Below are 141,561 nucleotides of genomic sequence, written 5' to 3'. Positions count from 1 at the left end.
GGACAGCCTTATCACCTTGTACCCTCCCCAGCACTTAGAACAGTGCTTTGCACATAGTAAGTGCTTAATAAATGCCATTATTATTATTATTATTAATAAAGAGTGACCATCCCTGCCCACAATAAGCTCACAGTCTAGAGGGGAGAGGCAGACATCAGTACAAATATAGAAAATTACAGATCTATACATAAGTGCTGTGGGGCTGGGATGAGGGGGTAGAGAAAAGGGAGCAAGTCAGGGGGATGCAGAAGGGAGTGGGAGATGAGGAAAAACGGGAAGCCTCTTGGAGTAAGACTATCTGTTAAGCGCTTAAGGTATTTGTTACGTGCCCGGCACTGTACTAAGCGCTGGGGTAGATACAAGATAATAGGGTTGGACACATTCCCCGTGACCAGAGAATGTGTCTGTTATATTCGTCTCTCCCAAGCGTTTAGTACAGTGCTCTGCACATAAGGAAGTCCTCAATAAATACGATTAACTGATTTACTGTCTTTCATGGGGCTCAGTCTTAATCCGCACATTAATTTCAAAAATTTGCATTTCACTTTCAAGGGGCCCCAACACCTGTGTTCAAATTGCCGGGGTGGCGGCAACCCCTGGAACCAAATTGGGCAGTTCTGGGGGAAGGAGGCCAGGGGATGGGAGCTGTCAAGCAAGCCTGGGTTCCCTTGGCCCCCTCTCTGCCAACCGATGGGTCTCAAACAGGCTACCAAGATGCTGGACACAAAGAGGGTGCCCAGTTCAGAGTCCCTGGTCATCCTTGCCACCTGGATTACACGGTGGCCGGTGAGGAATTGGTTGCAGACTGTGAGCCCACTGTGGGTAGGGACTGTCTTTATATGTTGCCAACTTGTACTTCCCAAACGCTCAGTACAGTGCTCTGCACACAGTAAGCGCTCAATAAATACGATTGATTGATTGCAGTGCCAGTGACACCTGGCTCAAGCCAGGTCGAAAGGAGTCGCCGCTGAACCGGGGTCTGAATGAAAGGTCTTTCGCAGTGGCTTCCGAAAACCCCCTTCTTTTCCAGGTTTTCCTAGAAAACCTAGGCGTTTAAATCGTGTATGTCATCTGGGTGGGTTGGGACTCTTTTTCCCGAGAGGAAAATGCCGAAAATATATTCGTTCCTTACCAAAGTCACCTTTTTCACCTTGGCCATATCCCTCTGCCTTCCGTGGGGCTGATGTAAACAGTCTCGTTGGTATCCGGCTATTACACTCACCTTGCCCCCTTTATACCACGCTAAACCTCTTTGTTTGGGTACCGGCATCATTGGTGACGTCATTAACCCGCCCGCACCGCCAACTCCCCCGGTCACGCCTATGGAAACGGATCCACTTTTACCTTTTACCTTTTTACCTTCAGCTCTGGACGATTCACCAAAGGGAAATTTTAAAAAAACGAAGCACACTAATCATTTGGACTCTTTAACTAAACTGGGCTAAATTGGGTAGAAGCTTCCGCCCCTTGCCTTATTATCTCTTTTCCTTTTTGGTAAGGGTGTTAATGTTACACTCTCCAGATAAAATTGGTGCTAACCCGGACTTCAATTTGCTAGCAGAGTCTTGTAATGGGTATGTATCTGTCTTGGGGAAGCCGAAATGAACGGATTTTTCTGGGGAAAGTAGGAAAGCAGATGTGAGATCATGAAAAAGGCAATGATCTTGGAGGAAGAAAGTTGGGCATAAAAGTGTAATTCAGGATTTTAATGAATGTAAATATTTTCTTATGAGCCTGTTATAAGTAGTTGAATTTTGTCAAAAAAAAAGGGGCTTTAATTCATCTTTTGGAGTAAGAGCCGGGCTCAGGAAGGAATGGAACAGTTCTGTCCCAGTCTGTCCCCCCAGGGGGAAATGGAGATTCCAAACATACCTAGTCGAATTGTGGGGTTGGGGCCATAGCATTGATCAATGGATCGATAACCGAACAGTTCTTTAACCCAGAGCAAAGCTATGCCTGTGTGGACCCACGTGAACAGCGGAGGAAGCAGCCGGTTGTTGCCACGCGGGGCTTAGAAGGTGGGTTTGCCCAAGATTTTCCTCTCAGCTTGTCCCCACCAGCCCAGAGATTTGGTTTGTATGTTTCTGACCTCACAGTTGAAGGGGAAGAGTCTTGGGGTTTAATTGCGCTTAGTACAGTGCTTTGCACATAGTAAGCGCTCAATAAATACGATTGATGATGATGATGATGAGGCTTGTAAAGCCGTTTACATTTCCGCACTGCCTTCCTCTGACTCCATGTCCTCCCACCAGTGAGCCAGTCTACAACCCCCCACTCCCAGTTCTCTCCCCAAGGCCCCCCACCACCTAATTCACTGGTCTTTCAGATTTCCGACAAGCAGATGCCAGTAGGGCCTGCTATGTGGCTTGTATTTTGGAAGGGGAAACATAACGGACTAGTGTAAAGAGCTCAGGCCTGGGAGTTGGATGACCTGGGTTCTAATTCCGGCTCCACCACTTGCCTGATGTGACACCTCGGGCAAGCCACTTAACTTCTCTGAGGCTGTTTCCTCCTTCTAGACTGTGAGCCCACTGTTGGGTAGGGACCGTCTCTATATGTTGCCAACTTGTACTTCCCAAGCGCTTAGTACAGTGCTCTGCATACAGTAAGCACTCAATAAATACGATTGAATGAATGAATGAACTGTAAAATGGGGATTCAATCCCCTTTCTCCCTCCTACTCTGAGCCCCATGTGGGAAAGGGACTGTGTCCGACCTGATATCTACCCCAGAGCCTTAGAACAGTGCTGGACTCATAGTGCTTAACAAACATCACTAAAAAAGCAGGGGGACGGGGGCTCACAGCTGAAAGCCATGTGGGCTGCCATACTTAGATTTTGAGCCCCAAGTGGGCCAGGGACTGTGTCCATTCTGCTGCCAAGGCATTTAATAAATGATAAACAAATACCAATTATTATTATTATTCGAGACCACAAAAACTCGGCTGCTTCATTTGTACTCTTCAAGTGCCTTCCCAGACTGAGGCCCCTTTTTCCTTTCCCCCTCCCCATCCCCCCCGCCCTACCTCCTTCCCCTCCCCACAGCACCTGTATACGTTTGTACAGATTTATTACTCTATTTTACTTGTACATATTTACTATTCTATTTATTTTGTTAATGACGTGCATCTAGTTTTTCTTCTATTTATTCTGATGACGGCACCTGTCCACATGTTTTGTTTTGTTGTCTGTCTCCCCCTTCTAGACTGTGAGCCCGTTGTTGGGTAGGGACCATCTCTATATGTTGCCAATTTGTACTTCCCAAGCGCTTAGTACAGTGCTCTGCACACAGTAAGCGCTCAATAAATACGATTGATGATGATGAATGACAAGGGTCCCTGGGAAATGAAGCTCCCATCGAGCCGACCCCCAGGCTACCGACCGACAGAGAATGACTTTGAAAGCTTTTAAAAATGTTTATTGATATTCACCGGATGGAATGATGGGGGCCATAGTGCAAAGAAATCTGGGCGGTTCTGGAAACGGGTTTTCCTAATATTCACAGTTAGTTCTGGAAGCAGTTACTATTAGTGAGGGAAAATATAAATAAGTTGGGGTGAACCACATCCCCGTAGCTCATCAGCGGGCGGATGGGACTTTGTCGCCTCAGCTCAGGTGACCAGAGGCGGTGAAGGGGTTTGTTCTCTCCAGCCGCCCCTGGCCGGAGACACGGCACAGACGTCGGTAGTTACATTACACAAGGACACCCCTTCCCCTCGCCCACACCCAACATTTCCCCCCAGTGTACCCGGACTCCTCTGCCCTCCTGCTCAGAAATCAGGCTAAGTGCTAGTATGAGTGGCTGCTCAGCCCAGCACTATGTACAGGCTGGATTTGCTCTCCGTTCTGCCTCCAGCTTCCCAGCGCACACTTCCAGAGAGTTTGCCAGCAAACCCACCTCTCTCCAGGAAAGCCTCAAGGCGACTCCGGGCTTCGGCCACAGCGCTGCCGCTCAACCTGGCGCCAATGGGATTCATCATCTTCCCTATTTCCATGGGCTGGGGAGAGGAGCAGCGGGCTCCATCCCCGTTCTGCCAGTCACTTTATCCTTGTGGGAAAACCGAGGGTGCTGTTGTCTGAATTAAATCCTCGGGGCGGGGAGGTGGATGGGTTAAGGGATGTTAGGGGTCGACCAGTCGAGGGAGAGGTGGAGACAGGCTATGACCTCGATCTTGTAACCGCGTGCCCATCAGAGAGCCAAATTCCAACATCCCGGCCCCAAGCCCGCTCCAGCCCTCAGGCATCGTGGCGCTCTCCGGGCTAAAGCTTCCCATCCAAGACCTTATGGGACCGCGGGAGAGACCCCACCCAAAATGATGGGGGCAGAGATGGCCGGCTTCACAGGCTCCGCTAGACCCTGGAAATAAGTTCTCTCCCAATCTCTGGGCAAAGGGAAGGATCTGGGATACCCGTAAAACAACAGTAGTACAAGAGGGGAGTGTGTCACTGGTCAAAACACGAATGGCAGGAGAGGAGTTCAAGTGGACTCACCCTTCCGCCCACAGGCCGGGGGGACAGGGAGTAATCAGAATACAAGGGGAAGCAAAACCCAAGGAAGTTCATTCTTAATTCAGGAAACCAATAAAACTGGTACAGAGACAGGCGGCTACGGTCCTTGTGGTTCACACGTGGCGAGGGCCAGTGGCCGGCAGGCTGGTTACTAACTCAATGGCGACGGCGGGTCCCGGGCGCTGCCCTCGTTGGGTCTGACCTGCCCGGAGCCTCCCCGGGCCGGGACCCAGGGAAGACTGCTCCGCAGCTGGGGAAAACCGCTGACCCTCGAGGAACAGTTTCAATTGGACGACAGCCAGATAATCAGTCCCAGGATGACTGAGGCCACCACCAGGATGAACACCAGGATACAGATCTTCTTACGGGACTTTTTCTAAGGGAGGGAAGATCGGAGTCACCGGCGAGACCAAACTCTAACTCCACCCCTCGCCATCTCGAGGGGTCTTGGATCTGGGCCTCCCCCCAATCTGGACGGACGATGGCGGAGGACTCCCTAGGCCTGGAAAGGTTCAGGATTCCGGGGTCCTGGGGTGGGGCCCCGCTGGATCCACTAGGGTCAGCTCCCTCCACATTGACCCTTAGGCACCTGGACTGGGGCCAGTCCAGGCTCCCCGAAGAGCTGGTTGGGGCCCCCCCCCCCGCCCAATTTAGACTGTGAGCCCCCCATTGGCGAGGGACTATGTCTGAACAGATATCTTGTAGGAACCCCAGGGCTTAAGCATGAGGTTTGGCCCGCTGAGGTGCCAAACCAAGGATAGGAATATTAACGCTAATAATGAAGATAATGAGATTCAGACAGAGGTGCCACTGAAGTCACATTAATCGGAAAACTAGGTCGCTCCTTCCCCACGTCCCTTCTCTGAGAAGCACGCCACGATGGTTACTCTCTGGCCTTTTTTCAAACATCTGGGATTGAAAACACAAAGCCGGCTGCTCAAACAGAGCCTTACTGAGCAGCTCAGGGGTAGGGGGGGAGGAAGTTATCGGGGAAGGGGTAGTGTGGACAAGGGGCCAATGGGACTCAACAGCTAAAACTGAAGCAGAGCTCTTAGCTTTGAGCCCTCCAGCCCTCAGGGACGGGGATCAGCCCGCATCCCCTGAGGAGCTAAAGAAAAGACACAGCTCAGGGAGGATGCCCACGGTAACTACCCACTCCTCTTCATGACCAAGAAATTGTTAGGGATGGGGTCACCCCACATCCCCGAGTAGCTAAGAAAAGACAGCATAGGGAGGCTGCCCATGGTGACTACCCACTTCTCTTCATGAGCAATGAACTGTTAAGGACAGAGGGTAGCCTGACCACAAATACAGGAAATCTGCTGAAATCTTCAATGGGAGAGCTGGAAGGGCCCCAAGAGAGCTAGAGGGCTCATCCATCTTTTAGACTGTGAGCCCACTGTTGGGTAGGGACTGTCTCTATATGTTGCCAATTTGTACTTCCCAAGCGCTTAGTACAGTGCTCTGCACACAGTAAGCGCTCAATAAATACGATTGATGATGATGATCCAGCCCTTGGCCAACTGGAAGCTGCATGGCCTGGTGGACTGAGCACAGGCCTAGAGTCAGAGGACATGGGTCCTAATCCCAGCTCTACCACTGGCCTCTGTGTGACCCTGGGCAAGTCAGTTAACTTCTCTGGACCTCGGTTATCTTATCTGTAAAATGGGGATTATGACTGTGACCCCTATGTAGGACAGCAACTGTTTCTAACTCGATTATGTTGTATCTATCCCAGCACTTAGGACAGTGCCTGGCACATTGTAAGCGTTAAATACTTTGAAAAAAAAAAAAAGCAACAACCAATCCACCCAGGAGAAGATGGTGGTCCAGTTTTTAACAACTGCTTTTTTTGGAACATCTTCGGTGTCAGAGCCATTTGTTTCCAAGTGTGACTTCCCTGAAAGCCAAGAAGTCTTCCCATCCTGGCTAAGAAGACTGGCATCCCCAGCTCTACCTCATTCCTCTGCTTGCCCTCCAGCCCCAATGTCTCCCAAAAGTCCATTTTTGGTGGTCAGGATTGAACCGCCAGCTGGCTCCTTTAGCCCCAGACCCAATCCCACACACTCCTGGGGTGAACTCCTCTTCTTCCTCATTAATTCAACTGTATTTACTGAGTGCTTACTGTGTGCAGGGCACTGTACACTACACAGCAATACAGCAAGAGAGAGACAATCCCTGCCCACAATGATCTCACAGTCTTCAGGGGGTACCTGGTTTGGGATCACCAGTGAGAGACACAACATGGAGTCCTTCTTCCCATCATCCTAACCCTGCTTAGCTCTGTTTCTTGTGCTTCTGAGCATTATATTGCCCGGCTGGAAGGTTTAAGGCTAGAAGGGCCCTGCCCTGAGATCCTCTTGAGGCCCTCCTGGCTCATGCTTTATGCCCAGGGCCCAACTCACTACCACTGTAAGCTCCTTGTCTCACCATCCATCAACCGGTGAATGGCAGATTTACTTAGCACCTACTGTGTACTAAGGTCTTCGCGCCTTCGTACTCCACTAATGATTCCTATGTTGTAAATACACCCACTGTCTGGACTTTTTCTCCACTCTACTTCTCTTTCCTAAGTGTCTGTCACCTTTCCCCACTGCCCCCGACTTAGATTGGGAGCCCAGTGCGGGACAGGGACGGTGCCTGAATTTGCTTATTTTGTACTCACCCCAGCACTAAATTCAGAGCTCAGCATAGGGCAGGTGCTCAATAAATACCATGCCAACAATGCCAACTCCGCGGGTGTACAAGTAAGAAGCCCCAGACCCTGCCCTCTGGGAGTTTGCCATCCCTCTCCCCTACTCCTTCCCAGCTCCGAGATCCTGGTCCTGAGCTACCACTCCAGCCGTTCTGACTGTTTGTCCTCTGCGTCCGCCAGGATGGAGGGGGTCCCTGCCAGGGATGAGCCCGGATGCTGTCAGGCTATCTGTGGCCAGAGCAGGCCGATCTGTGGCCTCTCGGCCCACACTCACCTGGTAGTGGGCAGCCCGCTGAAGCTGGTCGCTGGCTCTTTCCACGTGCACCTCGGAGCTCTCCACACTCGCTTCTATGCTATCTGTGGGACCAAGGGCAGGTCTGAGCTTCTGGAGGCCCGCGGACATTTCTGCTACCTCTATGTCCTTCCCTTCCCCACTGGCCACTCCCCTGCATCCCCTCAGCTCAACTGCTCTCCCACCACCGCTCCCCTGTCCCTCCACGGCCCTACTGCTCATCTCCCCAGGGTACATAGAGTTGACTCTCTCTCCCTGCTCCTTTCCACCCCAGGGAAATCCAGTAGTGTATAGCTCTGGACCCCAGCTGCAAGACTCAGTCTCCAGCCACCTGGGTTTTGGTACGGCTGTGGGAGTGAGCCAGGGGGAGCCTGAGCCGGAAGATGGGAGCAGAGAGAGGCTTTTGGGCCCCTGAGCCACCCGGGGAGAAGTGGACATTCATTCCAGGCTCTCTCCATTTCTCTTTCTGCTCCCACCCTTCCCTAGGCCAAACCCTAGCCCCTCTAAAAAGGTGGCCAGCTTGAAGTATATAATCCAGCTCTTCCGCCTCCTCCCAAGTCCGCGTTCTCGGCTCCGCCAGGTTGGGATTGGCTTTCCAACACCCTGTAACACAGCCGCCCTCCTCTGGATCGGGAGCCTTTTCCTTCCTCTCGCCTTCTCCAGCAGGTCCTCCTGCAAAGCGCGCCTCGGCCCGGTGACTCCGGCCACTCCTGAGGTTCCGGCAGTCGTTTCCCTGGACCCGGGGCTCAGCAGACGGGGTCTGGCCTGGACCCAAGAGTCCGGCCTGCAAACAGCGTGGCTGCTGCAGACACAGGCGGCTTCACCCCACCAAGACGCCAAGGATTTTAACTTTTGGGCACGTTAAAGCCATTGGGAATTCAGCTGGATGTCAGTCACACAACATGGACGGGGTATCCATCGCTCTGCTCAGCAACAGTAACAGAGCCAGCCTCCCTTCCTCCCTCCACACGAGCGACTCTCACCGATCACGTCTCCCTGGTCGTGAATCATCATGGCCAAGTCTTTAAAGATCTGATTGACATCCAAGATGTCCGCCTGGAAAAATGAAAATACAGAAGTTATGTGACCGGGCCGCCCTTGTCCTCAGATGAAATGGCATCTGCTGGGGCAAGAGAGGAGCCAGGCAGAGCCAGGCTGTGGGCCTGGAAGCCGAGCCTGGACAGTGGGGGCCTCTGATAAAGGCTCGCTCGCCGGTCACCATGAACCTCATGCTATTCTCGCAGAATGGCAATCCGGCCCAGATGAGGATGACCCCGCGACCCAAGGGGGTGCTGCTGCCTGGAAGAGCGCCAACCATCCACCTGCACCCGCCGCCCATCTGCCCACAGAGGGAAAGGACGGAAGCGTCACCTCCAGCTGCTTGATGGCCGTTTCCCTCTCTTTAATCAGCTCCAGGTCCTGTTCCGTGATGGCCAAGTCCTCGCCCTGGGACTGCATCTGATTCCAGTCCTCATTGCTGCAGGAAAAGCGAGGGAGTGGGCCTTGAGACTGGTTCTCCCAAGGGGTGTCTCCAATTGGGGGCTCAACTCAGGGGTGTCTCTAAAGGGCATCTCCCCAAAAAGGGGCACCTTGGGCAAGGGCTTCTCAGTCTCCTTTGTGGGCTCCTCCTCCCCCTCCCATCCCCTTACTGTAGGGGTTCGTCAAGGGTCAGCTCTTGGTCCCCCTCTGTTCTCCATCTATACTCACTCCCTTGGTGAACTCATTCGCACCCACGGCTTCAACTATCATCTCTATGCTGATGACACCCAAATCTACATCTCCACCCCTGTTCTCTCTCCCTCCCTCCAGGCTCGTGTCTCCTCCTGCCTTCAGAACATCTCCATCGCGATATCTGCCCGCCATCTAAAACTCAACATGTCCAAGACTGAGCTCCTTATCTTCCCTCCCAAACCCGGTCCTCTCCCTGACTTTCCCGTCACTGTAGACGGCACTACCATCCTTCCCGTCTCACAAGCCCGCAACCTTGGTGTCATCCTTGTCTCCGCTCTCTCATTCACCCCACACCAAAACCTGCCGGTCTCACCTCCACAACATCGCCAAGATCCGCCCTTTCCTCTCCATCCAAAGCGATACCTTGCTGGTTCAATCTCTCATCCTATCCCGAATGGATTACTGCATCAGCCTCCTTTCTGATCTCCCATCCTCCTGTCTCTCCCTGCTTCAGTCTATACTTCACTCTGCTACCCAGATTATCTTTGTATAGAAGTGCTCTGGGCATATCACTCCCCTCCTCAAAAATCTCCAGTGGTTGCCTATCAACCTTCAAATCAAGCAAAAACTCCTCACTTTCGGCTTCAAGGCTGTCCATCACCTCACCCCCTCCTACCTCACCTCCCTTCTCTCCTTCTACAGCCCAGCCCGCACACTTGGCTCCTCGGCTACTAACCTCCTCATTGTGCCTTAGTTTCTCCTGTCCCGTCGTCGACCCCTGGCCCACGTCCTACCTCTGGCCTGGAATGCCCTCCCTCCACACATCAGCCAAGCTAGCTCTCTTCCTCCCTTCAAAGCCCTTCTGAGAGCCCACCTCCTCCAGGAGGCTTTCGCAGACTAAGCCCCCCCTCTTTTCCTCTCCTCCTCCCCCTCCATCGCTCCCCCTCTGCCCTATCCCTCTCCCCTCCCCACAGCACTTGTGTACATTTGTACACAATACAAATTTTATTATAAAATATTTTATTAATGTGTATATCATCATCAATCGTATTTATTGAGCGCTTACTATGTGCAGAGCACTGTACTAAGCGCTTGTATATATGTATATATGTATATGTATATGTGTATATGGCTATAATTCTCTTAATTCTGATGGTATTGACAACTGTCTACTTGTTTTGTTGTCGGTCTCCCCCTTCTAGACTGTGAGCCCATTGTTGGGTAGGGACCGTCTCTATATGTTGTCAATTTGTACTTCCCAAGCGCTTAGTACAGTGCTCTGCACACAGTAAACACTCAATAAATACGATTGAATGATTGAATGAAAGGGATACCCACTCTCTCCTTAGGAGGAACCTCTCTAGGGCTTGCAAAGTGAGGCAGTAGCACCTCAAGTTCTCCAAGGGGGCTCCGAAAAAAGAGAGGGGTCGGGGCCCCAAACCACCAGGTTCAACCCAGGGCTGGAGGGATGTCTTTCTGCTCCCTCCCATCCCCACCCTTTCCCCTACCCATCTCCCCAACCAGAGAGAGGACTATTGATATGAAAATTGATATCTTTTGAGGAAGATGGGCTCAGGATGAAGTTTCTCTTTTCTCTAAAGAGAAAGGCAAACCCTCCTGCACAGATTAAGAATAAAGCCAGCCCACTCCTTCTGGGGCCTCAAGGAGGAGGTGGGAGGGCAAGCACGATGCGATCTTGCCAGTTTGGAGCCATCCAGCCTGCTGAACTCCCAAGCGTCCCCTGTGACACTTCTGCCTTTCATTTTGATGTCACCGCTCGGCGCCTCTGACCTTGGCATTTTCACACCTTCATGTGAAGGGACTGGAGCCAGGCAAAGCAGCAATCCCATCCACGGTCCTGAACTAGTTGCGGGGGAATTGCGGGGGCAGGTGAGGGTCGCCCTCCCGGACTCCCTGCTTCTCAGGTTCCTCGCCTCCCCGAGACGGGCTCTCCTTAGTTGGCGGACACGTCGATGGCCACTTCCAGGAATTCCACCCCTCCCGACCCCGAGTCCCCAAGGGGCTCAGTTGGAGCGCCACAGAAGTGCCCGCTCCTGGAGAACAAAGGTGCCAGGCAGGGCGGCACCAGACGCGTCTTACCGGGATGCCCGGTCTCTTTACCTGTCGAATGAGACCAGTTGCTCCTCTCTGTGCCTCTCCTCCGCCTAGAAGACAGACATGTCACTCAGGCCAGCTCCCGGGAGGTGGGCAGAAGGCACGGTGCCCTCCTGCGTGCCACAGCACTGTACTGGGCATTTGGAAGAGCCCACAGCCTCTGCTTTCCCTTAAGTGTGTCCAACCTGCTGGTCTTGTTTCTATCCCAGTGCTTAGTCCATAGTAAGCACTAAACCAGGCCCATCACCATTAACAGAGGTAGGGGAAGGCCTAATCCCCCACAGAGCAGGACCGCTATTGGGGAAGGTTCAAAACCAATCAATCAAAGGCACCTACTGAGCGCCTCCTGGGTGTCCCACACTGTACTGAGCGCTTGGGCGAGTCCAACAGAGGAGAAAGATACAGTCCCTGCTCTCAAGGAGCTTATAATCTAACATCTCTAGCCCTCTCTCTTCAGTCCGGGGTGGCTTAGGTATCCGCCTGCATAGAAGCAGGGGGATGGGCCGGGTGACCTCTTAGGGCTCCTTCTCAGAATCTAGCATCTGGAGAAGAGGGGATGAAAAATCGCAGGGGGTGCAGACTGGGAGAAATAATTGTCTCCAACAGCTTTGGAGCCATTTTCACCCACTTGCCCAACAGGGAGACCCTTCTCTTTTTCCCTGACCCCCTTAGCAGTCCCCTGGAGAACGCCTCACCCCACCCCTTCCAATGCAGCCTGGCCACCGTCTGCCCCAGCGCTTTCTTCCCCAGAAGCGAACCTACCGAGAGGCGGGAGCCAGCCCTGGCTCGGGCCACAGTCTCCTTCTCCTTGTCCGACACCTTCCTCTGAAGAGCCTGGAAGTTGTTCAGGGCGGCCGAGAAGTCGTTCATCAAACGCTCCTTCTGCAGCTTCTGCTGGCGCTGTGAGGGGGGACGACGCCAAAACGGTCAGCAGGCCCGGTGGTCTGGAGCAGGTTCACCCCGAAAGGCGGGGCCGCTGGACCACAGTTTCGGGCACCCGCATGAACGATACCATCCTGGCCGCTCAGGGGGACCGATGGGGAGGTTGGCGCTTAGCCCGGAGGCCGGGAAAACCCACGCTGCCTTGGGCGACCCTCACCGTCCTCACACCGGTGGAGACACACCTGTTCCGAAGTGGACAGCGGGAGCGGCAGTGATCCCAGTTCCTTCAGATACTCATTGGTTTCCTTGGCCAACTGGTTCGCGGAATGCTGAAGCTGCTGCCTGAGGGGAGGAGGTGGAGGGTCCGTCTGGACTTCCCGGGGCCACCGTGCTCACCCTCCCAGCTGGCGGTGGGTATCTCGACACCCGTGGCCGCCCGTGAAAAGTGGCCAGGGATTCCACCACCCAGGGGACCTGGGCAGTGGCTCAGTTGACCCTTGCAGGCAAGAAGCGAGTCCTTAAAGAGAGGGCACTCGGGCGTTCAGATCAGGAATGCCAAGCAGCCTCTTGGGCTTCATCATCTCCATTCACCCTGTCCAACCCGAGCCGTTTCAGCCTAAAAAACCCCCCAGTAGCCACTCGCAGTCCTGGCTGAAGCCGGCTGGCTGAGCGGGCCTGATTAGACCTGAGGGGCAGGTAAGGGGCCTCCACAGATGAACTAACTCCTCAACGGCCTTGAATCTGCACCCTTTATTCATCCCTCCCTCAGTTCCACAGCGCCTGTGTATATGTCTGTAATTTATTTATATTAATATCCGTTTCCCCTCCTTTAGATGGTAAGCTCACTTTGGGCCAGGATTGTGTGCACCAACTCTGTTAGATCGTCATCTTCCAAGTACTTAATGCAGTGCTCTGCACAGGGTAAGCGCTCAAATAGGATTGATTTTATTAGAATCAAGTGAGCTTTATCTGCATGGTCAAGCTGGATTTTCATTTACCTGAATGATTTCCAATCCTAAAAGAAGGGATGAATGCTATTGTCCTTATGTAGAGAATGAATTTAGAATAGAGAATCGAGAAGATAGTAAATATTACTGTTAGATTATTAAATATTATAACGATATCAAATATTAAAAATCAATGTCTAAATATTCTTATTTAGAATAGAGAAGCAGCGTGACTTAGTGGAAAGAGCACGGGCTTTGGAGTCAGAGGTCATGGGTTCAAATCCCGGCTCCGCTGGGTGACTTTGGCCAAGTCACTTCACTTCTCTGTGCCTCAGTTACCTCACCTGTAAAACAGGGATTAAGACTGTGAGCCCCCTGTGGGACAACCTGATCACCTTGTAACCTCCCCAGCGCTTAGAACAGTGCTTTGCACATAGTAAGCGTTCAATAAATGCCATTATTATTAATTAATGGCCTAGCTGCTCCCCGAGCCCCACCCACTCCCTGCCTCTAGCCTGGCACCAGGCCCGCCCCCGGTCTCAGCATCAGCGCTGTGCCACCGGGTGAAGGACATTCCCTCTCTCTTCCCCCCTTTCTCCTTAGCCCAGGTGGGTGCGAGCTGTTTCATAACTGGCAAGGAATGCGCTGGGGGACAGGGCAGGGCCCGAAGAGGCAGGGGGATTAAGGAGATGGCAGCCACTCAGCAGCATCTCCTTATCTGGACTTGGATCCGTATCCCTCAAGCACTTCATCTTCACCCCACCCTCAGCTCCCCAGCATTTCATTCATTCATATTTATTGAGCACTTACTGTTTGCAGAGCACTGTACTAAGCTCTTGGGAAAGTATGACATAACAATAAGCTTACGAGCTTACTCTCTAGAGCACTTATAAACAGAACCGTAATTTATGTATATTTATGTCCACCTCCCCCTTTCCCTACCAACTCTGTTGAACTGTACTCTCCCAAGTACTTAATACAGTGCTTGGCACACAGTAAGTGCTCAATAAATACCACTGGTTGATTGATTCCCTCTCTCCCTCAGTCGCTCTGAAAAGCCTCAGGCAGGAGCACAGGTGCTCCTCCCTCTGACTAGAGGGCCGGGAGGAGGGTTTTGTACAGAGCTTGCTAGGAATAAGCACTTAATAAATCCTTTTAGCCACTCCCTTTAGACTGTAAGCTTTTTGTGGGCAGGGAATGTGCCTGTTTATTGCTATATTATACTCTCCCAAGAGCTTAGTACAGTGCTTTGCACACACTAAGTGTTCAATAAATATCACTGAATGAATACCTCCTTCCCCTCCCCACAACACCTGTATATATGTACATATGTTTGTACGTATTTATTATTCTATTTTACCTGCACATATTTATTCTATTTTGTGCATGTGTTTTGTTTTGTTGTCTGTCTCCCCCTTCTAGACTGTGAGCCCGCTGTTGGTGGGGACCGCCTCTATATGTTGCCAACTTGGACTTCCTAAGCGCTTAGTACAGTGCTCTGCACACAGTAAGCGCTCAATAAATACGATTGAATGAATGAATGAATAAATGAGTAGAACCCAGGGCTCCTGGCTCCCAGCTCTGTGCTCTTCTCACTAAGTTGTGCTGCCCACCCCCATGCTAGTTGACGGTTTGTCAATCTGGTGACTTCCAGGAGTCCCGCCCCACCATCCAACTTGTACCAGCATTCCCGCTCGCCACAGGATTCAACTGGACAATCAGTCGGCAGAGCCCGGGGTTTTGGCCAAAGCTCATGTCTGTGGGGTTGGGTGAGGTGGGGGAAAGCAGTAGATGGGGTAGAGGTGGGAGGAAAAACAGCTGGGGTGGAGGAGATGACAAAGACAGGGGTTGGGATGACATACTCACAAATTCTCTTGCAGTTTGCTCGAGTCCTGCTTGGTTCCTAATTGGCTCATCAGGTTCTTTATCTGCGCAGCTGGAAAAAAAAGTGGATTGCATTGTGGTGAAGGCATCGAGGAGGGGGGCGGCCACTTGTCTTTCCCCACAGATGCCCTCTCCACCCTTGCTCCCAAGAGAAGCTCACGGAGCAGAAACAGCCAGAGCCAGGACTGGGGTCAGGGAATCAATCAATCAATCAATCGTATTTATTGAGCGCTTACTATGTGCAGAGCACTGTACTAAGCACTTGGGAAGTACAAATTGGCAACACATAGAGACAGTCCCTACCCAACAGTGGGCTCACAGTCTAAAAGGGGGAGACAGAGAACAGAACCAAACATACCAACAAAATAAAATAAATAGGATAGAAATGTACAAGTAAAATAAATAAATAAATAAGTAAATAAATAGAGTAATAAATATGTACAACCATATATACATATATACAGGTGCTGTGGGGAAGGGAAGGAGGTAAGATGGGGGGATGGAGAGGGGAATACCATCCCAACCGGAATGGCGGCCCAGTCGCCCTCCCTGTTGGAGGAATGGGGTCCCTTCCGGGCCCCACCCACCCCCGTCTGGCCAGTAGAGTGTTTTAACATCTGGACCACTGATGCTTACTTGGAAATTCCTCTGGGGCTGGCAGGCTCACGTCCCTGTGCACCCCAAATGCCAAGGGCACCACCCGCAACCCCTCACCAAACCTGCACCCCGCTTCCTGACCGCTCCCCACCCACAGAGACCCGGGTGTGTGGGTCTCCGTCCCCCCACAAATCCTCCAATGGTTGCCCATTCCTCTCCACATCAAGCACCTGGGTTCTAATCCCAACTCCGCCACTTACCTGGTGTGTGACCTTGGGCAAGTCATTTCGCTGCTCTCTGCCTCAGTTCCCTCATCTGAACGATGGGGATTAAGACTGCAAGCCCCATCTGGGACATGGACCATGTCCAACCTGACTGGCTCACATCTCCCCCAGCACTTGATAGAGTGCCTGCCCTTAAATACCAGAAGAAAAAAAGAAGTACAAACTCCTCACCAGTAGATTTACAGCACTAGATCAGCTCTCTCTGGCTCCTCTTCCACCACACCCCAGCTCACACTCTTCGTTCCTCTCTGTGTCTCATCCTCAGTTGTCTAGCTGTCAGCCTCTTGCACGTGTCCTCCCCTTTGGCTGGAACTCTCCCTTCACAACCAGCAGACCATTGCCCTAGCCATCGTCAAAGCACTTCTGAAATCACACCTCCTCCAAGAGGCCTTCCCAAATTAATCTCCTGCCTCCCCATATTCTCCCCAACTGCCACTTCAATACTTCCACCTCACCTAAGCATTTGGTTACTTGCTAATCAATGAATCAATGACATTAACCCCAAAGTGCTTAGTACAGTACTCTGCACACAGTAAGCGGTCCATAAATAGGATCGATGGATTGACTGAAAAGTACAGAATAATGAAATGATACATTTTCTGCCAACAAAGATCTTACACTCTAGTGGGGGAGACAAACATAAAAATATTTACAACTAGAGTGGTCAAAATAAACTGAATGCTATATACATGAGTGCTAAGGAGAGTTATAAATAAGTTCATAAAGAGTAGAGTAGGCAGAAGAGTTGATAAGGCTCAGGTTGCTGGGAAATTAATCGGGGAAAACTCTTCTAGACTGTGAGCCCATTGTTGGGTAGGGACTGTCTCTATATGTTGCCAACTTGTACTTCCCAAGCGCTTAGTACAGTGCTCTGCACACAGTAAGCGCTCAATAAATACGACTGATTGATTGATTGATTGATTCCCCCCCCCCCCCCCCCCCCCCGTTGCAGTTATATCTACATATATATACACTCTACAGCTCCTTCCTACCTTTATTTTAGGGTCTGTCTTCCCCACCAGATTGTTAACTTCTTGAGAGAGCAAATATTATGCTTATTAACTCTAGTGAACTCTCTCAAGCACTAGGCCTCTCTGCAAACAGAAGGGTCTCAAATACCACTGGCAGAGATTGAATGATTAAAGAGTCTCAGGAAATTCCCCGCTGAGAACCTGTGCCTTTACTCTAGTTGCCCAGAAAATGAGCTTCATTTTGGGGGAGCAGGGTTGGCCAGCAAACCTTGGTTCAGCCCCTGAATTCAGGGAGAAGAGACACCGTACATCCCTGATCTCCCCTCTTTAGAAACATTCTGTTCACACAGTTCTGTTCAGTTCTTACAATTCTCTAGACTGTAAGCTCATTGTGGACAGGGAATGTGTCTATCAACTCCTTCGGAGTGTACTCTCGCAAGTGTTTAGTACAGTGTTTGGTTTTGTTCTCTGCCTCCCCCTTTTAGACTGTGAGCCCACTGTTGGGTAGGGACTGTCTCTATATGTTGCCAACTTGGACTTCCCAAGCGCTTAGTACAGTGCTCTGCACATAGTAAGCGCTCAATAAATACGATTGATGATGATGATGCTCCATCGGCAAAAAACTCTCAATAAAGACGACTAATTGATTCATAAGGGGCTGTCGTTTGCTATTGGGGCTACCATCGGATTGTGGACGGCACAGAATTAAACAATAATAACAGTTGTGGCATTTGCTAAGCACATGCTCTAAGCCAAGCATATTAAGTAGGTACAAAATAATGAGGTTGAACACATTACCTGTCCCACATGAGGCTCACAGTCTAAGTAGCAGGGAGGACAGATGTTGCATCCCCATTTTACAGATGAAGTACCTGAGGTCCAGAGAAGTTGAGTAACTTGCCCCCAGATCACACAGCGGGTAACTGGGAAGGAGGGTGGTATATGGGGTAAATCACGGGCCTGGGCATCAGAAGGACCTGGTTCTCATCCCAGCTCTACCACTTGTCTGCTGTGTGACCTTGGGCAAATCACTTCCCTGCGTCTCAGTTCTCTCATCTGTAAAATGGGGATTAAGATTGTGAGAGCCATGTGGGACAGGGATTGTGTCCAACCCAATTACCCTGTATCTACCCCAGTGCTTAGTACAGTGCCTGGCACGTAGTAAGCGCTTAACAAATGCCATAAACAAATCAAACAAAAAAACCTGGCAAAACCAGGATTAGAAGCCAGATCCTCAGGTTCGCGCTCCGTCTCCGAGGCCATGATTTGTTCCAATCCCCAGCCACGGGAAATCCAGCGTGGAATGTCCCAGGAGTGGGATGAAGCCGCAGCGGCACTAGAAGGCTGCCAAAGTCTCGTCCCTCTGCCCCATTTCCAGTCCACCTGCTTATTTCATCGGAGAGAAAGCCTCAACCTTGTGTCACCCCCCCACCGGGCCTGGCTGAAGCCCTCCAGAAGTCCAAGAACCCGGTCGATCAGACGGTTGGTACAGAAGGGATCGAACCAGGAAGTGTTCCAGGTGGAAGGCAATTAGGGGGACATCAACTCTGCCTGTGACCTGAACTCTGATCTGAAACCTAACAGCTGACGAAGGGGACGGCGCCGGCCTAGCAGGAGGAGGAGGAAGAGGAGGCCCTCTGACACAAGCAGCTAGGGTCTGGAGGAAAGTCTGCGGACATTTTTCAAGCCAAATGAGAACACGGGTGGGAGTTATGATCAGCGGCAACCACCTCAGTGTCTTGCCCTGAAATGTCAGTTTGCACCTCCAGTTAAAAAGACAGCGAACCGCAAAAGTTATCTGAAAGAAATGACTTCTTTTGCCCTCCCGCTGCTAACGCCCCAACGAATGATGGTATTTTTCATGGGGGTGCTCACTGTGTCACCATTGGGGGAGATATAAGATGATCGATGAATAATGAGGAATAATAATAATAATAATAATGAATAATAACGATAATGGAGGCATTTGTTAAGCCCTTTCTACATGCTGAGTATTGTGCTACGTGCAGTGATAAAGACAATACAATCAACTTAGAGACCGCCCCTTTCCCACATGAAGCTCAAGATCTAAGGAGAAAGGGAGGACTGGAATTTAATTTCTGTTTTATGTGAGGAAACTGAGGCGCAGAGGAATTAAGTGACTTGCCCAAGGTCACCCCGCAGCCACTGGGAGACTCCCGATTCCCAATCCCATGCTCTTTCCACTACCCCTCGCTGTCTGCCACCGTGAAGTTTATGGCTCCAAGGCAAATAAAGGAGAAGTTACTATCAAAGGCCCCTGACCTGGTCCAGTCTCAGTCTCAAAGACCAGAAAAGGGGGGCCTGGAGCTTGGAATCACACTCCACCCTCAAAAGGCCCGAGAAAGGCATGGCTTCCGATTTTATTTAGCAGTGGTGTCATCACCACTACGGCACTGGATGAGCACATTATTTTGGGCCTCGCCCCACAGACTTCTTTACGATTGGCCTCTGTGGGGGCTGTGCATTCTTGTTTTCAAAAAATAGGAAACTGGAGCATAATCAATCAATCAATCAATCGTATTTACTGAGCGCTTACTATGTGCAGAGCACTGTATTAAGCGCTTGGGAAGTACAAATTGGCAACACATAGAGACAGTCCCTACCCAACAGTGGGCTCACAGTCTAAAAGGGGGAGACAGAGAACAGAACCAAACATACCAACAAAATAAAATAAATAGGATAGAAATGTACAAGTAAAATAAATAAATAAATAAATAGAGTAATAAATATGTACAACCATATATACATATATACAGGTGCTGTGAGGAAGGGAAGGAGGTAAGATGGGGGGATGGAGAGGGGGATGAGGGGGAGAGGAAGGAAGGGGCTCAGTCTGGGAAGGCCTCCTGGAGGAGGTGAGATCTCAGCAGGGCCTTGAAGGGAGGAAGAGAGCTAGCTTGGCGGAGGGGAGAGCTAGCTTGGCGGAGGGGGGCTAGCTTGGCGGAGGGGAAATGAGAGGAAATGGCCACCCAAGTCCATCCGAGGGGTCAATCAATAGCCAGGCTGGGTTTAGGCCTGGTAATAACAGTCCTCTACTGTGCCTGGAAGTCCCTCCCCCTTCATATCCCACAGATCCCGGCTCCGCCACATGTCTGCTGTGTGACCTTGGGCAAGTCACTTAACTTCTCGGAGCCTCAGTTACCTCACCTGTAAAATGGGGATGACAACTGTGAGCCCCACTTGGGACAACCTGATCCCCTTGTATCCCCCCCAAGCGCTTAGAACAGTGCTTTGCACATAGTAAGCGCTTAACAAATGCTATTATTATTATTATGATCACCATTCTCCCCATCTTCAAAGCCCGACTAAAATTGTATCTCCTCCCAGAAGCCTTCTCTAACTAACCTCTCTCTCTCTCCCCAACTATTCTCCCTCCCTTCTGCGTCATCTATGCACCTGCGCTCATACCCCCAAGCTTTTTAATACCCACCCAACCTCCACTCTCAAAGCTCTTAAGGACATAAACTTACACTCAGTTGCTCCTCCAATCCGTAATATAGCTTACTGCCTATCTTCCCCACTAGTGTGTAAGGTCCTTGGGGATAAAGATCGCATCTACCAACTCTATTGTATTGCCCCCTCCCAAGCGCTTAGTACAGTGCCCTGCACACAGTACACGCTGAATAAATAACATCAAGGGATGGATTGAGGATGCCTTTGACTCCCTGACAGAGCACAAGTGGGCAGGCAGTGACATCTGCGACCTGGGAAAAGTATCACATAACTGGGTTTTGGCACAGAAAACGGAAAGATTCAGCATTTCAGAAGCCAGGATTAGCCAAGTTCTTAGAGTTAAAAGACCACCACGTAGCAGCACAATCCTTATATTATGTGGGGACTTCAGTTGTCCAGGACTGGACGGTTGAGATGCCCTGCTCACTCATTCCCCTTACCCAATCTGGTGAACTAATAATGATGATAACATTAATAATAATAGTAACAATGCTTATCAGGTGCAGTATGCTTTAGTAAGTAGAACCTGGGAGCGATCACACTTACACAATTTTTCTTTTCTCCGTTTCTATCAGCAAATGATTTTGTGTCTGTTATATTGCCATAGAGTTCTCTCCCAAGCGCTTAGCACAGTGCTCTGCAGTAAGAGCTCACTAAATACGACTGATTGATTGATTCTCCCTGTCTAGAGCCTAAGCTCCTACAGAGCAGGGATTGCGGCTTGTGATCTATGGTTCTCTCGCAAGTGTTTTAGATAGCACTAAACATGCAAAAGGTGCTCAAACAATGCTATTTATTGAGCACTTATGTGCAGAGCACTGTCCTAAGCACTTGGGAGAGTACAATATAATACAACACAACAGATTTGGTAGATAGTCGCTAGATGCCAGTGGCTTAGGCTGCCAAGAAAGTGCAATAATAATAATAATTGCGGCATTTAAGTGCTACATGTCAAGTACTGTACTAAGCCCTCGGGTAGATATAAGATAATCAAATCTCCCATGGGCTCAGAGTCTAAGTAGGAGGAAGATAAGATGTTGAATCCCCATTTTGCAGATAGGTAACTGAGGCACAGAAGTTAAGTGACTTGTCCAAGGTCACTCAGCAGAGCAGGGCCGGGATTTTTCCCTTAGGCCAGGCTGTTTCTCACAGTGTGGGAATAAACCCGATCCTCGTCCAGGGGGTTCAATTTCTCTGGGCCTGCCCAACCGCTGATCCAAACGGGCTGTTTTGGGGTCGGCTCTGCTGCCTAATGAGCCCCGGAAGAGGTCAAGATTGGGGAGGGGGTCAAGATGAAGCAGCGTGGCTCAGTGGCAAGAGCCCGGGCTTGGGAGTCAGAGGTCGTGGGTTCTAATCCGGCTCCGCCACTTGTCAGCTGTGTGACTCTGGGCAAGTCACTTCACTTCTCTGGGCCTCAGTTCCCTCATCTGTAAAATGGGGACTAAGACTGTGAGCCCCATGTGGGACAACCTGATCACCTTGTATCCCTTCCAGCGCTTGGAACAGTGCTTGGCACATAACAATGCTTGGCACATAGTAAGCACTTAATATAAAAAAAAAAAGAAGTGGAAGGGGGCTTCGGGGAGCATTCATTCATTCAATCATATTTACTGAGCGCTTACTGTGTGCAGAGCACTGTACTAAGTGCTTGGGAAGTACAAGTTGGCAACATATAGAGACGGTCCCTACCCAATAGCAGGCTCACAGTCAAGAAGGAGGTGACAGACAACAAAACAATGCATATGCACAAAACAAAATAAATAGAATAAATATGTACAAGTAAAATAAATAAATAAATACGTACAAACATACGTACATATATACAGGTGCTGTGGGGAGGGGGAGATAGGGCGAGGGGGAGGAGAGGGAGAGGCAGTGGGCCACCATTCACTCATTCAATTGTATTTATTGAGCGCTTACTGTGTGCAGAGCACTGTACAAAGCGCTTGGGAAGTCCAAGTTGGCAACATATAGGGACGGCCCCTACCCAACACTGGGCTTATTGAGCGCTTACTGTGTGCAGAGCACCGTACTAAGCGCTTGGGAAGTCCAAGTTGGCAACATCTAGGGACGGCCCCTACCCAACACTGGGCTTATTGAGCGCTTACTGTGTGCACAGCACTGTACTAAGCGCTTGGGAAGTCCAAGTTGGCAACATATAGGGATGGTCCCTACCCAACACTGGGCTTACTGTGTGCAGGGCACTGTACTAAGCGCTTGGGATGTCCAAGTTGGCAACATATAGGTACGGCCCCTACCCAAGAGTGGGCTTATTGAGCGCTTACTGTGTGCAGAGCACCGTACTAAGCGCTTGGGAAGTCCAAGTTGGCAACATCTAGGGACGGCCCCTACCCAACGCTGGGCTTATTGAGCGCTTACTGTGTGCAGAGCACTGTACAAAGCGCTTGGAAGTCCAAGTTGGCAACATCTAGGGACGGCCCCTACCCAACGCTGGGCTTATTGAGCGCTTACTGTGTGCAGAGCACCGTACTAAGCGCTTGGGAAGTCCAAGTTGGCAACATCTAGAGACGGTCCCTACCCAACAGCGGGCTCACAGTCTCTCTGCCAAGCGGTCGATTGATTGGGCCTGGCTGCCCACCCCTGAGGGGATCAATCAATCAATCAATCAATCAATCGTATTAATTGAGCGCTTACTGTGTGCAGAGCACTGTACTAAGCGCTTGGGATGGGATGGGCGGGGAGGGGGGGGGTCTGTGGCCCCGAGTGACCCCACCCCCCGGGAGGTGGTACCCGCTGCCCGCCCGCCCACCCGCCCCCGGCCCGCACGCACTGGCATGGCTGATCCGCTGGACGTTGGCGCTGCAGATCTGGATGCTGCTGTTAAAGTCCCGGAGCGGAGGGGCCGAGGGGGTCGGAGGCCCGGGGGTCCGGTACAGGTCCAAGGAATCGTACGACATGGTCGGGCCGGGATACCGGGATGCCGGGATGCCGGGATGCCGGGATACCGGGAAGCAGCGCAGCCCACCCGACGCCGCCGGACGGGACACCCGACGGCAGCCCAGCCGCTCTGCGCGTGCGCCAGCCCCGCCCGATCGGCCCACGCACCGCGCATGCGTCGGGGGCCCGGCCGGCCTCCAGGCCCCGCCCCCCGACGGGGGGGCGGCGAAGGCGGTGCAGCCCACTCGACGGGAGCCGAGCCGCTCTGCGCGTGCGCCAGCCCCGCCCCATCGGGCGATGCACCGCGCATGGGTCGGGGGCCCGGGCGGCCTCCAGGCCCCGCCCCCCGTCGGGGGGGGTGGCGAAGGCGGTGCAGCGCACTCGACGGGAGCCGAGCCGCTCTGCGCATGTGCCAGCCCCGCCCGATCGGGCGGTGCACCGCGCATGCGTCGGGGCCCGGGAGGCCTCCAGGCCGCGAAGGCAGCGCAGCCCACTCATCATCACTATCATCAATCGTATTTATAATAATAATAATAATGATGGCATTTATTAAGCGCTTACTATGTGCAAAGCACTGTTCTAAGCTCTGGGGAGGTTACAAGGCGACCAGCTTGTCCCACGTGGGGCTCACAGTCTTAATCCCCATTTTACAGATGAGGTAACTGAGGCCCAGAGAAGTGAAGTGACTTGCCCAGAGTCACACAGCTGACAAGTGGCGGAGTCGGGATTCGAACCCATGACCTCTGACTCCAAAGCCCGGGCTCTTTCCACTGAGCCGTGCTGCTTCTCTATTATTGAGCGCTTACTGTGTGCAGAGCACTGTACTAAGCGCTTGGGAAGCACAAGTTGGCAATATATAGAGACAGTCCCTACCCAACAGTGGGCTCACAGTCTAAAAGACAGAGAACAAAACCAAACATACTAACAAAATAAATAGAATAGATATGTACGGGGTGGGGGGGGGGCGGCGAAGGCAGTGCAGCCCACTCAATCAATCAATCATATTTATTGAGCGCTTACTGTGTGCAGAGCCCTGTACTAAGCGCTTGGGAAGTCCAGGTTGGCAACATATAGAGACGGTCCCTACCCAACAGTGGGCTCACAGTCTAGAAGGGGGAGACAGTGAAGAAAACCAAACATACTAACAAAATAAAATGAATAGATATGTACAAGTAAAATCAATAAATCAATCAATCGTATTTATTGAGCGCTTACTATGTGCAGAGCACTGTACTAAGCGCTTGGGAAGTACAAATTGGCAACACATAAATAGAGTAACAAATATGTACAAACATATATACAGGTGCTGTGGGGAAGGGAAGGAGATAAGATGGGGGGGAAGGAGAGGGGGATGAGGGGGAGAGGAAGGGAGGGGCTCAGTGTGGGAAGGCCTCCTGGAGGAGGTGAGCTCAGTAGGGCCTTGAAGGGAGGAAGAGAGCTAGCTTGGCGGATGGGCAGAGGGAGGGCATTCCAGGCCCGGGGGATGACGTGGGCCGGGGGTCGATGGCGGGACATCGACATCTCCCCCTCGTCCCCCTCTCCATCCCCCCGTCTTACCTCCTTCCCTTCCCCACAGCACCTGTATATATGTATATATGGTTGTACATATTTATTACTCTATTTATTTATTTATTTATTTATTTTACTTGTACATTTCTATCCTACTTATTTTATTTTGTTGGTATGTTTGGTTCTGTTCTCTGTCTCCCCCTTTTAGACTGTGAGCCCACTGTTGGGTAGGGACTGTCTCTATGTGATGCCAATTTGTACTTCCCAAGCGCTTAGTACAGTGCTCTGCACATAGTAAGCGCTCAATAAATACGATTGATTGATTGATTGATTGACAGGCGAGAACGAGGTACGATGAGGAAGGAAGGGGCTCAGTCTGGGAAGGCCTCCTGGAGGAGGTGAGCTCTCACTCGACGGGAGCCGAGGCGCTCTGCGCATGTGCCAGCCCCACCCGATCGGGCGATGCACCACGCATGCGTTGGGGCCCGGGCGGCCTCCAGGTCCCACCCCCCTGCGGGCCGCGAAGACACCCGGCGGGAGCCGAGCCGCTCTGCGCATGTGCCAGCCCCGCCCGATCGGGCACGCATGCGTCGAGAGCCCGAGGGAGGGAGGGGGGCTGAGCGGCTTGCGCATGCGCGCTTTATCAGGCTCGCCCAGCGCAGGAATTGGGAGGGCGATTTTGCGTGAGGAGTGACACGCGTAGGCTGTGGAATAATAATAATAATAAAAAAAATAATAATAATGACATTTATTAATCGCTTACTATGTGCAAAGCACTCCCGCCTACTTCACCCCCTTCACCTCAACCCCTCCTCTCCTCCTCCTCCCTCCAGCCCACCCTACTCTCCCACCCCTCCCTCTTCCAATCATTCAATACTATTGATTAAGTGCTTACTGTGGGCAGAGCACTGTAATAATAGTAATCATAATGATGGCATTTATTCATTCATTCATTCATTCAGTCGTATTTATTGAGCACTTACGGTGTGCAGAGCACTGGACTAAGCGCTTGGGAAGTCCAAGTTGGCAACATCTAGAGACGGTCCCTACCCAACATGGGGCTCACAGTCTAGAAGGGGGAGACAGGCAACAAAACATTAACAAAAATAAATGGAATAATTATGTACAAATAAAATATCATCATCATCATCAATCGTATTTATTGAGCGCTTACTGTGTGCAGAGCACTGTACTAAGCGCTTGGGAAGTACAAGTTGGCAACATATAGAGACAGTCCCTACCTAACAGTGGGCTCACAGTCTAAAAGGGGGAGACAGAGAACAAAACCAAACATACTAACAAAATAAAATAAATAGAATAGATATGTACAAGTAAAATAAATAGAGTAATAAATATGTTCAAACATATATACATATATACAGGTGCTGTGGGGAGGGGAAGGAGGTAAGGCGGAAGGAATGGGGAGGGGGAGATGCGGCCTGTGGCCGCGTAGGCTGTGGAAGGGAAAGATTTCGGCCCCCACCTGCCCTCTCCCGCCCACTTCACCCCATTCATTCATTCAATTGTATTTATTGAGCGCTTACTGTGTACAGAGCACTGTATTAAGTGCTTGGGAAGTACAAGTTGGCAACATATAACAAGTTGGCACCCCATCCCCTTCCCCTCCCCTCCTCCAGCCTGCCCTATTCTCCCATCCCCTCCCTCCTCCAATCATTCAATAGTATTGATTGAGCACTTACTGTGGGCAGAGGACTGTAATAATAATGATGGCATTTATTAAGAGCTTACTATGTGCAAAGCACTGTTCTAAGCACTGGGGAGGCTACAAGGTGATCAGGTTGTCCCACGGGGGGCTCACAGTCTTAATCCCCATTTTACAGATGAGGTAACTAAGGCCCAGAGAAGTGAAGTGACTTGCCCAAAATCACACAGCTAACAATTGGCAGAACCAGGATTTGAACCCATGACCTCTGACTCCAAAGCCCATGCTCTTTCCACTGAGCCACGTTGTTTCTTCAGTAATAATGGTGGCATTTATTAAGCGCTTACTGTGCCAAGCGCTGTTCTAAGCGCTGGGGAGGTTACAAGGTGATCAGGGTGTCCCACGTGGGGCTCAGTCTTCATCCCCCTTTGACAGATAAGGTAACTGAGGCCCAGAGAAGTGAAGTGACTTGCCCAAAGTCACACAGCTGACGGAGCCGGGATTTGAACCCATTACCTCTGACTCCAAAGTCTGGGCTCTTTCCACTGAGCCGCGCTGTACTAAGCGCTCCATCCCAACCTCTCCTCCATCCCTGCCGGATCCCTCTTCCTCCAGCCTGCGCTCTCCCCATTTCTTCCTCCTCCACTCCAACATCTCCCTTACACCCCCAGCCCAATCCCCCATCCCTTTCTCCCTCCATCCCACCTCCACCCCCTCCCCTTTCTCCCTCCCGGCCCACCTCCCACTCACTCCTCCATAATAATGAAGGTTTTTTTTTTTTTTATTAAGGGCTTTCTGTGCTAAACCCTGAGGTAGCTACAGGGATTTGAGATGGGCTACAGTTCCATACAGGACTCATAAACCACCCGATCCTCATTTTACAGATGAGGTGACTGAGGCCCAGAGAGATTACATCACAAGCCCAAGGTCACCAAGCAGGCCAGTGGCAGAGCTGGGACTTGAACCTAGGTCTCCCAGCCCTGTACTTTTTTCAGTAGGCCACTCTGACTCCACTTAAATACCATTAATTAAATACCAATAATTAAGTACAGAGACTGCTAATGCTGGCGCCCACTCCCCACTTAAACACTCCCACCCTCCAGTCCTGCTCCAGGAAAGACCTGGGCTCTTTGTAGGATAACTGCAGCTTGAGGGATTTAGGTTAAGCAAAGTAATGTCTCAATACGCTTGTTAAATGCCGCAGTAGGTGATCAAGGCGAGGAAGGGTGTGGAGTGAGCCATCCTGGAAGATTGTAAAAAATGGGCTGTCCAAGCTTCTGGAGGACGGGGTGGGACCGCATGACTAGGAAACATCCCAACCCAGGAATATACTGGAGGAACAGAGCTGTAACAGGACAATGAAAGAATTCAGTTTATTCTCTACACACTTAAAATTCCATATTAGCACCATGGGACCTCTGTGCTTTACCCCTGTAGGTCTACAAACAGGACATCAAAATGACCCTGTCACCTCGGGGAAAATGGGACTGTGTCCAGGCCCAGGAAGTGAATAAAAAAACCCAACAACCGAACTTCAGTCAACACGAATGTTTTACACTCTTACATTTGTCAAAGTCTGTACAAACTAAGGCATTCCCGAATTGAAAAGTTTCCAATATTACAAACATACAAAGAAAGACGGTGTTCCAAAAAAGTCACTTAGTCAATTCCATGATAAAACAAGTGCCGCGAGTTTCAAAAACCCAGATTTCAAGCCCAGGGGCAGTCTCCTTTTTGAAACTCGAGGAAAAAAGCTAGAAAATGCGTTCGCTATTAAATGCCTAGACTTTAAAAAAAAAAAAAAAAGGTTCCGTATAAAATTAAGTGCCTGTTTTTTCTGCCGTCACGCTCGACGTAACGGCACTTCACGGTCTAACATCCAAAAACAAAGAGGGGCACGTTGTTTTTAACCCTTTCTCCAGACCCCAGCAGAACACGGATGAACGTACCACGCCTGACTGTTTTGTCCTTTAACTGCTTTAGTTTCCAGAGAAGATCCAAGAACCGGCTAGGCCCGTGGCCCCCTGGTTCAGCAGAGAACCTGACCCTTCCAGGGGGAGCGACCTAGGGACCCCAAGGTTTGTGTTACTTTCACAAGAGGCTTGCTGGCCGGCCTCGGCCCTGGCTTCAAGCTCCTGAGAATTCGACGTCCTGGGAACGGGGGCTCCCAGCCAGGCCCCCCGGATGCAACCGGAGTAGTTTCGCTGCTTTAGGAAAAATTCCATACTGGAGATCACCAATCTTTGTCAGCTGGTGGGAGCTGGATAGTGTCTTCTAACAGTAATGGTGTTTCTTCAGCGTTTACTTTCTTAAGCGGTAGGGTCGACACAGGAAACTCAGATCAGGTCCGGTCCCTGTCCCACACAGGGCTCACAGGCTGAGAGGGAGGGAGAGCAGGTATCTCCGTTTTACAGATGAGGAAACAGACCCAGAGAAGTGAAGTGACTTGCCCAAGGTCACACAGCACGCCAGGGGCACAGCTGGAACTAGAATTTGGGTCTCCTGACTGGCAGTTCTGTGCCCTTTCTACCAGACCATGCCACATCCCAAGAACTGAGCGTTATGCTCAGTGGCTCGTAGGCGCTCCATACATCCTCTTGGTTGCCTGATCGATCTGACCTCTCACGACCAGGTGAAGTCGGGCTGTTCCCGGGAAGCACGTCCCTGATTTCCATCTTGCCAGAGCACCAGAGGGAGAACTTCTTTTCCTAATTCTGCCTTTGTTTCACCCCCGGAGGGGCTGAATGGGAGAGGCAACCTGCCCGCTAAATGTCCTACTGTAGCTCAGGACTCTCCAGTGTAGGATTTGCTAGATTTATTCCTTGGCTCTGGCCAGCCGACATCAACCGGGAAGAGATTTTACTAAACAGAGACGTGGCAGTGGGAGAGGGGTTAGGATGAATTCTGGGAAGTGATCAGGGAAGTCCAGTAGAACCTGGACAAGCTCTCTTTCTGCCCTTGCCTTTGGCAGGCTGGGCAGATCCCTGTTCTGGCTGAAGGGCACCTTCCTCAGAGAAAGGTGCCTCTCGTGGGGTTCTCCAAACGGCCGCTGGCTCCCTCCACCTTCCTACAGTCAGGTTGCTGAACCTCCCAAGTGGCAGGAGAGACGAGTTGGATACCCCGCTAGAAACCCGAAACTGAGATCCGAGGCACTTGCTCCTGCCAGGGTGGCCAGCTGGACTCAAGTCTTTTCCTGAAGTGAGAATCGGTGCTCTCTTTCGTAATAAATAAAACCCCACCGACAGTACCAAGTTCTCACTAAACCCAGGGCAAAACAAAACAAAGAAAATCCAAGAACATCTCCCCGCAACAGCCATCCCCCTGGAGAACACCTGAGTCCTGTCTTGACTGGGATGACTGGGAGGCAGTGATCAAGCCCTGGACAGGAGCAACATTCCCACCAGGATGTGTGTGGGGAGGGGTGGGGTGGGAGGAGGGAGGCATGAAACACTGAACCGTCACCACTGTCCAAGATGACGCCGGATGGAGGGAGGGTCGCCACAGACTAAAACCCGAAACAATCAAGCATGCAGTCGTGACGCGCCACACACACCTGAGGGCTCCAACCGGCCACCGAGGCGGCCCAGAGCCAGCCGGATGACCGGCCGTCACGACGACAGGACCTAGGAGGGAGGCCCCGGCCGACCACTCGCCCCAGTCCGCGGCTCCACTGGGGCCGCCCCCCACAGAAGGTGGCAGAGGGGGTGGGAGGGTGGGGGGGACTCTGTCATGGGGACGTCATGGTTCCCGGCTTCTCGGGTTTTTTGCCCTTGGACAAGGCGGCCGCTTGCTTCAGGAGCTCCCGATTCTTGGCCTGAAGAGCAGTGTGAGGAAGACGTCAACGCGGTGCCCGCGGAGGCGGGGGCATGGGGACAGCGGCGGGCCCTGGGGCTGGAAACTGATCGGGATCCAAGGGGAGCAAGGAGGAAGATGCTTCCTCTGGGGCTGTGGCTAACAACTGTATATGGGGCGGGGGGCACTGAACGTGCCACACCTGATGCTTCCCACAGCAGTGAGAGGGAAAACTGCCCCGAAGTCCCCCCGGGATCCCACTGCCCTATTCCTCATCTGCCGCCCGCGGGACCCCGCCATCAACCCCAGGCTTTGTCACTGCTCAGAGTGCACTTGGAAAGGTCTGGGGAGGGGCAGGGAAATAGCCTCCCAACCACTGGGCTTGAAATCTTCTCCACAGCGGCTGATTCTGCATAACGGGGACCCAAGGTGACGGCCTCTCCCCTGGCTCCTTAAAGGAATGGACCTTACTGTCCAACCGGAGAAAGAGCTGCCACACCAAGCTACCTGGCGAGGGAGGTGAGGACTGGGGGGGGATTCCCAGCCCGGCCTTGGGGAGCTTCCTCTACATTCATGCTCCACAAGGGAAAAGTTTATAAGCCTCATGCTACTTTGACCTGGATCTCGGAAAGCCCAAAGTGCTGGACTGGCTGAGAGGGGCTTTGGGTGAGGAGGGTGGAGTCATCCCGCCTGGGCTGGGGATCGGAGGGGAGAAGCGTCAACTTCCCCCCCAACATGGCAGCCGCAAGCCCGTCCCGGCTTGTTGCTCCTGGAGGGAGAACGCGAGTCACCTGCAGTTGTTCGGTGACGTCTTTGTGCGTCTTCTCCATCTGGTTCACTTTGGCCCGCATCTGAGACTCCTGGTACTGCAGGTCGGCCTTCAACTCCGTAATCTGGGGGAAAAACACCCGGGGGTGGGAGAAATGGGACCGGGGGGGATCTTGGCATGTGGGGAGGAAGGGATCAGAGGGCTGGCGGGGAATTCCGGGATCCTCTTCAAAAGCCACGAAAAACCCTTTCTTTTAGGGTATTTGTTAAAGTGCTTGCTACATCCCAAGCACTGTACAAAGCGCTGGGGTTGACACAAGACAATCAGGTTGGGCACAGTCCATGACCTACATGCCCTGGGAGTCATTACAGGACCTGGGTTCTAAACTCATCATCATCATCAATCATATTTATTGAGCGCTTACTATGTGCAGAGCACTGTACTAAGCGCTTGGGAAGTACAAATTGGCAACATATAGAGACAGTCCCTACCCAACAGTGGGCTCACAGTCTAAACTCAGCTCTGCCACTCTTGCCTGCGGCGTGACCTTGGGCAAGTCATTTCACTTCTACATGTTAGTTTCCTCATCTCTTAGAAGGGGGATTAAATCCTCCCTCCCACTTACACCGTGAGCCCCATGACGGATAGGGGCTGTGTCCGACCCGGTTATTACCCCAATGCTTGGCGCACGGTAAACGCTCAACAAGTACCCATTGTTATCTGACAGGTTCCGAGGTGTCTCCTTTCCACAGGAAGCAGTACGGCCTAGTGGAAAGAACAGGGGTCTGGGAGTTGGAGGACTGGGTTCTAATTTCAGTTCTTCCACTTGCCTTCTGTGTGACCTTAGGCAAGTCCCAACTTTTCTGAGCCTCCGTTTCCTCATCTGTAAAATGGGGATTTAATACGTGTTCTCCCTCCCATTTGGAAGGTGAGCCCAATGAGGGAGAGGGACTGTGTTCCACCCGATGACTTTGTATCCACGCGGTGTTTGACGCAGTGCTGTGCTCAGAGTAAGTGATTATGCGAACAGTGCCATCGTTATTACTATTCCTTGGGTCTTTGGGACTGGCATATGGTGGTGCCTGCCCCAACTGCCTTACCTTCTTCTCTTTCTCTAAGATCATCTGGTCTTTCTGGTGAAGCATCTTCTTCAGAGTGGCCACTTCTTCCTTGAGCTGGGCAATGATGACGAAGTGATCGGTGCCCGGTGAGTCCAGGGCCAGGTCGGGGGAAAAACTGTGGGAGCAGGATGGACAGAACAGCGGCCTCCCTGAGGTGCTTGTCCTCTAGACTGTAAGTTCATTACGGCCAGGGAGCAGGTCTAATGCTGTTGGATTGTCCTCTCCCAAGCGCTTACTACAATGCTCTGCACATAGTAAGCACTCGGTAAATACTATTGATTGATTGATTGATTGAATTCCCGTGGTCCCAACTGGTCTCCCACCCAGAGGGGGCTAATCCTGAAGGGACGGCCAACAGACAGGTCTCATCTGTTCACCCGAACTTCCCCAGGAGGGAGTCAGGCAGAATGGGCTTCTCAGCACTTGTATGAGTGGCTAAGTGGCTTGGGAGTCAGAAGGGCCTAGGTTCTAATCCTGGCCCCTCCACATGTCTGCTGTGTGACCTTGGGCAAGTCACTTCGTTTCTCTGGGCCTCAGTTCCCTCGTCTGTAAAATGGGGATTAAGAATGTGAGCCCTATGTGGAGCAGGGACTGTATCCAATCTAACTTTTTATCTACCCCAGCACTTATAACAGTGCTTGGCACACATTGCTCTACCCACTAGACCAGGGTGTTGGGGCTGATGGGAGATGCTAGGGAGGGCTAGAGAAGGAAATGAAAAGAGGGAGAAAAAGAACGCAAGGCCACCGCTGGAAGCTGGAACCAGGCAAAGATCAATATTCCCTAAAAGGGCTGAAGGAGGGGCAAAAAGCCCAGGGATTTTGACTCAAGGACATAAGAGCCCAGACCACCATCTCCAGTGTGAGAAAGGAAGGATATGCGCAGCAACGGGAGAGGACAGTGGATCAAAGCCTTCCTTTGGGGCCACTGCAACAGGGGGGAGGGAAAAATGATCATGGCTTTAAGGACCCCGCACAACCAAGTTCGGATTGTTGCAATTTACAATCGGAGTTTTCCACATACCCCACCATCCTGAACTGTGACCGGGGAATCCCCCTCCCCACCGATTCCCAGGGGAAAAGTGCAACGGCCTCCACACGGAGATGCCCTCACATCGGATCTCACCTGTCTCCATTGGCTACGATGGCATCAAACTTCGGTTTCTTCTTGGGGATTTCGTTCTGGATCGAAGACGTGGACAGTGTTTTCTGGCTTTGGGGGCCGTAGAAGCAAACCCAAAAAGCATACATTAAAAACCGTCAACAAAAGCGGACACTAAAGGAAGAACCAGATGATGTACGCACCCTGCTATTTAAGCATGGGCTCGTCTACACATCTGTCTTCCTTTTCTCTTTTTCTATCTGCAAATTACTTGATGTTGGCCTCCTCCTCCTCCAGTCCGTAAGCTTCTTGAGGCCAGAGATCGCATCTTTTCAACTCTACTGTTTGGTCTCCTCCACTGGTTTGTAAGCCCCTTCAGGGCAGGAGTCGCACCTACTAACTCTACTATATTGTACTCTCCCAAGCGCTCAGTCCCGTGCTCTGTACTATCGTTTGATTGATGGCATCTCGGTGAAGGAGATGAGGCTGGCTGGCAGGGCCCCGAGCTCCCAAAAGTGACCCCCACCCTCCAAGCCCCACCTTGGGTTGGGTGAAGCCACATCTCCCTGACTAAGCCCTCTTTTCCTTTTCTCCTACTCCCTTCTGCGTCGCCCTGACTTGCTCACTTTATTCATCCCCCCCCTCCCAGCCCCACAGCACTTATGTCCAAATCTGTAATGCATTTATTTATAGTAACACATGTCTTCTCCTCTAGGCTGTGAATTCGTTGAGGGCAGGGCAGGTGTCTATTATAATAATAATGGCATTTGTTAAGCGCTTACTATGTGCACAGCACTGTTCTAAGCGCTGGGGGGGATACAAGGTGATCAATCCCGCCTCCACTAGTTGTCAGCTGTGTGACCTTGGGCAAGTCACTTAACCTCTCTGTGCCTCAGTTACCTCATCCGCAAAATGGGGATTGACTGTGAGCCCCACGGGGGACAACCTGATCGCCTTGTAACCAACCAGCGTTGAGAACAGTGCTTGGCACATAGTAAGCGCTTAATAAATGCCATTATTATTATCAAGCTGGCCCACGTGGGGCTCACAGTCCTAATCCTTATACTGTTCTAGCGTACTCTTCCAAGTGCTTAGTACAGTGCTCTGCACATAGTAAGCGCTCAAGAGATACGACTGACTGACTGACTGGCCTGGCTGCCGCCCATTACCTGTTGTAATGGCTGCCGCCCCCGCTGCTACTGCTGCTGCTGCTGCTGCTGAGCCGGCTGAACTGCTCCTTCTCCGGCTGGCCCGTCCGTGCCGAGCTGCTCAGGTGCTTGCGCTGCTCCTTGGTCTTCTGCAGGACCCGCTTGTAGGACAGCGTGCACAGCCAGCACAGCAGCTTCCCGTCCACCTGAGGGGAGGCCGGCGGAGTCGGCCGGGGCGCCTCCACGTGCCGCCCTCCCCCTGCTCCCCACCGCCTTCTCCCTCGCCTCGCATCCACCCCCCGGCCGTGGGAAGGCCCCGGGGTCCTTCTCCGGGAGCGGAGAGGATGGGGATGGGAGAGGGAGGAGGGTCTCCACGGCCTCCTAAGCAGCCTCCACCCGGGGTGGTCTTCACGGCTCTCTCGGCACCTCCTGCCCAGTGGTCCGCGGGGCCCCATCGTCACCTCCTGGCTGGTGGTCTTCACGGCTCCCTCAGCAACTCCCGCCCTGTCTGGTGGTCTACAGAGTCTTCCCAGCACGTCATGCTGGAGAACTCCCAAAGTGTAGTGCCAGCCAGTCTGCCTATGCACACTGGCCCGCTCTGCCGCAGGGACTCCCAACGGGGGGAGTCCAGCACTTTAATTAATTAACTGTGGGATATATTAGGCACTTACTTTGTGCCAGACACCGTACTAAGCACTCGGGTTGGGCTGAGTCCCTGTTCCACATGGGGCTCATGGTCTTAATCCCCATTTTACAGATGAGGTCACTGAGGCCCAGGGAAGTGAAGTGACTTGCCCAAGGTCGCACAGCAGACAGGCAGTGGAACCAGTATTAGGACCCAGATCTTTCTGACTCCCAAACCCGTGCTCTAGTCACTAGGCCGTGCTGTTTCTCGAGGTTCCTGCCCCAGATCTGGGCCTTGAGTTGGTACGACTGGAAAACCAACAACCAGCCCAGTACAGTGCTCAGCCCCACCCTGCCCTACCCTGAGAGCACTCTACTCCGCCCTCGAAGCCACCCACTGGCATCTACCTTCAGCAAATACAGTGACAAGGCGGCCTTCTCTCCCCCAGTAGTGACCCTTCTGAACATCCACCACTGTCTCACTGCCACAAACACCCTCCTAACCAGCTTCCCTCTCCTCCTGCCCGGGTCTGGTTTTCAAACGACAACCCCCAAGCCCTCGCCCAGAGAAGTGTCCCCGCAGTCCGGCGGTCTCACTGGCCACCACCTGCTCCCGTTCTCCGTCCCCCAGAGCTGCAGTCCTTCACTTCTGCTTCTCCAACATCGGGCAAGAACCTTTTCTTCTCCTCCTACACTTCTCCCTAAGGCCGACTTCCACGCTAGTGGCGGACTTGCCTGGCCAGCAAGAGGGCTTGCTTACCTCCTCCTGCTCCTCACCCGTCTCCTCTCTCCTACCCCCTGCCCTGTCTGAGCCTGTTGGAGCTCTGTTAGATTTGCACAGAGCAGCACGTAGCCAGGTCCCAAGTGTGGGGCTGGGCAGTGGGTGCTGAGGAAAAGGAAAAGGCACAGGGCAGCGGAGGCTGGGGCCACCGGGAAAGGAGGGTATGGGGAGAGTGTCAGGTCCCGGTGCCCTTTGTGCTCGTGGATCCTTTTACAACTAAGGTTCCTTCAAAGAGACAGGATCAGGGCATCCCGGGAGCTGGGATACGACGCATGATTGGATACGTACACTCAGAGACCCTTCCTCTGAAGTCTGAGTTAGCTTCTGACGTGCCCCGGAAATACTAAGCGCTTAGTACGGTGCTCTACATACAGATGTACCCAGTCGACTGACTGACTGATGTTTGCAGAGTGGAGGCAAGAGAAGCGTGGGAATGATGGGGGCTAATTAAGACATGGAAGGGGGTGGCTCCAGAGGCAGAAAGTCTAGGGCTCTTGGGGCTCAAGAGACAGGGATCACTCACAAATAACCTCGATGGGAGATGGGTAGAGTAGGTGTTCCTAGACTAGGGACAGAAAAGAGGAAGGGTTTGCTTTGTTTTAAGACCCCACACCTGCTTTCAGGAAGCATAATGGACCAAAATAATTGAGGAATCTTATACCCCCCAACCCCCACCTCTCTCTCTCCCTCCTTCCCCCCTCAATCCAGATCCACACCCCTCACTAGCTTCCCAGTCAGGCTGGCACCCAGAAGTCAACAGTTCCAGAACCTTTCTGCTAGAGGAAAAAAGACCCTGGTAATAACAGTCATTTGCACAGTCTTAATCCTTTCAACCAGCAGGCTCAAAAGGATTCGGGAATGCACTCAGTCGATCCCCGCCACCCCCGAGCCCGGCTGGGCCGGGCACCCGTGGAGCACCCAGTTAATTTCAAGTGCCGATGCCAGGGCACGTGACCCTTCACCCTGTACTGGTGGGGCCCCGGGCAGCGTCTTCCCACTGACAGGGCAAGCCAGAGGCTGAATGGAGGCAGGAAGGCTGACTCTGCTTCGGGGGCCCAGCTTCTCTGAAACCTCAGTTCTCCCCGCCTGCCCTCCTTCCAGTCCCTCAGGCCCCAACCGGGCTTCACCTTCTTCCTGTCGTCCTTCCGGTCAAAGGCACACTGCTGCTTGCACTGCTCACACCCGTGGGGCAGCCCGTACTTCTTCTCAGAGTTGGTGCAGCGCTGGCATTTGTGGCCGATGAAGGCGGCGATGACATTGCAGTACTGGCAAGGCTTGGGCTTGGACAGAGAACAAAGAGCCCACTTTGTACCCAGGGGCACACCGAGACGGTCACTGCCCACCCCTTCTGACTGCCCTTCACCTCCTGCAGGGATCTCTGCCTACAAGCCAGGGACGGGAGAGAGGGTTTAACCCTGAAGGCTCCTGGAAATGGCATTAGTGCGATTTGCACCTTTTAAACTGCCCTTAAAAAGACGTAAATATAGAAAAAAAGTCACATTACTGGTATATTCGCAAAATACAGAGGGGTGATGAGTGGGGGTTTTTTGTTTGTTTTGAATGGCACTTGCTAGGCACTATGTGCCCAGTACTGCACTAAGCACTGGGGTCGAGCCAAGACCTGCACTACATGGGGTTCATTCATTCATTCAATCGTGTTTATTGAGCGCTTACAGTGTGCAGAGCACTGTACTAAGCGCTTGGGAAGTACAAGTCGGCAGCATGGATGAATGAATGGATTGATTCACAGTCAAGGTAGGTGTAGACTTTAATCCCTATTTACCGATGTGGTAACTGAGGCACAGAGAAGTCGAGTGACATGCTCAAGGTCGCACAGCAAGTCGCGGAGCCAGGATTAGAACCCAGGTCCTCTAACTCCCAGGCCCGGCCTCTTTCCACTAGTTCAGGCTGTCTGCTCTTCACCAGTAGGGTTTTTTTGGGGTGGCTGTTTTTGGGGGGATTGGTGTGCTTTTTAATAGTTTGTGGAGCCAATCTAGGGAGCCAGGGCCATGTAGAAAGCATCCCACTCCCTAGAACGATTCCAAATTAAATGCTCCACATTGCCAGGCTATGAGCAGCTGAACGGGAAAACCAAGGAAAAGAGAAACATGGTTGGAAAAGGGGGGGCCCTCCTCCCTCACCCACAGTGCCCTGAGGGAAGGAATCGGGAAGCGGCCCCTTCACTTACCGTCCCATATAGCTTCACATTCTGAGCACACTTCTTGCAAATCGTATTGGTTTTACTGTCAAGGGATTTAACAGACAAAAGAAAAATGAAGGAATGCTCTTGAAGCCGAAGAACCGTCTCACATCCGTCTGAGTTTCCAATGGGGTTGACGTCGGGCTGGTTAATCCCACCTCAAAGCCCCGCTTTTGAGGGCAGCAGTGATCAATCAATCAATCGATAGGATTTACAGAGCGCTTTCTATGTGCGGAGCACTGTACTCAGCACTTGGGAGAGCACAATACAACAGAGTTGGCAGAAAACGTCCCCTACCCACAATGAGCTTACAGTTTAGAGGGGGAGACAGACACTAATATCAGTGATTCATTCAATTTTATTGAGCGCTTACTGTGTGCACAGCACTGTACTGAGCGTTTGGGAGAGTACAATATAACAATAAGCAGACACATTCCCTGCCCACAGCGAGCTTACAGTCTAGAGACAACGGGCTTACAGACTACAGTCTAGTGACCGAGAGACAACTGCACGGCCAGACTTTGGTGAACTGCCATTCTTTCATCTCTGTCGAGAGTGATTTTTCCCAGGATTCTGGTCACCACGGTGACAGTCACCATGGAGAAGGATGCTGCCAGCATCTCCTCGGGGCGGTGCAAACTGCCACAGAACTAAGTCCAACTGCCAGTCTCTGCCCTGGAGAGACCCAGCAAGGTCGACATCAGCTAGGGCTGGCACTTCCATCCCCTCCCACCTCCATTCATCCACTCTACCTAATCTGGTCGGCTGGAATGGGGGCGGACGGACAGAGGGAGGTAGGGGAGAGAGAGCAAACTTGGCCAGGTTTGGCCTCTGCCTTTATTTCCCTCTGTGCTGTTCAGCATTCTCCAGCGTAAGCAAAGTCAGATGAAGGTCACAGGCGTGGAGGCAAATAGCAAAGACTGGGATCTTTCAGGTCTCCTCACCCGGTTCCATTTTTCTGCCAAGCCCAGGCTTTCACGGGAATCCTTCCCGATCGTTCTCCATTGTGAGGTGGGAGTTGCCACAGAGCGGCTCGAGCGTCCTGCTGAATTAATGGCCCCGCAGAATATTTCTCCTGGCTCAACCCTGCCCTCCCACCCTCGGCTCCCTCCTCGGGGTGAGGGCCAGGAGGCCCGAAGGAGGTGTCAGTGGGACTGGAAGCGCCGCCCCTCGCCTCAGATGGAAGCCATTTCCCTTCCTGATCTAACGTCTCCCGGTGAAGTGTTTTCCCAACTGACTCCTGTGAGGGAGGGCCACTAAAGCCTTTCAAACCTCCTCCCGTAGACGGAGCAAAAGCCACACAAAACACTCCCGGCGTTACGGCCCTGTTGCCAAAAATAGGCTCTCCCTGCCACTTCTGCTCCTCTTTTAAAGCACAATTCAAGTAGACGGAGAATTCAGACAGGGAAGACTTTCAGGGCTAAAAATGGGATGGGTGGAGGTGGGAGGGGAGGGAGAGGTCGGTGGAACGGGAGGTGGAAAAGGAAGGGCGAGGGGAGGAGGAAGGGGAGAAAGGACGGTGGGAGCATGTGGATTGCTTGTACCTGCTGCAAAAAGCAGCAGCATGGTGTAGTGGGTGGACTACAGGCCCGGGAGTCAAAAGATCACGGGTTCTAATCCTGCCTCACTTGTCTGCTGAGTGACCTTGGGCAAGTCACTTCACTTTTCTGGGCCTCATCTGGAAAATGAGGATGGAAACTGTAAGCCCCACGTGGAACAGGGACCCTGACCGACCCGATTTGCTTGCTGTATCCATCCCAGCGCTTAGTACAGGGCATGGCATATAGTAAGTGCTTAACAAATGCCGTCATTATTATTCTAGGCATTCTCGCCTAACTGTGGGTTGGCTAAATTGAATAGTGTGGTCAGTCAATAAATCCAGGAGTGCTACTTGCGGAGAACACTGTACTGATTTATTATGATTTTTATTTTTACCATTATTATATTTTCTAATCCTGGCTCCGCCACTCGTCTGCTGTGTGACCTTCACTTCACTGGGCCTCAGTTACCTCATCTGCAAAATGGGGACTACGACTGTGAGGACCATGTGGGAGAGGGACTGTGTCCAACCTGATTAGCTTGTATCTACCCCAGCACTTAGTACAGTGCCTGGCACACCGTAAGCACTTAACAAATACCATAAAACAAAATAAAGAACTAAATACCACTAATTGACAGGCACTTCCAGTGATATAAGAACAGCTGTAATAGCGGCGCTTATAATCATGTTAACTGTGGTATTTATTAAGGGCTTACTATGTGCCAGGCACTCTACTAAAAACCGGGGTGGATACAAGCAAATCAGGTTGGATCCAGCCCCTGTCCCACATGGGGCTCACAGTCTCAATCCCCATTTTACAGATGGGGAACTGAGGCCCAAAGAAGTACAGTGAGTTGCCCAAGGTCACACAGCACATAAGTGGCAGAGCCAGGATTAGAACCCACACCTTCTGACTCCCAGGCCTGTGAGCCCTAATCAAGAGAGGCACGATATAATAATAATAATGATGGGATTTATTAAGCGCTTACTAGGTGCAAAGCACTGTTCTAAGTGCTGGGCAGGTAATAATAATAATAATAATAATAATAATGGCATTTGTTAAGCACTTACTATGTGCAGAGCACTGTTCTAAGTGCTGGGGGGTTACAAGGTGATCAAGTTGTCCCACGTGGGGCTCACAGTCTTAATCCCCATTTTCCAGATGAGGTAACTGAGGCTCAGAGAAGTTAGGCGACTTGCCCAAGGTCACACAGCAGACATGTGGGGGAGCGGAATTCGAACCCATGACCTCTGACTCCAAAGCCCGGGCTCTTTCCACTGAGCCACGCTGCACCTCATGAGGTGATCAGGTTGTCCCACGGGGGGGCTCACAGTCTTAATCCCCATTTTCCAGACGAGGTAACTGAGGCTCAGAGAAGTTAAGCGACTTCCCCAAGGTCACACAGCAGACATGTGGGGGAGTCGGAATTCGAACCCATGACCTCTGACTCCAAAGCCCGGGCTCTTTCCACTGAGCCACGCTGCACCTCATAAGGTGATCAGGTTGTCCCACGGGGGGCTCACAGTCTTAATCCCCATTTTCCAGACGAGGTAACTGAAGCTCAGAGAAGTTAAGCGACTTGCCCAAGGTCACACGGCAGACATGTGGGGGAGCCGGGATTTGAACCCATGACCTCTGACTCCAAAGCCCGGGCTCTTTCCACTGAGCCCCGCTGCTTCTCTAACGCTGCACAGAGCCGTCCATGTGGAGCGCTTAGTACAGTGCTCTGCACATAGTAAGCGCTCAATAAATACGATTGATGATGATGTGGAGCCAAAACGCCATCCTTGGGGGCTTGGGGGTGATTCCTGACCCCTTAGGGCTTGATTCCCCACATCTCCTAGGGACTAGAGGTCACCTCTGATCTCTTGGAGACTGGGTGGGCGCAAAGGCGTCCTCAGTCCAGGAATCCACTCCAAGCGGGGTCTGCCCTGGCCCCCATCACAACAGCACCATTTACTGAGCACCCCCGCCAAGCGCAAGGCACCGTAAGAGGCCCTCAAGCAGCTTACCATCTAAAGGAGGGCAAGCGAAATGCTGAATAGACTATGGACAAAAGAGTAACAGCCCTGTTCTAGATGATAACAACAAAAGTAAACAGTCCGAAAAGCCATTTAATAAATAACCCACACCCAGATACACCCAGGGATCATCATCAATCGTATTTATTGAGCGCTTACTATGTGCAGAGCACTGGACTAAGCGCTTGGGAAGTCCAAATTGGCAACATATAGAGACAGTCCCTACCCAACAGTGGGCTCACAGTCTAAAAGGATGATAAGGCATGAAAAGGAGAAGGGGAATCCCAGCTGGAAAGGGTCCTTTTCCCCAAGATTCAGGATGGGCTCTAGAGATGGGTTCTGGATACCGCTGAACACATTCCCAGCATTTAGTGCAGTGCTCTGCACACAGTAAGCACTTAATAAACACTATTACTACTACTCCTGGGGGGGCCTGATTCAGATCTGTCCTCCTGACACACTCAATCTGGCTTCACATATCTATTGTACCTATCTATTCTATTTATTTTATTTTGTTCGTATGTTTGGTTTTGTTCTCTGTCTCCCCCTTTTAGACTGTGAGATCTGTCAGATCTGTCCTCCTGACACACTCAATCTGGCTTCACACATCTATTGTACCTATCCATTTATTTTATTTTGTTAGTATGTTTGGTTTTGTTCTCCGTCTCCCCCTTTTAGACTGTGAGCCCACTGTTGGGTAGGGACTGTCTCTATATGTTGCCAACTTGGACTTCCCAAGCGCTTAGTCCAGTGCTCTGCACACAGTAAGCGCTCAATAAATACGATTGATCGATTGATTGATTCACAGAAATGTCCTCAACCCCTCAAGCCTCCAAAATGAGATGCTCACTGGGCTGCTTTACGTTCCCTGTGGCCTTGAGCAGGTCTCCCCACAACAGTGCCATGTGGCCCAGGGCTTGGGGTTGCCCCCAAGGTTGGCGTAGCTTAATGGAAGGCCAGCGATGGGACCGTCACAAATAGTCCTGCTGCCTGTGTAGGTACGAATCCTGATTCGCCACTTGATTTTATGTTCCCGGAGGGCAAAGCCCTCAGGCTCATCATTTCCCCCCAATAAGTATATAACAGGAGCTTTAAAAATGCTGTTGATGGACTAGAGAACCGGACGACAAAAAAAAAAAACCCATTACAAAATCATGTCATTTCAAAAACAGGCAAAGGCTGTCATTGTTTCCCCAATCTGTAATGTATTTTAGCATCTCTCTCCCCCACAGGACAGTAGTAAGCTTCTCACCTCCTCCAGGAGGCCTTCCCAGACTGAGCCCCTTCCTTCCTCTCCCCCTCATTTACCTCCTTCCCTTCCCCACAGCACCTGTATATATGTTTGTACCTATTTATTACTCTATTTATTTTACTTGTACATATCTATTCTATTTATTTTGTTAGTATGTTTGGTTTTGTTCTCTGTCTCCCCCTTTTAGACTGTGAGCCCACTGTTGGGTAGGGACTGTCTCTATATGTTGCCAACTTGTACTTCCCAAGCGCTTAGTCCAGTGCTCTGCACACAGTAAGCGCTCAATAAATACGATTGATTGATTGATTGAGACCAGAGATAGAGGCGACCAACTCTCCTGCATTCTCCCAAGCCCTTAGGGCAGTGCTCTGTACTGAGTGCGCACCCTATAAATATTACTGAGCTGAAAAAATCAATACATTAAAATATTACACTGCACGGTAGTTCACCACCATAATTGACTGACTGATTGATCTGTCCTTATCAACAGGAGACTTACCTCTCCTGCTGGAACTCAGTCCTACAGTAGGTGCATTTCACCATGGGATGTGCAATCCGGCATTCCTGCAATCCGAATCGAAGTTACAGTCAGATGAGTCAAAACCCTTCCTACCCGGAGCCTAAAAATCCCCACAGACAAGTCCTGCCTGTTATTACCTACACCCAAGGGCTTCCTTTTGGGCTGGGGAGACTAACCCAGGCGAGGAGGAGGAGGAGGGGGAAGTCGATAACCTTGAACTTCCTTCATTAGCAGCAGCTAAAATTGCGGCACGATAATGAAGAGGGAGAGTTGTTTACTTTAATTTCGACCGGAGGAGGCCGGACTCGCAACCCATCCTTGTGGTCTCCCAGGGCCTCGGAAGAGACCGGGAAGCTCGAACCTTCCGATCAAAAACCGCAGCAATCCTGGACCGAAAGCTCAGGGGACCCCCAGCGTCAATCTGGCCAGTTTCCCCCCACTTTGTATTTATTTATGGCATTTGCTTTTAGACTGTGAGCACACTGTTGGGTAGGGACCGTCCCTATATGTTGCCAATTTGTACTTCCCAAGCGCTTGGTACAGTGCTCTGCACGCAGTAAGCGCTCAATAAATACGATTGATGATGATGATGATGATGCTAGGCGCTTACCGTGGGTCAAGTCTGTTCTAAGGGATGGGGAAGAAACAAGCTAATAGGGTTGGACGCAGGCCCTGTCCCCCGTGGGGCTCACGGTCTTAATCCAGATGAGGCACGAAGTGAAGTGACAAGCCCAAGGTGACACGGCGGACAAATGGCAGAGCGGGGATTAGAACCCAGGTCCTACTAATAATAACGTTTGTGGCATTTGTTAACTGCTTACTACGGCATAGGCCTGTATATATGCTTGTACATATTTATTACTCTATTTATTTATTTATTTTACTTGTATATAGCTATTCTATTTATTTTATTTTGTGAGTATGTTTGGTTTTGTTCTCTGTCTCCCCCTTTTAGACTGTGAGCCCGCTGTTGGGTAGGGACTGTCTCTATATGTTGCCAATTTGTACTTCCCAAGCGCTTAGTCCAGTGCTCTGCACATAGTAAGCGCTCAATAAATACGATTGATGATGATGTGCTAAGCGCTGGGGTGGATCAATCAATCAACCAATCGTATTTATTGAGCGCTTACTGTTTGCAGAGCACTGGATTAAGCGCTTGGGAAGTACAAGTTGGCGACATATAGGGACGGTTCCTACCCAACAGTGGGCTTACAGTCTAGAAGATTGGATCCAAGCAAATTGGGTCGGACGTAGTCCCTGTCCCACACGGAGCTTAGTCTCAGTCCCTGTTTTATAGATGAGGTAACTGAGGCACAGGGAAGTTAAGTGACTTCCCAAGGTCACACAACAGACAACTTGTACTTCCCAAGCGCTCAGTACAGTGCTATGCACACAGTAAGCGCTCAATAAATACTACTGATTGATTGATTGATACCCTACTTCCCTTTCCCCCAACTCCTAGGCTTTCCTAGTTCTTACAATGAGAATGAGGGCGGGGGGATTTGGACCTGTGGGGTCCACAGTTCTTCCACTGGGCTGAACGCCCCCTCCTCAGCTTGCCCGGGGGCTACGAAAAGCAGCGTGGCTTAGTGGAAAGAGCACGGGCTTGGTGGCCGGGGGTCATGGGTTCCAACCGTGGCTCCGCCACGTATCAGCTGTGTGACTTTGGGCAAGTCACTTAACGTCTCTGGGCCTCGGTTACCTCATCTGCAAAATGGGGACTGAGACTGTGAGCCCCCCGTGGGACCACCTGATCACCCTGTAACTCCCCCAGAGCTTAGAATAGTGGTTGGCACAGAGTAAGCGCGTAACAAATACCATCATTATTCTATTATTGTTACTGGGACCCTTTAATGAGGGAGGTCTCATGAGGGAGATGATGAGGAGCGCTCATTACTTTAATGACGCCGAGGGAGGATTTCCCCTTCACTCCAAAGCGGAGAAGCTGGGCCTCAATTTACCCTCTCTGAAAAAAAAGTTTGCAGCTGCATGCCGGTTTATCATCATCATCATCAATCGTATTTATTGAGCGCTTACTGTGTGCAGAGCACTGTACTAAGCGCTTGGGAAGTACAAATTGGCAACATCTAGAGACAGTCCCTACCCAACGGTGGGCTCACAGTCTAAAAGGGGGAGACAGAGAACAAAACCAAACATACTAACAAAATAAAATAAATAGAATAGATATGTACAAGTAAAATAAATAAACAGAGTAATAAATATGTACAAACATATACACATATATACAGGTGCTGTGGGGAAGGGAAGGAGGTAAGATGGGGGTTTATAAAGTTGGAGAAAGATTCTTGGGCCCCAAGAGGGCTTGAAACAGCATAGCCTAGTGTCAAGAGCCCGGGCTTGGGAGTCAGAGGTCATGGGTTCTAATCCCAACTCCGCCGCTTGTCAGCTGTGTGACCTTGGGCAAGTCACTTGACTTCTCTGGGCCTCAGTTACCTCACCTGTCAAATGGGGATGAAGACTGTGAGCCCCACGTGGGACAACCTGATCACCTTGTATCCCCCCCGGCGCTTACAGCAGTGCTTGGCACATAGTAAGTGCCTAACAAATACATTATTATTGTACTTACCACTGTGCTCAGAACAGTGCTTGGCACATAGTAAGTGCTTAACAAATACCATTATTATTATTGTATCTACCCCTGTGCTTAGAACAGTGCTTGGCACATAGTAAGCGTTTAACAAATACCATTATTATTATTATTGTATCTACCCCCGTGCTTAGAACGGTGCTTGGCACATAGTAAGCGCTTAAAAAATACCATTATTATTATTACTGTATCTACCCCTGCACTTAGAATGGTGCTTGGTACATAGTAAGCGCTTAACACCATTACTATTATTACTTGTATCTACCCCTGTGCTTAGAACAGTGCTTGGCACATAGTAAGTGCTTAACAAACACCATTACTATTATTATTGTATCTACCCCTGTGCTTAGAACAGTGCTTGGCACATAGTAAGTGCTTAACAAATACCATTATTATTATTGTATCTACCCTTGCTCTTAGAACAGTGCTTGGCATATAGTAAGCGCTAAACAAACACCATTACTATTATTATTGCATCTACCCCTGCGCTTAGAACAGTGCTTAGCACATAGTGAGCGCTTAACAAGCACCATTATTATTATTATTGTATCTACCCCTGTGCTTAGAACAGTGCTTGGCACATAGTGAGTGCTTAACAAACACCATTATTATTATTATTACTATATCTACCCCTGCACTCAGAACAGTGCTTGGCACATAGTGAGCGCTTAAACACCATTATTATTATTATTGTATCTACCCCTGTGCTTAGAACAGTGCTTGGCACAGAGTAAGCGCTTAACAAACACCATTGTTATTATTACTATGTCCACCTCTGCGCTTAGAACGGTGCTTGGCACATAGTGAGTGCTTAACAAACACCATTATTATTACTGTATCTACCCCTGCACTCAGAACAGTGCTTGGCACATAGTGAGCGCTTAACAAACACCATGATTATTATTATTATTATTATTGTATCTACCCCTGTGCTTAGAACAGTGCTTGGCACATAGTAAGCGCTTAACAAACACCATTGTTATTATTACTATGTCCACCCCTGCACTTAGAACGGTGCTTGGCACATAGTGAGCGCTTAACACCATTATTATTATTACTGTATCTACCTCTGCGCTTAGAATGGTGCTTGGCACATAGTAAGCGCTTAAACACCATTACTATTATTATTTGTATCTACCCCTGTGCTTAGAACGGTGCTTGGCACATAGTAAGCCCTTAACAAACACCATTACTATTATTATTGTATCTACTCCTGCGCTTAGAAGAGTGCTTGGCACATAGTGAGCGCTTAACACCATTATTATTATTACTGTATCTTCCCCTGCGCTTAGAAAGTGCTTGGCACACAGTGAGCGCTTAACACATTATTATTATTATTATTGTATCTACCCCTGTACTTGGAACAGTGCTTAGCACATAGTAAGTTCTTAACAAACACCATTACTATTATTATTGTATCTTCCCCTGTGCTTAGAACAATGCTTGACACTTAGTAAGCACTTACCAAATACCATTGTTATTACTGTATCTACCCCTGTGCTTAGAACAGTGCTTGGCACATAGTAAGGGCTTAACAAATACCATTATTATTATTGTATTGAGAATCCCGGCTCCTCCACATGTCTGCTGTGTGACCTTGGGCAAGTCACTTAACTTCTCAGAGCCTCAGTTACCTCATCTGTAAAATGGGGATGATGACTGTGAGCCCCACGCCGGGCAACCTGATCACCTTGTATTCTCCCAGCGCTTAGAACAGTGCTTTGCACATAGTAAGCGCTTAACAAATGCCATCATTATTATTATTAGTATTACTATTATTATTATTGTATCTACCCCTGCTCTTAGAACAGTGCTTGGCACTTAGTAAGCGCTTAACAAACAATATTACTATTACTATTGTATCTACCCCTGTGCTTAGAACAGTGCTTCGCACATAATAGGCACTTAGACATCATTCATTCATTCAATCGTATTTATTGAGCACTTACTGTGTGCAGAGCACTGTACTAAGCGCTTGGGAAGTCCACGTTGGCAACATATAGAGACGGTCCCTGCCCAACAGTGGGCTCACAGTCTAGAAGGGGGAGACAGAGAACAAAACATAGTAACAAAATAAAATAAATAGAATAAATATGTACTAGTAACATCAACTGAGCGTGGCTCAGTGGAAAGAGCACGGGCTTTGGAGTCAGAGGTCATGGGTTCGAATCTTGGCTCCGCCACATGCCTGCTGTGTGACCCTGGGCAAGGTAGTTAACTTCTCTGAGCCTCAGTGACCTCACCTGTAAAATGGGGGTGAAGACTGTGAGCCCCACGTGGGACAACCTGATCACCTTGTATCCACCCCAGCGCTTAGAACAGGGCTTTGCACATAGTAAGCACTTAAAAAATGCCATTATTATTATTATTATTATCAACTATTATTATTGAAAAGGCCCTGCAGGAAGAGCAGCTGGGCAGGATCCCGCCCACGAGGCTCCAGCTCCCACTTGGCCCCACCCAGGGGCAGAGGCGGCCGAGCCTCGGCGCGCACCATTCATTCAATCGTATTTATTGAGCGCTTACTGTGTGCAGAGCACTGTACTAAGCGCTTGGGAAGTCCAAGTCGGTAACATATAGAGACGGTCCCTACCCAACAGCGGGCTCACAGTCTAGAAGGGGGAGGCAGACAACGAAACAAAACATATTAACAAAATAAAATAAATAGAATAAATATGTACAAGTAAAATAAATACATACATAGAGTAATAAATGTGTAGAAAATTTCAGTCATTCATTTATTCATTCATTCGTACTTATTCATTCATTCAATCAATCATATTTACTGAGTGCTTACTGTGTGCAGAGCACTGTACTAAACACTTGAGAAGTACAAGTTGGTAACATCTAGAGACGGTCCCTACCCGACAGCGGGCTCACAGTCTAGAAGGGGGAGGCAGATGACAAAACAAAACATATTAACAAAATAAAATAAATAGAATATGTACAAGTAAAATAGAGTAATAAATATGTACAAAATTTCAGTCATTCATTTATTCATTCGATCAATCGTATTTACTGAGCGCTTACTGTGTGCAGAGCACTGTACTAAGTGCTTGGGAAGTACAAGTCGGCAACATATAGACACGGCCCCTACCCAACAGCGGGCTCACAGTCTAGAAGGGGGAGGCAGACAACAAAACAAAACATAGTAACAAAATAAAATAAATAGAATATGTACAAGTAAAACAGAGTAATAAATATCAATCAATCAATCAATTGTATTTATTGAGCGCTTACTATGTGCAGAGCACTGTACTAAGTGCTTGGGAAGTCCAAGTCGGTAACATATAGAGACGGTCCCTACCCAGCAGCGGGCTCACAGTCTAGAAGGGGGAGGCAGGCAACGAAACAAAACATATTAACAAAATAAAATAAATAGAATATGCACAAATAAAATAGAGTAATAAATATGTACAAAATTTCAGTCATTCATTTATTCATTCATTTGATCAAATCGTATTTATTGAGCGCTTACTGTGTGCAGAGCACTGTACTAAGCGCTTGGGAAGTCCAAGTCAGCAACATATAGGCACGGCCCCTACCCAACAGCGGGCTCAATTAATCAATCGTATTTACTGAGCGCTTACTGTGTGCTGAGCACTGCACTAAGCGCTTGTGTTACTAAGGCTCACAGTCTAGAAGGGAGAGGCAGACAACAAAACAAAACATATTAACAAAAGAAAATAAATAGAATAAATATGCACAAGTAAAATAAATACAGTAATAAATATGTACAAAATTTCTGTCATTCATTTATTCATTCATGCATTCAATTGTATTTATTGAGCGCTTACTGTGTGCAGAGCACTGTACCAAGCGCTTGGGAAGTACAAGTCGGCAACATATAGACACGGCCCCTACCCAACAGCGGGCTCACAGTCTAGAAGGGGGAGGCAGGCAAAAACAAAACATATTAACAAAATAAAATAAATAGAATAAATACGCACAAGTAAAATAAATACAGTAATAAATATGTACAAAATTTCATTCATTCATTCATTCATTCAATCAATCAATCATATTTATTGAGCGCTTACTGTGTGCAGAGCACTGTACTAAGCGCTTGGGAAGTACAAGTCGGTAACATCTAGAGACGGTCCCTACCCAACAACGGGCTCACAGTCTAGAAGGGGGAGGCAGACAAAACAAAACATATTAACAAAATAAAATAAATAGAATAAATATGCTCAAGTAAAATAAATACAGTAATATGTACAAAATTTCAGTCATTCATTTATTCATTCATTCATTCAATCAATCAATCAATCATATTTATTGAGTGCTTACTGTGTGCAGAGCACTGTACTAAGCGCTTGGGAAGTACAAGTCGGTAACATCTAGAGACGGTCCCTACCCAACAACGGGCTCACAGTCTAGAAGGGGGAGACACACAACAACACAACACACGAATGAATGAAAACAAAACATGGAGACAGGTGTCAAAATGATCAGAATAGAATTAAAGTTGTCTAGTTTACAGTCCGGCTGCGGATCGATGCCTGGATCACATGGCGCACCAAGTCTACCTCAGTCTACACAGTTCACCGAGATTGTTGCTTAGTGAGGTTTGTGTCTTATCAATCAATCGTATTTATTGAGCGCTTACTGTGTGCAGAGCACTGTACCGAGCGCTTATCAATCGTATTTATTGAGCGCTTACTATGTGCAGAGCACTGTACTGAGCACTTATGAGGTTTAGAGAAGCAGCGTGGCTCAAGAGCACGGGCTTTGGAGTCAGAAGTCATGGGTTCGAATTCCGCTCCGCCACGTGTGTGACCTTGGGCCAGTCACTTCTCTGAGCTTCAGTCGCCTCATCTGTCAAATGGGGATTGACTGTGAGCCCCACATGGGACAACTTGATCAATCAATCGTATTTATTGAGCGCTTACTGTGTGCAGAGCACTGGACTAAGCGCTTGGGAAGTACAGGTTGGCAACATATAGAGACGGTCCCTACCCAACAGTGGGCTCACAGTCTAGAAGAACTTGATCACCTTGTATCCCCCCCACAGCGGTTAGAACAGTGCTCTGCACATAGTAAGCGCTTAATAATAATAATAATGGCATTTGTTAAGCACTTACTATGTGCAGAGCACTGTTCTAAGCGCTGGGGAGGATACAAGGTGCTCAGGTTGCCCCAAGTGGGGCTCACAGTCTTAATCCCCATTTTACAGATGAGGGAACTAAGGCCCAGAGAAGAGAAGTGACCAAAGAGTACAGTGTTCTGCACACAGTAAGTGCTCAATAAATACGATTGATCAAGTTGTCCCATGTGGGGCTCACGGTCTTAACCCCCATTTTACAGATGAGGCAACTGAGGCTCAGAGAAGTGACTGGCCCAAAGTCACCCAGCTGACAAGTGGCGGGGCCGGGATTTGAACCCATGACCTCTGACTTCCAAGCCCGGGCTCTTTCCACCAAGCCATGCTGCTTAACAAATGCCATCATTATTATTATTATTGGGGAAGCAGCGTGGCTCGGTGGAAAGAGCCCGGGCTTTGGAGTCGGAGGTCGTGGGTTCAAATCCCAGCTCCGCCACTTGTCAGCTGGGTGACTTTGGGCAAGTCACTTCACTTCTCTGGACCTCAGTTCCCTCATCCGGAAAATGGGGGTGAAGACTGTGAGCCCCTCATGGGACAACCTGATTACCTTGTAATAATAATAATGATGGCATTTATTAAGCGCTTACTATGTGCATAGCACTATTCTAAGAGTTGGGGAGGTGAGAAGCATTGTGGCTCAGTGGAAAGAGCTCGGGCTTTGGAGTCAGAGGTCATGGGTTCAAATCCCGGCTCCGCCACTTGTCAGCTGTGTGACTTTGGGCAAGTCACTTCACTTCTCTGGGCCTCAGTTCCCTCAGCTGGAAAATGGGGATTAAGTCTGTGAGCCCCACGTGGGACAACCTGATCACCTTGCATCAACCCCAGCGCTTCGAACAGTGCTTTGCCCATAGCAAGCGCTTAATAAATGCCATCATCATCATTATTATTATTACTACAAGGTGATCAGGTTGTCCCACGTGGGGCTCAGTCCATCTGCATTTCACAGATGAGGTGACTGAGGCTCACTGAAGTGACTTGCCCAAAGTCACCCAGCGGGCAATTGGCAGGGCCGGGATTCGAACCCATGACCTCTGCCTCCATCATCACCATCACCAATCGTATTTATTGAGCGCTTACTAGGTGCAGAGCACTGTACTAAGCGCTTGGGAAGTACAAATTGGCTACTGCCAATTTGTACCCAATAGCCCGGGCTCTTTCCACTGGGCCATGCTGCTTCTCTGTAGCTACCCCAGCGCTTAGAACAGTGCTTTGCACATAGTAAGCGCTTCACAAATACCAATATTATTATTGTTATTATGTCTTCCACCACGACGTCGACGACACGTGGAGGCCCAGGCCTGGGGTGGAAGTGACCCCTGTTTGGGCCAGCTGGCCACCCCTGAGGGGACCAGACAGTGACCCCATCGTCCCAGTCCCTTCCTCCTTCTTTTCCTCCTCCTCCTCCTCCTCCTCCTCACCTTGCACAGCTGCTGCCCCTGGGAAAGCGCCTCGAAAGGAAAGCGCTGGTGGCATTTTGTGCAGGCATAAAGGGCCGCCATGTCCGGCCCTCTCCCCCTGCCATCCCCAGCCCCCCCCTGCCGGCCGCCGGGCAGGGCGGGGCCCGGACCGCCCATTGGCCCGTTCGGCCATCAATCTCAGCGGAGGGGCGGGGCCTCGCGCCTCCGCGCGCTCCCATTGGTCTCCTTGCGGCGGGTCGCGATGACGCACGGAGGCCGCGGTTATGTAAAGCGGCGCCCCCTTCAGGGGGGCGGTGGCCCCACTGGGGACCGTGAGGCTCCTTCGAGGGGGGTTTGCGGTCGCGCTCCTCTCGCGAGACTTCAGTCAGTCATCCAATTGAGCGCTTACTGTGTGCAGAGCACTGTGCTAAGCGCTTGGGAAGCCCAAGTGGGCAACATAGAGAGACGGTCCCCACCCAACAGCGGGCTCACAGTCTAGAAGGGGGAGGCAGACAACGAAACAAACTATATTAACAAAATAAAATAAATAGACTAAGTAGGTACAGGTAAAATAAATAGAGTAACAAATATATACAAAATTTCAGTCATTCATTCCTTCGCATTCATTCATTCAATCGTATTTATTGAGCGCTTACTGTGTGCAGAGCGCTGTGCTAAGCGCTTGGGAAGTCCAAGTTGGCAACATAGACGGTCCCTACCCAACAGCGGGCTCACAGTCTAGAAGGGGGAGGCAGACAACAGAACAAAATATATTAACAAAATAAAATAAATAGAATAAATATGTACAAGTAAAATAAATAGAGTAATAAATATATACAAAATTTCATTCATTCATTCATTCATTCATTCAATCGTATTTATTGAGCGATTACTGTGTGCAGAGCGCTGTGCTAAGCACTTGGGAAGTACAAGTTGGCAATATATAGAGACGGTCCCTACCCAACAGCGGGCTCACAGTCTAGAAGAGGGAGGCAATCAATCAATCAATCAATCAATCAATCAATCAATCGTATTTATTGAGCGCTTACTGTGTGCAGAGCACTGTGCTAAGCGCTTGGGAAGTACAAGTTGGCAACATATAGAGACAGTCCCTACCCAACAGCGGGCTCACAGTCTAGAAGGGGGAGGCAGACAACGAAACAAAACATATTAATAAAATAAAATAAATGGAATAAATATGTACAAGTAAAATAGAGTAATAAATATGCACAAAATTTCATTCATTCATTCATTCATTCAATCGTATTTATTGAGCGCTTACTGTGTGCAGAGCGCTGTGCTAAGCGCTTGGGAAGTCCAAGTTGGCAACATGGTCCCTACCCAACAGTGGGCTCACAGTCTAGAAGGGGGAGGCAGACAACAGAACAAAATATATTAACAAAATAAAATAGAATAAATATGTACCAGTAAAATAAATAGAGTAATAAATAATATGTACAAAATTTCATTCATTCATTCATTCATTCATTCATTCATTCAATCGTATTTATTGAGCAATTACTGTGTGCAGAGCACTGGACTAAGCGCTTGGGACGTACAAGTTGGCAACATATAGAGACGGGCCCTACCCAACAGTGGGCTCACAGTCTAGAAGGGGGAGGCAGATAACAAAACAAAACATACTAACAAAATAAAATAAATAGAATAAATATGTACAAGTAAAATAGAGTGATAAACATGTACAAAATTTCATTCATTCATTCGTATTCATTTATTCATTCAATCAATCGTATTTATTGAGCGCTTACTGTGTGCAGAGCACTGTACTAAGCGCTTGGGAAGTACAAGTTGTCAGCATATAGAGACGGTCCCTACCCGACAGCGGGCTCACAGTCTAGGAGGGGGAAACAGAGAACAAAACAAAACATATTAACAAAATAAAATAAATGGAATAAATATGTACAAGTAAAATAGAGTAATAAATATGTACAAAATTTCAGTCATTCATTTATTCATTCATTCATTCTATCGTATTTATTGAGCGATTACTGTGTGCAGAGCACTGTGCTAAGCACTTGGAAAGTCCAAGTTGGCAACATATAGAGACGGTCCCTACCCTACAGCGGGCTCGCAGTCTAGAAGGGGGAGGCAGACAATAGAACAAAACATATCAACAAAATAAAATAAATAGAATAAATATGTACAAGTAAAATAAATAGAGTAATAAATATGTACAAAATTTCATTCATTCATTCATTCATTCAATCGTATTGAGCAATTACTGTGTGCAGAGCACTGGACTAAGCGCTTGGGACGTACAAGTTGGCAACATATAGAGACGGTCCCTACCCAACAGTGGGCTCACAGTCTAGAAGGGGGAGGCAGATAACAAAACAAAACATATTAACAAAATAAAATAAATAGAATAAATATGTACAAGTAAAATAGAGTGATAAACATGTACAAAATTTCATTCATTCATTCGTATTCATTTATTCATTCAATCAATCGTATTTATTGAGCGCTTACTGTGTGCAGAGCACTGTACTAAGCACTTGGGCAGTACAAGTTGTCAGCATATAGAGCCGGTCCCTACCCAACAGCAGGCTCACAGTGTCGAAGGGGAAGACAGACAACAATACAAAACATATGAACAAAATAAAATAGAGCGCTCATTTCCCGTCCCCCGTTCTGGACGGTGTCCCCACCCTTCCCGGCCCAGCGGGAGCATCCTTCTACCTTCCCGGCTGGGAGAGAGGCCCGGACCATCAATCAATCGCATTTATTAATAATAATGATGGTATTTGTTAAGCGCTTACCATGTGCCAAGCACTGTTCTAAGCGCTGGGGTACGTACAAGGTAATCAGGTTGTCCCATGTGGGGCTCACAGTCTTCACCCCCATCAAGCGCTTAGTACAGTGCTCTGCACACAGTAAGCGCTCAATAAATACGATTGAATGAATGAATGAATGTGGTATTTGTTAAGCGCTTACTATGTGCCAAGCACTGTTCTAAGCGCTGGGGTAGATACAAGGTAATCAGGTTGTTCCATGTGGGGCTCACAGTCTTCACCCCCATCAAGCGCTTAATACAGTTCTCTGCACGCAGTAAGCGCTCAATAAATATGATTGAATGAATGAATGAATGTTGGTATTTGTTAAGTGCTTACTATGTGCCAAGCACTGTTCTAAACGCTGGGGTAGATACAAGGTAATCAGGTTGTCCCATATAAGGCTCACAGTCTTCATCTCCATTTTACAGATAATAATGTTGGTATTTGTTAAGCGCTTACTATGTGCCAAGCACTGTTCTAAGCGCTGGGATAGATACAAGGTAATCAGGTTGTCCCATGTGGGGCTCACAGTCTTCACCCCCATCAAGCGCTTAATACAGTGCTCTGCACACAGTAAGCGCTCAATAAATACGATTGAATGAATGAATGAATGTGGTATTTGTTAAGCGCTTACTATGTGCCAAGCACTGTTCTAAGCGCTGGGGGAGATACAAGGTAATCAGGTTGTCCCATATAAGGCTCATAGTCTTCATCTCCATTTTACAGATAATAATGTTGGTATTAGTTAAGCGCTTACTATGTGCCAAGCACCGTTCTAAGCGCTGGGGTAGATACAAGGTAATCAGGTTGTCCCATATAAGGCTCACAGTCTTCATCTCCATTTTACAGATAATAATGTTGGCATTTGTTAAGCGCTTACTATGTGCCAAGCACTGTTCTAAGTGCTGGGGGAGATACAAGGTAATCAGGTTGTCCCATGTGAGGCTCACAGTCTTCATCCCCATTGTACAGATAATAATAATAATAATGTTGGTATTTGTTAAGTGCTTACTATGTGCAAAGCACTGTTCTAAGCGCTGGGGTAGATACAAGGTAATCAGGCTGTCCCACGTGGGGCATTAAACCCCATTTTACAGATGGGTAACTGAGGCCCAGAACAGCGAAGTGACTTGCCCAAAGTCATACAGCTGACAAGTGGTGGAGCTGCGATTAGAACCCATGACCTCTGACTCCCTGTCCATTGAGCCACGCTGCTTGTGAGCCTACAACAGCCTGCCCTGCCCTTAACGGTAGGAAGGATAACACTATATAAACTATGTGCTAAGCGCTGGGATGGAAACAATGCAAAACCAATCAATTGGATCAAACTATACAATCAGATCAGACTGCAAGCTCCCTGGGGGCAGAGAACATTTCTACCAACTCTGTCTCACTGTATTGGTTCACGGAAGCAGCGTGGCTCAGTGGAAAGTGCATGGACTGTGGTGTCAGAGGTCATGGGTTCAAATCCCAACTCTGCCACTTGTCAGCTGTGTGACTTTGGGCAAGTCAGTTAACTTCTCTGTGCCTGTTACCTCATCCCCTTCCTTCCTCGTCCCCCTCTCCATCCCCCCATCTTACCTCCTTCCCTTCCCCACAGCACCTGTATATATGTTTGTACATATTTATTACTCTATTTATTTATTTTACTTGTACATATCTATTCTATTTATTTTATTTTGTTGGTATATTTGGTTTTGTTCTCCGTCTCCCCCTTTTAGACTGTGAGCCCACTGTTGGGTAGGGACTGTCTCTATATGTTGCCAACTTGGACTTCCCAAGCGCTTAGTACAGTGCTCTGCACACAGTAAGCGCTCAATAAATACGATTGATGATGATGATGATCTGTAAAATAGGGATGAAGACTGTGAGCCCCGCATGGGACAACCTGATCAACTTGTAACCTCCCCAGCACTTAGAACAGGGCTTGGCACATAGTAAATGCTTAATAAATGCCATCATTATTTTTATTATATAAACTATGTGCCAAGCAATGGGGTGGAAACAATGCAAAACCAATCAATTGGATCAAACAATACAATCAGATCAGACTGCAAGCTCCCTGGGGGCAGAGTACATTTCTACCAACTCTGTTTCACGGTATTGTTTCACAGAAGCAGCGTGGCTCCCTGGAAAAGGCACGGACTCTGGCGTCAGAGGTCATGGGTTCAAATCCCAACTCTACCACTTGTCAGCTGTGTGACTTTGGGCAAGTCACTTAACTTCTCTGTGCCTGTTACCTCATCTGTAAAATGGGGATGGAGACTGTGAGCCCCGCATGGGACAACCTGATCAACTTGTAACCTCCCCAGCGCTTAGAACATAGTAAGTGCTTAATAAATGCCATCATTATTTTTATTATATAAACTATGTGCCAAGCTCTGGGATGGAAACAATGCAAAACCAATCAATTGGATCAAACAATACAATCAGATCAGACTGCAAGCTCCCTGGGGGAAGAGAACATTTCTACCAACTCTGTTTCACTGTACCCTCCCAAGCGCTCAATACAGTGCACACAGTGCTTCCTCTGCACACAATAAGCACTCAATAAATTCCATGGATCCCTGTATATATGTTTGTACATATTTATTACTCTATTTATTTATTTATTTTACTTGTACATTTCTATCCTATTTATTTTATTTTGTTGGTATGTTTGGTTTTGTTCTCTGTCTCCCCCTTTTAGACTGTGAGCCCACTGTTGGGTAGGGACTGTCTCTATGTGTTGCCAATTTGTACTTCCCAAGCGCTTAGTACAGTGCTCTGCACATAGTAAGCGCTCAATAAATACGATTGATTGATTGATTGATTTATCTTGTACATATCTATTCTATTTATTTTATTTTGTTAGTATGTTTGGTTTTGTTCCCTGTCTCCCCCTTCTAGACTGTGAGCCCGCTGTTGGGTAGGGACTGTCTCTATGTGTTGCCGACTTGTAGTTCCCAAGCGCTTAGTACAGTGCTCTGCACACAGTAAGCGCTCAATAAATACGATTGATTGATTGATTGATTGTCTCTGTCCTTCACGAGGCTCACTGACCAAGGCTTTCCTCTGCAGCTGAGCTTCTTGTCGGCTTTTGTCGGGAGGGGTAAGAGGGGGAAAGCAAAACTGGATGAGGTAGAAGCCGAGAAAAAGAAACTGATCTGCAGTCTTCGAGAGCAAAAAAAGCTTTAGGGGAGGAGCCAGTGGATGGGTATATAAATATCTACAGTGGAGGACTGAAATCCACAGCCGGATGGGTTTCTTTTTTGCGGCTGAGCTCCTGTGCTTCGGTCAGGCCTGAAAACTTACAGGTAATGTAGCAGGTTGGGGCGGGGGGGATTCCCTCTCTGCTTATCCAGCGCTTAGTACAGCTTAGAGAAGCATAGTGGCTCAATGGAAATAATAATAATGATGGTATTTTGTAGGCGCTTACTATTCATTCGTTCATTCAATCGTATTTAGTGAGCGCTTACTGTGTGCAGAGCACTGTACTAAGCCCTTGGGAAGTCCAAGTTGGCAACCTCTAGAGACGGTCCCTACCCAACAGTGGGCTCACAGTCTAGAAGGGGGAGACAGAGAACAAAACAAAACGTATTAACAAAATAAAATAAATAGAATAAACATGTACAAATAAAATAGAGTAATAAATACGTACAAATATATACATATATACAGGTGCTGTGGGGAGGGGAACTATGTGCCAGGCACTGTTCTAAGCGTTGGGGTAGATACAAGGCAGGTAATCAAGTTGTCCCACGTGGGGCTCACAGTCTCTGTAAGTTGCCAACTTGTACTTCCCAAGCGCTTAGTACAGCGTGTTGCACACAGTAAGCGCTCAATAAATACGATTGAATGAATGAATCCTCATTTTCCAGGTGAGGGAAGTGAGGCCCAGAGAAGTTGTGATGCCATCTGTTAAGCGCTTACTATGTGCAAAGCACTGTTCTAAGCGCTGGGGAGGATACAAGATGATCTGGTTGTCCCACGTGGGGCTCAGTCTGCATCCCCATTTTCCAGATGGGGTCACTGAGGCGCAGAGAAGTTAAGTGACTCGCCCAAAGTCACCCAGCTGACAAGTGGTGCAGCGGGGATTAGAACCCATGACCCCTGACTCCCAAGCCCGGGCTCTTTCCACTGAGCCGCGCTGCTTGGGAGTCAGAGGTCATGGGTTCAAATTCCGACTCTGCCAGTTGTCAGCTGTGTGACTTTGGGCGAGTCACTTCACTTCTCTGCGCCTCAGTGACCTCATCTGGAAAATGGGGATGCAGACTGAGCCCCACTTGGGACAACCAGATCATCTTGTATCCTCCCCAGCGCTTAGAACAGTGCCTTGCACATAGTAAGCGCTTAACAAATGGCATCATTATTTACGGTGCCTGGCACATAGTAATCGCTTAAGAAATACCACAGTTATTACTGTGTGATGCCTTGCAGCCGGAATATCCGTTTCTTCAGCGCCTAGAGCAATGCTTTGCACACAGTAAGCGCTTAGTCAATGCCATTATTATTATTTCCTTCTTTATGCGCATCATCATCCTCTGGGACCGCCGGTGGGAGGGATGGAGGGGCGGCCCCGAGGTTGCAAAGAAAAGGCAGTTGAGAGGGAGGGAGGGGGAGGCCGGGCAGGAGGCGGGGGGCCTCGTGGGACAGCGGGGCCCCCTCAGTGTCGCAGGCATTTCCGCAAGGACTAAGCCCCTGGGCGGGACCGGCATGGAGGAGGAGGAGGGAGAGAGGGATGGAGGAGGAGGAGGAGGGAGAGAGGGATGGAGGAGGAGGTGGGGGAGAGGGATGGAGGAGGAGGTGGGAGAGAGGGATGGAGGAGGAGGTGGGAGAGAGGGATGGAGGAGGAGGTGGGGGAGAGGGATGGAGGAGGAGGAAGAGAGGGATGGAGGAGGAGGTGGGAGAGAGGGATGGAGGAGGAGGTGGGGGAGAGGGATGGAGGAGGAGGAAGAGAGGGATGGAGGAGGAGGTGGGAGAGAGGGATGGAGGAGGAGGTGGGGGAGAGGGATGGAGGAGGAGGAAGAGAGGGATGGAGGAAGAGGACAGGGAGGAGGAGGGAGGGCAGGAAGGAGGAAGAGGACAGGGAGGAGGGGAAGGGAGGAGGAGGAGGGCAAGGAGGGAGAGCAGGGAGGAGGGGAGAGCTGGGAGGATGGAGAGGCGGGAAGGAGGAAGAGGAGAAGGGAAGGGAGAGGGCAGGAAGGTGGAGGAAGAGGAGAAGGGAAGGAGGAAGAGGAAAGGGAGGAGGAGGAGGGCAAGGAGGGAGGCCAGGGAGGAGGGGAGAGCTGGGAGGAGGGAGAGGAGGGGAGGGCAGGAAGGTGGAGGAAGAGGAGAAGGGAAGGAGGAGGGCAGATAGGGAGGCGGAGGAAGAGGGGAGGAGGAGGGCAGGGAGAAAGGAGGGGGCAAGGAAGGGGAGGAGGAGGGCAGAGAAGGGAGGGGCATCCGGGGGTTGAGGTGCTGCGTTGGGGAGGGAGGAGATTGGAAGCGTACGACCACCTGGATTTGTACCCTTTATTCGCCCTCAGCCCTGTCACAGCACTCCTGTTCTTGTCCATAACTTCTTTCAATATCCGTCCCGTCCCCCCCCCCCCCAAACTGTGAGCTCCTTGTGGGCAGGGATCGTGTCCGCAAGCTCTGTTGTATTGTCCTTTCCCAAACCCTTAGTCCAGTGCTCTCTGCACACAGGAAGCTCTCAATATATAAATACCCTTGATTGATTGATTTAGAGGCCCCCGGGCAACTGTAACCTGCAGGTAGCTAGGAGGAGATTGAAACTCTTAATTTAAATGAGACAGTTGCCCGGCGGGGGATGTGTTTAATTTCCCTGATCTGCTTTAGGCCTTTTCTCCCTTTTCCCCAGGGTTGGGGGTGGTGGGAGGGGTGGATCTCCTAGTCCTAGCAGAAAAGAGGATGGGTTTGGGAGTCAGAGAACCTGGATTCTAATACTAGCTCCTCCACTTAATAATAATAATAATAATGGCATTTATTAAGCACTTACTATGTGCAAAGCACTGTTCTAAGCACTGGGGAGGTTACAAGGAGATCAGGTTGTCCCACGGGGGGCTCACAGTCTTAATCCCCATTTTACAGGTGAGGGAACTAAGGCACAGAGAAGTTAAGTGACTTGCCCAAAGTCACGCAGCTGACAGTTGGCAGAGCAGGGATTCGAACCCATGACCCCTGACTCCAAAACCCATGCTCTTTCCACTGAGCCATGCCTGCCTTGTAACCTTGGGCAAGTCACTTAACTTCTCAGTGTCCCAGAAACCTATCTGTAAACATTATCTGTTATGTGGAAGAGGGACTATATAATATATAATATTAATATATAAATCATTTAATCAGTGGTATTTATTGAACACTTCCCCTGTGCAGAGCACTGTACTAATCGCTTGAGAAAGTGCAGTACAGCGAATTTGGTAGATGGGGTCCCTTCCAGCAAGGAGCTTATAGACGGGAGACAGACATTAAAATAAATAAAATAGGGAAATAAAGTATATTTGCATAAGAGCTGAGGGGCCAGGGTGAGTATTAAAATTCTCTTCCCCACAAGATTCATCAGACCACAGTTCTCCACCTTCCATTCCTTCCTGAACCCCCACCTTCTCCAGGAAGCCTTTCCTGATTAATCCCACACCCTTGAGAAGCAGCGTGGTTCAGTGGAAAGAGCCCGGGCTTGGGAGTCAGAGGTCATGGGTTCTAATCCTGACTCTGCCACTTGTCAGCTTTGTGACTTTGGGCAAGTCTCTTAACTTCTCTGTGCCTGTTACCTCATCTGTAAAATGGGGTGAGCCCCAGGTGGGACAACCTGATCACCTTGTATCCTCCCCAGCGCTTGGAACAGTGCTTTGCATTTAGTAAGCACTTAACAAATACCATTATTATTATGTAAATCCAGCAGCCTCCCTTTGCACTTATGTATACCTATAGTCAACCCTTCTGAACATTTATATTTCCCCCAACCTTCAGCCCCACAGCCCTTAAGTATAAATACCCACAATTTATTCAAACCCCCTTGAGAGCCCGATGTTGGGTAGGGACTGTCTCTATATGTTGCCGACTTGTACTTCCCAAGCGCTTAGTACAGTGCTCTGCACACAGTAAGCGCTCAGTAAATACGACTGAATGAAAGAATGTTTGCCTCCCCCTCTAGACTGTGAGATTATTGTGAGCCAGAAACATATCCAAGAACTCTGTTGTGTTGAACTCTCCCAAGCACTTAATATAGTGTTCTGCTCACTGTAAATGCTCAAATACCATTGATTAATATTTAATTATCTACTTATTCTTATATTCTTACTCTTTCACCTGCTCCCAGTAATTGTACATGATTTCTGCCTGACTCTCCTTACTTTAGATTATGAACTCTTTGAGGGCAGGTACCAGATGTTTTTGTTTCTGGTGTTTAAAAAAATTTATTAAATGTTTAATATTTGCTATATACTGAGGCAGATACTAAATCATCACATCAGACGTGTCCCCTATCCAACACTGGGTCCACAGTCTAAGAAGGAGGGAAAAGAGTTATTTTTTGTCCCTGCTTTATAGATGAGGAAACAGAGGCACAGAGAGATTAAGTGATTGCCCAAGATTAAGTAGGAGGCAAGACATGGGGCCTAGAGCCCAGTATTCCTGACTCCCAAGTGCTTAATATACGGACTCCCAATGTATTCTCCCACACCGTGGGTGCTCAATAAATACCAATAATTGGAAGTGTTCCAGCTTGCAGGGCAATTCTGTTTGAGAGTTTACCTTGAACTCTTCTTTAAACAAAGGGCCCCTTGTCCTGTCTCTCTCTTCTTCACCCTGCCTCCACCCCCTCCAGCAGGCTCTGTGGCTGTTTCATTCATTTAGTCATATTTATTAAGTGCTTACTGTGTGCAGAGCACTGTACTAAGCGCTTGGGAGAGTACAACAATAGACACATTCACTCCCCACAATGAGCTTACAGTCTAGAGGGGGTAGCTCCTTTCTCACACTCTGGGTCTCCCCTCCATCAATTACTCTGTAGCATTTACTGAGCACCTACTCTGTGCAGAGTCGGGTGCTGGGCGGGGAGTACAATCAAGTCAGTAGATATGATTCCTTTTCACTGCACAGCACCAGAGCTTCAATTCTAGGCAGGATTTCATGGTGATCTCTTTCCCCACTCTCAACACACAAATGGCCCCACCAAAACCGAACTTGCTCCCTAAAACCTAGCAGGGCCCACATTCCTGCCTGGGCTGAGCTTCTGAGACTGCAGGATCCCCAGTCCCTGTGGGAGCCGTGAGGAAATGCAGGGAAAAGAGCCTGGGGAAGGGTGAAGAAATGGAGGAGAAAGAAGGCCCAGGAGGAGTGAGGAAGTGGAGGGGAAAGGAGCCCATGATGGATAAGGAAGTGGAGGGAAACGGGCCAAGATGGGTGAGGAAATGGAGGAGAAAGGAGGCCCGGGAAGGATTAGGAAGTTCAGGGGAAAGAAGACCCGAGAGGCGTGAGGAAGGGCAGAGGAAAAGGAGCTCTGGGAGGGGTGAGGAAGTCGGGGGGAAAGGCTACCCAGAAGGAGTGAGGGAGTAGTGGGGTCGGGTGTGGATGTGGGCCTGGGCCTTGCTGACTGGGGCACCAGGCAGTTCTGTCCCTCCGCAGCTGTGACTGTGAAGCCGTCGGCCAGATGGACGGACGATACCGCCACCTGCTCCTCCTGAGTTACCTGCTGCTTTCCAGCTCCTTCGGGGTTTATGCCGGTGGGTTTTCCGCCGGGATTGGGGTGGCCGTTGGGTGCCGTTGCCGCAGCCCCCTCCCGCCCCCCCCCAAAGATTGGACTTCCGTTGGACAGGTGATCCGTTCCCACAATTCCAGGGCAGCAGCTGCCCACATCCTTGAGGACTGTATTCATGGGGGGAGGGGGGGGAGGTTTGTGGGGAGATTGGACACTGCAGCTGCCCAGTCCAGGAGCGAGAAGCCCCTTTTCCTCAGCCCTGTGACTCCTTGAACATAGATCCATCCTCCAGCTAAAGCAGCCCCTCCTGACTCTGTGCTTTCCTTGAGCAGATTCCTGCGACAATGAAGATGACTGTGGGCTCCTGAATGCCGTGCCCTACATGGTGGTGGGGGGAGGTAGGCTTCTTCACAGGAATGGTGGGGGGAGAGAGGAGGGAGGGGAAGGGAAAGAGAGGAGGAGGGAGGGGAAGGGAAAGAGGAGGAGGGAGGGGAAGGGAAAGAGGAGGAGGGAGGGGAAGGGAAAGAGAGGAGGAAGGAGGGGGAAGGGGAAGGGAAAGAGAGGAGGAGGGAGGGGAAGAAAGGAGGGAAGAGGAGGAAGGAGGGGGAAGAGGAGGAGGAGAAAAGGGGAAGGAAAGAGGAGGAGAAGAAGGAAGGGAGAGGGGAAGAGAGGAGGAAGGGCAGGAAGGGCCCAGTTTACCCCATTCATCCAGCTCCTTACCACTAACTACCAGCAGCTTCCTGCAGTTCTGCAGCCCTGGCCTTCAGTTGGACTCTGTGGGATCAAAGTGGGGTTTGTTGGGCTCCCCGGGTGACCTGGATCCCACAGAACTGTGAGCTGCTGGAAGGCAGGGACAGGGTCTACCCGCTCCCCTCGCCGGCCCCTTTCCCAGGCCCTGGCCCTCAGAGCAAATGCTTTGTAGTCGTGGGAGTGGTGGTGGTGTGGTGTGGTGGAATCTCATCGAGCCTGTGTCCGGAGATGAGAGAAGCATCCCAAATTCCCCCTCGCCTGATCCCTCACCACCCTGGGGGCTGGAATTTCGGGCCAGACTGGCCCCTGGCCTCTCACTGGATTTGCCATCTGTTTCAGGACTCTTGGCCTTGGCCGCCCCAGCCGGACTGACAGCGTTGGGCTTCACGAGCCTGGGCATTGCTGCCAAGTCCGTGGCTGCCAGCCTGATGAGCTGGTCCGCGGTGGCGAACGGTGGGGGGGTGGCAGCGGGAGGGCTGGTCGCCACCCTCCAGAGCCTCGGTAAGTTGCCCTGCCTGGGCCAGGGAGGGTGGAGGGTGGTCTCTCTGTGGCTCCGGTCCCTTCGGTTTCCACCCCAACCCCATCTCCGCCTCTCCCTGCACTTCACATACCCCAGGAGGAAACACTTGGACTGGGCCCCGTCCTAGCCCAGCCCCAGCTTGGCCTAAAATTCAGTCAGGGGCAGTTGTCGTGCATCCACTGGGCCTGGCCTGCACTTATTGTCCCTCACCTGACTCACCGGGGATGGGCTTTGGGACCCTCTCAGCCAGGAAACCCCCCTGTCCGGGTTGGAGAGAGCCAGTACAATGTCGTCAGGCCATTGTGGAGCTGCCGTCTTTTGGGCCAGTGGTAACTGGGGCCTCTCCAGGACCCACCTCCATCTGGGGGCCACCCTCCATCCAACCCACCCCCGGTGGGAAGGAGCATGGCCTAGTTAGGGAGTCAGGAGACCTGGGCTCTAATCCCAACTGCCATTTGCCTGCTGTCTCACCGGACGAGTCACTTAACTTCTCTGTGCCTCAGCCTCCTCATCTTGAAAATATGGATTAAATACCTGTTCTCTCACAGACTTAGCCTCACTGGGATAGAGACTATGTCCAACCTGATTCTCTTGAATCTACCCCAGTGCTTAGCTCAATGGTTGGCACATAATGAGCACTTAGCAGATGCCACCATCATTATTATATCTTGGGCTCTGAGAGGCTCCTTGAGACCACCCTGTGGGGGCCACAGACCAGAGGGACTGCTTTGCCCACCACCCCAGGGTTTTCTGTGGTCTGGACCCCCATCCCAGGGAGACCTGGTGGCTCTGAATTAAGCAGGCCCCAGGAGAGGCTGGGACCTCCCCGCCCAGAGTCCCGGTTCACGGTGGCAGCTAGTCGACCCTGTCCCACGGGTTGTGCGGGGGATGCGGACCAGTTGGGCTGATTCCTGGCCGGCAGGACCCACTACTTCCCCGGGGCCACCGCACGTTCTCTCTTCTACCCATGAGTCGCCCTTGTGTTCCAGGAACCCATGTGAGCACCACCACCTTGGCCTCCGCCGGAGCAAAGCTGGGCCATTCCTACCACCAGAACTACGTTTGTGGCCAGAAAAAGAAAAAGGAATAGTGTACAGCCGGTCGCTCCCCACTGCCCAGGCCCTCCGGAGTCACGAGGAGCAGGCGGACTCTGTAGCGAGGAAGGGACGGACGGTCGGGGAGCAGGACTGGGCTCTCGCCTGGACCGTGCGGGGAGCGGGAGTGGAGTTTCTGCTTCCCCTGTAACTCATTCCGGCGCCCAACTGATCATGACTATTCAGTAAACCTGACAACCTTCTGAACCAATGGTGTGTGATGTTTGCTGTGGCCTAATGTCAGCATGCCCTACCCCACTTGCTCATCTCCCTTCATTCCCCCTTCCTGTGACCACCCGTTAACATACTCCCCCGACACACACACCCCTCCCTTTACAGAGCCCTGATGGTCCCCCAACTTTGCCATAATCACATCCAGTCTGACCTATGACCTCAAGTCCAAATCATGTGAGCCCCTCGAGGGTCTGTGTCTAATTCCTATCTGTGTACTCTTTTCCGGTATTTAATACAGTGCTCTGCCCACAGTAAGCACTTGGGTCTTATAATAATAATGATGGCATTTATTAAGCGCTTACTATGTGCAAAGCACTGTTCTAAGCGCTGGGGAGGTTATAAGGTGATCAGGTTGTCCCACGGGGCGCTCACAGTCTTCATCCCCATTTTACAGATGAGGTAACCAAGGCACAGAGAAGTGAAGTGACTTGCCCAAAGTTGCACAGCTGACAATTGGCAGAGCTGGGATTTGAACCCGTGACCTCTGACTCCAAAGCCTGGGCTCTTTTCCACTGAGCCACGCTGTCTTATCCTTCCACTCCTCCATTTCTCCTACCCGTACTTTTTTTTAATGCCTGCCTCATTTCTCTTACGTGTAATGTATTTTGTCTGCTTCATTTCCCCATCTGTAGTTTATTTTAATGTCTGCCTCCCTTTCTAGACTGTAAGCTCCTAGTAGGACAGGATAGAGTCTGTCAGTTTGCATTGTTCTCTCCCAAGTGCTTAGTCCAGTGCTCTGCATACAGTAAGCTCTCAGTAAATATCACCGATTGATTAATAAACACTTGCTACCGTTACTACTACTACTACATACAGCCCAGCCCCTTTGGTGTGCCCATGTCCAGCCCTGCCCTGTGACCTCTTGTCCAGCATATCTCCATTCTGAGTCCTCACCTGCAGTCCAGTCGTGCCCCATGCCCTCATGCCCAGTGTAACTCCACTGAAGTGGGGTTGGCTTGCCCAATGTCCAGAGGTTCAGCCAGAATGGGATGGGCCCCAGGACCAAGCCCAGAAAGAGTCAGCATCCACTTAGTTCAACATCCTGAATGGTCAGTGTGGACTCAGTCTCCCCACAATCCTCTTTCTCTGGACCCACTCTCTGAGCAGTGGGGGAGAAGATTCTGATCAATCATGTTTATTGAGCACTTACTGAGTACAAAGCACTGTACTAAGCACTTGGGAGAGTAGAGTATAACAGAGTTGGTAGACGTGTTCCCTGCCCACAATGAGCTTACTGTCTAGAGGTGGGGGGACAGACATATAGATTAAATTATACGTATGCACTTATGTATATAAGAGCTACAGGGCTGAGGGAGAGGTGAATAAAGGGTGCAAATCCTAATGCAAGGGTGACGCAGAAGGGAGCGGGAGGGGGAAAATGAAGACTTAGTTGGGGAAGGCCTCACGGGTAACCACTGGAGGTTCTTGAGGAGTGGGGAGACATGGACTGAATGGATTTGTAGAAAAATGATCTGGGCAGCAGAGTGAAGTATGAACTGGAGTGGAGAAAGGAGGCACGGAGGTCAACAAAGAGGCTGGTACGGTAATCAAGGTAGGATAGGAGACTTAAATGGATTAACATGGTAGCAGTTTGGATGGAGAGGAAAGGCAGATTTTAGCGATGTTGTGAAGGTCAAACCGACAGGATCTAGTGATGGATTGAATATGTGGGTTGAGTCAGGGATAACACTAAGGTTATGGGCTTGTGAAATGGGAGGGATGGTGGTCTTGTCTACAGTTATGGTAAAGTCAGGAGGAGGACAGGGTTTGGGTGGGAATATGAAAAATTCCGTCTGACCAGTTCCGACCATTGGAGCCTGGATCCTCTGTTTTGTCTGCCAGAGTGTGGATGGTGTTATGTTAGACATCATAGCTGGGGGGGTGACCCAGGAAATAAAGGCAGTGAAAGGGGAGGGAAGAGTCTCAGCCCCATGGCTCCCTGTCAGCAATTTCAGTAAATGTCAAGGGGTGGGGAAGGGGAGGGGATGAGTTCACACCCATCATCATCATCCCCCAACCGGACCCCAGATGGCAGGCAGCTGTCTGGGAGGGCCAGGCAGAGAGTCCAGCTCTGCCAGGCCTGTCGAGGCTTAGCCCCCCCAGTGCCCAGCCCCTCGCCCCGTCTGGCTGGTCCACCTGACTGGGCCCTGACCCTAGTCACCTCCAGCCCCCTCCCTTCCCCTGGGCACCATGGGTCAGCTCGCTGGGTCCCTGGGGGACAGGGGGAGCCTGTTGGGGCCCTTATGAGTCACTCACACTTGCCACTTCCCTTTTGGTAACTAGTCAGTTGCTCATGTCCCCGACTGAGGGGAAACCAAAAGTGCTCAGGTCCAGCAGCTTTCCTTTCCCTTTCCCCCTCCCCTCTATCCCCACCAGCGGTAGCTTCTTCCCAACGGGCCCCAAACTCAGCAGGACATTAAGCTGTAAGGTCCTTATGGGCAGGGAATGTCTGTTTATTGTACTCTCCTAAGCCCTTAGTGCCATGCTTTGCATACAGTAAGCGCTCAATAAATGTGATTGAATAACATTTCTGGGCTTCTAGGCCGCAGGGCTGGGGCTGGCTTGGGGCCAGGAGGGCGGGAGCTTCCTCCTTCTTCCTCCCCCTTCTTCCTCCTCGAGCCTGTGTGCAGGGTTGCGGATGTGGAGACCAAACCCTGTGCCGACGGCGGCCATCCCTGTGCCCAGAACGAAAGTGGTATCTCCCACCTGTCCGAGCCAGAAATCTCTGGACTTTCCCTGAACCTCCAGACTTCTGCATTGGGGCTTTGTACATGCCCAGTCATCATCATCATCATCATCAATCGTATTTATTGAGCGCTTACTATGTGCAGAGCACTGTACTAAGCGCTTGGGAAGTACAAATTGGCAACATAGAGAGACAGTCCCTACCCAACAGTGGGCTCACAGTCTAAAAGGGGGAGACAGAGAACAAAACCAAACATACTAACAAAATAAAATAAATAGGATAGATATATACAAGCAAAATAAATAAATAAATAAATAGAGTAATAAATATGTACAACCAGTCACATATGCACAATTAGTTCGCGTGTGCACAATCACATGGCAGGTATGCGATCTGCGTGGGCACCGTCGGGTGAAAGTCACGAGGCCATTGTGCCCACAGCCTAACCCGTGAAAGGTGCCAGGGATGAGGTGGCCTGCGTGCCATACATCCATTCATTCATGTTTATTGAGCTCTTACTGTGTGCAAAGCACTGTACTAAGCACTTGGGAAGCGCTAGAGAAGCAGCGTGGCTTAGTGGAAATCAATCAATCAATCAATCATATTTATTGAGCGCTTACTGTGTGCAGAGCACTGTACTAAGCGCTTGGGAAGAACAAGTGGGCAACATATAGAGACAGTCCCTACCCAACAGTGGGCTCACAGTCTAAAAGGGGGAGACAGAGAACAAAACCAAACACACTAACAAAATAAAATAGAATAGATATGTACAAGTAAAATCAATAAATAAATAGAGTAATAAATATGTACAAACATATATACATATATACAGGTGCTGTGGGGAGGGGAAGGAGGTAAGATGGGGGAGATGGAGAGGGGGACGAGGGGGAGAGGAAGGAAGAGGCTCAGTCTGGGAAGCCCTGCTAAAGAGCCCAGGCTTGGGAGTCAGAGGTCGTAGATTCTAATCCTGCCTCCACCACTTGTCAGCTGTGTGACTTTGGGCAAGTCACTTCACTTCTCTGGGCCTCAATTCCCTCATCTGTAAAATGGGGAGTAAATCTGTGAGCCCACGTGGGACAACCTGATTACCTTGTATCTACCCCAGTGCTTAGAACAGTGCTTAAGTGCTTAGTACAGTGCTCTGCACACAGTAAGTACTCAATAAATACGATTGAATGAATGAATGCTTGGCATATAGTAAACGCTTAACAAATACCATTATTATTATTATTTTTATTGGGAGAGTACAAAATAACAATAAACAGACACATTCCCTGCCCACAACGAACTTACAGTCTAGAGGAGGAGACAGACATTAATATACATAAATGAATATATTACAGATATGTAAGCTTGTCGTGGACAGGGAACTTGCCTGTTTATTGTTGTATTGAACTCTCCCAAGCGCTCAGTACAGTGCTCTGCACACAGTAAGTGCTCAATAAATGCAAATGAATGAATACACAAGGGCTGTGGCTCAGTGGAAAGAGCACGGGCTTTGGAGTCAGAGGTCATGGGTTCAAATCCCAGCTCCACCAACTGTCAGCTGTGTGACTTTGGGCAAGTCACTTAACTCCTCTGGGCCTCAGTTACCTCATCTGTAAAATGGGGATTAAGACTGTGAGCCCCACATGCGACAACCTGATCACCCTGTATCCTCCCCAGCGCAACCTGATCACCTTGTATCCTCCACAGCGCTTAGAGAAGCAGCGTGGCTCAGTGGAAAGAGCACGGGCTTTGGAGTCATTGGTTAGGGGTTCAAATCCCGGCTCCGCCAACTGTCAGCTGTGTGACTTTGGGCAAGTCACTTAACTTCTCTGGGCCTCAGTTACCTCCTCTGTAAAAGGGGGATTAAGACTGTGAGCTCCCCATGGGACAACCTGATCACCTTGTAACCTCCCCAGCGCTTAGAACAGTGCTTTGCACATAGTCAGTGCTTAATAAATGCCATCATTATTATTATTAGAACAGTGCTGTGCACATAGTAAGCGCTTAACAAATGCCATCATTATTATTATTATTATCGCAGGTGCTGTGGGGAGAGGAAGGAGGTGGGGTGGGGGGGGGATGGGGAGGAGGAGAGGAAAAAGGGGGCTCAGTCTGGGAAGGCCTCTTGGAGGAGGTGAGCTCTCAGTAGGGAGGAAGAGAGCTAGTTTTCTGGGCAGAGCACTGAACTAAGCGTCGGGTTGACTGCTAGCTCTGAAATGTCAGGCCATGAGGGCCCTCCTGCCCACCAGGAGGGGTTAATGTTTGGCCTCCAGAGAGGGCCGACAGTCGGGTCACCCCAACTTGTACTTCCCAAGCGCTTAGTCCAGTGCTCTGCACACAGTAAGCGCTCAATAAATACGATTGAATGAATGAATGAATCCCTGCCTGGACCCAAGCCGACACTCCTCCCAGGCGAAGTGCGCGGCTACGGACACCAGGTGGCGGTAGCATCTCTTCTTTGCCCGTCAGTAATAATAATAATAATAATAATAATAATAATAATAATAATAGCATTTATTAAGCGCTTACTATGTGCAAAGCACTGTTCTAAGCGCTGGGGTGGTTACGAGGTGATCAGGTTGTCCCCCAGGGGGCTCACAGTCTTAATCCCCATTTTACAGATGAGGTAAAGCAGCGTGGCTCAGTGGAAAGAGCCCGGGCTTTGGAGTCAGAGGCCGTGGGTTCAAATCCCGACTCTGCCAAATGTCAGCTGTGTGACTGTGGGCAAGACACTTCACTTCTCTGGGCCTCAGATACCTCATCTGTAAAGTGAGGATTAAGACTGTGAGCCCCCCGTGGGGCAACCAGATCACCTTGTAATAATAATAATGACATTTATTAAGCACTTACTATGTACAAAGCACTGTTCTAAGCGCTGGGGAGGTTACAAGGTGATCATGTTGTCCCCCAGGAGGCTCACAGTCAATCCTCATTTTCCAGATGAGGTAACTGAGGCTCAGAGAAGGGAAGTGACTTGCCCAAAGTCACACAAGTGGCAGAGCCGGGATTTGAACCCATGACCTCTGACTCCAAAGCCCAGGCTCTTTTCCACTGAGCCACGCTGCTTCTCTGTAACCTCCCCAGTGCTTAGAACAGTGCTTTGCACATAGTAAGCGCTTAATAAATGCCTTTATCATCAATCGTATTTATTGAGCGCTTACTATGTGCAGAGCACTGTACTAAGCGCTTGGGAAGTACAAATTGGCAACATATAGAGACAGTCCCTACCCAACAGTGGGCTCACAGTCTAAAAGGGGGATTATTATTATTATGAGGTCCCTGAGGCACAGAGAAGTTAAGTGACATGCCCAAAGTCACACAGCTGACAATTGGCATGACCTCTGACTCCAAAGCCCGTGCTCTTTCCACTGAGTCATGCTGCTTTCAGTGTGGTGGCAGAGCGCGTGGGCGACGATGTAGGACCAGGGGAGCTGGGGGATGGTTTCTCTTCTTGGAGGGTCCAGTCGATTGCTAAACACCCCCACCCCCTTCTCATCATCATCATCATCAATCATATTTATTGAGCGCTTACTGTGTGCAGAGCACTGTAGTAAGCGCTTGGGACGTCCAAGTTGGCAACATATAGAGCCAGTCCCTACCCAACAGTGGGCTCACAGTCTAAAAGAGATGGGAAAGGAGGAGGAAAGGAGATGGGAAAGGAGATGGGGAAGGAGAAGGAAAAGGAGGAAGGAAGGAGAAAAGAAAGGAGGAGGCTGTGCGGAAAGCTCCCAGACTCAGGGCTCCCTTGGGCCTGAAGTCTGGCCCAAATCCTTCACGCTGCAGCGTTGCTTCCCCTCCCAGCGCTCCCCGGGGCAGGGCTGTCTGGTCACAGGCCTCCTTGCTCTGGTAGGCAATTAAGACTTCATCTGGTTTCTGGTTGTCTAGGTAACGGGGCTGCGGGGTGGACCGGGCTGGGAGGATCCTGGCCTCCAGGATGGCCTTGCTGGCTGAGCGCAGGCTGGCCCTCCGCCTGCAGCCTGCTGGCCCCCTGCCCCCTCCCTGTGGATTCCCTTTCCTCCCTCCCCCACCCCCCCCAGTCCTTCCTCCAGCCCCGCTGGGCCTCGCCGGCTTCTGCCTCCTGATCCCTGCAAAGATCAGAGCCCTGCAGGGCCCCAGCCTGGGAGGCTGCCGGGAACTTAGCTGAGTGGGGGGAAGAGGAAGCTTCATTCTGATTCTGCTGGGGTGTGTGCCTTTGTGTGTCTGTGTCTGTGTGTGTGTGTGCAGACTTGTGCACCCGTTGAGCCCATCTCTGTGTGTGTGTGCATCGTCATCATCATCATCAATCGTATTTATTGAGCGCTTACAATGTGCAGAGCACTGTACCAAGCGCTTGGGAAGTACAAATTGGCAACATATAGAGACAGTCCCACCAGTGGGCTCACAGTCTAAAAGGGGGAGACAGAGAACAAAACCGAACACACTAACAAAATAAAATAAATAATAATAATAATAATGGCATTTATTAAGCACTTACTCTGTGCAGAGCACTGTTCTAAGCGCTGGGGAATTTACAAGGTGATCAGGTTGTCCCACGTGGGGCTCACAGTCTTCATCCCCATTTTACAGATGAGGGAACTGAGGCCCAGAGAAGTTAAGTGACTTGCCCAAAGTCGCACGGTTGACAAGTGGTGGAGCCGGGATTTGAACCCATGACCTCTGACTTCAAAGCCCGTGCTTTTTCCACTGAGCCACGCTGCATAGATATGTACAAGTAAAATAAATAAATAAGTCCATCCACTCACAGGGCATGGGAAACGGGTACCTGCAGCCCCAGCTCCAGCCCTGGTGTCCTGTGAGTTTCTTCATACGTGCATGCGTGAGTCCCTTAGCGGAGCTTTGAGTTCATGATGTGTGTGCGCTTTAGACTGTGAGCCCACTGTTGGGTAGGGACTGTCTCTATATGTTGCCAACTTGGACTTCCCAAGCGCTTAGTACAGTGCTCTGCACATAGTAAGGGCTCAATAAATACGATTGATTGATTGATTGATTGAGGAGAGCCCATGTGTTTGTGCCCGGTGTGTGTGAGTTTCCGCCTGTGTGGCAGTGGGCATCTGCCTGTGCATATGTGAGACTCTACCAGCGTAGGTGAGTGCCCAAGTGGGAATGCAGGAGTCTGTATCTGGGTGTATTTTCCTGTAAAAATACACACCAGAGTGTGTAATAGAGAAGCAGCGTGGCTCAGTGGAAAAAGCACGGGCTTTGGAGTCAGAGGTCATGGGTTTGAATCCCAGCTCTGCCACATAATAATAATAATGATGGCATTTATTAAACGTTTACTATGTGCAAAGCACTGTTCGAAGCGCTGGGGAGGTTACAAGGAGATCAGGTTGTCCCACAGGGGGCTCACAGTCTTCATCCCCATTTTACAGATGAGGGAACTGAGGCACAGAGAAGTTAAGGAGCTTGCCCAAAGTCACACAGCTGACAATTGGCAGTGCCGGGATTCAAACCCATGACCCCTGACTCCAAAGCCCGTGCTCTTTCCACTGAGCCACGCTGCTTCCCACACAGCATGTCTGCTGTGTGACCTTGGGCAAGTCACTTAACTTCTCTGAGCCTCAGTTCCTTTATCTGTAAAATGGGGATGAAGACTGTGAGCCCCCCGTGGGACAACTTGATCACCTTGTATCCCCTCAGCACTTAGAACAGTGCTTTGCACATTGTAGGCACTTAACAAATGCCATCACTATTACTAGAGAAGCGGCGTGGCTCAGTGGAAGGAGCCCGGGCTTTGGAGTCAGGGTCATGGGTTTGAATCCCGGCTCTGCCACTTGTCAGCTGTGTGACTTTGGGCAAGTCATTTAACTTCTCTGCGCCTCAGTTCCCTCATCTGTAAAATGGGGATGAAGACTGTGAGCCCCCCTTGGGACAACCTGATCTCCTTGTAACCTCCCCAGCGCTTAGAACAGTGCTTTGCACATAGTAAGCGCTTAATAAATGCCATTATTATTATTATTATTATTATCTGCTGTTGTGTATCTGGCTGTGTATCTGGGGAGGCAGGTCTGCATTCATTCATGCAGTCGTATTTATTGAGCGTTTACTGTGTGCAGAGCGCTGTACTAAGCGCTTGGGAAGTACAGGTTGGCAACATATAGAGACGGTCCCTACCCAACAACGGGCTCACAGTCTAGAAGGGGGAGACGGACAACAAAACGAAACGTGTGGTCAGGTGTCAAGTCATCGGAATAAATAGAATTAAAGCTAGATGCACATCATTGTCTGCAAAAAGCTGACGACAGGATGCCTAGATATATCTGTATCTGGGAGTGTATTTGTGTTCCTCTAGCCGTCCAAATGCTAACAGAAGGAGAAGCAGCCTGGCCTAGTGTCTACAGCCCGCGCCTGGGGGTCAAAAAGACCCGGGTTCTAATCCCGGCTCCTCCACTTGTCTGCTGTGTGACCTTGGGTAAGTCACTTAACTTCCCGGAGCCTCAGTTACCTCATCTGGAAAATGGGGATGATAACTGTGAGCCCCATGCGGGACAACCTAATCACCTTGTAGACTGTGAGCCCACTGTTGGGTAGGGACTGTCTCTATGTGTTGCCAACTTGTACTTCCCAAGCGCTTAGTACAGTGCTCTGCACACAGTGAGCGCTCAATAAATACGATTGATTGATTGATTGTATCCCCGGCCCCCCAGGGCTTAGAACAGTGCTTTGCACATAGTAAGTGCTTAACAAATGCCATCATTATTATTATTATTTCACTTCTCTGGGCCTCAGTTACCTCATCTGTAAAATGGGGATTAATAATAATGCTTCGCATATCAATGGTTTTTACTGAGTGCTTACTGAATGCAGAGCACTGTACTAAGCCCTTGGGAGAACACAGTACAAAGAGTTGGTAATAATAATAATGATGATGGCATTTATTAGGTGCTTACTATGTGCAAAGCACTGTTCTAAGCGCCGGGGAGGTTACAAGGTGATCAGGTTGTCCCACGGGGGGGGCTCACAGTCTTAATCCCCATTTTACAGATGAGGTACGCCCATTCTACACCCATGCCCTTAAAGCCCACAACTTTAAATACCTTTTCTAAGCAGATGATTCTTAAATCTACCTCTCCCACCCTGACCTCTCTCCTCAGTATTCTCCTGCCTTCAGGACATCTCTTCTTGGACGTCCCACTGACACCTCAGACTTAAGGCACAGACTTAAGGACTTGAGGCACAGAAAATCAATCGTATTTATTGAGCGCTTACTGTGTGCAGAGCACTGTACTAAGTGACTTGCCCAAAGTCACACAGCTGACAATTGGCAGAGCTGGCATTTGAATCCATGACCTCTGACTCCAAAGCCCGGGCTCTTTCCACTGAGCCACGCTGCTTCTCTCTCCGTGGTAGACACGGTTCCCTGCCCACAAGAAGCTTACAGTCTAGAGGGGGAAATAGACATTAAAATATCTGAAGGATGTGTACAGCAGAGCTGTGGGGCTGAGGGAGGAGTGAATATCAAATGCTTAAAGGGTACAAATCCAACTGCATGGGCAGTGCATAGGGGAGAAGGAGCAGGAGAAATGCGGGTTTAGTTGGGGAAGTCTCTTGGAGGAGTTGTGATTTTAATAAGGCTTTGAAGGTGGGTAGTGCGGTGGTCTGTCATTTATTTAGGGGGAGGGAGTTTAAGGCGAGAGGCAGGACGCGGGCAAAGTGTTGGCGGTGAGATAGATGAGATCGAGGTACAGTGAGTAGGTTGGCATTAGAGGAACAAAGTGAGCCTGCAGTGTCGTAGTATGAAATCAGCGAGGTAAGGTAGAAAGGGGAGAGCTGATTGAGTGCCTTAAAACTAATGGTAAATAATTTCTTTTTGATGCGGAGGTAGATGGGCAACCACTAGAGATTCTTGAGGAGTGGGGAGGTGTGGACCGTTTCTTTAGAAAAACAATCCAAGCAGCAGAATAATGTGAGGACTGGAGAGGGGAGAGACGGGAGGCAGGAAGGTCAGCAAATAGGTTGATGCAGTAGTCAAGGCGGTATAGTGTAAGTGCTTGTATCAGCATGGTAGCAGTTTGGATAGAGAGGAAAGGCTGGATTTTAGCGACGCTGTGAAGGCAGAACCAACGGGCTCTGATGACAGATTGAATACATGGGTTGAAGGAGACACGTGAGTCGAGGATAATGCCAAGGTTATAGGGCTGTGAGAAAGGGAAGATAGTGGTGTGGTCTACAATGATGGGAAAGACAGTGGGAGGACAGGGTGGGGTGGAGAAGATGGAGGTATTCTGTTTTGGATGTGTTAAGTCTGAGGTGTCGGTGGGATGTCCAAGAAGAGATGTCCTGAAGGCAGGAGAATACTGAGGAGAGAGGTCAGGACGGGAGAGGTAGATTTAAGAATCATCTGCTTAGAAAAGGTATTTAAAGTTGTGGGCTCTGAGGGAATGGGCATAGATGGAGAATAAAAGGGGACCCAGAAACTGAGCCTTCAGGGACTCCCACAGTAAGCAGGTGGGAGGCAATGGAGGAGTCTGCGTAAGAGAATTAGAAGGAGCAGCCAGAGAGATAGGAGGAGAGCCAGGAGAGGATAGTGTCAAGTGAAGCCACGGTTGGATAATATTTCCAGGAGCGGGGGATGGTTGACAGTGTCGAAGGCAGCTGAGAGGTCAAGGAGGACTAGGATGGAATAGAGGCCATTGAATTTGGCAAGCAGGTGATCATTGGTGACCTTTGAGAGGGCAGTTTCCAGGGAGTGAAGGGGGCAGAACCCAGAATGGAGGGGGTCAGGGGAAAGTAAGAGGAAAGGAAGTGGAAGCAGCAGGTCTAGACAACTTGCATAAGGAATTTGGAAAGGAATAGTAGGAGGAATATGGGGTGATAGCCGGAGGGAGCCGGAGGGTCAAGGGAGGGTTTTTTTTTTTAGGATAGGGGAGACACGAGAATATTTGAAAGCAGTGGGGAAGGAACCATCGCAAAGTGAATAGTTGAAGATGGCATTCAGGAAGGGATGGAAGGAAGGGGCAAATGGTTCGATAAAGTGCGAAAAGCTGGGGTTGAAACCGCAGGGAGCGGGGGAGATTTAATACAGTTACCATTATTACACTATTGCCTTTTTTTAATGGTATTTGTTAAGCGTTTACTATGTGCCAGGCACTGTACTGGGGTAGATCCTGATCGGCTGGAACATAGTTCATGTCTCATATCGGCTCATAGTTTTAATTCCCATTTTACAGATGAGGTAACTGAGGCCCAGAGAAGTGAAGTGACTTGCCCAAGGTCACACAGCAGACAAGTGGCGGGGGCAGGATTAGAACCCAGATCCTCCGACGACTCTCAGGCCTGTATTCTTTCCACTAGACAACCGTGCTTCCCAGCCTCGTTCATTTATTTAAAATATCATCCTTCAACACGTCTCCCCACTCCTCAGAAACCTCCAATGGTTGCTCATTTCTCTGTGCAGCAAACAGGAACTCCTGTTAGATGTTAGTTCTGTTCACCAGTTTTCCCTGGCTCCCTTCTAACTGGACCTTGATTTCAACTTTCCCATCTCCAACTCCTTGTTCACACTCTCCTGCCTGTCTGGAGCTCTATCCCCTTCCCCTCTGCCAGACCCCAGCTCTCCCCGTCTTCAAAACCTTCTTGTAATGAAATTCCTCCTCCTCCAGGAGACCTTCCCTGATTAATTTCCACCATGCATGGCTGGAGTGTCCCCACAACCATCCTTAGCCCTTATCAATTTTACGTCCTCTATTTACATGTCCATTTATTTATTCATTTTCCACCCTCTTGGTATTACCAGTTTTATCTATGTTTTCCCTCCTCCTCCCACAATTCATGTCTAACTCTTAAGATAAGCTTCTTGAGGGACGAGACCATGTCTTTTATTTTGACGGTACTTTTCCAAGCATCTAGTACAGTTTCTCCCCACAGAGGGGTCAATAAATATTTTTGACTGTATGATTACGGCTGGGGAGCCATGAGGGTCAGGAAGGAGTGAGAGTTGGGAAGCATTGAGAGTTGGGAAGCACTGAGCCCGAGGATCAGTAAGTCGGTCAGTCATATTTATTGAGCGCTTACTGTGTGCAGAGCACTGTAGATACTGTGAGCAGAGCAGTGAGGGCATTGAGGGTCGTGGGGGGCACTGAGGATCAGGAAGAAGTGAGATTGGGGAGGACTGAGAGATGGAGAGGACTTACTGCACTTAGTAAACGCTCAATAAATGATTGATTGATTGATTGAGTTGGGGAGCACTGAGGCCAGAGAGCAGTGAGGATGGGGAGCACTGAGAAGGAGGGGGCAGTGAGGATGGGGAGCATTCAGGGTTGGGATCAAATGGAAATGGCACATTTCCAGTGTTCCCTGGAGGGTCAACAACTGAATCCTTCCCTCCTCTGTCCTGATCCCTCACCCCCTGCCCTAGAGAAGCAGCGTGGCTCAGTGGAAAAGAGCCCGGGCTTTGGAGTCAGAGGCCGTGGGTTCAAACCCCAGCTCCGCCAATTGTCAGCTGTGTGACTTTGGGCAAGTCACTTAACTTCTCTGTGCCTCAGTTACCTCACCTGTAAAATGGGGACTAAGATGGTGAGCCCCACGTGGGGCAACCTGATCACCTTGCAACCTCCCCAGCGCTTAGAACAGTGCTTTGCACATAGTAAGCGCTTAATAAATGCCATCATTATTATTATTATTACCCCAACTCAACCCCGGCCCTCCTCCAGGGCCTGCTCCCCTGGGCCCCTGGGCCCACCCTCCCACCCTCCGGTGCCCATCTGAGGGACCAGGGGCCTGTCGGGGGCCGGTCCGGGAGGTTGGGACTACTCCAGAATGGGGTAGGTGGCGGCGGCGGTGACCCCACAGTCATTGTCCTTCATGGCCAGGAGCATGTAGCCACTGTTGCCCCACAGTGGGGACCAGGAGTTCTTGAGGAGCCAGAAGGCTTGGCCCTGCAGTAGACCATAGCCCACCAGGAGCACCGCGTGGTTCAGCTGCTCCAAGTTGTGCCCTGCCAGGGGGAGTGGGCATCAGGACCTCCCCACCCGTGGCCACCCAAGATCTCCCCACCTGTGGCCACCCAAGGCCACCCAAGACCTCCCCACCCATGGCCACCCAAGCCCAGAGGGGCATCCTCAGCTCCCAGCTGATGACCCATGCCCTGTGCCAGCCCCGTGCCCTTCACTGCCTGGAGGAACCCCCGCCACCCCTCATCAGGAGAGGCCGGAGCGGGCCGCTCACCGCACTGGGGCTCGTAGTAGACGCCGTTGGCATAGAAGGCGAAGGAGCGAGGGGAGGCGTCCACGTTGACGGCCACGGGCCCGTGGCGCAGCAGGGCCAGTTTGAGGGCCGTGGGGTTGGCGGGGGGCACGTTCACATAGCCCGCGAGCCGGACGGCCAAGGTGGACGCGTTCGAGTGGCAGACGCCGTTCTGGAGGGCCGGGACGGGGTGGCCCCAGTGACCCCCCACTCCCAAAACGGACTTGGGGTTTGCAGGTCGGTGGCTGCTCCTCGCCCCCCGCCCCCAGCCATCCCACATCCTGCAAAGGCCGCGGCCCGGACAACCGCAACTCCGGCATCCACCCTGGGCCTGAGCCCCCCTCGCCAAGACACGTGCAACCGCGAGGCTATTTTGGGGCCGCCCGGGCCCAGGCAGACTCCAGTGACATCCTTCCGACAATCGCAGCTCCTCCCCCTGCGCCCCTTCCCCCTTTTCCCACCGCCTCCCCTTTTCTCTCCCCCCACTTCCTCCTCTTTACTTCCCCTTCTCTCCCCCTCCTCCTTCCCTTTCCCTTCTCTTATCTCTCCCTCCTTCCTACCCTCTTTCTCCTTCATTCATTCATTCATTCAATAGTATTTATTGAGCACTTACTATGTGCAGAGCACTGTACTAAGCGCTTGGGAAGTACAAGGTGGCAACATATACTCTCCCTCCCCTTTTCCCCTCCTCCTTCTTCTTCCTTTTCTCCTTCCTCCCCTTCTCCCTCTTCTCCCCCTCCTCCTTCCCTTCTCTTCCTTCTTCCCTCCCCTTTACCTCCTCTTCTCCCTCTCTTCCTTTCCCCACCTCCTCTTCTCCCTCTCTTCCTTTCCCCACCTCCTCTTCTCCCCCTCCTCCCTCCCCTTTACCCCTTCTCTTCACCCTTCCTCCTTCCCTTTTACCCCCTTTTCTCTCCCCCCAACACCTTCCTCCTCTCTCCTTCCCCATTGTCAACTCAGGGTCCGTTGGGAACTGGGTGGGGAGGGAAGATCCGAGGACTCCCAGTAGGATCCCCACAAGAGATGCCTTCCCTGGGCTCTGCTCCACCACTGGGGCCAGGCCCATCTGGGGCGAGCATGGTGGTATTCTGCTAGGGCTGGCTGGGGTGTCACGTATGTCTGAGTGTGAGTGTGAGTGTGTGGGTGGGGGTGTTGGAGGCCTGGAGGGGGGCAGCTCCTAGCTCTGACAGGCCCAGCCACCTTGCTCCAGACCCCCTGCTCCGTCCTCCCCATCCCCACTGCCCCCCACACCCCGTCACCTGGCCCTCATAGGGTCCATAGGAGTCGGCGCTGGCGAGGCCCCCGTGCCCCTGGATCCAGTCGTACGCCTGCCACTCCAGCCCCCCGTCACAGCCGAAGTTTCCCACGTCCCAGGAACAGTCGATCAGCATCTGCTGCGACAGTGGTACCAGCTCCCCGGTCTGGGCCCGGGGACCCGTAAGGGACCAGAAGGCACGAGGAGTCCCCAATCTGGGCCAGTTGGGGAGTTGGCAGGTGCTTGGGGTCACAAGCTCCGTGGTCTGGGCCCGGGGTCCCTTAAGGGCTCGGGAAGAACAGGGTGTCACAGCTTCCCAATCTGGGCCGGAGAACCATGAGGGCCCAGCAGAAAAGGCAGGGTCGCCAGCTCCTTGGTCTGGGCCCAGCAGGCACTGGGGGTCCCCTGGGGACCCATGGGGACTCAGCAGGTGTGGGGGGTCACCAGCTCTCCCGTCTGGACCTGGGGACCCATGAGGATCTGTCAGTCACAGTCGGGGGCGGTCACCAGCTCCCTGGTCTGGGACCAAGGACGTGTGAGGGACTGTCGGGCCTGGGTGGGGGTGGGAGGGTCACCAACTTCCCTGTCTTGGGCCCCAGGAGGACCTGGGCTGTCACCTTGAGGAAGAGGGCTCCCTCCAATGTGCCTGTGGTGGCAAAACTCCAGCAAGAACCACACACAGCCTGGTCCTTCACTGGGGTCACTGCACCTGAGACAGGGTGTGGCGGTGGGGAGGGGGGAAGGTCACAAGAAGACATCCCAAGGGTCAGGGGGATCAGAGCTCCTGGGCAGACTTAGCTCACCCTTCACCTCTCCCCCTCCACCCCTTCTCAGAGGAAGCCTGGGTCTCGCTGGAATAAATAGGGAAACTGAGGCACAAACTCTGATGCTGTGTGCTCTGTGCTCACCATAGAGCCGCCAGTCCAGGCTCTCAGGCAGGGCCACGTCGGCCAGTTGCTCGTGTGGGAAGGGCCGCCCGTGGTTGGGCCGTGAGCTGCGGAGCCGCCCCCTCAGCGCTGCCAGCTCCCCGGGGGTACGGTCAGTCAGATGGTTGGGGGCCAGGCGGAAGGGGCGGTTGGCCCGGTTGTGGGAATCAATGAACCTGAGGAGGGAAGAGAGGACTGTTGGGAGGGGCTGGTCCATGCACTGCCCCGCTCTCCTGGGCTTCATTCTGACACCTTGGGTGGGGTCTTGGGCAGTCTGGTGGTCCTAGAGCAGGTGTGTCTGCGCATCAGGCAGAAACTCCTCACCCTGGGCTTCCAGGCTGTCCATCCATCCCCTCGCCCCCTCCTACCTCACCTCCCTTCTGTCCTTCTCCAGCCCAGCCCGTACCCTCCGCTCCTCTGCCGCTAATCTCCTCACCGTACCTCGTTCTCGCCTGTCCCGCCATCGACCCCCGGCCCACGTCATCTCCCGGGCCTGGAATGCCCTCCCTCTGCCCATCCGCCAAGCTTGCTCTCTTCCTCCCTTCAAGGCCCTACTGAGAGCTCACCTCCTCCAGGAGGCCTTCCCAGACTGAGCCCCTTCCTTCCTCTCCCCCTCGTCCCCCTCTCCATCCCCCCCATCTTACCTCCTTCCCTTCCCCACAGCACCTGTACATATGTATATATGTTGGTACATATTTATTACTCTATTTATTTATTTTACTTGTACATATCTATTCTATTTATTTTATTTTGTTAGTATGTTTGTTTTTGTTCTCTGTCTCCCCCTTTTAGACTGTGAGCCCACTGTTGGGTAGGGACTGTCTCTATATGTTGCCAACTTGTACTTCCCAAGCGCTTAGTATAGTGCTCTGCACGCAGTAAGCGCTCAATAAATACGATTGATGATGATGATGATGGTGTGTGCCAGGATTGACACAGCTCTGCCCTGGAAGCCCGGAGACCGGGACCCGGCTGCAGCCCTTTCCCTGCCCACTGGCCTCGGCTGCCTGGGAGAGGTGGGTTTTTAAGAGTTTCCCCAGTGGAGTTTCTCACTTCTCTCCTGAACCCTCTTCGGCAAGGCTGAATCCCTCCACCTTTCCAAACAAAACCAAACATACTAACAAAATAAAATAAATAGAATAGATATGTACAAATAGATTAGCTTGTATCTACCCTAGCACTTAGAACAGTGCTTGACACCTAGTAGCACTTAGTACAGTGCTTTGCACACAGTAAGCGCTCAATAAATACGATTGATTGATTGATAGTAAGTACTTAACAAATACCATTATTATTCTTAATATTAGATTGTAAGCTTGTTATGGGCAGGGAATGTGTCTGTTATATTGTTACACTGTGCTCTCCCAAGTGCTTAGTACAGTGCTCTGCACTCAGTAAGCGCTCAATAAATACAATTGACTGACTAACTGACTAGTGGGCTTGCAGAGAAAGCAAGCCCTGAGGAAGCTTAGTGCGATTCTGAGCCGGGGTCATTTATTCATTCATTCCACCGTATTTATTGAATGCTTACTGTGCGCAGGGCACTGTACTAAGCGCTTGGGGGAGTACAATATAACAAAAAGCAGACACATTTCCTGCCCACAATGAGCTTGTAGTCTAGAGGGGGTCCAGGCCCCTACCTGAGGTTGTGCAGGAAATTCCTCCGGCGGTGCTCCAGCTCCGCCGCGTCGCCGTAGTGCCGGCCGTGCCTGTGACGGAAACGCTCAAACAACCCGTGGGCCCGGTCTTCTTCACGCGCCACGAAGTCCCACATGGGGTTGACCTGCATGTGGTGCTTGACTTCGGGGCTGGGCACGCCCCTGCATGGCACCCCTGGCACACAGGGCGGGCAGCGGGGTGAGCCGGCCGGCTCAAAGATCTGTAACCCCGTCCCCTCCCTTGCCCCTCCGTGGAGCCCTGGATAATCAATCAATCAATCAATCAATCAATCAATCAATCGTATTTATTGAGCGCTTACTATGTGCAGAGCACTGTACTAAGCGCTGGGGAAGTACAAATTGGCAACATATAGAGACAGTCCCTACCCAACATTGGGCTCACAGTCTAAAAGCGCTTTGTTTGTTAAGCGCTTACTATGGGCAAAGCACTGTTCTAAGCACTGGGGGGGATACAGTGTGATCAGGTTGTCCCACATGGGGCTCACAGTCTTAATCCCCATTTTTACAGATGAGGGAACTGAGGCTCAGAGAAGTTAAGTGACTTGCCCAAGGTCACACAGCAGACTTGGGGGGGAGCCGGGATTCAAACCCATGACCTCGGACTCCAGAGTCCGTGCTCTTTCCACTGAGCCACGCTGCTTCTCCCCCTGGATAACGGGACGGTGCAGACTGGAAGCCCCCCAGTTGGGAAGCAGAAGACCGGGTCTACTACGAGGAATCCGCTTGTGTCCCGTGGACTACCACCTCACCCCTGGAGCCGCCCACCTCTTCCCCACGTCCTGTTTCTGCCCTGGAATGCCCTTCCTCTTCAAATCTGACAGACAATGACTCTTCCCCCCCTTCAAAACCTCATTGAAGGCACAACTTGCCAACTTGTACTTCCCAAGCGCTTAGTACAGTGCTCTGCACACAGTAAGCGCTCAATAAATACAATTGATTGATTGATTGTACTTCCCAAGCGCTTAGTACAGTGCTCTGCACACAGTAAGCGCTCAATAAATACAATTGATTGATTGATTGACTGATCTCCTCCAAAGAGGCCTTTCCTGACTAAGCCCCTCCTCTCATCATCATCATCATCATCATCATCAATCGTATTTATTGAGCGCTTACTATGTGCACAGCACTGTACTAAGCGCTTGGGAAGTACAAATTGGCAACACGTAGAGACAGTCCCTACCCAACAGTGGGCTCACGGTCTAAAAGGGGGAGACAGAGAACAAAACCAAACATACCAACAAAATAAAATAGATAGGATAGATATGTACAAGTAAAATAAATAAATAAATAAATAGAGTAATAAATATGTACAACCATATATACATATATACAGGTATATATACCTGTATATATACATATACATATACATATGTATACAGGTATATATACAGGTGTATATCCTCTCCTCTTCTCCCACTCCCTTCTGCTTCGCCTGACTTGCTCCCTTTATTCGTCCCCCCTCCCAACCCCACGGCACTTATAATAATAATAATAATAATAATAATAATAATGGCATTTATTAAGCGCTTACTATGTGCAAAGCACTGTTCTAAGCGCTGGGGGATACAATGTGATCAAGTTGTCCCACATGGGTCTCACAGTCTTAATCCCCATTTTTACAGATGAGGTAACTGAGGCTCAGAGAAGTTAAGTGACTTGCCCAAGGTCACACAGCAGACTTGTGGGGGAGCCGGGATTCAAACCCATGACCTCTGACTCCAGAGCCCGGGCTCTTTCCACTGAGCCACGCTGCTTCTCTTATGTACCTTATGTACCTATCTGTGATTTGAATCATCAGTCAATCAATCAATCGTATTTATTGAGCGCTTACTGTGTGCAGAGCACTGGACTAAGCGCTTGGGAAGTACAAGCTGGCAACATATAGAGACAGTCCCTACCCAACAGTGGGCTCACCATCTAAGTGCTTGGGAATTACATTACTGTCTGTCTCTCCCTCTAGACTGTGACTTCCTTGTGAGCATGGAATATGTCTGTTATATTGTTCGATAGTACTCTCCCAAATACTCACTACAGTGTACTGTCCCCAGTAAGCGCTCAATAAATACAGTTGAATGACTGACGGACTCACTGCCCATCTCTACCCTGCCCTAACTCCCACTGGCGTCAGGGGACCCCAGGGAGAGGGCACTGCCCCCGTCTCACCCACTGGGCTCGCCCTGTGCCCGCCCAAGGCAAACACCTGGGACTTTGGCACAAACCCCAGGGTCGGGCTGACACTGGCTCAGGCTTTGTGTGGCCTTGTGGATCCTGATAAGGAGAGGGAGGGGACAGACAGCCAGCTGGCGGCAGCCTTGTGGAGTCTCCCAAGTAGCCCCTCACCCATTCCGTCCCCTCAGTGATCCCACAACTTCCTCCTCCCCACCCATTCACTCCCCTCCTCTCCCCCATTCCAGCCTTCCCCTCACCGCCGCCCACCACCTCCTCAGGTGGGTGTGCGTGCAACTCTGTGTGTGCCCAGCGCCTTGGTGTGTAGATACAAGTGTGTGGGTACGCAGGTCTGTGTGTATGCACATTATCTGGGGGTGAGCCCACTGTTGGGTAGGGGCTGTCTCTATATGTTGCCAACTTGTACTTCCCAAGCGCTTAGTACAGTGCTCTGCACAAAGTAAGCGCTCAATAAATACAATTGATGATGATGATGATGATTGATTGATTGTAGCATCCATGCGTACGTGTAAGTGTGTGTGCATATAGATTTAGATTGTGAGCCCACTGTTTAGACTGTGAGCCCACTGTTGGGTAGGAACTGTCTCTGTATGTTGCCAATTTGACTTTCCAAGCGCTTAGTACAATGCTCTGCACATAGTAAGCGCTCAATAAATACGATTGATTGATTGATTGATTGTAGCATCCATGCGTACATGTAAGTGTGTGTGCATATAGATTTAGACTGTGAGCCCAGTGTTTAGACTGTGAGCCCACTGTTGGGTAGAGACTGTCTCTATATGTTGCCAATTTGTACTTCCCAAGCGCTTAGTACAGTGCTCTGCACCTAGTAAGCGCTCAGTAAATACGATTGATGATGATGATATAGATCTGTGTGTGTGAGAGATCCTTATTTGTAGTGTGGGTCTATATATGTAGGAGTGCATGAATGCAGCTCTGTGTGTATTTATGGGCGTATTGTGGATGTGTATATGCAGATGTGAGTGCACACAGCTGTGTACGTGTGCACAGTATCCATGTGTGTAATGCGGGTGTGTGTAAGCAGGTTATTATTATTATTATGGTATTTGTTAAGCGCTTATTATGTTGTCAGTCACTGTTCTAAGCTCTCCGTTTGATACAAGATAATCAAATTGGACTCAGTCCCGGTCCCACATGGGGCTCACAGTCTTCATCCTCATTTTACAGATGAGGGAACTGAGGCACAGAGAAGTGAACTGACTTGCCCAAGGTCACACAGCCGACAAGTGGCGGAGCCAGGATTAGAACCTCTATCCGCTACTCCACGCTGCGTGTGTGCATGCAGCCCTTTGTGTGAGCTCAGTAGCCATTTGTGTAATGTGCCATCATCATCATCATCATCAATCGTATTTATTGAGCGCTTACTATGTGCAGAGCACTGTACTAAGCGCTTGGGAAGTACAAATTGGCAACATATAGAGACAGTCCCCACCCAACAGTGGGCTCACAGTCTAAACAGTGGGCTCACAGTCTAAACAGTGGGCTCACAGTCTAAATCTATTTGATTTAGGGGGAGACAGAGAACAAAACCAAACATACTAACAAAATAAAATAAATAGAATAGATATGTACAAATAAAATAAATAAATAAATAAATAAATAGAGTAATAAATATGTACAAACATATATACATATATACAGGTGCTGTGGGGAAGGGAAGGAGGTGCCAGGGCGTAAGCCTGCAATTCTGCGTGCTTGCACGCTATGTGTGTAATGCGGATGTTGTAAGCACGCAGTATCCGGGAGCGTAGTGTGTCCGGCTGCCAGGGCAGGGTGACTGTGAGGGAATCAATCAATCGTATTTATTGAGCGCTTACTGTGTGCAGAGCACTGTACTAAGCGCTTGGGAAGTCCAAGTTGGCAACATAGAGAGACGGTCCCTACCCAACAGTGGGCTCACAGTCTAAAAGGGGGAGACAGAGAACAAAACCAAACATACTAACAAAATCAAATAAATAGAATAGATATGTACAGGTAAAATAAATAAATAAATAGAGTGATAAATAAAGGGAAGGGTCTGGGGAGGCCGGAGGGGGTTGGGCAGGGTCGCTCACTGTCGGGGAGGCTGAAGACGTCGTCGAGGGGATAGTGCCGGGAGAAGTTCCTGTAGTCCAGCTGGTACTTGTCATAGTGTGAGCCCAGCAGCCGGCTGAAACCACGGACTGCGTAGCGCACGGGCAGCCGGGGCCCGTGGAGGCCGCCCGCCAGCCACAGCGTGTACACGTTGCGCCGCAGGCCCCAGTGGGTCTCATTCTGCAGCACTGAGCAGTCCTGGCCCCCCAGGTGCTCGTGGCCCACAACCTGCCCAAAGGGAGGGGGGAGAGATCATCATCAATCGTATTTATTGAGCGCTTACTGTGTGCAGAGCACTGGGCTAAGCGCTTGGGAAGTACAAGCTGGCAACGTAGAGAGACAGGCCCTGCCCAACAGTGGGCTCACGGTCTAGAAGGGGGAGACGGAGAACAAAACCCAACATACTAACAAAATAAAATAAATAGAATAGATAGGTACAAGTAAAATACAGTAATAAATATGTACAAACATATATCCATATATACAGGTGCTGTGGGGAAGGGAAAGAGGTAAGATGAGGGGGATGCAGAGGGGGACGAGGGGGAGAGGAAGGAAGGAGGAAGGAAGAGAGATGGGGAGGGAAGAGGGGTAATGGTAGAGGGGGAGGGGAGGAGGAGATGGCCACTTATTAATAATAATAACTGGGGTATTTGTTAAGCACTTACTATATGCCAGGCACTGTAATAATAATAATAATAATAATAATAATAATGGCATTTATTAAGTGCTTACTATGTACAAAGCACTGTTCTAAGAGCTGCAGAGGTTGCAAGGGGATCGGCTTGTCCCACGTGGGGCTCACAGTCTTCATTCCCATTTTACAGAGGAGGGAACTGAGGCAGAGAGAAGTTAAGTGACTTGCCCAAAGTCGCGCAGCTGGCAATTGGCAGAGCCTGGATTCGAACCCATGACCTCTGACTCCCAAGCCTGTGCTCTTTCCACGGAGCCATGCTGCTTCTCAGTTGTCTGCTGTGTGACCCTCCCTGTGTAAGCCACTTTACTTCTCTCTGTGCCTCAGTTATCTCATCTATAAAATGGGGATTGAGACTGTGAGCCCCACGTGGGACAGGAACTATGTCCAACCCGATTTGCTTCTATCTATCCCAGCGCTTAGTACAGTGCCTGGCACACAGTAAGTGCTTAACAAATACCATAATTCTTATTTCTCAGGGGCAGGGGGATGGACAGGATGACCTCCCGTGGTTCCTTCCAGCATGTGGCACGGATGAGATGACACCCGGGACTACCTAGAGAAGCAGCGTGGCTCAGCAGAGAAGCAGCGTGGCTCAGTGGACAGAGCCCGGGCTTTGGAGCCAGAGGTCCTGGGTTCAAATCCCAGCTCTGCCAGCTGTCAGCTGTGTGACTTTGGGCCAGTCACTTCACTTCTCTGGGCCTCAGTGACCTCGTCTGGAAAATGGGGATCATCATCATCATCAATCGTATTTATTGAGCGCTTACGATGTGCAGAGCACTGTACTAAGCGCTTGGGAAGTACAAATTGGCAACATGTAGAGACAGTCCCTACCCAACAGTGGGCTCACAGTCTAAAAGATGAAGGGGATGAAGACTGTGAGCCTCACGTGGGACAACCTGCCCACCTTGTAACCTCCCCGGTGCTTAGAACAGTGCTCTGCACGTAGTTTGTACCTATTTATTACTCTATTTATTTATTTATTTTACTTGTACATATCTATTCTATTTATTTTATTTTGTTAGTATGTTTGGTTTTTTTTTTTTCTCCGTCTCCCCCTTTTAGACTGCGAGCCCAATGTTGGGTAGGGACTGTCCCTATATGTTGCCAATTTGTACTTCCCAAGCGCTTAGTACAGTGCTCTGCACATAGTAAGCGCTCAATAAATATGATTGATTGATTGATTGATAGTAAGCGCTTAATAAGTATTGTTATCACCTGGAAGCCTTCGAGGTTGGGCAGGACGCTCTGGACCCGGATGGGGTGGGCCTTGGTCCCGTTGACTCGGAAGCAGCGCCTGACGTTCTCCCCCGCGGCGGTGGTCTCCGGTGTCACCTTGTACCCCACCCCGAATGGCCTGTCGTGGCTGAACTGGTAAGTGACCACCTGGCCTGGGGGAAAGGGGACCAGCCGGACGGGGTGGATGGGAGCTGTGAGCTCTGTGAGCCCACTGTTGGGTAGGGACTGTCTCTATATGTTGCCAATTTGTACTTCCCAAGCCCTTAGTACAGTGCTCTGCACATAGTAAGCGCTCAATAAATACGATTGATGTTGATGATGATGATGATGACGGGGGGGGGCTGGTCCGGTCCTTGCCACCAACCAACTGGGGAGACCCCCTTCCCTTTCCCGGGTGGAGGAGAATGAAGCGGGGATCCCACCCCACGTCCATCTCCTCCCCGCCCGCCCACCCACCCACCCCACCCGTCCGGGGTGCCAACCGTGGTAATACTGAATGCGACTCCTTCCCCCGGCCACGTCCACCCAGGCCTCGAACGGCTCCCGGACTTCAGCGTAGGGCAGAGACAGCACCCCTGTAGAAGGAGGGGTTCGCCGGGGGTCACACGAGTGGAATCGTCCCTCCCCAGTGCCGGCCACTGCACTAGAGAAGCAGTGCGGCTCAGTGGAAAGAGCCCGGGCTTTGGTTCAAATTCCGGCTCTGCCACTTGTCAGCTGAGTGACTTTGGGCAATCAATCAATCAATCGTTTTTATTGAGCGCTTACTGTGTGCAGAGCACTGGACTGAGCGCTTGGGAAGTACAAGTTGGCAACATGTAGAGAGAGTCCCTAAGTCGCTTCACTTCTCTCTGCCTCAGTTCCCTCGTCTGTAAAATGGGGGTGAAGACTGTGAGCCCCCCCGTGGGACAACCCGATCACCTTGTAACCTCCCCAGCGCTTAGAACTGTGCTTTGCACACAGTAAGTGCTTAATAAATGCCATCATTATTATTATTATTTGCATCATCATCATCAATCGTATTTATTGAGCACTTACTATGTGCAGAGCACTGTACTAAGCGCTTGGGAAGTACAAATTGGCAACATGTAGAGACGGTCCCTACCCAACAGTGGGCTCACAGTCTAAAAGGGGAAGACAGAGAACAAAACCAAACATACTAACAAAATAAAATAAATAGAATAGATATGTACAAGTAAAATAAATAAATAAATAAATAGAGTAATAAATGTGTACAAACATATATACATATATACATATATATATATACATATATTTGCACATAGTAAGCACTTAATAAATGCCATCATCATCATTATTATTATTAAGCGCTGGGGTGGATACAAGCAAATCAAGTTGGACACAGTCCCTGTCCCTTGTGGGGCTCGCAACCTCAATTCCCATTTTACAGATGAGGTAAATGAGGCACAGAGAAGTGAAATGACTTGCCCAGGATCACACAACAGACGAGTGGTGGAGCTGGGATTAGAACCCATGACCTTCTGGCTGCCAGGCCCATGTTCTATCCACTAGGCTATGTTGCTTCTAGAAATAATTATGGTATTTGTTAAGCACTTACTACGTGCTAGGCACTGTACTAAGGGCCGGGGTGGATACAAGCAAAGCAGCGTGGCTCAGTGGAAAGAGCCCGGGCTTTGGAGTCAGAGGTCATGGGTTCAAATCCCGGCTCCGCCACTCGTCAGCTGTGTGACTTTGGGCAAGTCACTTAACTTCTCTGGGCCTCAGTTACCTCATCTGTAAAATGGGGATTAAGACTGTGAGCCCCATATGGGACAACCTGATCACCTTGTAAATTCCCCAGTGCTTAGAACACTGCTCTGCACGTGGTAAGCGCTTAATAAATGCCATTATTACTATTATTATTACTGAACACCCCCCACTCCCATCCCCAGTGGTGTGGGGTAGTTCTTTGCTGCAGTCTAGCTTCCCGTCAATGAAGGGGATGATACCCACCCGCCTCCGGGTCCCTCCACTGATAGCAGCAGGGCAGAGAAGCTGCAGTGGACACCTGCCAGCAGCAGGATTAAGGGCACTGTGATAAGTGCCCCCAAACCTGCCCATGCACCCCTGAACTTCCCACCCTGCTCCGGGGGGCATCCAGCCCTGCTCTGCCCTGGGTTGACATGACCTCTCTGCCTGGGTGTCTCCCACCGCCAACTCAAATGGAGCACAGACATCAATCAATCGTATTTATTGAGCGCTTACTGTGTGCAGAGCACTGTACTAAGCGCTTGGGAAGTACAAGTCGGCAACACATAGAGACAGTCCCTACCCAACAGCGGGCTCACAGTCTAGTAGGGGGAGACAGAGAACAAAACCAAACATACTAACAAAATAAACTAAATAGAATAGATATGTACAAGTAAGATAAATAAATAGAGTAATCATCATCAATCGTATATATTGAGCGCTTACTGTGTGCAGAGCACTGTACTAAGCGCTTGGGAAGTACAAATTGGCAACATATAGAGACAGTCCCTACCCAACAGTGGGCTCACAGTCTAAAAGGGGGAGACAAAACCAAACATACTACAAAATAAAATAGAATAGATATGTACAAGTAAAATAAATAAATAAATAAATAGAGTAATAAATATGTACAAACATATATACATATATACAGGTGCTGTGGGGAAGGGAAGGAAGTAAGATGGGGGATGGAGAGGGGGACGAGGGGGAGAGGAAGGAAGGGGCTCAGTCTGGGAAGGCCTCCTGGAGGAGGTGAGCTCTCAGTAGGGCCTTGAAGGGAGGAAGAGAGCTAGCTTGGCGGATGGGCAGAGGGAGGGCATTCCAGGCCCGGGGGAGGACGTGGGCCGGGGGTCGATGGCGGGACAGGCGAGAACAAGGTACGGTGAGGAGGCAAAAGGATGTTCCAGGCCAGAGGCAGGATATGGGCGAGAGGTCAGCGATGAGATAGATGAGATCAAGGTAGAGTGAGAAGGAGCAAGGAATTGGGGAGTCGGGGGAACAGGGGGTTTGAGGAGGAAGTAAAATGTCTGGAACAACTGGCGAGGACACTAGACATGACTGTCAATGAGGATGGAGAAATAATTTTGCCAGGCAGAAGAGAGGGTAGAGTTAAAGCACTCAAGGGTAAACTTGAAGAGGAAGAAGTTGGCTTGATATCTAGATTTCCTCTGCAGCTCATGCACAAGAGCGAAGGAGGTGTACTGTGGAGGTGATCCAAGGATGTGGGTTAGTGATACAAGATCGACGAAGGGATAGGGGAGCTAGTGAATTGAATTCGGTAGAGAGGGCGATGATGATGATGATGATGGCGTTTGCTAAGCGCTGACTATGTGCAAAGCACTGTTCTAAGCTCTGGGGAGGATACAAGGTGATCAGATTGGCACTGAGAGCGTCAATTTGATTATCTGAATAAAGGAATCATTAAGGGAAGGTAGTTTGGGTATGGAGTCTAAATGGGGCATGCTGACTTGAGAAAATTGGATGGAGTCAAAAGATTGGAGGTCTCTGTGGGGGAACAGCACAGATTTGCGGGGAAGAGGTGTGTGGGGGAAGGAAGGCAGGTAAGGAGGTTGTGGTCAGATAGGAAAATTGCTGAGTTGGTGAGGGTAGAGATTGTGCTGTGGCTAGAGATGATGAAATCGAGTGTGTGTCCAAGTTCGTGAGTGGGTGAGGAGGGGTAGAGCAGGAGGTCAGTGAAGTTGAGGAGTGCTAGAAAGGGGGCAGTGGAAGGGTCGTCTGGAACATCTATGTGGACATTGAAATCCCCAAAGATCAATGAAGGGATGGAGAATGAGAGAAGAAATGTGAGAAAGGGGTCAAAGTGGTTTAAAAAAGTTGGAAGCGGGACCTGAGGTGTGGTTAATGACCGTTATTAGAATCTGGAGTGGGTGGTAGGGGCAGATGATATGGGCTTTGAAGGAAGGGAAAGAAAAGGATAGGGGAAGTGGTATGGTGCAAAAGCAGCATTGGGGTGCAAGAAGGAAGCCAATACCTCCTCCTTTCCCAGTGAGTCTGGGGGTGTAGGTGAAGATCAGACCCCCTCTAGAGAGAGCAGCAGGGGAGACCATGCCCTGAAGGTACTGACTCTGGACTTCAGTGCCCCCAGCCCTTTCTTTGGTCCTGGGAACTCCCAGTCCTCCCACTCTGCTCTTATCAGGCAAACGTAACCCCCTCGTCCCTACTCCAGCCTCATCCCAGAATGCACCCTAGGTCTGCCATGTTCCCTCCTAGTTCATTCATTCATTCAATTGGATTTATTGAGCACTTACTGTGTGCAGAGCACTGTACTAAGCGCTTGGGAAGTACAAGTCAAGTTGCTACCACCACCCAGGTCTCCAAGGCCCATCGCCATCCCCTGCCTCTTTCTTCGGCTCCTGAAATCCTCCTCTTCCAGTGCCCCTTCCCAGACTGACTGGAAGCACTCCTGACAAGAGCGATGTCGGGAGGGACAGACAGAGACGAGCCCTTCTCTTCCCTGGTTTTTTTTTTCTCTGTGGCGTATGTTAAGCTCTTATTATGTGCCAGGCACCAAACTAAATGTCGGGGTAGATACAAGCTAATCAGGTCGGATGCAGTCCCTGTCCCACATGGAGCTCACAGTCCAATTCCCCATTTACAGATGAGGTAACTGAGACACAGAGAAGTTAAGTGACTTGCCCAAGATCACACAGCAGACAAGTGGCGGAGCTGGGATTAAAACCCAAATCCTTCTGACTCCCAAACCTATGCTTTATCTAACTATGCCACGCCACTTCCCTGCCCCCAGTCCGCCTCCTCGGAGGACACCCGGCTGGCACCTGGACACACGTGGGATGTCAACATCATCATCATCATCATCGTCATCAATCGTATATATTGAGTGCTTACTATGTGCAGAGCACTGTACTAAGCGCTTGGGTAGTACAAATTGGCAACATATAGAGACAGTCCCTACCCAACAGTGGGCTCACAGTCTAAAAGGGGGAGACAGAGAACAAAACCAAACATCCTAACAAAATAAAATAAATCCTGCCCTTGCCATCCAATCCCAGCTCCCGGAAGCCCAATGACCAACCTGGTGTTGCCGGGCCACTTACCTGACACGTGGTAAATACTCCCAAAGGAGTGAGGGGTCAAATCCGGTGGGGAGGACCAGCCTGCTAGAGAAAGGAGGCTCAGCTGCGGGAAGTTGGGGCGAGGCGCAAGAACCTTCCACGATCTCCCTAGTGAGTCTTCCAGTGGTCTGGACAGGCCTGGCTCTCTCTGAGTCTGGAGACAGGGCATCCCCCCCACCCAACTGCCCGCGGTGCCCTGGCCAGGGACCCCTCACCGTCACCCAAGAAGCCCAGGCTCAGCACCCAGGGGAGCAGCCCCACTCTGCCTATACCCATCCTGCCAGCCCTGTCTCTCCGCTGCTCAGAGTCTCAACCCCCGCAGCCCCTTTGAGGAGGGAGAGGGGTGCGGAGCCCAGGGCACGAGGGTGGGACCACTAAACTATTCGCTAGGGGCAAGGGGAGGGGCTTGACAGGGGCACTGATGGGGGGAGAGGGACGACAGAAGGCTGAAGGGGCACGAGAGGAGGAGAGTTATCTGGGGTCACCCTGGGCCACACCGGTCAGCGTGACCTGAGTTCAAGGCCAGGCCAGGGGCCAGGACTCTCTAGCTTGTCAGGTATCAGCTGTTGTGCAAGGACCATCCTGGTCCTGTCTGGTGGACAATAGGGACGTGGGAGACACCAAGTCCTGACCCCTCCCCTGTCGTTCATGACCACCCGGCTGCTCTGAGCCTGCCTATACTGGGCTCTGGTCGTCTGGTTTACAGTCCCTTATGCTGCCGGGGCCTCGCGGGCAGCGGGCAGGGCTTCTTCTCCGTCATGTACTCAACTACTCAGTGCAGTGCTCTGCACACAGCAGGTGCTGCTTATTAACTTCTGATGATGATGATCGTCAGAAGTTAATATGATGATCATCTCCCCCTTTTAGACTGTGAGCCCACTGTTGGGTAGGGACTGTCTCTATATGTTGCCAATTTGTACTTCCCAAGCGCTTAGTGCAGTGCTCTGCACATAGTAAGTGCTCAGTAAATGCGATTGATGATGATGATGATGATGATGATGATGATGATGGATGAGGAAGGGAAGGGTGGCTTGGGCCATACCCCTCTCCCCAGGTGTCCCTTCCTTGGTTCCCAAGATTCCCTCGAATTGAGGGAATTGAGATTTAGGTTTTTCAGTCAGTCAATAGTATTTATTGAGCACTTCCTATTTGCAGAGCACTCTACTAAGCATTGGCAATATAATAATAATAATAATAATAATGGCATTTATTAAGTGCTTACGATGTGCAAAGCACTGTTCTAAGTGCTGGGGAATTTACAAGGTGATCAGGGTGTCCCATGTGGGGCTCACAGTCTTAATCCCCATTTCACAGAGGAGGTAACTGAGGCCCAGAGAAGTGAAGTGACAACAAACATATAAATATAAATAAAATACAGTAAGCACAGTAAGCACAGTAAGCGCTCAATAAATACGATTGATTGATTGATTGAAAATATAACAAAAAACAGACACATTCCCTGACTGAGTCAATCAATCAATAGTATTTACTGAGCACTTAGTCATTGCAGAGCACTACACTGAGCTCTTGAAAGAGTCCAGTAGTGAAAGTAGATATGATCCCTTCCCTCAAGGAGCTTACAGTCTACTGTGTGCACGGTATTGAGTACTCAGGAAAGTTCAATAGAGTAGGTAGACATGGTCTTTGCCCCTAAGAGCTTACAGTCTATAGTATTCATTCAGTCATATTTATTGAGCGCTTACTGTGTGCAGAGCACTGTACTAAGCGCTATGGTATGCAGAGTAGTCAGCCAGTCATATTTATTGAGTGCTTACTGTGTGCAGAACACAGCTTTAAGCACTAGGGAGAATACAATATAACAACATAACCAATAAATTCCCTGCCACAATGAGCTGACAGCCTAGAGGGGGAGACAGACATTAATACAGTGCTAAGCGCTTAGTACAGTGCTCTGCACACAGTAAGCACTCAATAAAAACGATTGATGATGATGATAATATAAATAAATGACAGATTTGTTCATAAGTGCTGTGGGGCTGAGAGAGGGGATGAATCAAGGGAGAAAAATCAGGGTGCACAGAAGAGAGTTGGGAGAAGAGGAAAGGAGGACTTAATCAGGAAAGGCCTCTTGGAGGAGATGTGCAGAAGAAATGTAAACTAGGGTCCCTGCCCTTGACACGCTTACAATCTAATGTCGGGAGAGAAGCAAGTGGTCCCACGTTACTGAGGGAGCTGGGGAGACGCTTCCAGGAAATATTGCAGGGGAAGAATGGGCAGGGCTGACTGTGGGACCTGAAGGAGAGAGGATTCAAGAGACACCAAGGTTTGAATCCCACGGGTCAGGGAGGTGAGCTCTGGGAGGAGGAGAGGCTTTGGAGGGGCAGATGAAGAGTTGTATTGTGGACAGATGGAGTTCTCTGTGTGGAGAGTGCTCTGCACATAGTAAGCGCTCAATAAATACAATTGATTGATTGGAGAGGAACTGGAAGAAGGGGGAGAGGATCTGAGTCAGCGAAATGGGTGTGGTGGGAGGTCAGAGGGCCAGAGGTGTAAATTTGGGCACCGCCTGCAGAGAGCTCGTTCTGTAGCTGCTGCCCAAAGTCCGAGTTTGGGCTCAGACTAGGCCCTGATGATGATGATATCAATAATAATAGTAATAATGCTGTTTGTTTGGAACCTACTATGCGTCAGCACTGTACTAAACGCTGGGGAAGATGCAGGATTATCAGGTCCCAAATGGGGCTCACAGTCTAAGTAGGAGGAAGAACAAGTATTGAAGTCCCGTTTTGCAAATGAGGGAACTGAGGCACAGAGAAGTTGAGTGAATTCCCTGATCCCACTCCTTCTCCCTCTCTCCCTCCCGGTTAGGTCCCTTGTGGCTAGAGAGGGGCCACCTGGAAAGTGGAGGAAAAAGGGGCATCTATCTGCTCTACCCCGGGGCTGGGCGCCATGTGCAGAAAGCATCATTCTTTCTGCAGAGAAAGGAGCGTGGTTCACTGGAAAGAGCCCGGGCTTGGGAGTCAGAGGTCATGGGTTCTAATCCCGGCTCCACCACTTGTCAGCTGTGTGACTTTGGGCAAGTCACTTAACTCCTCTGTGCCTCAGTGACTTCATCTGTAAAATGGGGATGAAGACTGTGAGCCCCACCTGGGACAACCTGATTACCTTGTATCCTCCCCAGCGCTTAGAACAGTGCTTTGCACATAGGAAGTGCTTCGCAAATGCCATCATCATTATTGTTATTAATTATTATTGTCATGGCCTAGTTGGAAACATCATGGCCTAGTGGCTAAAGCACAGGGAGTCAGAAGGACCTAGGTTCTAATCCCAGCTCCGCCACTTGTCTGCTGTGTGACTTTGGGCAAGCCACTTCACTTCTCTCTGCCTTAGTTACCTCATCTGTAGGGTGGGGATTATCACCGGGAGCCCTATGTGGGACAAGGACTGTATCCAACCTGATTAGCTTGTATCCACCCCGGTGCTTAGAACAATGCTCAGCTATAGTAAGCGATTAACAAATGCCATCACTATTATTATTATTTGACACCTCCATGCACCACTGGCTCTTGGGTCCACTGGGGAGGGGTTAGTTAAAGAGAGGAGCTAAATGCAGAGGCAAAATATTTAGGGTCCTCCTCTTCCCCAGGGACACCCCCCACCACCACCCACACACACCTTTCATCAGCAGCAGCACTGACTGGGGCTTGGGATGATCCCTGCCTCCAAAGAACTTCCGGTCAATCAGTCAATCAATCAATGGTATTTATTGAGCACTCACTGTGTGCAGAGCACTGTACTAAACATTTGGCAACTTGTACTTCCCAAGCACTTAGTACAGCTCTGCTCACAGTAAGCGCTCAATAAATACGATTGACTGATTGATTGATTGATTGGCAAAGTACAGTACAATGGAGTTGGTAGACGTGATCCCTGCCCATAAGAAGTTTATAATCTAGAGGGGGAGATGGACATTTAAAATAAGTTACAGAAAGGGGAAGTGGCGAAGTGTAAGGCTATGCAATAATAATGTACATAAGTGCTGTGGGGCTGAGCGTGGGGTGAATAGCAAATGCTTAAGTGGTATAGATCTGAGTGCACAGGAGATGCAGTGAGGAGGGAAGGGAGGGGAAATGAGGGTTTAGTCAGGGAAAGAGGGCTTAATCCGTCTAAAGGGGAGGGCAAGGAGCAGACAATTGATAAATATACAATAGTTGAAAGCATGGGAGAGTAGATACAAATAGCAAACATAAGGGGATAAACAAATCAATATCCACAAACAATAAATGCCTAAGAGTGCTAAATTGGCTGGGGAGACAGCATGACTAGGAAGGTGGGAGGTTAATCAGGGAAGATCTCATGGAGTAGGAGGGCTCTGACACAGCTTTAAAAGAAGGGAGGGGCGTGCTTTGGGGAAGCTGAGGTGAGAAGGGTCCTATCTCTCCCTGTGGCTTCGGACATTTCTCGACCAAGCTGTGACCAAGCTGGGTGGTTTTCTATCTGCCCCCTGCCCTGCACACCCCTGCGGTGTGCCCTCTGGGGCAGCAATGAGTGAGGCAGTAGGAGGGGTCTTGAAGTGGGACCACCTCTCTCTGAGTTTTCCATTCAAACTCTTTCTTTGGGCTCTTTACCCTCCCGTCCATCTTCAAATCAATATCAATCAATCATAGTTTTGGAGCACTTATTGAGTGCAGAGCACTACTAATCACTTGCGAGGGTACGATAAACAGAATCGGGGGACATGTTCCCTGTCCGTGACAGCTTATGGTCTAGAAGGAGAGACAGGGATTAATATAAATAAATTATGGATATGCGCATAAGTGCTCACCTCCTCCAGGAGGCCTTCCCAGACTGAGCCCCCTTTTTCCTCTCCTCTTCCCCATCCCTCCCGCCCTACCCACTTCTCCTCCCCACAGTACTTGTATATATTTGTGCAGATTTATTATTCTATTTATCTTACTTGTACATATTTACTACCCTATTTATTTTGTTAATGATGTGCATATAGCTGTAATCCTATTTATTCTGACGGTTTTGACACCTGTCTACTTCTTTTGTTTTGTTGTCTGTCTCCCCCTTCTAGATTGTGAGCCCGTTGTTGGGTAGGGACCGTCTCTGTATGTTGCAGACTTGTGCTTCCCAAGCGCTTAGTACACTGCTGTGCACACAGTAAGCGCTCAATAAATACGATCAAATGAATGAATGAATGAAATGCTGTAGGGCTGAGTAGGGTGAATAAGGTTGAGCGAGTCCATGTGCAAGGATGATGCTCTTAATACAGTGGTCTGCATATAGTAGAGAAGCAGTGCGGCTCAGTGGAAAGAGCACGGGCTTTGTAGTCAGAGGTCATGGGTTCAAATCCCGGCTCCACCAACTGTCAGCTATGTGACTTTGGGCAAGTCACTTAACTTCTCTGTGCCTCGGTTACCTCATCTGTAAAATGAGGATTAAGACTGTGAGCCCCCTGTGGGACAACCTGATCACCTTGTAACCTACCCAGTGCTTAGAACAGTGCTTTGCATGTAGCAAGTGCTTAATAAATACATTATTATTATTATTATTATTATTGTAAGTGCTCAATAAATACGACTGAATGATGCAAGAGGGAGAGAGTGTAGGGGAAACGAAGGCTTAGTTGGGGAAGGCCTCTTGGAGGAGGTGTGATTTTCAAAAGGCTTTGAAGGTGGGGAGAATGGTGGTCTGTCACAAGCGCAAATGAAGGAGGAGGGAGATCAAGGTCGGAGGCAGGATGTGGGCAGGGGTCCGTGGCCAGATAGCGGAGATAGAGGTACAGAGAGTAAATTGGCTTTAGAGCAGCTAAGTGTGCGGACTGGGTTGTAGGAGGAAATCCCCGAGGTAAGATAGGAGGGGGAAAGGGGTTTAAAGGCTTTAAAGCCAATGATGCGGAGTTTCCTTCTGATGGACTGGAGGTTCTTGAGGAGTGGGGAAACACGGACTGAACAGTTTTGTAATAATAATAATAATAATGGCATTTATTAAGCACTTACTATGTGCAAAGCACTGTTCTAAGTGCTGGGGACATTACAAGGTGATCAGGTTGTCCCACAGGGGGCTCACAGTCTTAATCCCCATTTTACAGACGAGGTAACTGAGGCCCAGAGAAGTGAAGTGACTTGCCCAAAGTCACACAGCTGAGAATTGGCGGAGCCGGGGTTTGAACCCAAGAACTCTGACTCCAAAGCCGGTGCTTTTTCCACTGAGCCACGCTGCTTCTCTAGGGCAATGTGCTTAACTCCTCAGTGAGCAGAACCCTGGAACAGGATTGGGGTGTGAGTTTAGAGTACAGACTCGGTCCCTTCTCACAGGAAGGGGTGACCGGATACACACAGACACACACACACAGACACACACGTCACCCCCCAAGCTGCTTTCCCGTTGATCCCCTCCCTCCCCCAGCCCCTTTTTCCTCCAGTAGCCCCTTGACTTCCGCAGGGAGAAACCAGGCTAACTAGCCGTCTCCGGACCAGACCATGAGCTCGGGGGTGGAGTGGCCACTGGGGAAGCGGCCCTGTACAGTGCTCTAAACACAGTAAGCGCTCAATAAATATGACTGAATTGAAAGAATGACTCTCCCCTTCTTCCCTCCGGCTGGGGGAGAGGGGAGACTTTGTGGGAACGCAGGGAAGGAGTAAGGGAAGGCCTGTATCTGCTTGTTCTAGACTGTGAGCCCACTGTCGGGTAGGGACCGTCTCTATATGTTGCCAACTTGTACTTCCCAAGCGCTTAGTCCAGTGCTCTGCACACAGTAAGCGCTCAATAAATTCGATTGATTGAATGAATGAATGGTTCAGCCTTCTTCGCCCTCTGTCCCCCTCCTCAGAAGCCCCAGTTTCATCCCCTCGGTTGCCTGGCTTCCTTGGGCCCTGGGCCCAGCTCATGACACGGAAGGCTTAGACACTGGGAGGGTGTCTTCCAGGGTCCTGCGGCCCCGGGGCTGGCTTTGCAGGGCACACACGGAGGAGTGGGCGATGGGGGTGTGGAGGGATGTCTCCGGTGGGGGAGTGGGAGCGTGGAGGGAAGCCTGTGTGGGGCCTGGGGGTCGAGGCGGGATGGGATCTCCCGAGTGAGAGCATGGGAGCATAAAGGGATGTTCCGGGTGGAGCCCAGTGTGGAGGCGGGGAGCGTGGGAAGGTGGAAGGATGTCCCGCGTGGGGCCCAGGGTGGAGGCATATCCTGGGTGGGAGCGTGGGAAGGTGGAAGGATAATAACAATAATAATAATAGTGGCATTTATTAAGCACTTACTATGTGCAAAACACTGTTCTAAGCACTGGGGAGGTTACAAGGTGATCAGGTTGTCCCACATGGGGCTCACAGTCTTCATCCCCATTTTACAGATGAGGTAACTGAGGCCCACGTGGGGCCCGGGGTGGGGGCGGGGAGGGATATCCTGGGTGGGAACTTGGGAAGTTGGATGTCCCGCTTGGGGCCCAGGGTGGAGGCGGGGAGGGATATCCCGGGTGGGAACTTGGGAAGTTGGATAATAATAATAATAATGATGGCATTTATTAAGCACTTGCTATGTGCAAAGCACTGTTCTAAGCGCTGGTGGGGGGATACAAGGTGATCAGGTTGTCCCACATGGGGCTCACAGTCTTCATCCCCATTTTACAGATGAGGTAACGGAGGCCTAGAGAAGTGAAGTGACTTGCCCAAAGTCACACAGCTGACAGTTGGCGGAGCCGGAATTTGAACCCATGACCTCTGACTCCAAAGCCCGGGCTCTTCCCACTGAGCCACGCTACTTCTCTAAATTGGATGTCCCTTATGGGGCCTAGAGTGGAGGCGGGGAGGGATATCCTGGGTGGGAGCGTGGGAAGGTGGAAGGATGTCCCTTATGGGGTCTAGGGTGGAGGCGGGGAGGGATGTCCCGGGTGGGAGCGTGGAGTGGTGGAAGGATGACCCGGGAGGGGCTGGGGGGGGCTGTGGGGGCGGAGGGGTCACGGGGGCCGGGGCCCACGCGGCATTGAGGCCGGTCCCGGGTGGGACGGGGGCGGGGGAAGGGGCGGGTGGCAGGAAGTGGTGAGAGGCCAAGGCTCCAGGCCCAGCCCTGTCCCCGCTGGGCCGCAACCCTACCTGCCCCCTCCCCCAGCCAGAGCTGGGGTGTCAGTGGTGGTGGGGGCAGGGGGGGATTTGGAAAGTATCTGATAGAGGCTGTGCTGCAACAGGACTTCACTTCCTCCGGAGCCCCGGGCTGTGCTGGGAGACCGGCAGACCGCAGCCTGCCCAGAGAGCATCCCCGCCCCCCAAAGTGACCAGCCGCCCCGAGACCTCCAGACCCTTCCGGCCCAACATCCGCAGTGGAGGAGCAGGTAGGGGTCCACATTGTCCCCCCGATGGGAGGCCGCTTGAAGAGGCCGGGGTCGCAGAGGCCCTCTGAGGTCCTGCCCTGGAGTTTGGACCGGACCGGGCTTGAGGCTTCGACCTTTGGGTTGAGGAGAGGTAGCGGGAGGGGCTGGGGAAGTGGGGGACCCTGAGCCTCTGGCTTGGAGGGACAGGAAGGTGGGGCTGCCATGGAGAGGACCCCAGCTAACCCCTGACCCACGCTGGAGTGACCCCAGACTCGGCCCAGTTAGCTCCAGACCCGGACCCTGAAAGGGAGGGGGATTTGGGGGGCTGGAGATTTGGGGGCCCCCAGGGGCTGGCTCTGCAGTCCCCCAGCAGTGCCCATAAGGGCACCGGGCAGCTTGTCTCCAGGCTGTCGCGAGTCTACAGGGGCACAGAGGACCCAGATGCAGGAGTAGGGAATGCCTGTCTTCCCCTCAACCCACAGGTGAGGACAATGGGGGTCAGGAAAGAGGGATGCGGGTCAGAAGAGGGGGGTCTCTGGGATAGGGATGGAGTGGGGGGAGAGGGAGCAGAGTGTCCAGCCCCAGCCCCTCATTGGGCTGCAGCCTCACCACCGGGCTGGGGGTGGGAGCAGGGGGTGTTCTAGGGCTTGGGGCTTTCCAGAGGGATCCCACCGAGAGCCTGCCAGTGGAAAGCCCCCTCTTCTGCCCCCTCACCTCTTCTCCTGCCCCTCCCTACTCTCCAGGCAGCCCGTGGGAACAAGGCCGAGGTGGGGGTGGGATCTGGGTAATCCAGGCCTGGGCATTCCTGCTGTCCCTGCTGCGGATATCCTGCCTTTCTCCGGCTTGGGGGTGGGTAGGTCTGTGGGAGGGGCAGGGACCGGAGGCTGGGGAGAGGTTACCATGGCTTCAGTGGCTGAGGGAGGCAAGGCCATTCCGGCTCCACGCTGGTGACTTCAGCTTTGGGGGCTCCTGCCCTGCCTCCAGTGACTCACTGAGACCCCCAACCTTCCTCTATCCCTCCGACTTCTAGTCCTGATTCAGGCCTGCTCCAGTGTGGAGGGAGGAATGGGTGGAAGGGGAGGGGGGTGACCATTGCTAGAGGAAGTTGCCCCAGAGGTAGGGTCAGCAAGCCCACCACCTGGTTCTGGGCACGAAGCAGGTCGGCAAGGTCAACCGGCACGGGCAGAGCTGGCGCTGAGCAGGAATCTAGAGCGAGAACTCCCATTAGTCCAGGGAACATCTTTACTAAATCTGTTGTATTATATCCTAATCGGTGGTATTTATTGAGTGCTTACTGCGTACAGAGCACTGTACTAAACTCTTGGGCGAGAACAATGCAACAGAGTTGATGGACACGTTCCCCTCTCACAACGAGCTCAGAGTCTAGAGGGGGAGACAGGCATTAATATAAGTTAACAATTCATAATTTATAGATATGTACATAAGTTCTATAGGAGATTCTCCCAAATGCTTAGTACAGTTCTCTGCACACAGTGAGCGCTCAAGAAACACCACTGATTGATTGATTAGTCTAATCTACTGGAAACCTGGGCGAGAGGCTCTGATATCCCAGAATCCCACAACCACGGACAAGGAAGGAGCTCTGAGAGGTCCACCATGCCCTCCCCATTGCTCTGGGCAGGATAGCCAAGGCAGGCAGGGTCTCCCCTTTGCTCCAGTATCTCCAGCAAACAGTGCTTTGCACATAGTAAGTGCTTAACAAATGCCATTATTATTATTATTATTATTATTATTATTAAATTCCACCCCTCGTCGAGTGAGGCCCTCCCAGTTCTTAGGGTGTGGAAGTTCTCCTTTATGTCTAAACTGAGTCCTTCCTGCTGCAATTTGAAGCTGTTCCTCCCCAAGGCGGAAGTCCATTCATTCATTCATTCATTCAATCGTATTCATTGAGCGCTTACTGTGTGCAGAGCACTGTACCAAGCATTTGGGAGAATCTCCTATAGAACTTATGTACTAAGTGCTTGGGAAGTCCAAGTACATATAGAGACAGTCCCTACCCAACAGTGGGCTCACAGTCTAGAAGGGGGAGACAGAGCTCAGACTCCCTGATGGCCTGGCCACCAAGGGCCCCAGGCCCCGGCCAATCAATCAATCAATCAGTCAGTCATATTTATTGAGCGCTTACTGTGTGCAGAGCACTGTACTAAGTGCTTGGGAAGTACAAGTTGGCAACACATAAAGACAGTCCCTACCCAATAGCGGGCTCACAGTCTAAAAGTGGGAGAACAAAACCAAACATACTAACAAAATAAAATAAATAGAATAGATATGTACAAGTAAAATAAATAAATAGAGTAATAAATATGTACAAACATATATTCATGTATACAGGTGCTATGGGGAAGGGAAGGAGGTATGATGGGGGGGATGGAGAGGGGAGATGGGGGGCATGGAGAGGGGCCACCTTGACTCCCATGACCTCTCCTCCAGCTGGAAATCCCTCTGGAGTCCCAGACATTAGGGTGTCTGGGGAGGAATCTGGGGGTCATGGCCATCTGTCTGTCAGGGGGACCTGAGGACTGGGGACCGAGAAGCAACCCAGGCCCCTCCATTGATTTGTGGGAGAGGACGTGGATGCGTAGTCAATCAATCAATCATATTTATTGAGCACTTACTGTGTGCAGAGCACTGTACTAAGCGCTTGGGAAGTACAAGTCGGCAACACATAGAGACAGTCCCTACCCAACAGTGGGCTCACGGTCTAGAAGGGGGTCTGCAGAGTAACTACAGCAGGCCCCAAGTCCCCTCCCAGAGCCCCCTGGGGCTGACCAACCCTGAGCAATTGTGCTGATGTCTTGTGGGAGGGGAGGGTGGCTTCCAAGCTGGGATCCCTGTCCTGGACTGGGGATGAGGAGGGGGCAGGGACCCGGGAGCTTTGTGCCACAGGACCAACTCCCTACAATAATAATAATAATGGCATTTATTAAGTGCTTACTATCAATCAATCAATCAATCAATCAATCACATTTATTGAGCGCTTACTGTGTGCAGAGCACTGTACTAAGCGCTTGGGAAGTACAAATTGGCAACATATAGAGACGGTCCCTACCCAACAGTGGGCTCACAGTCTAAAAGCGGGAGACAGAGAACAAAACCAAACATACTAAGAAAATAAAATAAATAGAATAGATATGTACAAATAAAATAAATAAATAAATAGAGTAATAAATATGTACAAACAGATATACATATATATAGGTACTGTGGGGAAGGGAAGGAGATAAGATGGCGGGGATGGAGAGGGGGACGAGGGAGAGAGGAAGGAAGGGGCTCAGTGTGGGAAGGCCTCCTGGAGGAGGTGAGCTCTGAGTAGGGCCTTGAAGGGAGGAAGAGAGCGAGCTTGGCGGATGGGCAGAGGGAGGCCATTCCAGGCCCGGGGGAGGACGTGGGCCGGGGGTCGATGGCAGCACAGGCGAGAACGAAGCACTGGTCTAAGTGCTGGAGGTATACAAGGTAATCAGGTTGCCCCACAGGGGGGCTCACAGTCTTAATCCCCATTTTACAGATGAGGTAACTGAGGCCCAGAGAAGTGAAGTGACTTGCCCAAAGTCACACAGCTGACAAGTGGCGGAGCTGGGATTCGAACCCCTGACCCCAAAGCCCACACTCTTTCCACTGAGCCATGCTGGAGCTCCCTGGTCTGACCTGATTGGGGTGGGAGGGGTTGTGGCAGGCTGTGGAGGTTGAGGGGCAGGATTGTGGGGTTTCCTTGCCTGGGGCGCCTTCCTCTAGGGTTCCTGCTCATTGCCCGCCTCTACACTTCCCACCCTGTGCCCCATTCCCACCCGGTTGGCTCTTGGCCTCTGGATGGGAACATGACTCCTTTTTTTTTTGGCTGGGGGAGACTGTCACAGGCCTCAAGACATGGGGGAGGGGGCAGGAAGACAAAAGTGGGGACTGTGGGGAGGCTGGTCTTCTAATAATAATTGTGGTATTTGTTAAATGCTTACTACATGACAAGTATTGTACTAAGTGCTGGGAAAGAGGCAATATAAGACTGGACAGAGCCTCTGCTCTTCACGGGGCTCATAGTCTAAGGAGAACAAAGATTTTGATCCCTATTTTACTGATGAGGAAACTGAGGCACGCAGAAAATAAGTGACTTTCTCAGGGTTACCCAAGAGGCAAGTGGCAGAGCTAGAATTAGAACCCAAGTCTCCAGATTCCCCAGTCCGTGCTTCTTCCAGGAGACCATATTGCTGCCCGGGAGAGAGGGGGCAGAAAAGGGCAGGTGGCGGGGAGAGCATGGCTATTTGTTTCTCTGGGTGGGGACACGAGGATTGGGCAGATCAGTGTCAGAGGGAAAGGGGTTGGGGGGGTGCCTCGGGCCTGGGGGGGACGGGCACTCTGGGGGCTGGCCCCCCTCCTGGCCGTGGCTCCCAGAAAGAGCCTAGGGATCCCAGAGAGGTAATGAAGCGCTTAGTACAGTGCTCTGCACACAGTAAGCGCTCAATAAGCCCAGTGTTGGGTAGGGACCGTCTCTATATGTTGCCAACTTGTACTTCCCAAGCGCTTAGTACAGTGCTCTGCACACAGTAAGCGCTCAATAAGCCCAGTGTTGGGTAGGGACCGTCTCTATATGTTGCCAACTTGTACTTCCCAAGCGCTTAATACACTGCTCTGCACACAGTAAGCGCTCAATAAATACAATTGAACGAATAAATACGACTGAATGAATGAATGAATGGTGGCCCACTGCCTCTCCCCCTCCTCCCCCACCCCCCCCCGCCTTACCTCCTTCCCCTCCCCACAGCACCTGTATATATGTACATATTCATTCATTCAATCATACTTATTGAGCGCTTACTGTGTGCAGAGCACTGTACTAAGCGCTTGGGTAGTCCAAGTTGGCAACATATAGAGACGGTCCCTACCCAACAGCGGGCTCACAGTCTAGAAGGGGGAGACGGACAACAAAACATATTAACAAAATAAAATAAATAGAATACATACAAGTAAAATAAATAAATGAGTAATAAATATGTACAAACATATATACATAGTGATTTGAATACAGATAGCACATCCCTCTAAATGGTTATCACAGCCAAAAGTTTGGTAGACTGTGAGCCTTCTAGACTGGGAGCTTTTGTACGTATTTATTACTCTATTTATTTTACTTGTACGTATTCTATTTTATTTCATTTTGTGCATATGTGTTGTTTTGTCATCTGTCTCCCCCTTCTAGACTGTGAGCCCGCTGTTGGGTAGGGACCTTCTCTATATGTTGCCAACTTGGACTTCCGAAGCGCTTAGTCCAGTGCTCTGCACACAGTAAGCGCTCAATAAATACGATTGAATGAACGGGCCATCGGTGCCCACTTATGGCAGGGGGATAAGTGTGGCATTATAGGTAGGTCCCGAGAGTGAGGCATAATGGTTAGAGCCTGGGGCTGGGGCCCGCTGGACTGGGACAAGTTCTGTTCCCCTACCTAAACTGTTCCTTCTCCTCTGACAGACCTCTCCCTTCTCCCACTCCCCATCTTTTCCTCTCATAATCAATCAATCAATCATATTTATTGAGCGCTTACTGTGTGCAGAGCACTGTACTAAGCGCTTGGGAAGTCCAAGTTTGCAACATATAGAGACGGTCCCTACCCAACAGTGGGCTCCCAGTCTAGTCCCTAGTCTCCCCCTTTTAGACTGTGAGCCCACTGTTGGGTAGGGACTGTCTCTATATGTTGCCAACTTGGACTTCCCAAGCGCTTAGTACAGTGCTCTGCACATAGTAAGCGCTCAATAAATACGATTGATGATGATGATGATGATAGTAATGATAGTGACTGTCGCCCTCTCTAGAGGAAGACCGTCACCCGGAGTCCAGGTCATTTGCGCTTGGATCTGTAACCTCTGGGTCTCTATATGTTGCCAACTTGGACTTCCCAAGCGCTTAGTAATAATAATAATAATAATAATAATAATAATAATAATAATGGCATTTATTAAGCGCTTACTATGTGCAGAGCACTGTTCCAAGCGCTGGGGGGAATACAAGGTGATCAGGTTGTCCCACATGGGGCTCACAGTCTTCATCCCCATTTTACAGATGAGGTCACTGAGGCTCATAGAAGTGAAGTGACTTGCCCAAGGTCACGCAGCAGACATGTGGCAGAGTCGGAATTCGAACCCATGACCTCTGACTCCAAAGCCCAGGCTCTTTCCACTGAGCCACGCTACTTCTCTAATGATGATGATATTTGTTAAGTGCTTACTGTGTGCAAAGCACTGTTCTAAGCTCTGGGAGGATACAAGGTGATCAGGTTGTCCCACGTGGGGCTCACAGTGTTAATCCCCATTTTACAGATGAGGGAAATGAGGCCCAGAGAAGTGAAGTGACTTGCCCAAAGTCACACAGCTGACAATTGGCGGAGCCGGGATTCGAACCCATGACCTCTGACTCCAAAGCCCATGCTTTTTCCACTGAGTCATGCTACTTCTCTTAGTACAGTGCTCTGCACACAGTAAGCGCTCAATAAATACGATTGATTGATTGATTGATTGGGCATTTGCTGTTCACTCCACGCACTCTCAGCACTTCTGTTCACATCTATAAATTAGGTATTCTAAATGATTTATTTCTATTAATTTCTGTCTCCCCCTCTAAGACTGTAAGCTCTTTGTGAGCAAGGAACGTGTCTACCAACTCAGTTGTATTGTACTCTCCCAAGCGCTCAGTACAGTGCTATGCACGCTGATAGCACTCAATAAATTTATTCATTCATTCAATCAATCGTATTTATTGAGCACTTACTGTGTGCAGAGCACTGTACTAAGCGCTTGGGAAGTACAAGGTGGCAACATATAGAGACGGTCCCTACCCAACAGTGGGCTCACATACCAGTGATGATGATGATGATGATGGTATTTGTTAAGCGCTTATTAGAGTCCAGCCCTTTGCTAGGCTCTAGGGTAAATAAAAGATAATCATGTTGCAGACAGCTGAGGCTCACCCGTCTAAGAGTGAAGGGGACAGGTATTTAATAATAATAATAATAATAATAATAATGGATTTATTAAGCGCTTACTATGTGCAAAGCTCACCTGTAAAATGGGGATTAAGACTGTGAGCCCCCCGTGGGACAACCTGATCACCTTGTAACCTCCCCAGTGCTTAGAACAGTGCTTTGCACATAGTAAGCACTTAATAAACGCCATTATTATTATTGTTATTATTACTAAGTGCTTGGGAAGTACAAATCGGCAACATATAGAGATGGTCCCTACCCAACAATGGGCTCACAGTCTATAATAATAATAATAATAATAATAATAATGGTATTTGTTAAGCGCTTACTATGTGCAAAGCACCGTTCTAAGCGCTGGGGGGATACACGGTGATCAGGTTATCCCACGTGGGGCTCACAGTCTTAATCCCCATTTTACAGATGAAGGAACTGAGGCCCCAGAGAAGTGAAGTGACTTGCCCAAAGTCAGACAGCTGACAACTGGCCCGCTGTTGGGTAAGGACCGTCTCTGTATGTTGCCGACTTGGACTTCCCAAGCGCTTAGTACAGTGCTCTGCACCCAGTAAGCGCTCAATAAATACGACTGAATGAATGAATGAATTGGCAGAGCCGGGATTTGAACCAGCTAGAAGAGGGAAAGGCACTTGAAGATGGCAGTTAGGGTGGGAAGAAGGGGAAGGGGCAAACATTACGAGAAGGTGAGAAGGAATGGGGTCGGATGCATGGGTGGAGGGGTTGGATTTTGAGAGGAGACAGGAGAACTCATCTAGAGATCCTGCTGGGAAAGATGGGAGCATTGAAGAAGGGACCGGAGTAGAAAGGGACTGGGGAGGGGCATTGTACTGGACTCTCCCAAGGGCTTAGTACAGTGCTTTGCACACAGTAAGTGCTCAATAAGTACTACGGATCATCATCATCAATCGTATTTATTGAGCGCTTACTATGTGCAGAGCACTGTACTAAGTGCTTGGGAAGTAGAAATTGGCAACATATAGAGACAGTCCCTACCCAACAGTGGGCTCACATTGGGCTACCTCCTTCCCTTCCCCACAGCACCTGTATATATGTATATATGTTTGTACATATTTATTACTCTATTTATTTTACTTGTACAAATCTATTCTATTTATTTTATTTTGTTAGTATGTTTTGTTTTGTTCTCTGTCTCCCCCTTTTAGACTGTGAGCCCACTGTTGGGTAGGGACTGTGTCTATATGTTGCCCATTTGTACTTCCCAAGCGCTTAGTACAGTGCTCTGCACATAGTAAGCGCTCAATAAATACGATTGATGATGATGATGATGAAGGGACCGGAGTAGAAAGGGACTGGGGAGGGGCATTGTATTGGACTCTCCCAAGGGCTTAGTACAGTGCTTTGCACACAGTAAGTGCTCAATAAGTACTACTGGTTGATTGGTTGGGAGGGGGAGCTCAGCGCTCCGTCCAGCCCTCTGTGTTCTGCCCAGTCCTCCAGAGCATCATCATCATCAATCGTATTTATTGAGCGCTTACTACGTGCAGAGCATCACTGTTTAGTGCTCCCATCCGCCATGTCACACCCCTCCCCGGGGCCCCAGAGGGAGGCTCTTTTGCAACGTCTGAGTTTCCCCTGGGGGAAGGGGCTATGGCCTGGCCCCCCATGCGGAATGATGCGTTGCTCAATGCTGTGGTGCAATGGGTAAGGCCGAAAATCCAGTTGCTCAACAGCCCCAGCCCGGCCTGGCCAGCGTCATGTGCTGGGAAATAGCCTCTCTGCTGGGAGACCGATGTGGGGGGGGAAGAGAGGAATCAATCAATCAATCAATCAATCAATTGTATTTATTGAGCGCTTGGGAAGTACAAGTTGGCAACATATAGAGACAGTCCCTACCCAACAGTGGGCTCACAGTCTAAAAGAATAACAATAATGGCATTTATTAAGCACTTACTATGTGCAAAGCACTGTTCTAAGCGCTGGGGAGGTTGCGAGGTGATCAGGTTGTCCCACGGGGGGCTCACAGTCTTCATCCCCATTTTCCAGATGAGGTAACTGAGGCCCAGAGAAGCGAAGTGACTTGCCCAAAGTCACCCAGCTGACAAGTGGCGGAGCCGGGACTTGAACCCATGACCTCCGCCTCCAAAGTCCGTGCTCTTTCCACTGAGCCACGCTGCTTCTCTAATGGGTTGGAGGGGTCCTGGGGACCCAACAGTGGGCTCACAGTCTAAAAGAATAATAATAATGGCAGTTATTAAGCACTTACTATGTGCAAAGCACTGTTCTAAGCGCTGGGGAGGTTATGAGGTGATCAGGTTTTCCCACGGGGGGCTCACAGTCTTCATCCCTATTTTACAGATGAGGGAACTGAGGCCCAGAGAAGTAAAGTGACTTGCCCAAAGTCACCCAGCTGACAAGTGGCGGAGCCGGGACTTGAACCCATGACCCCAGACTCCAAAGTCCTTGATCTTTCCACTGAGCCACGCTGCTTCTCTAATGGGTTGGAGGGGTCCCCAGGACCCGTGGACCGGCCCGCCACCCCTCCCACTCTTGCTCAGCCCTGGGATGGGCGGCCACCCGTGGGGCGGGGACCGAGAGAGCCCAGGCCTGGGAACTACAAAGAAGCAGCGTGACTTAGTGGAAAAAGCACAGGCTTGGGAGGGAGAGGACGTGGGTTCTAATCCTGACTCCACCACTGAATAATAATAATGATGATGATGACATTTATTAAGAGCTTACTATGTGCAAAGCACTGTTCTAAGAACTTGTCTGCTGTGTGACCCTGGGCACGCTACTTAACTTCTCTGTGCCTCAGTTATCTGTAAAATGGAAATGTCTGCTGTGTGACCTTGGGCAAGCTACTTAACTTCTCTGTGCCTCAGTTATCTGTAAAATGGAAATGTCTGCTGTGTGACCTTGGGCAAGTCACTTAACTTCTCTGAACCTCAGTTACCTCATCTGTAAAATGGGGATTAAGACTGTGAGCCCCACGTGGGACAACCTGATCACCTTGTATCCCCCCCAGCGCTTAGAACAGTGCTTTGCACATAGTTAAGTGCTTAACAAATGCCATCATTATTATTAAGACTGTAAGCCCCGCACGGGACAACCTGATTACCTTATACCTACCCAGTACTTAGAACAGTGCTTGGCACATAGTAAGTGCTTAACAAAAACCATAATAATAATGATAATTATTATCATTACAGGAACTCAGGTTCCAAACCCCATTCTGTCTCTCATCTGCTGAGTGACCTTGGGCAACTCGCTTAACTTCTCTGTGCCTCTAGTTTCCCTATCTGTAAAATGAGGATTAATACTTTTTCTCCCACATTCTGCGAGCCCCATATGGAGCAGGGATTAATACTAATATTAATAATAGTGGTACTCGTTAAGCATTTACTATGTACCAAGCACCATTCTAAGTCCTGAAGTAGATACAAGCTAATCACGTTGGACACAGTCCCCGTCCCACATGGGGCTCACACTCTCATCCCCATTTTGCAGGTGAGGTAACTGAGGCACAGAGAAGTGAGATAACTTGCCTAAGGTCACACAACAGATAAGTAGCAGAGCCGGGATTAGACCCTAGGTCCTCTGGCTCCCAGGTTCTTGCTCTATCCACTAAACTATGCTGCTTCTCGGGTCAGACTTTATCCGACCTGATCATCTTAAATCTTCCCCAACATTTAGCACGATGCTTGGCACGCAGTAAGTGCTTTACTAAAAGCATCATTATTAGGAGTTTGACTCACAGGCCTGTCTCACCTTGGCATTATCCTTGAATCTTCTCTCTCATTCAACACACATATTCAGTTTATCACCAAGTCCTGTCGATTCGACCTTCACAACATCACTAAAATCCGCCCTTTCCTCTCCATCCAAACTGCTACCCATTAATCCAATCACATCCTATTCTGCCTTGATTACTGTATCAGCCTCCTTGCTGACCTCCCTGCCTCCTATCTCTCCCCACTTTGCTGCCCAGATCATTATTCTACAGAAACATTCAATCAATCAATCAATCAATCAATCGTATTTATTGAGCGCTTACTGTGTGCAGAGCACTGTACCAAGCGCTTGGGAAGTACAAGTTGGCAACATATAGAGACAGTCCCTACTCAACAGTGGGCTCACAGTCTAGAAGGGGGAGACGGAGAACAAAACCAAACATATAAACAAAATAAATTAAATAGAATAGATATGTACAAGTAAAATAAATAAATAGAGTAATAAATATGTACAAACATATATACGTATATACAGGTGCTGTGGGGAAGGGAAGGAGGGAAGATGGGGGGATGGACGGGGGGGTGAGACGGTCCCCACCCCCCAGCGTGCTCCCAGTCTAGATTGAATGAAACTGAATCGCATTGAATTAAATTCATTCATTCATTCATTCAATCGTATTTATTGAGCGCTTACTGTGTGCAGAGCAATCTACTACTACTACTACTACTACTAATGATGGCATTTGTTAAGCGCTTACTATGTGCAAAGCACTGTTCTAAGCCCTGGGGAGGATACTAGGTGATCAGGTTGTCCCATGTGGGGCTCACAGTTTTCATCCCCATTTTACAGTTGAGGGAACTGAGGCCCAGAGAAGTGAAGTGACTTGCCCAAAGTCACACTAAGTGCTTGGGAAGTACAAGTTGGCAACATACAGAGACGGTCCCTACCCAACAGTGGGCTCACAGTCTAGAAATGCGATTGAATGAATCATGCGATTGAATGAATTCAGCCCATGTTTCCCCACCCCTCAAGAATCTCCAGTGGTTGCCCATTCAATCAATCAGTCATATTTATTGAGCGCTCACTGTGTGCAGAGCACTGTACTAAGTGCTTGGGAAGTACAAGTTGGCAACATAAAGAGACAGTCCCTACCCAACAGTGGGCTCACAGTCTAAAAGGGGGAGACAGAGAACAAGACCAAACATACTAACAAAATAAAATAAATAGAATAGATATGTACAAGTAAAATGAATAAATAAATAAAGAGTAATAAATATGTACAAACATATATACATATATACAGGTGCTGTGGGGAAGAGAAGGAGGTAAGATGGGGGGGATGGAGAGGGGGAGCGAGATGGTCCCCACCCACCAGCGGGCTCCCAGTCTAGATTGAACAAAACCAAACATACTAACAAAATAAAATAAATAGAATAGATATGTACAAGTAAAATGAATAAATAAATAAATAGAGTAATAAATATGTACAAACATATATACAGATATACAGCTGCTGTGGGGAAGAGAAGGAGGTAAGATGGAGGGGATGGAGAGGGGGACGAAGGGGAGAGGAAGGAAGGGGCTCAGTCAGGGAAGGCCTCCTGGAGGAGGTGAGCTCCGCATCAAACAGAAACTCCTTACCATCGCTTCACTCAATCCCCTTGCCCCCTCCTACGTCATCTCGCTACTCTTCTACTACAACCCAGCCTGCACATTTTGCTCCTCAAATGCCAATCTACTCACTGTCCTTCTATCTGGTCTAACTCGCCACGGACCTCTTATCCTCGTACGGCCTCTGGCCTGGTACGCCCTCCTTTTTCATTTCTGACACACAGTGACTCTCCTCACCTACAAAGCCTTATTGTAGGCCCAACTCTTCCAAGAAGCCTTCCCCGTCTAAAGCCCTCCTTTCCTCTTCTCCCACTCCCTTCTGTCTCTCCTTGACTTGTTCCCTTTATTCACCACCACCCCAGCCCCAAAGCATTTTTTAACATATCCTTAGGTTACTTATTTATATTAATGTCTGTCTTCTCCTCTGGATTGTAAGCTCAGGGATTCTGCCTATTATATTGTGTTATACTCTCAAGTGCTTAGTACACTGCCGTGCACACAGTAAGCACTCAATAAATATGAATGATTGATTGAGGCTCGCTGGGAGTTCACAGCTACATAGCTCATTTGAGGGGATATCCCTCAAATGGGGATCTTCCCCTTTTAGACTGTGAGCCCACTGTTGGGTAGGGACTGTCTCTATATGTTGCCAACTTGTACTTCCCAAGCGCTTAGTACAGTGCTCTGCACACAGTAAGTGCTCAATAAATACGATTGATGATGATGATGATGATGATATCCCTCCGCCCTCTCTGCATGGCTCCCCAGTATGGCTCCCCTTTACCCCCACTGGGCTCTGGGGAGGTCAGTGGGGTAGCAGCAGAGTCGTCTAGTGGACAGAGCAAAGGCCTGGGTGTCAGAAGGACCTGGGTTCTAATCCTGACTCTACCACTTGTCTTCTGTTGTGACCTTGGGCAAGTCACTTCCCTTCCTCTGTGCCTCAGTTCCCTCATCTGTAAAGTGGGGACTAAGACCGTGAGTCCCATGTAGGACAGGGACTATGTTCAAACTGATTAGCTTGTATCTACTCCAGTGCTTAGAACAGTGCTTGACACAGAGTAAGCACTTAACAAATATCATAATTATTATTATTATTATTATTAGCAAGGCACAGACTGTGGTACTCTGGATGATCTTTGAGGTGGCAGAGAACCAACCAAGAGGCCGGTGGAGGGAGTCTGGGGGGTGACAGGGCAGACACACGGCCTTGGACTCACTCTGTTCTCTGCCCCTCCTCCAGGAAGTCTCCCGACCTTCCTCTCCCCACCCCCTTGGCTTTTATCTCAGGGTGAATATTTCTGTGTCTGAATTTCTCAGAAAGAAATGCCTGACAGACCAGACCACGGTTGGGATCCCCTCTATTCTTCCCCCTCCTCGTCTCCCTTTCCAGAACTGGCTCCTAATTCCCTGGCTGGAATTAATTCCCCCTCCTGTCCTCCTCCCGGAAAGGGGAGAGTGTTGCCCTCCTTCCCATAGATGATAGTTATCGTACTCTTCCACATGCTTAATCCAGTGCTCTGCTCACAGTGAACACTCAGTTAATACGATTGATCGATTTTAAAAATCCCCCCCGCCAACTTGTTTCCCTTCTACCCTCCCTCCTCCCAGCAGATGTTTTGGGGGTGCAGGGTCCTGGGGAACCCAGAGTGTGCATGTGTGTGGGTTGGATATGTCTCTGTATGTGCACCTGTGTGTAAGCGCTCAATAAATACGATTGATTGTTTGATTGATTGATTGGTGTGTGTGTGGTGTGTGTGTTTGTGAGGTCTGGGTATGAGTTTCTGAACCCACTTTTGTGGCTCATCATCATCGTCATCAATGGTGTTTATTAATAACAATAATAATAATAATGGCATTTATTAAGTGCTTACTATGTGCAAAGCACTGTCTAAGCACTGGGGAGGTTACAAGGTGATCAGGTTGTCCCATGGGGGGCCCACAGTCTTAATCCCCATTTTACAGATGAGGTAACTGAGGCATAGAGGAGTTAAGTGACTTGCCCAAAGTCACACAGCTGACATTTGGCGGAGTCGAGATTTGAACCCATGACCTCTGACTCCAAAGCCCGTGCTCTGTGAGCCCACTGTTGGGTAGGGACTGTCTCTATATGTTGCCAACTTGTACTTCCCAAGCGCTTAGTACAGTGCTCTGCACACAGTAAGCGCTCAATAAATACGATTGATTGATTGATTGAGCCACTCTGCTTCTCTATTGAGTGCTTACTGTGTGCAGAGCACTGTACTAAGCGCTTGGAAGAGTATAATACACCAGAGTTGGGAGACACATTCCCTGCCCACAAGGAGCTTACAGTCTGGTACCCCTGTGCGTTTGGTGGTTTTCGCCTAGCGATGCTCTGTTTTGGGGTGAACAAAGTCACCTTAACATTTGGGGAAAAGAAACAGTTGTTCCAGCCCCATTGTGGTTTCCCCCAAACCCCTATCCCCTTGCAGAGGCTTGGCCTCAGAGCAGTGGACAGTCCCCCCACATACACAGCAGCATGGCTTAGTGGAAAGAGCACGGGCTTTGGAGTCAGAGGTCATGGGTTTGAATCCCGGCTCCACCACTTGTCAGCTGTGTGACTTCGGGCAAGTCGCAACTTCTCTTTGCCTCAGTTCCCTCATCTGCAAAATGGGGACTAAGACTGTGAGCCCCATGTGGGACAACCTGATAACTTTGTATCTACCCCAGTGCTTAGAACAGTGCTTTGCACATAGTAAGCGCTTAACAAATACCATCATTATTATTATTATTTTTATGCACACAAAGGGGCAAGCTATGGCCCCCAGTGCCCTGGGCCTCCAGAGCCTCCATCGGGCTGGGACTCTGCTATGGCTGGAGGAGTTTCAGGGCCAGCTTATTCAATCGTATTTATTGAGCACTTATTGTGTGCAGAGCACCATACTAAGAGCTTGGGAGAGTACAAAATAATAATAAACAGACACATTCCCTGCTCACAATGAGCTTGAGACCACCGGTGATGTTGATATGTTGGCCCTGGGTCTCTCAATCCTCTCCCTCCTTCTTCCTAGCCACTTCCCAGAAGAAACCAATTGATCGATCGCACGTGGGAGCTGAGCACTTACTACATGCAGTGCACTGAATGACCAATTTGGGAAGTAGACAGGATCCCTGCCCTCAGGGGGCTGATAATTTCGAGTTCAGGGCACTGAACTGAGCGCCTGGGAGAGAATAATAGCATTAGCATTAGCATGGGAAGCAGCGTGGCCTTGTGGATAGAGTGCTGCCCTGGGAGTCATGGGTTCTAATTCTGGCTCTGCCACTTGTCTGCTGAGTCACCGTGGACAAGTCACTTCACTTCTCTGTGTCCCAGTGACCTCGTCTGTAAAATGGGGAGACTGTGAGCCCCATGTGGGACAGGGACTGTGTCCAACAGGAGTTGCTTGTGTCCACCCCAGTGCTTAGTACAGTGCCTGGCACATAGGAAGTGCTTAACAGATGCTATAATTCTTAGCATTATTAATAGATATAATTTCCGTCCCCAAGGAGCTTACCGTCTAGCGGGGAGACAGATACTAAAATAAGGAACTGCCTGGAGGAAGAAGGATAAGCACCCTGAGGAGGCATTAGTGCTGGTTGCTTGTATCCCCTTGTATCCCCCCAGCACTTAGAACAGTGCTTTGCACATAGTAAGCGCTTAACAAATGCCATTATTATTATTATTATTATTAAGTGGCACCAATCTCCCGTGCATCTTGGAAAGCTAACCACCCTGTCTACCTGGGCCCTGGAACCCGACCCTCTAATCAATCAATCAGTGATATTTATTGAGCACTAGCCATGTGCAGAGAGCTGGACTAAGTGCTTGGGAAAGTACAATATAATAGAGCCCGTAGAAGCAGTCCTTGCACATAGTAAGCGCTTAACAAATGCCATTATTATTATTAGTAGTAGTATTAAGTGGCACCAATCCCCAGTGCATCTTGGAAAGCTAACCATCCTGTCTACCTGGGCCCTGGAACCCGACCCTCTCAATCAATCAGTCAGTGGTATTTATTGAGCACTAACCGTGTGCAGAGAGCTGGACTAAGTACTTGGGAAAGTACAATATAATAGAGCCTGTAGAAGCAGTCCTTGCACATAGTAAGCGCTTAACAAATGCCATTATTATTATTATTATTATTATTATTATTATGTGGCACCAATCTCCAGTGCATCTTGGAAAGCTAACCATCCTGTCTACCTGGGCCCTGGAACCCGACCCTCTCAATCAATCAATCACTGGTATTTATTGAGCACTAACCATGTGCAGAGAGCTGGACTAAGTGCTTGGGAAAGTACAATATAATAGAGCCCGTAGAAGCAGTCCTTACCCTTGCAGAGAAATAGCATGGCTCAGTGGAAAGAGCCAGGGCTTGGGAGTCAGAGGTCATAGGTCCTAATCCCGGCTCTGCCACTTATCCGCTGTGTGACTTTGGGCAAGTCATTTAACTTCTCTGTGCTTCAGTTCCCTCATCTGTAAAATGGGGATTAAAACGGTAAGCCCCATGTGGGACAACCTGATTACCCTGTATCTACCCCAGCGTTCAGAACAGTGCTTGGCACAGAGTAAGCGCTTAACAAATACCAACACTATTATTATTATTATTATAAGTAGCTTACAGTTCACAGGAGGAAAGACAGTAAAATAAATTTCACACCTTGAAAACCCTCGCTCCCAACCTCCTCCCCGCTCCGCCTCCTGCTCTCTTCCATCTCTCCTCCCTCCCCACTGCTCTCCCCCCACTGCTTCCGCCAAGCCCAAGAGTCCCCTTTTTCTATAAAACACCCCCCAGCCTCACCCCCCGTCCCTGCCTTGTCTTATCTCTGGAGATGAGTCGGGTGCTGTCCATGTCAGTGCCCAGTGGTGAATTCAGTATGTGTCTCCCTGAGGTGTTTGAGGGGCTTGGGCCTGTATGTCAGTGTGTTGCGGGGGTGGGATGGCGTGACATGCACATATACACTAATATGCAGGTAATTGTGAGTCCTCCGAGTGACAGGAGGAAAGCTGAGATTAAAGGGCGAGTTAGAGAAGTAGAATTTGGGAGTCCTGGATCCCAGCTTCTCTGGGTCTCTCCTCCCAGGCTCCCCGGGAAGAAGAGAGGGGAATGGTGGGGGGCTAGTTGGGGGCAGGGGTGGAATAGGGGCACAGCTGTGCACCAGGGCTCTGGGCTCAGAGTGTGGACATGTAGGGCCAGGTGAGGCTAGGGACACTAGGAGGGATCCGGAGCAGCTCGAGGCCTGAAATGGGAAGTGCTTCCTACTTTCTGGTTCCATAGTGGGCTCAGACTTCTCTCCACCCTCAGGAACCCTGCCCTGTGCTCTCTGACCATGGGACTGCTCAACTGATCTGTGGAATTTGGGGGGCTCATCTGTCTGTAAGTAGGGGACGAGGGGCAGGAGGTGGGATGGGGGAAAGACTGGCAGGGCTGGCCGGGTACGGGAAGGCGGTCTGGCCCCGGGTTCTGACTCTTGGGAACCAGAAAATAGGCTGGAGGAATGTGAGAGCAGGCAGAGTAGGGACTGGCTGTGAGGTTCGGGATACGATCTCTTCCATCCCCTCGTCCCCATGTCCCCCCATCTCCATCTCCCTATCGCTCCACTCCCTGATTCCATCCGCTATTCTCCATCCCCCATCTCCCCATCCTTCCTATCCCGCATCCTTCAACCCCCATGACCCATTCCCTCATCCCCCTGACTCCCACCTCTCCGGCCCTATCCCCTAGTCCCTTGACCCTGAATATCCAGGTCCTCGGCCCCTCCCATCTCTCCCCTGGCTCACTGGGTGAGTCAGAAAGGGTCTGGGCTGTGACTCAACATTGAGGCTGGGGTCCGGTGGAGCTCATGCTGCTCTCCAGGCACCCCCACCCCTCACCCCTTCAGTGAACAGGCGGGGCGGGGAGTGGGGAGTGCGGTTGGTAGCCCCTGGCTAGCAGAACAGCCCAGCCCCTCCCAGCCCCAAGCCCTGTCTCCCCCAGCCCCTTCCTCTCCCACAGCCTCTTCCCCACCAGTTTTCTCACACACAGACCCTGTTGCCAAGCAACCGGCATTCAGGGGCGGGGGGCTGTTGGAAAGGAGTCTGGGAAGAGAGTCGGTTTGAGAATACTGGGGGAGTGAGGGTGGTCTGGGGCAGCCCACGCCCCTTCCCACAGCCGCCCCTATTTCAGCCCACTCACTCCTTGACACACACACACTTTCTCTGTGACCCACACCCGCTCACTCCCTGACACACACTTGCTCACTCCCTGATACATAATACACACACTCCTTGCACACATTCAGATGATACCCTCTAATTTCCTGCTCCCAAACACTGTCACATCCACTGTCATGTACATACACTCATTGGTTCTCATTCTCACAGCACACATGCACTTACTGAAACACTCACACTCTCTGAGACCCACACGTCAAGACGTTCACAAAGACACACTCACTTGTAGACCTGACCACCCTCTCCCCTTCTCCCAGCCCTATGTGACTTATGATCCCGGACCCCTGACCTCTGGGCCCAACTCTGACTCCAGCTCCTGGCTGCACCACATCCCCCAGCATAATAATAATAACTGTAGTATTTGTTAAGCACTTACTATGTGCCAGGCACTACACTAAGCGCTGGGGCACATACAGGCAAATAGTGTTAGACCCAATCCCTTTTTCATTCATTCAATCAATCAATTGTATTTATTGAGCGCTTACTGTGTGCAGAGCACTGTACTAAGCGCTTGGGAAGTACAAGTTGGCAACATATAGAGACGGTCCCTTTCCCAAGTGGGGCTCAGAGTCTCGATCCCTATTTTACAGATTGGGTAACTGAGGAACAGAGAAGTAAAGTGACTTGCCCAGGGTCACACAGCAGACAAATGGCAGAGATGGGGTTTGAACCCATGACCTTCTGATTCCCGGGCCCGTGGTCTATCCGCTCTATCCATGGCCTGCCCCTGGCCCAAGCTTGGGCCTCCCTTTCCTAAGGCAGAGAGGCATCTGTGTGGACCCTCAAGGGGCAGGGGGCTCATCTAGAGCCCACTCCGTTAGACGTTCTCCTTCTTTTTCTGCCCCAGGTGGGCCCAGAATGGGCTGTGTGCAGTGCAAGAAGAACTCAGAGGTGGGCAGCAAAGGCGAGGCTACAGGAAGCAGCGATGGCACCGGCGGCTTGGCGTTCAGAGATCGCTACGGCCCCGACCCTACCCAGACCCAAGCTCCCGTCAACACCACCCGCATCCCAGACTACAATAACTTCACCCCAAGCCCGGTCACTTCCACTTTCATGAGCACCAGCGGGCTACGGCCAGGAGCCATCCCAGGTCAGGGCCACTGATGACCACGATGGGCCGCACCAGGGGCCTTGGGGTTGTCCTGGTGCCCTGGGCTCTGGCCCACCCGGCCTGGGGAGCCGGTGGGTAGGGGGCCGACCGTCGGTACCCGAGTGAGGGGTGGGGGCTAGGCCCCCTCACAAGCTGAACTCAGCACCCCCGTGCCCGCAGGCGGTGCCACCCTGTTCATCGCGCTCTATGACTACGAGGCTCGGACCAGTGAGGACCTCTCCTTCAGCAAGGGCGAGAAATTCCACATCCTCAACAGCTCGTGAGTTTCCCCCGCGCTCCCAGGGGTCTGAGCCAGGGGCTGGGGGATGGGGCAAGAGAATGACCTGCTCCAGACCCTTGGGGGAGGGCAGACCCGGGCCATGCCCAGGCCCAACCCAGGAGCCCACCCTGGGGCACAACTTTGAACCTGAATTGAACTGGCCCTACCCCTCTGGCTGGGAGAACTGGCACTGGGGAGCCGAGGTCCGGGGAGGTGATGCCCGCGGGGCTTCCCTGGGCCCACCCGGGCCCTGCATCGGGTGGCTCTTAAGCCAGGCTGCTTGGGATGGGGGTCCAGAGGCGGGAGTTTTCCCTGTCCCTGCCACAGGAAGTGGAATGGCTGGGCTGGGGGAGAGAAGGGACGTGGTCTTGGCCCTCCACGGTCCCCCGGGCCTGACCCTGCCCTGGGTTTTGCCTCACCAGCGAAGGCGATTGGTGGGAAGCGAGGTCTCTGAGCTCCGGGTTCAGCGGCTACATCCCCAGCAACTATGTGGCCCCCATGGACTCGATCCAGGCGGAAGAGTGAGCGCGGGCGTGGGCCGTGGCGGGGGCGGGTGGCAGGGGGAGGGGAGGAGGGGCGACCGGGCGGGCAGGTGGATGAGCACGTACAGAGGAGTGCAGGTAGAGGGGGTGGGGTGTGGGTGGATGAGCTTGCATAAGGGAGTAATAATAATAATAATGGCATTTATTAAGTGCTTTCTATGTGCAAAGAACTGTTCTAAGTGCTTGTGCAGGTGATGTGCCGGTGGGTGGATGGAGAAATCAAAGGCTCCAGGCTGCCCCTGCCCAGAGATCTCCACTGCCCGGAGCCAAGCTCTTCCCAAGCCCCCCAAGGAGTGGGTACTAGGTCTCCTGGGTTTGGGCCCAGCTGAACTGCCCTGCCTGAGTCTCAGCAGGATGGCTTCCCCCTGCCTCCCACCAGTCTCCAGGGCTTCCCCGTTCAGCGGGCAGAGCTGGGGTGGCTGCCCGGAGTCCTGGCTCCCCACCCTGCCCTGCCCCTCCAGGAGCTGCCCTCTCACCAGCCTATGACACCCCCCCACACCAGGTGGTACTTTGGGAAGATTGGGCGGAAGGATGCCGAGCGTTTGCTGCTGAGCAAAGGAAACCCCCAGGGAGCCTTCCTCATCCGGGAGAGCGAGACCACCCTAGGTCAGGGGGCAGGGCTGGGAGGGGGGCACAGGGAGGGGAGAGGGGCCGCGGGCCAGGCCGGTCAGAGACCACGACAGGGAGGGAGTCGTGAAGGCGGGGAGGTGGGCCGGGGCTGGGCCTGCGGGCACCTCTTGGACAGAAAGGGGCCATGGTGCGATCCCCGTGACCCCTGCCCTCCCGCCCCCCAGGTGCTTATTCCCTCTCCATCCGGGACCGGGATGACGTCAAGGGTGACCACGTCAAACATTACAAGATCCGCAAATTGGACAGCGGCGGCTATTACATCACCACCCGCACCCAATTTGACACCGTGAGGGAGTTGGTGCAGCACTACATTGGTGAGGGGCTGGGGGGTGGAAGGGAGGGCCCGTACTGGGGAGTGAGGTGGGGGTCGGATCGTGGTTTTGGGGGGGGAGGAGGGAGAGTTAGGGTGAGGGGGCGCCTTGGTGATGATGATGATGATGATGACGGCATTTATTAAGCGCTTACTATACGCAGAGCACTGTTCTAAGCGCTGGGGAGGTTACAAGGTGATCAGGTTGCCCCTTGGTGGGGGAGGGTGAGAGATGACAAGTTTCTGAGCATCTCTATAGTCTCCACCTTGGCCTTCCCTCTCTCTCTGCCCCGATTGATCGAATGGTCAATCAATAGTATGTTCTGAGCACCTACTGTGTGCCGAATGCTGGAGCGAGAGCTTGGGAAAGTACAATAGAGTAAGGAGATACAATCCCTGCCCTCAAGACACTTATAATGTAGTAGTAGTAGTAGTAGTAATAGTATTTATTAAGATCATTCTGTGTGCACGGCACTGTATACTATGAACTGGGAGAAAATATACAGGTGGGAATTAAACACGGTTTAGTGGAAATTACAGATAGAAGGAAGACGAAAAGGGAAATCAGACTTGAGTAAGTGCTTAATAGGATGGGGGGAGATTCATACAGGAGGTACAAGTCAGAGGATCTGGGTTTTAATCCTGGCTGTGCCACTTGTCAGCTGCATGACCTTGGGCTAGTCACTTAACTTCTCTGTGCCTCAGTTTCCTCACCTCTAAAATGGTAATAAGACTGTGAGCTCCATGAGGGCAGGGGCTGAGTCCAACCCGATGTGCTTGAATCCACCCCAGCCCTTAGTAAAATGGAGTGAATGTCAAGTGGTTAAAAGGTACAAATAATAATAATAATCCAAATCCAATAATCCAGTCCAATACAAATCCAAGTACAGGGTTGACACAGAAGGGAGAGGGAGCTAGGGACAAAAGGGCTTAGTCAGGGGAGGCCTCTTGGAGGAGGAGATGTGATTTTAATAGTGTTTTGAGGTGGAGAGAGTGATAATCTGTCAGATATGATGGGGGAAGGAGCTCCTCAGAGGCAGGATGCGGGTGAGGAGTAGGTGACAAGATAGCCAAGATCGAGGTACGACGAGCAGTTCGGCATCAGAGGAGAAAAGTGTGTGGTCTGGGCTGTAATAGAAAATGAGTGAGGTAAGTTAAGAGGGGGCAAAGTGATTGAGTACTTTAAAGCCAATGGTAAGGAGTTTCTGTTTGAGGCGGAGATGGATGGGCAACCACTGGAAGTTCTCGAGGAGTGGGGAGATGTGGACTTGATTTTTTTTTAGAAAAATGACCCAGACAGCAGCATGAAGTTGGGACTGGAGTGGGGAGAGACAGAAGGCAGTGAGGTCAGCGAGGAGTCTGATGCAGTAGTCAAGGCAGGATAGGACAAGTGCTTGGATCAGTGCAGTAGCAGTTTAGATGGAGAGGAAAAGGCGGATTTTAGTGATGTCATGATGTCTCCCCATCCTGCTTTACCCCGCTGCTCTCCTCCTACAACTCAGCCCACGCACTTCCCTCCTCCAATGCCAACCTACTAGCTGCATTCTGACCTTTTCTATTTTGCCACTGACCCCTTGCCCACATCCTCCCGTGGGCCTGGAGGTCCGTCCACCTTCATATTCATTCATTCATTCAATCGTATTTATTGAGCGCTTACTGTGTGCAGAGCACTGCACTAAGCGCTTGGGAAGTACAAGTTGGCAACGTATAGAGACGGTCCCTACCCAACAGTGGGCTCCCAGTCTAGAAGACAGACCATCACTCGCCCCATCTTCGAAACCCTCCTGAAATCACACCTCCTCCAAGAGTCCTTCCCTGACTAAGCCCTTATTTTTCCTCCCCCACTACCCCTTTGTATCACCTATGCATTTGGCAGTGTACCCCTTAATCACTTTGATACCCCAGATTAGAACCCAGGTCTTTCTGATTCCCAAGCCTGGGCTCTTTCCACTAGGCCACGAAAATTATTACTATTATTAGGGCCTTCCAGCAAACACCCAGTGAGCCTGAAAGAAGAGGGATAGGGTTTTGGGGAGGGCCTGCTCCCGGCAGAAGAGTGACTCGGCTGGGCAAAACCAATCAATCCCAGTGGGTGTGGAGGTGCTGTGGACCAGGAATTGGGGGTGGCCCCTTTTAGAGGCAAGTCTGGGCAGGTTCCTGCTGCTGGCTAATTCAGCAAGGGAGTAGCGGATTGTTCCGGCATTTGGAGCCGGGGAGTCTGGGAGCTGGAGATCTGGGGAGATGGGAAATCTGCAAGCTGGAAAGTCTAGGAGCCAGGAGATCTGGGAATTGGGGAGGCCTGGGAGTTGGGGTGTTTGGTAGCCAGCCCCTCTAGATGGTAAACTCCATGAGGGCAGGGATTGTGACCACCAATGCTATTGGACTCTCCCAAGTGCTTAGTACGGTGCTCTGTACACAGTATGTGACCAGCAAATACCACTTATTGATGAATTGATTGCATGTGTCCGATCCACTTCCTTCCCCCCCACCCTCTGTCCTCATTGCTTTCCAGAAGTCAATGATGGTCTGTGCCACCTGCTGACCAAGGTCTGTGTGAACATGAGGCCACAGACCCTGGGCCTGGCCAAGGACGCCTGGGAGATCGCCCGTGAATCCATCAGCCTGGACCGCAAGCTTGGCATGGGCTGCTTTGGGGATGTGTGGATGGGTGAGGAGGACAGAGGGGGCCTCCCTGGGCTGAGGAGAGGAGCCTACTACCCCCCAGTCTGGCAACCCCCTAGAAGGCTCCCCCTGCCAGGGAAAAACTAGTCAGGGTATGGGGACCATGGGACCACTGGGACATAGCCAAGCTCCCAGTGAACTGTACTCCCAGCCCAGAAGTTGTCTTAGAAAATTCCAGACTTCCATGGGGCAGATGTCATGGTTTCAGGGGCCTTGGGGAGTCACAAATGCCCCACAGTGCCTAGGACCCTAGGGTCATCGAGGCTTCCTAGCTAGCCCTCTGTAGCCCGATGCTTACAGTCAAGGGAGGACATGCTGGGGGCAGGGATGGAGGGAATCATACCTAGACCCCCCGCTCCAGAGGCTGGCATCCCACTGTGCCCACAGGGCTGGGAGCACAAGCTCTGCCATCTGGCACTGCCGCTGTACCCCTGCACGGAGATTTCCCCCTCGTGACCCTTCCCTTGCCCCCTCTCCGGCCCAGGAACGTGGAATGGCAGCACCTTGGTGGCGGTGAAGACTCTGAAGCCGGGCACCATGAGCCCGGAAGCCTTCCTGGAGGAGGCTCAGATTATGAAGCGGCTGCGACACGACAAGCTGGTACAGCTGTACGCGGTGGTGTCCGACGAGCCCATCTACATCGTCACCGAGTACATGAGCCAAGGTCGGAGGGCAAGGCTGACGGGCCTGGGTGTGGAGCCGGAGGGGGTTGAGGACTGATTTCAGGGGCAGGGCGTTGAGGGTGGGACCCAGGCAGGGGATGGGGCAAGGGTGGAAGGAGCAGTGAGTGGGATTCAGGGGCAGGTGAGGTGGGGCCTGAGGGCACCTGGGCCTGGGCGAGCCAGTAAACCCTACGATCCTGGTGCTGCCTCCACCAGGGAGCCTACTGGATTTCCTCAAGGATGGTGAGGGCCAGCGCCTGAGACTGCCCCAGCTGGTGGACATGGCAGCCCAGGTGAGGGGCGGTGGTTTTTGGAGACCAGGGAACTGATTGGGGGATGGGTGAGGGGGCCGGAGGACTGGCAGCAGGAGGGGTGGTGAGAGAAGGGGTCCCAAGGGCCGGGGAGCTGGGGGTGGGTGGGTCAGGGGGCAGAGGGCTGGCAGAGGGCAGAGGACCCTCCCCCTCACCACCCGCCTGTACCTCCGGTGCCTGAGCAGATTGCGGCGGGCATGGCGTATATCGAGCGCATGAACTACATCCACCGGGATCTGCGAGCCGCCAACATCTTGGTGTCAGACGCCCTTGTCTGCAAGATTGCCGACTTTGGGCTGGCACGTCTCATTGAGGACAATGAGTACAACGCCCGACAAGGTGCCCCCCTTGCCCCTTCCTACCCTGTCAGCTAGGTGCTCTGCCCCACCCTCCTGCCCGTCTCCCCTTCCCAAGCCCTGTCCAGGAAAATGCCCCCAACCTCCGTTCCCACCCCCTACCTTGCCTGGTGAGGCAATCCCCCAATCCCAACTCTTCTCCACCTTCTCTTTCCCCAGACCCGACTGACAAGGTGCCCTCCTCCCACCCCCCTGCCCAATTCCCCTTCTCCTACCTTGCTCCTTCTTGCCCCCTGCAAGGTTCTTGCCCACCTGCTCTGACCCCCTCTCCTTCTTGCCCCACCCCATATCTCCCACCTAACTGCCCCCCTCTCCCCTGCTCCCCGACTCCAGCCCTGCCCCGGGTCCTGAGGCCCTTGCTAGCCCCCTGAGTTTCCCCCAACCTGACACCAGCCTTCCTCCCTGTGCCCCCTTCAGCCCCACCCACCATCACCCCCTTCCCCACCTCTCCTTCTCCCACAGGGGCCAAGTTCCCCATCAAGTGGACAGCGCCCGAGGCCGCGCTGTTTGGACGATTCTCCATCAAATCGGACGTCTGGTCCTTTGGGATCCTGCTGACTGAGCTGATCAGCAAAGGCCGGGTGCCTTATCCAGGTGAGGGAGACCCCCGACCCAACCCTAACCCAAGCCGCCGCCTGGGTCCCCCGTGCCCCATACCTCCGCCTCCCCTTCACCCCCATCTCTCCCGTTCTCCCTGGGCCCCTTCAGCTCCCTCACACCCTCCCAGCTCCCCGGCCTTGCTCCCACCTTGGACCCCTCCTCAACTCTGGCACCCAGGAAAGGGGCCCCAGCCCCTGCCTGATGTGTGCCCACTCCCCACCCCACAGGGATGAACAACAGGGAGGTGTTAGAGCAGGTGGAACGGGGCTACCGCATGCCCTGCCCCCCGGGCTGCCCGCCCTCGCTGTATGAAGTGATGGAGCAGACCTGGCGGGCCGACCCTGAGGAGCGGCCCACCTTCGAGTACCTGCAGGCATTCCTGGAGGACTACTTTACTGCCACGGAGCCCCAGTACCAACCTGGAGATGCCCCCTGACCCCCGACCCGCTGCGTAAAGTCATCCCCACGGGGTCAGGGGAGCGGGACTCCCCGCCAGACTGCACCTCTGCCTGTCCCCTGCTAGGCCCCAGACACCAGCTACGTGGCTGGGGTGGGGGTTTGGGGCTGGGGGGCACCAGTCTGATCTGCCCCCTGGATCAGTCTCCAAGTGGCCAAGCTAGAAGCCCCGGCTTGACCGATGAGTACATTGCCCAGGATCCTGGGCCAGCCTCTCCTGCCCCTTCCCGTGCCCTGCCTCTGTTCTGCCCAAGCCTCTTCCTGCCTCGGCTCTGATCAGCTGCCCCCTCCCCAGCCTTTTTGCCTTGTTATTTATAAAGTTGTGTTTCCCTGCTCTCCTCCGACCTTCCCTGTCCCCCTCCACCACCCTTCCCTGCCCACAGCTGCCCTCTCCCACCCTCCCCTCCCCCTCCGTTGCCCTCTTCCATCATCCCTTGACCCGTCCGCCCTCCTCCTTGGGATGTGGGGACTGGGATTGGGGCCCTGGTTCCGAATCTGTTGGCACTTTCTCTGGGATAGGAGGCAGGGAGGTCTGGGCCTTGGGGCCCCTCCCCAACCTGGTGAGGGCACTGCCCCTCCCATTCCTGGGGTCCAGCTCAGCTGGCCACTGCCTCAGTGCCCCCAGAGACCACCAGGCCGGGGTTCAGGACAGAGAGCTGGGGGGCCAGGCCAATACTCCTCTTCCTCTTCCTCCTCCCCCCGACCCCTTCACTTCGCACTCCCTAAGGAGCATCCCCGCCCCTCGCTCCATCTGCTGTAGGGGTGGCCCAGCCCCAGTTGCCCTGCCACGGCCGGCCCGGTGCCCGGGCTCCTGGGTCCCAGCCCGATGGAACGTGCCCCAGCTCTGCCTCGTTTCAGCTGAGTGTGTTTGAAATCAATTCTGTAAATAAATGAAACAATATGTCTTCTACCAAGGGAGTCCCTGGGGGTCCTGCCTGGAGGAGGACTAGGGCTGGGGGTGGGGTGGGGTCATAAAGGGGAACCAGAAGGGTGGGGGAAGGGAGAGAATTGTAGGAGGGAGAGGGGACCCAAGGGAATGGGGCAGGGGGAGGGAAGGGAGGTGGAGAGAGAGGGGACTCAAGGGCAACGGGGAGAGAAGATCATGGGAAGAAGAGGAGAACCAGAGGGACTGTGGGGTGAGGGGGCGGGGGGAGGAAAATGGGAGGGAGAAGGGAACCAGACAAGGGAACTGGATGGGGGAACCAGAGAAATCCTGGAGGAAGAGGATCATGGGAGGGAAAGGAGAAACAGAGGGGCTGCCCCGGAGAAGGGAATCATGGAAAACCAGAAGGTTGAGGGAAGGGGAAGGCGAGAGGAGGTAGTAGGGTGGGGAAAGAGGGAGAAAGAGGAACCACCCTTGAAGTGGGGGAGGGGTCCCAGTTGAGTAGCCTGGCCTCTCCAAGCGGAGAGGACTGGGGCATGAGGCCCCCTAATAATAATAATGATGGCATTTATTAAGTGCTTACTACATGCAAAGCACTGTTCTAAGCGCTGGGGAAGTTACAAGGTGATCAGGTTGTCCCACAAGGGGCTCACAGTCTTAATCCCCATTTTCCAGATGAGGTAACTGAGGCCCAGAGAAGTGAAGTGACTTGTCCCAGGTCACCCAGCTGACAATTGGCAGAGCTGGGGTTTGAACCCATGACCTCTGACTCCAAAGCCCGGGCTCTTTCCGCTGAGCCATGCCCCTAACCTGAGCCGCGAGTGGTGTCGGGCATTCAGGGGGAAGCGACGCTAGGATCGCCGGCTGAGTGATGGGTCACGGGCCTTGGACACAGAGCTGGGCCGGGAGCGCCCGGAGGAACTGGCATCGGACTGGCCCCAACAGCCTCAGTTCAACGCCACCCTACACAGTCTGCAGGAAGATGGGGTGGGGGGTGAGGGCCTGCCCAGCATCCCCCCAGGGATGGTTGGTTCTCCAAGGTGATGAGAAGCAGCGTAGCTCAGTGGAAGGAGCCCGGGCTTTGGAGTCCGAGGTCATGGGTTCGAATCCCGGCTCCACCGTATGTCTGCTGTGTGACCTTGGGCAAGTCACTTCTCTGAGCCTCAGTTACCTCATCTGTAAAAATGGGGATGAAGACTGTGAGCCCCACGTGGGACAACTTGATCACCTTGCATCCCCCCCAGCGCTTAGAACAGTGCTTTGCACATAGTAAGCGCTTAACAAATCATCATCATCATCATCATCAGGAGCACCAGGGCCAGGTGCCCACTCTGGTGCCAGGCTGGCCTTCAAGACTGTGAGCCCACTCTTGGGTAGGGACTGTCTCTATACGTTGCCAACTTGTACTTCCCAAGCGCTTAGTACGGTGCTCTGCACACAGTAAGCGCTCAATAAATACGACTGATGATGATGATGATGATGATAGTAAGCGCTTAACAAATGCCATCATCATCATCAGGAGCACCAGGGCCAGGTGCCCACTCTGGTGCCAGGCTGGCCTTCTAGACTGTGAGCCCACTGTTGGGTAGGGACTGTCTCTATATGTTGCCAACTTGTACTTCCCAAGCGCTTAGTACAGTGCTCTGCACACAGTAAGCGCTCAATAAATACGATTGATTGATTGATTGATTGATTGATTGATTGATTGATGGGCCCTGAAGGAGGCAGTGCAGGGGTGGCGTGCCCCCTGCTGGCCGTTTGGCGCACTGTGCCTCAGTCCCTTGGCCAACACCTGGGAAAAGGTGAGCGTTGTGGAGGCGGGTTTCATTCATTCATTCATTCATTCAATCGTATTTATTGAGCGCTTACTGTGTGCAGAGCGCTGTACTAAGCGCTCGGGAAGTTTCAGCTGCCCTTTGGTCCGTGCCCAGCCTGGCAGGGTGCTCTGGGGTCAGAGGGACCGCAGAGAAGGAGTCTTCACGGCCTACAGAGTGGCTCAATGGAAAGAGCACGGGCTTTGGAGTCAGAGGTCATGGGTTCAAATCCCAGCTCCGCCAATTGTCAGCTGTGTGACTTTGGGCAAGTCACTTCACTTCTCTGGGCCTCAGTTACCTCATCTGTAAAATGGGGATTGACTGTGAGCCCCCCGTGGGACAACCTGATCGCCTTGTAACCTCCCCAGCGCTTAGAACAGTGCTTTGCACGGAGTAAGCGCTTAACAAATGCCATTATTATTATTATTATTCTTATTACAGTGATGTGGTTCTCCCTGCCTTCCAGTGGCCCTTGGGGAGCCCCCGCCCAGGCTTGGCCATGTGAGAATGCACGCAAATCCAGGCCCACAAACACATTCAAACATTCACAGGGACACCGATCCCAAAACCCACCATATGCTATGCATTCACAGACATAATGACAATAGTATGACATGTCTGCTGTGTGACCTTGGGCAAATCACTTCACTTTTGAGCCTCAGTTACCTCATCTGTAAAATGGGGATTAAGACTGTGAGCCCCAAGTGGGACAACTTCATCATCATCAATCGTATTTATTGAGCGCTTACTATGTGCAGAGCACTGTACTAATCCCTCCCCATCACTTAGAACAGTGCCCTGCACATAGTAAGCGCTTAAAAAATGCCATCATTATTATTATGATAATAATAGCAATTATTATTAGTACTACGGTATTTGTTAGGCGCTTACTATGTGCCAGGCATTGAAATAGGTGCTGGTGTGGCCACAAGCAAATCATTCATATATTCACTCAATTGTATTTATTCATTCATTCATTCAATCGTATTTATTGAGCTCTTACTGTGTGCAGAGCACTGGACTAAGCGCTTGGGAAGTACAAGTTGGCATTCACAGACATAATGACAATAATAATAGCAATTCTTATTAGTATTATGGTATTTGTTAGGTGCTTACTATGTGCCGGGCATTGAAATACGTGCTGATGTGGCTACAAGCAAACCATTCATATATTCACTCAATCGTATTTATTCATTCATTCACTCAATCATATTTATTTTATTGAGCGCTTACTGTGTGCAGAACACTGTACTAAGCGCTTGGGAAGTACAAGTTGGCATTCGCAGACGTAATGACAAGAATAATAGCAATTAGTATTAGTATTACGGTATTTGTTAGGCACTTACTATGTGCCAGGCATTGAAATAGGTGCTGGTGTGGCCACAAGCAAATCATTCATATATTCACTCAATCGTATGCATTCATTCATTCATTCAATCGTATTTATTGAGCGCTTACTGTGTGCAGAGCACTGGACTAAGCGCTTGGGAAGTGCAAGTTGGCAACATATAAGGACGGTCCCTACCCAACGGCGGGCTCACAGTCTAGAAGGGGGAGACAGAGAACAAAACAAAACATATTAACAAAATAAAATAAATAGAATAAATATGCACAAATAAAATAGAGTAATAAATCGGGCTGGATGTCGTCCCTGTCCCACATGGGGCTCACAGTCAGACATACAATCAGGCACAGACTTACACATACACACACATACAAAAACACACTAACTGATGTGCACACAGTGACATAGCACTGATACATATGCACACCCAACGCACCACAACAGCAGGAGGCACACACACGCACACAAAGATCAATCAATCAATCGTATTTATTGAGCGCTTACTGTGTGCAGAGCACTGTACAAAGCGCTTGGGAAGTACAAGTTGGCAACATAAGATGTGCATTGACACATTTCAATCAGAGGTAGCACTGGGTGCTTACTGTGCACAGAGCACTTTCACACACTCCCTTTCACACGCGCACGCACAAACACACACACACACTAACTCTCACAGACACACATAAATAGATCCAGAACTCAGGACCTAGTTGTCACCGCAACACATCCCCGGGCGCACACACACACACACATACAGAGAAGCAGCGTGGCTCAGTGGAAAGAGCCCGGGCTTGGGAGTCAGAGGTCATGGGTTCAAATCCCAGCTCCGCCGCTTGTCAGCTGTGGGACTTCGGGCAAGTCGCATGGCTCAGTGGAAAGAACCCGGGCTTTGGAGTCAGAGGTCATGGGTTCAAACCCCGCCTCTGCCAATTGTCAGCTGTGTGACTTTGGGCAAGTCACTTCACTCCTCTGTGCCTCAGTTCCCTCATCTGCAAAATGGGGATTAAGACTGTGAGCCCCCAGTGGGACATCCTGATCCCCTTGCAACCTCCCCAGCGCTCAGAACAGTGCTTTGCACATAGTAAGCGCTTAATAAATGCTATCATCATTATTATTATTATTATCTGGGCCTCCATTCCCTCATCTGTAAAATGGGGATTAAGATGGTGAGCCCCATATGGGACATCCTGATCACCTTGTAACCTCCCCAGCGCTCAGAACAGTGCTGTGCACATAGTATGTGCTTAATAAATGCTATCATTATTATTATTATTATTCTCTGGGCCTCCATTCCATCATCTGTAAAATGGGGATTAAGATGGTGAGCCCCCCATGGGACATCCTGATCACCTTGTAACCTTCCCAGCGCTCAGAACAGTGCTTTGCACATAGTAAGCACTTAATAAATGCTATCATCATTATTATTATTATTCTCTGGGCCTCCATTCCCTCATCTGTAAAATAAGGATTAAGATGGTGAGCCCCCCATGGGACATCCTGATCACCTTGTAACCTTCCCAGCGCTCAGAACAGTGCTTTGCACATAGTAAGCGCTTAATAAATGCTATCATTATTATTATTCTCTGGGCCTCCATTCCCTCATCTGTAAAATAGGGATTAAGACTGTGAGCCCCCAGTGGGACATCCTGATCACCTTGTAACCTCCCCAGCGCTCAGAACAGTGCTTTGCACATAGTAAGCGCTTAATAAATGCTATCATCATTATTATTATTATTCTCTGGGCCTCCATTCCCTCATCTGTAAAATGGGGATTAATCAATCAATCAATCAATCAATCATATTTATTGAGCGCATACTGTGTGCAGAGCACTGTACTAAGCGCTTGGGAAGTACAAGTCGGTGACACATAGAGACAGTCCCTACCCAACAGCGGGCTCACAGTCTAGAAGATTAAGATTAAGATTAAGATGGTGAGCCTCACATGGGACAACCTGATCACTCTGTATCACTCTGTATCCTCCCCAGCGCTTAGAACAGCGCTTTGCACATAGTAAGCGCTTACCAAATACCAAAATGATTATTATTATTATAATAGAAGAGAAGCAGCGTGGCTCAGCGGAAGGAGCCCGGGCTTTGGTGTCAGAGGTCATGGGTTCGAATCCCAGCTCCACCACAGGTCTGCTGTGTGACCTTGGGCAAGTCACTTAACTTCCCTGGGCCTCAGTTCCCTCATCTGTAAAAATGGGGATTAAGACTGTGAGCCCCACGTGGGAAAACGTGATCACCTTGTATCCCCCCCCAGCGCTTAGAACAGTGCTTTGCACATAGTAAGCACTTAACAAATGCCATCATCATCATCATCATCATTATTATACCAAGAGAAGCAGCGTGGCTCAGTGGAAAAAGCACGGGCTTTGGAGTCAGAGGTCACGGGTTCAAATCCCGGCTCCGCCACTTGTCAGCTGTGTGACTTTGGGCAAGTCACTTCGCTTCTCCGGGCCTCAGTTCCCTCATCTGTCAAATGGGGATGAAGACTGTGAGCCCCACGTGGGACAACCTGATCACCATCTTACCTCCTTCCCTTCCCCACAGCACCTGTATATATGTTTGTACATATTTATTACCCTATTTATTTATGTATTTATTTTACTTGTACATATCCATTCTATTTATTTCATTTTGTTAGTCTGTTTGGTTTTGTTCTCTGTCTCCCCCTTCTAGACTGTGAGCCCACTGTTGGGTAGGGACTGTCTCTCTATGTTGCCAGCTTCATCATCATCATCAGTCGTATTTATTGAGCGCTTACTATGTGCAGAGCACTGTACTAAGCGCTTGGGAAGTACAAATTGGTAACATCAATCAATCAATCAATCAATCGTATTTATTGAGCGCATACTATGTGCAGAGCACTGTACTAAGCACTTGGGAAGTACAAATTGGCAACACATAGAGACAGTCCCTACCCAACAGTGGGCTCACAGTCTAAAAGGGGGAGACAGAGAACAGAACCAAACATACCAACAAAATAAAATAAATAGGATAGAAATGTACAAGTAAAATAAATAAATAAATAGAGTAATAAATATGTACAACCATATATACATATATACAGGTGCTGTGGGGAAGGGAAGGAGGTAAGATGGGGGGACGGAGAGGGGGGCGAGGGGGAGAGGAAGGAAGGGGCTCAGTCTGGGAAGGCCTCCTGGAGGAGGTGAGCTCTCAGCAGGGCCTTGAAGGGAGGAAGAGAGCTAGCTTGGCGGACGGGCAGAGGGATTGGGGGCATTCCAGGCCCGGGGGAGGACGTGGGCCGGGGGTCGACGGCGGGACAGGCGAGAACGAGGTACAGTGAGGAGATTAGCGGCGGAGGAGCGGGCTGGAGAAGGAGAGAAGGGAGGTGAGGTAGGAGGGGGGGCGAGGGGATGGATGGACAGCCTTGAAGCCCAGGGTGAGGAGTTTCTGCCTGATGCGCAGATTGATTGGTAGCCACTGGAGATTTTTGAGGAGGGGAGTAATATGCTCAGAGCGTTTCTGGACAAAGATAATCCGGGCAGCAGCATGAACATATAGAACATATAGAGACAGTCCCTACCCAACAGCGGGCTCACAGTCTAAAAGGGCTCACAGCCAACTTGTACTTCCCAAGCTCTTAGTACAGTGCTCTGCACATAGTAAGCACTCAATAAACATGATTGATGAGGATGATCACCTTGTAAATTCCCCAGCGCTTAGAACAGTGCCCTGCACATAGTAAGCGCTTAATAAATGCCATTATTATCATCATCAGTCGTATTTATTGAGCGCTTGCTATGTGCAGAGCACTGTACTACTACTACTACTATAATAATAATAATATTATTATTATTACAAAAGCCACTCATATGGACATACATACAGCTTACAATGCTACACAGAGAGAGAGAGAGAGAGAGGAGAGAGAGATTCACCCAGCCCTCCCATTCGAGCCCCAGGCCCAAGGCTCTGGAATAAGGGGCCTCTCTGCCCCCTTCTCTCCTCCAGCAACAAGCACCTCCCCCTGCTGCCTCCCCCCACCCCCATCTTGGCCCTCTCCAGTGTCCCCTTCCCTTCAGGCCCCCAGGGTCCCTCATCACCTCGGGCAGGAACAAAGGTGACCTCTGCCCTTTGCTGAGGGGGGAGTGGGGCTGGGGGCCAAGGGGCCGGGGTGTTTGAAGTTTCCCGGAGGCTGCAGCTGCCCGGTTTCTGGTTGCAGGGAGGAATTTGAGGCGTGTTTTCTTGGGGAGGTCTGGAGAAGAAGAGGTTAGAGGAGCCGGGATGGAGGGGAGGGGGCCGCAGGGCAGCAGCTGGGCTGGATACCTGGTGGGAGAGAAGGGAGCCTCGGAGAAGTTAAGTGACTTGCCCAAGGTCACGCAGCAGACATGTGGCGGGGCCGGGATTCGAACCCATGACCTCTGACTCCAAAGCCCGGGCTCTTTCCACTGAGCCACGCTGCTTCTATATGTCTATAGACTGTGTATATATAGTCTGTATATGGACTGTGAGCCCACTGTTGGGTAGGGACTGTCTCTATATGTTGCCAACTTGGACTTCCCAAGCGCTTAGTACAGTGCTCTGCACACAGTAAGCGCTCAATAAATACGATTGATTGATTGGTTGATTGTTTGACTGACCTCTGACTCCAAAGCCCGGGCTCTTTCCCCTGAGCCATGCTGCTTCCATATGTATACAGATATACATATTATTCTTCTAGACTGTGAGCCCACTGTTGGGTAGGGACTGTCTCTATATGTTGCCAGCTTGTACTTCCCAAGCGCTTAGTACAGTGCTCTGCACACAGTAAGCGCTCAATAAATACAATTGATTGATTGATTGATTGATTGACCTCTGACTCCAAGCCTGGGCTCTTTCCACTGAGCCACGCTGCTTCTATATGTATGTAGTTATACATATTATTCTTCCAGACTGTGAGCCCACTGTTGGGTAGGGACTGTCTCTATATGTTGCCAACTTGGACTTCCCAAGTGCTTAGTACAGTGCTCTGCACACAGTAAGAGCTCAATAAATACGATTGATTGATTGATTGACCTCTGACTCCAAAGCCCAGGCTCTGTCCACTGAGCCATGCTGCTTCTATATGTATATAGATATACGTATTATTCTTCCAGACTGTGAGCCCACTGTTGGGTAGGGACTGTCTCTATATGTTGCCATCTTGGACTTCCCAAGTGCTTAGTACAGTGCTCTGCACACAGTAAGCGCTCAATAAATACGATTGATTGATTGATTGATTGGGCTTGAGGGGTGGGGGGGCCAGTCCTGCCACACCCTCCGCCCACCTTGGTCTGGCAGGAAAGCATGGTGGGGGGAACTGGGTGGAGGAGTGGGTGGAGGCGGGCGGGTGTGGAGAAGTCAGGTCACCAGGGGCTGCTGAGACAGTTAATGTGTAGATCTCTGCTTGTGGCAGCATTTTCCCGAGCTCCTCCACGGGCTGCTGTGCAACCCTGAGCTAGTTACTTGACCTCTCTGAGACTCCGTCCTCCCCATCTTTGAAATAGGGAGAAGCCCAACCCTTCTCCGGCTTCCAGGCAGTGGAACCGGGAAAGGGCGAGGGAGAAGGGAAGCCTAGTCCTGCCACCAGATCCGTCCCCTAGGGCTCAGTCGCAGTCAGGAGTCAGAGGTCAAGGGGCAGAAGTCAGGCAACGGGGTTCGGAGGTCAGTCTGTCCAGAAAGTTTCACACAGGGGCTGTCTCGAGTGACCCCCACGGGCCCAGACAGATGGACCCTTGTCCAGGTGAGGGACAATTCATTGCATTTATGGAGTCCTTGAGGCCTTCTCCTTGCCCTCCCCCTGCCCCCAGGCTCGCCCCCCACCCCCGCCCAAATGCCATCCTCTCTGTAGTCTCTCCCCACCTCTCCAGTCCTTCCCAGGCTCTCTCCCAGCCTCTCCTAACCCCTTTAGCGCTCTCAGTCTCTCCTAGTCTCTCTCAGTCCTTCCCAGCCTCTCCCAGCTCTTCTGGCCTTTCCCAACCTCTCCCAGACCTTCCAGCTGTCTCAGTCCCTCCCAGTCCCTCCCAGGCTCTCCTAGTCCCTTCAGCCCTCTCAAGTCTTTCCCAGTCTCTTCCCTCTTCTCCCAATCCCTCCCAGTCTCTCCCAGCCCCTTCAGCCCTCTCAAGTCTTTCCCAGTCTCTTCCCTCTTCTCCCAATCCCTCCCAGTCTCTCCCAGCCCCTTCAGTCCTCTCAGTCTCTCTGAGTCTCTCCAGCTTTCCCGGCCTTTCCCAGCCTTTCTCCGTCCCTTCCGACCTCTCCCAGCCTCTCTCAGCCCTTCCCACTCTCCCGATATCATCATCAATCGTATTTATTGAGCGCTTACTATGTGCAGAGCACTGTACTAAGCGCTTGGGAAGTACAAATTGGCAACATATAGAGACAGTCCCTACGCAACAGTGGGCTCACAGTCTAAAAGGGGGAGACAGAGAACAAAACCAAACATACTAACAAAATATCTCCAGCCCTCTCAATCTCTCCCAGTTTCTCCCAGCTCCCCCGACTTCTCCCAGCCCTTCTAGCCTCTCTCACCCTCTCCCAGGCCTCCCAGTTTCTCCCAGTGTCTTCCAGCTCTCCCAGTCATTTCCAGCTTATCCTGGCTTCTTCCCCCCCCTTCCCCCAGCAGATCCCACCTCCCCTCCCTGTCCCGCTCCCCTTGGCAGGCAGAGCCCTGTGCGGCAATGCCACCTCGGCTGTGCCAGGAGCAAGGTGGCAGTGCCAATCTCTCATAGACCCCAGGCCTGTGATGCCAGCCAAGCAGCAGAGGAGGAAACGTGGGCGGGGTGGGTAGCAGAGCCCTCAGGGAGCCTGGTCTGGCTGGGGCACCTTCCGGGGTGGGGGCAGGGGGCAGACACAAAGGGATGTTTCTGTGAGCAGCAGCAGGGCGGGCACTGGGTGAGCAGTGTGGTGGGCACTCCTAGCTGGCTGCTGCCCTTCCCTCCTGCCTTCATGAGAGCCGGCACACAATGGAGCAGCTGAGCCATGGAGGGCGGGAGGCGGAGGGAGGAGGGCAGAGCGGAGTGGGGGCGGCTGGCAGGGATTGGGGCTGCGCAGCCGTGCCCCGCTACTGCTGGGCAGACATTGGGGCCAGGGGATGACCAGCTGGCCTGGTCCCTGGTCCTCTGACCCCTGCTTCCTGGAGCCAGTCACACTAAGGTGGGATAGGAGAAGGGGTGGGCAGGGTAGACTGGGCTAGTGTGTGGCAGCGTGCCACCCCTCCTGCCCTGCCCACCTCCTTCTGCTTGCCACCCCTCTCCGTTGCCTGCTTCTTGTGGGGGCCTGGTCCTCGGGTCCCGGGCAGTGCCCACACCCTGGTGGGAGTTACACCTCCCACCACTTGCCAGGATGGGGGCCCCCATGCCCGCCCGGGGAGCAGGGTGCAGTCCGG

The 141,561-nt window shown here is 50.8% G+C and overlaps 5 protein-coding genes across 11 annotated transcripts; 2 read left to right on the top strand and 3 right to left on the bottom strand.

Moving 5' to 3' along the window:
• Positions 1-3,399: 3,399 nt before the first annotated feature.
• STX12 (syntaxin 12) lies at positions 3,400-23,337 on the bottom strand. The gene is made up of 9 exons (XM_038758561.1): positions 23,112-23,337; positions 14,977-15,046; positions 12,406-12,505; positions 12,044-12,181; positions 11,288-11,331; positions 8,867-8,972; positions 8,479-8,551; positions 7,478-7,560; positions 3,400-4,884 (listed from the first exon to the last, which is right to left on the bottom strand). Exons 1-9 carry the CDS (start codon positions 23,236-23,238, stop codon positions 4,792-4,794), a joined length of 834 nt encoding a protein of 277 aa, XP_038614489.1. The 5' UTR covers positions 23,239-23,337; the 3' UTR covers positions 3,400-4,791.
• A 4,401-nt stretch (positions 23,338-27,738) lies between these two features.
• FAM76A (family with sequence similarity 76 member A) lies at positions 27,739-52,471 on the bottom strand. Its single transcript, XM_038758560.1, has 9 exons — positions 52,391-52,471; positions 43,240-43,304; positions 37,915-37,969; positions 36,854-37,006; positions 34,343-34,527; positions 33,198-33,284; positions 32,052-32,187; positions 30,974-31,075; positions 27,739-30,204 (listed from the first exon to the last, which is right to left on the bottom strand). Exons 1-9 carry the CDS (start codon positions 52,469-52,471, stop codon positions 30,118-30,120), a joined length of 951 nt encoding a protein of 316 aa, XP_038614488.1. The 3' UTR covers positions 27,739-30,117.
• A 5,892-nt stretch (positions 52,472-58,363) lies between these two features.
• On the top strand, positions 58,364-66,419 carry IFI6 (interferon alpha inducible protein 6). Of its 2 annotated transcripts, none has more exons than XM_038758562.1 (5): positions 58,364-58,460; positions 63,772-63,869; positions 64,177-64,242; positions 64,934-65,095; positions 66,104-66,419. In XM_038758562.1, the coding sequence occupies exons 2-5, from the start codon at positions 63,797-63,799 to the stop codon at positions 66,202-66,204; spliced, it is 402 nt and encodes a 133-aa protein (XP_038614490.1). In that variant the 5' UTR covers positions 58,364-58,460; positions 63,772-63,796; the 3' UTR covers positions 66,205-66,419. The 2 variants fall into 2 exon arrangements, with proteins under 2 accessions (XP_038614490.1, XP_038614491.1); XM_038758563.1 differs by having other exon boundaries at positions 63,752-63,869.
• Positions 66,420-79,679: 13,260 nt separating this feature from the next.
• Positions 79,680-95,760, bottom strand: LOC119938642 (digestive cysteine proteinase 2-like). Of its 5 annotated transcripts, none has more exons than XM_038758554.1 (11): positions 95,662-95,760; positions 95,429-95,491; positions 90,848-90,940; positions 90,345-90,517; positions 88,417-88,663; positions 84,116-84,308; positions 82,458-82,651; positions 82,167-82,258; positions 81,554-81,715; positions 80,280-80,469; positions 79,684-80,049 (listed from the first exon to the last, which is right to left on the bottom strand). In XM_038758554.1, exons 1-11 carry the CDS (start codon positions 95,720-95,722, stop codon positions 79,862-79,864), a joined length of 1,656 nt encoding a protein of 551 aa, XP_038614482.1. In that variant the 5' UTR covers positions 95,723-95,760; the 3' UTR covers positions 79,684-79,861. The 5 variants fall into 5 exon arrangements, with proteins under 5 accessions (XP_038614484.1, XP_038614481.1, XP_038614480.1 ...); XM_038758555.1 differs by having other exon boundaries at positions 95,429-95,488; XM_038758553.1 differs by lacking the exon at positions 95,662-95,760 and having other exon boundaries at positions 79,681-80,049; positions 81,554-81,685; positions 95,429-95,652.
• A 7,756-nt stretch (positions 95,761-103,516) lies between these two features.
• FGR (FGR proto-oncogene, Src family tyrosine kinase) lies at positions 103,517-131,007 on the top strand. Of its 2 annotated transcripts, XM_038758557.1 has the most exons (13): positions 103,517-103,736; positions 121,324-121,395; positions 123,079-123,321; positions 123,502-123,601; positions 124,024-124,122; positions 124,646-124,749; positions 124,938-125,087; positions 127,596-127,751; positions 128,250-128,429; positions 128,644-128,720; positions 128,924-129,077; positions 129,557-129,688; positions 129,922-131,007. In XM_038758557.1, the coding sequence occupies exons 3-13, from the start codon at positions 123,090-123,092 to the stop codon at positions 130,128-130,130; spliced, it is 1,593 nt and encodes a 530-aa protein (XP_038614485.1). In that variant the 5' UTR covers positions 103,517-103,736; positions 121,324-121,395; positions 123,079-123,089; the 3' UTR covers positions 130,131-131,007. The 2 variants fall into 2 exon arrangements, with proteins under 2 accessions (XP_038614485.1, XP_038614486.1); XM_038758558.1 differs by lacking the exon at positions 121,324-121,395.
• Positions 131,008-141,561: the final 10,554 nt, after the last annotated feature.

The sequence above is a fragment of the Tachyglossus aculeatus genome, chromosome 16, assembly GCF_015852505.1.
Source record: "Tachyglossus aculeatus isolate mTacAcu1 chromosome 16, mTacAcu1.pri, whole genome shotgun sequence".
NCBI classification, from domain to species: domain Eukaryota; kingdom Metazoa; phylum Chordata; class Mammalia; order Monotremata; family Tachyglossidae; genus Tachyglossus; species Tachyglossus aculeatus.
This window is presented reverse-complemented; position numbering and strand designations above follow the sequence as displayed.

Bases quoted from the DNA above. Each gene is read 5' to 3' on its own strand.
- STX12 (XM_038758561.1), bottom strand. From the start codon at position 23,238: ATGTCGTACGATTCCTTGGACCTGTACCGGACCCCCGGGCCTCCGACC. The intron at 12,506-14,976 runs GTGAGTATGTCA...TCCTCCCCTCAG, and splicing joins AGCAAACTGCAAGAGAATTT to GCAGCAGCTTCAGCATTCCG. The intron at 7,561-8,478 runs GTGAGAGTCGCT...TTGGTCCCACAG, and splicing joins CGACCAGGGAGACGTGATCG to ATAGCATAGAAGCGAGTGTG.
- FAM76A (XM_038758560.1), bottom strand. From the start codon at position 52,471: ATGGCGGCCCTTTATGCCTGCACAAAATGCCACCAGCGCTTTCCTTTC. The intron at 34,528-36,853 runs GTGAAGCCCGGT...GCCTCCCCTCAG, and splicing joins GGAAGGACGACAGGAAGAAG to GTGGACGGGAAGCTGCTGTG. The intron at 32,188-33,197 runs GTGAGATCCGAT...CTGCTCCCACAG, and splicing joins ATCGTAGCCAATGGAGACAG to TTTTTCCCCCGACCTGGCCC.
- IFI6 (XM_038758562.1), top strand. From the start codon at position 63,797: ATGGACGGACGATACCGCCACCTGCTCCTCCTGAGTTACCTGCTGCTT. The intron at 63,870-64,176 runs GTGGGTTTTCCG...TTCCTTGAGCAG, and splicing joins CTCCTTCGGGGTTTATGCCG to ATTCCTGCGACAATGAAGAT. The intron at 64,243-64,933 runs GTAGGCTTCTTC...CATCTGTTTCAG, and splicing joins CTACATGGTGGTGGGGGGAG to GACTCTTGGCCTTGGCCGCC.
- LOC119938642 (XM_038758552.1), bottom strand. From the start codon at position 95,615: ATGCCCTGTCTCCAGACTCAGAGAGAGCCAGGCCTGTCCAGACCACTG. The intron at 81,716-82,166 runs GTGACAGCCCAG...CCCCGGGCCCAG, and splicing joins AGGGAGCCCTCTTCCTCAAG to ACCGGGGAGCTGGTACCACT. The intron at 80,470-81,553 runs GTGACGGGGTGT...CCGGCCCTCCAG, and splicing joins ATGGACCCTATGAGGGCCAG to AACGGCGTCTGCCACTCGAA.
- FGR (XM_038758558.1), top strand. From the start codon at position 123,090: ATGGGCTGTGTGCAGTGCAAGAAGAACTCAGAGGTGGGCAGCAAAGGC. The intron at 123,322-123,501 runs GTCAGGGCCACT...CCGTGCCCGCAG, and splicing joins ACGGCCAGGAGCCATCCCAG to GCGGTGCCACCCTGTTCATC. The intron at 129,689-129,921 runs GTGAGGGAGACC...CCCACCCCACAG, and splicing joins AGGCCGGGTGCCTTATCCAG to GGATGAACAACAGGGAGGTG.